The sequence below is a fragment of the Puma concolor genome, chromosome D1 (genome assembly GCF_028749965.1).
Source record: "Puma concolor isolate L17-30 chromosome D1, mPumCon1.1.hap2, whole genome shotgun sequence".
Taxonomy (NCBI): Eukaryota; Metazoa; Chordata; class Mammalia; order Carnivora; family Felidae; genus Puma; species Puma concolor.
The window spans coordinates 78,209,918-78,332,224 of record NC_141676.1 but is presented as its reverse complement, the minus strand read 5'-3'; the positions used below and the strand labels follow the sequence as shown (position 1 = coordinate 78,332,224).

The 122,307-nt window shown below is 37.8% G+C and overlaps 2 protein-coding genes across 3 annotated transcripts; one reads left to right on the top strand and one right to left on the bottom strand.

The window, feature by feature from the left end:
* Window positions 1-4,165: 4,165 nt before the first annotated feature.
* On the bottom strand, window positions 4,166-45,394 carry CEP57 (centrosomal protein 57). The gene is made up of 11 exons (XM_025928270.2): window positions 45,115-45,394; window positions 30,435-30,591; window positions 21,056-21,235; window positions 20,554-20,675; window positions 19,108-19,224; window positions 18,444-18,521; window positions 15,568-15,675; window positions 14,943-15,020; window positions 8,337-8,578; window positions 7,620-7,764; window positions 4,166-5,987 (listed from the first exon to the last, which is right to left on the bottom strand). Exons 1-11 carry the CDS (start codon window positions 45,157-45,159, stop codon window positions 5,754-5,756), a joined length of 1,506 nt encoding a protein of 501 aa, XP_025784055.1. The 5' UTR covers window positions 45,160-45,394; the 3' UTR covers window positions 4,166-5,753.
* A 624-nt stretch (window positions 45,395-46,018) lies between these two features.
* FAM76B (family with sequence similarity 76 member B) lies at window positions 46,019-65,798 on the top strand. 2 transcript variants are annotated; one of them, XM_025928415.2, is made up of 10 exons: window positions 46,019-46,481; window positions 47,307-47,371; window positions 48,244-48,298; window positions 49,313-49,468; window positions 51,232-51,431; window positions 54,951-54,998; window positions 55,189-55,269; window positions 55,935-56,067; window positions 58,782-58,883; window positions 63,640-65,798. In XM_025928415.2, the coding sequence occupies exons 1-10, from the start codon at window positions 46,395-46,397 to the stop codon at window positions 63,727-63,729; spliced, it is 1,017 nt and encodes a 338-aa protein (XP_025784200.1). In that variant the 5' UTR covers window positions 46,019-46,394; the 3' UTR covers window positions 63,730-65,798. The 2 variants fall into 2 exon arrangements, with proteins under 2 accessions (XP_025784200.1, XP_025784199.1); XM_025928414.2 differs by having other exon boundaries at window positions 46,023-46,481; window positions 55,932-56,067.
* The last annotated feature ends 56,509 nt before the right edge of the window (window positions 65,799-122,307 follow it).

Here is a 122,307-nt window from a genome sequence, read left to right as displayed (position 1 = left end):
AACCTACTTCTGAACAACAAATAGGTCAAAGAAGAAATGGGAAAGAGTTTATAGTAAAACACAGATGTTAAGAAACTAGATCTCAAATAATCGAACTTTATAATCTCAAGAAATTCGACAAAGAACAAACCAGAAGGAAGGAAATAATAGGGGTGCCTGGGTGGCTCAGTCGGTTAAGCATCCGACTCTTCATTTTTGGCTCAGGTCTTGATCTCATGATTCATGGGTTCAGACCCTACGTCCGGCTATGCATTGGCAGTGCAGAGCCCGTTTGGGAATCTCTCTCTCTCCCTCTCCCCTGCTTTGTCTGTCTGTCTGTCTCTCTCTCTCTCAATAAATAAATACATAAATAAATAAGATCTAAAAAAAATGCAAAAGATGCAAGAATGGTTTAACATATACAAATCAGTAAATGTAATACTTACCAATAAAAGATAAAAAAACCACACAATCATTTCAATAGACACAAAAAACATGACAAAATACAACAGCCATTCATAATAAAAAACCATACACGACAAATCCAGAGCTAACGTTCTACTCACTGGAGAAAAATTGAAAGTTTTTCTCCTAAGATTGGAATAAGACAAGGATGTCCACTCTTACTTCTTTTCAAAACACTATTAGAATTACTAGCTACACAAAGGAATGAAAGGTATCCAGATAGGCAAAGAAGTAAAATCATCTCAATCTGCTGGTGAAATGCTTTTATATGTAGAAAACTCTGAGTCAAACAAAAAACTGTTGGAACTAATCAATTTCAGGAGAGTTGCAGGACACAAAATCAGTTGCATTCCTTTACACTAATGAAACATTCGAAAAATAAACTCTCACCATTCACAATAGCATAAGAAACTATAAAATACTACGGAATAAATTTAAACAAGGAAGTGAAAGATCTGTACGATGAAAACTGTATGACTTTGCTGAAAGAAATCAAAGACAAATGGAAAGACACCCTGTGTTCATGGACTGGAAGATGTTGTTACAATGTTCATGCTACCAAAAGCCATCTACAGATTCAACACAATACCCATCAAACTATGAAAGGCATTCCTCACAGAAATAGAACAATCCAAAAATTTTTGTGGAATCACTAACAACCCCAAATGCACAGAGTAATCCCAAGAAAAAGACCAGTGCCAGAGGCATCCTTGAACAATCGAGCAGTTAGGGGTACAGACGCCCTCATACAGTTTAAAATCCTAGTATAACTTCGGACTCCCCCAGTACTTAACTACTAATAGCCTACTGTTGACTAGACGGCTTACCAATAAAAAAGAGCTGAAAAACACATATTTTGTATATGTATTATATAGCATGTATTCTTTTTTTTAAAAAAAAATTTTTTTTCAACGTTTATTTTTGGGACAGAGAGAGACAGAGCATGAACGGGGGAGGGGCAGAGAGAGAGGGAGACACAGAATCGGAAACAGGCTCCAGGCTCTGAGCCATCAGCCCAGAGCCTGACGCGGGGCTCGAACTCACGGACCGCGAGATTGTGACCTGGCTGAAGTCGGACGCCCAACCGACTGCGCCACCCAGGCGCCCCTATAGCATGTATTCTTAAAGTAAGCCGGAGAGAAAAAAAATGTTAAGAACATCATAAGGGAAATACATTTACAATATTGTACAAATTTCATGTGTAAGCGGACCCACACATGGGACCCACACAAATTTCATGTGTAAGCGGACCCACACATGAATTCAAATTCATGTTGTTCAAGGGTCACTTGTATACTGCAAAGCCAGAGTAATAAAACAGTATGGTACTGGCACAAAAAGAGACACAGACTAATAAATAGAACAGAATAGAGGCCAGAATTAAACCCTGGCATATATAATCAACTAATACTTGACAAGGGAGCCAAGAACACCTAATGGGGAAAGGACAGTCTCTCTAACAAGTGGTGCTGGGAAAACTGGAGAAATACATGCAGAGGACAATGAAATTGGACCCCTATCTCATACCACTCACAAAATTAACTCACAATGTACCAAACACTTAAACGTAAGACCAGATACCACAGAATTCCTAGGAGACACAGGAGGAAGCTCCTCGATGTTGGTCTCAATGATTTTTGACACGATGCCAAAAGCACAAACAAAAGGAAAAATTAACAAATGGGACTACATCAAACTCAGAAGCTTACACACAAGCAATAAAGAACCTACAGAACGGGAGAAATATTTGCACACCACTTATCAGATGAAGGGTTAATATCCAAAATATATAAAGAATTCATACGACATTCAAACAATCTGATTAAAAGTTAGGCAGGAAAAACGAAATAGACATTTTTTTCCAAGGAGGATATCAAAATGGCAAACTGGCACGTGAAGATGCTCAACATTACTAATCAGGGAAATGCAGGGCAAAACCCTACGTTCTCATCTCACACCTCTTAGAAGGGCTAATATCAAGAAGAGACAACAGGTGCTGGCAAGGATGTGGTGAAAAGGGAATCCTTATACACTGTGGGTGGGCATGCAAATTGGTCCAACCACTATGAAAAACAATATGGAATATCCTCAGAAAATTAAAAGTAGATGTACTTATGATCCAGCAATTCCACTCCTGGGTATATATCCAAAGGAAATGAAAACAGACTTTCAAAGAGATGTTATGTGTTCCCATGTTTACAACAGTATTATTAACAATAACCAAGATTCAGAAACAACCTAAATGCCCATCAGAGGATGAATGAATAAAAAAAGATGTGCTATAGGTACACAATGGAGTATTATTCAGCCATTAGGAAGGAGGACATCCTGCCATTTGCAACAAAGTGGATGGAACTTGAGCACATCACACTGAGAGGAGTCAAAGATGAATACTCTATGAGATCACTTATATGTGGAAGAGTCAAACTTGTAAAAAAGAGTAAAATAGCAATCACCAGGAGAGGAGGCAGTTACCAGGGATGGGAGAAGAGGATAAGACTGATGCTGTTTAAGGATATAAAGCTGCAACAAGTAGTATTAAAAAGCCAGAGAGATCTAATGCACAGCATAAGGAATATAGACAACAATGTTGAACTGGAAGTATGTAATGTGAAATACCACAACAATGGCAGTCATATCACAATATGTAAATGTATCCAAGTCACACATTGTATATCTTAAATTTACAGTTTTATGTCAAATTTATTCAAACACACACACACACACACACACACCCTTACACATTAAAAAGATTTGAGGCACCTGGCTGAGTAAGTCAGCAGAGCCTATGACTCTTGAGTTCAGAGTTGTGAGTTTGAGCCCATTGGGTGTAGGAATTATTTAAATCATACAAAAAAAAAAGTTTCTAACAAAGCTTGGAAAAAAGCACAATTCATTGGTGGGGGGGGTGTGTGGAAGCAGGGGAGGAGAGTGTTAGTATTTTTTATATATTTATCCACACCAACAGAACTTTGAGTTGACAGACTACTTACTGGATGTGCAGGTGCCCTTGGTTCATCATTGGGGCTATAAAAAACAAGAGGCCTATGTGGTTATGTCTAAGCTCTTTAGCCTCCTGTAACTTGTTGGCTTCCCCTTCCACTCTCACCTGCACACCTCAACTTTTATGTACAAGTACCACTCAGCTGGTCACAACTCTCCCGTGTCAACTGCAGATTCCGGCCTCTACACTTTTCTTTTCTCCTGTTGACTTGGAACTGTTCTTCCTTCTGGCTAATTCCAGTTCTCCAGAGTTGAGCGATCACTGCTCCCTCCAGGATGTTACCCCCTGTTCATCACTCCTCTCTGCCATGCCTGCCCCCTTCCTCTGTGTCCCCAACAGCGCTGTGTCCATGTTATCACCACTGCGTTAACCACACGGTGTTGACGTAATTCAGATGTCTACCACCTACCTGTAAGCATACCTTTCTTACTTAGCCTGGTATCCAGATTGGCATCTTACACATGGAGGACACTTGTATTTGAAATGCATTTCAACAGTGCCCTTACAACAAAAGTAGATGTGTGACCACGTACTCCTCTGCTATAAACTCTCAGATAAGGAAACTGAAGCAGCATTGGCATTTTCTTATTTTCACTTCTCACCTGAGCGTATTAAAGGCTGGAGTGGATATTTTAGTTTGACTCTTACCCAAGGGATGGGGTGGGTTTTAACACCATTAAGCTTCTAATTAGGACATAGAGCCACTACAATGCAAAATGAGTCTCCTACAATTTAATGACCTGAAATTCAAACACAGAGATAACAAAAGTTTAATAGTTTGAAATGGTGGTTGAGACACAACAAATGTTTTCCATATCACCAGAGCAGTGATTGCCTTGGGTCTGTGGACTCACTGTTGTGAGTTCAATGAAGATACAAAACCGCACACTCAAGCAAAGGTTTACAATTTCAGAACACTCACAAATAGCTCCAAATTGAAGGACCCTAAATCAAGAACTCTGTGAAAAATTAACTCAGTTAAGAGGCCTAATAAGCTTAGTGCCCAGAGAGGCACTGCATTTCATGCTGGTTACCCAGATAAAAGCCCAGAACTCCATTTCGATCCCAGGGGAGGCATAAAAATGAAATCTCTTTAACACCTGGTTAATGTGTTCATTAGGACTCTTTAGGCCTTGAGACAGTTCAATCTTGTCGGGTTTAGTTTCTATGTGAGCATGAGATAGGCAAATAAATTATATAATAGCATATATTCTTATTGTTTCTCGTAATATGTTAACGTCCTATTTAGAAATGCATTTTTTTGGAGAGATTACAACAAATATAGCCTTCGCTAACAGGCTGTTAAGGAAAATTTCAGTGTTTCCTTAATAAAGCTGCTTTATTGACTTCAGTGGCAAATTTATAAAAAGCTAACATGTCTTGATCTATTCAAAATTATGATTTACATTATTAACACAATGACAATGGCACATGTACAGTTAATACTGCACTCACACTATACACCGATAACAGGTCCCAGGAGCTCTTCTGAGTTTTTAAGATTAAAAACCACAGTGCTTTGAACTGAATACCATGATTACAAACAGGTATTATTTAAAAACAACATATGCATATGCTACACAACACTTCCTCTTCACTCAGAAACCTCATTTACTTCATTAATAATTCGTTTATACTTTAAAAAATGCTTTATAATTTTTGCAGTTAACTGACAATGAATGCTGGGTCTTTCAAAAATTTTTAATGATGGATTATATCAATAGAAGTGTATTTAATATTGATCAGTGTTCAAAATGTCAAAAAGTGAAACAAACCAATCCTCTTAAATTTGTATAAATACTTACACATAGAAAACCTGTATCCATAGTCAAAACAAAGTATATTTAATGGATGTATTGGAAAGGAGAAATGGGCGATTCATGCCAGGGGAAGATTAAAAATGAGACTTTTTAAGCAAACATTGCCTATGGGACAGCCTCCTATTTTGATAATTTAAACCTAATTTTACTTAGATATCTAAGGAATTATTTTAAAAATCACACCCACAAGTAAAAAATTGGTAATCTGTTTACAAAGTGCAGTATTTCAGTACAGCAAATTCATCTCAAACAAAGATGCAGAGTGTGTGGCTTCCTAGCCTTTAAAACTCCCCTGGTTTCCATTTAGGTGGTTTAACATTTAGTCATGATGCGTAACACAGGACGCCTGTGTAATGAAGCTTGGGCCCCTTAACACCTGCTATTCATTAATTCCAACGTAAGAGTATGAGACCTGGAGGGTAAATTGCCAAAATCTGATTTCTGAGGTACAGATTATCTGAATAGAATTTATGACCTGGTACCAGTCAGTAATCCCAACACAAACTATTGCTTTGTAATGAACTCTGTATGGTTTGCATGTCCTTCAACAACTGAAGATTTTTCCTGCTTTTTTCGCCAGGTCTCGGTTTGGCAACGTCCTTCTTATTTGTGGTCCCCGTGATTCCAGAAGAACGACTGCTGCTGTTTCCTTCTTCATCAAGAGTCTTTCTGGGGGTCCTCAAGTCCCTCTTCTGCTTCTCTATCTTGTGTTTCTCCAGCTACAGCAAGTAACCAAGGCAGGGAAAAAGGAGGATTCAATGAAAATGTCCTCTTCTGGCAACTGTTATTTTTAATTCTCATACAAGCTAAAATGCCAATAATACATTCTGAGTGTATTTCTTTTTTTATAAAGTCTTCAAAAATCTCTGGTACTAGTGATTTGACGCTAAGTGCTTAAAAACAGAAAGCAACATACAAACGAGGTGAATGGAAGTAAACACATCAATACTGATGCTGTTTCAGAAGGTAAGGCAGCGTGTGGCCAAAGTACAGAACAGAGCAAATAAGAAACAAGAGGGTCTGGGGAAGGTCTTACAGAAAACAAAAGAAAGGTGTTCTAGAAACTAGTCTGAGGAGGTAACGAAACATGTTCCAGATGGATGAAGAGATGTAATGGTAATGTATTAATACTAACAAAAGGTTTTTGTTATTTCACTACTTTAGAATAACTTAAAATAGCTTATATTTACTTATTTTTACAGAGCTTTACTTTTACTTTAAGCTGCTGCTAGGTTGGTATTCCGTTAGAGAGAATAAGGTTGAGCCTGATGTATAAGAAACAAATTAGACCATTACTCCTGCAGCGATCATTTGCTCCTATTCATTCTTTTTAATGTGAACTTTACAAAAAATGCTTAAAAGCCCCGGTTTTGGAGTTCAGAGGAACCACGTTTGCATTCCAGCTCTGCCATTCACCAGTGAGCTGGTATGTCCTCACACAGAAGTTACTTAATTTCACTTGAGGATACGCCTACCTCCCAGGACACTCAACCCAGCTTCCTTATCTGTAAAATAGTATGCCCAGTTCACAAGTCTTCTACGAAAATTAAGATGACATATTCACAAGCACTTAACACTGTGCCTATTATAGAGCAATCCATTAGTAAACATCAGCCACACCTGTTCTGTTCCCAGCCTTCTCCATTTCCATCAGGGGTACCACCATCCTCTCCCTCCAAATGACACTCAGCAGCAAGTTGCCCTGATCATTCTACTTCCAAGACCTACCTCAGATCTGTCCGCTTTTCCCCACCTACACTCATTCACAACCTCTGATCGAGAAGAGCTTCAGGCAGCCGAGCTGTTCTCGGCCCCTCTGCCCTGTGTCCAGCCCACTCCCAGTGGTCCCAATAATCTCTGACACGAATCATTATGTATCTCTCCAGATGAAAATTCGGGAGTATGCCTCCCCACTGCACTTAGTAGATATTAAATAAATGGCTGCTCTACTAACTTAATTAGCAACATAAAGATTTTTTTTCACATATTTATATCTACTTCTTTCGAAATCAAGAATTTTCAGGTGTTTTTTTAAAAGACTTCGGAAAATGTGGAACCATTTAAATTCATCACAGAAGTTAAAGGTTGTTCTTATAAAGGTAAAAATATTAAATACATTCAATATTCAAAAGAAGTGTCTTAGATGATAAAATCTACTCTCACAGATTACAAGATGGTGTCTTCCTTCTTAGCCCACTTAACTCCGATTCCTAAAGAAATACTTCCTGTAGCTCCCTATCTGTGATACACTTGAATGTCATCAATCAATGTATTTGGGGAAAAGGGTTTTTTGGTTCTGCCTTGTTCTTGTTTTATAATCATTAGAAACAAGGAAAGAGAAATGAAGTTACCTGGGCTTGGTATTTTCGAACTTTAGTTATTTGGTTAGCTTTGGCCTCCATCCTTCCCACTAACGCTTCCAGCTCACACTCTAAGTTGTCTTTCAGTTCCACAGTTGGGGATTCTTGGATAAGTTTCGCAAGCTGCTGGTGATCACTACATAAAAAACAAAAGTAGGGCTTGATAAAGCTTCCTGTTTCATGGTTAGGGCCACACCATGTCCCACTCACCATGGGACCACTGCTCTGTGCATTACAAATGACTCCAGTTTTTAAACAGAGCAACAAGATGGTTTAAAGGTTCAAGAAAGGCACTGGAGGTAAATGTAAAAGCAGTTCTTAATTTCAAAGGCTTAATTATTTTTATTCCACCTCCTACAATATTACACACGTAGAAAGGAAAGCCCAGAAAGAAAGCAAGGATCTTGTTCCTCAAATACATACTAACCTATTCAAGTCAATGTATATCAAGCTCCCAAACAAGGAAATAAAACTGAAGTGTGAACCTTGGTCTTCAAAACATTTAACACTATTCAAAAAGGGAGAGATTTCCCCTAGAACAGTTGCATTTGTTAAGGTCCTAGTAAATCGCTCAGTGGTTGCTTCAAGAACTGTGCTCTGATACTTGCTGAATAGAATAAATTAACAATACGATTAATGAAGTCACCAAGAACTTAAAACAAAGTTTTACAACTGAATATAATTTAAAAAACAAAAACTAAAACTCACAAGCTCATTTGCCCAAATTCATCTTGTAAAGTCTGTAAGACTTCTGACAACTCTTCATTAATGCTGCTGGAGGAGGGAGGTGTTACTGACACCTTCTTACTTTTACCATTTCGTGAAGAAACTTGCTTTGCCAAAGGAACACTGTTGACCACTCGATCATTGCACAAGGCTTTAGTATGTTGCTTCATCAGATGCAAGACATGCTGAACATTGGCTACCACAGCATGGCTAGGACTGGTGGACTGAAGAAAAATGAGAATTAATTGAAGCCACATCGTCTAAATCTGTTTTCTTGTTTACTCCCTGAATAAAAAGAACTCTTCCCATAAAAAGCCTATGATATAAACTTCCTAGAGTAAATCCAATTACCAAGTCCCATGGACTTAACTTCTGAAATACCTCCAATCCACCTCTTACTCTCCACCCTACTGTCATTCCTCGGTTTATGCAACCATCTCCACTAGCTATAGGAAGAAGATCGCAATTGGCATGGCTCTCCTCAGTTTCTAATTCAATAAGGCTATCAGCTATCTTCCTAAAATAATATGCTAATAGTAGTATCAGTTTGTTCTCCTATTTGAAATCCTTTGATGTTAAGCCCACTAACGCTAATGTCCAAACTCCTTAGCATAGACAAAGGGTCTACTATCATTGAGCTAAAACTTATACTCCCTGGCATTTTGTCCTATCATCCCCTAATTTCTCTGTATTATTTCCATAAACTGTATTTGCACATGCCATTTCTTCTGTGTGGCACCATTTTACCATTCTTTAAAACACAGTTCAAATACGTAACTTTTAAAGACTTCCCTAAAACCTCCAGGTAATGAATTGGTCCAATTAAGTAGTCCATTCTCAGATCACCCAGAGCATTTCTCTCCCTCTCAGTGAATTTATCACAATACACTATAATCATGTTTCCATGTCTATTTCACCTGTTAAATAGCATATGTGCTTCCAGGTGGTAAGGACTGTCACTGCATTCATTTCTCTATCCTCAAATAGTAGGGGGATCTAAGTTTACATAAACGTAATAGGAAAACATAACATAAACAACAATAGGGAAAAGCTGGTAGCCCTCTCAAAATTTCTGGTTTCGTTTTTAATATGAAACAATAATCTCAATATGCTATTTTAATTTACAAAAAGATGGCTGGACTAACTTGGCTCCATAAGCATCATCTAGACAGCTTGTTTACAATGCAGATCCCCAGGCAGCACTCCAAACTCAATCAGTGTGGGTCAGGGCTTGGAAATGTGTATTTTTAATTTTGCCAGGTGATTCTGACCAGTCAGGTTTGGAAGCCACTGTGCTAAGCTAACAGATACTCTTTATCCTAGTCTCTACTGCCAGGTAGCAAATTGAATCCAGCATTATATACAAAGAAGTATGTATACCCTATCCAAGTGAGTTTATTCCAGGAATAACTGAATTGAACTAGTCAATTATTTAATTCAATTATTAAAAAGAAAAAAAAGCAGCGTAGTCTAGCATATCGACAGTAAAAAAGAAAAATCACATAACCATACCATCTAATAAAGAAAAGCATATAAAATAATCCAACACCCAATCAGGTACTCAAAAAAGCAGAAACAGAGGGAAATTTCCACCAGTTGGTGAAGAGCACTGACAAAGAACCTACAGCTAACACTGCATTTACTGGTGAGACTGAATGTTCTCCGCCACTCAGATCAGGAAAAAGACAAGAATGTCCACTCTCTTCACTTTTGCTTAAAGTAATACTGGAAATCCTAGCCAGTGCAGTAAGGCAAAAAAGGAAATAAAAGGCATACAAATTAAAAAAATAAAACTGTCCCTATTTACAGGATGATATGCCTCTCTACATAGAAAATTCTAACCAATCTAAAAAAATAATCCCTAGGACTAATAAGGAATTCAATGAAATCACAAAATGTAAGATCAACATACAAAAGCTTACTATACTAGCAATGATCACATAGAAACTAAATTAAAACTAAATACAACTTACATTTGCTAAAAAAAAAATATGTGAGTATATAATAAAGCAGATATGGGACCAATATGCCAAAAACCACAAAACACTGATGAAAGAAATCAAAGATCTAAATAAAAAAAGCTACACTGTACTCATGGTCTGGAAGACTTGACATGACAAGAATGTCAATTCTCCTAAACTGATCTGTAAATAAAATACAATTCCAATAAAAATTCTAGCAAGACTTTTTTTTTTTTTTGTAGAGAAAAGTTTATTCTAAAATTCATATAAAGAGAAAAGGAACTAGAGGAGCTAAAACAATTTTGAGAAAGAAGAATGGACAAAGAATCACTCTTCCTGATGTTAAGACTTACTATACATAAAGCCACAGTAATCGACGTAATCGAGGCAAAATGGTACTGGCAAAGAAGTAAACATACACATCAATGGAACAGAATAAAAAAATAAACCTTGACCTAACAAGCCTCATACTGTATACAAAAATCATTTCAAGTGGATCATAAATTTAGACATAAAACATAAAACCGTAAAATAAGTGAAAATGTATAGGATGTTGGTCCTGGCAAAGAGTTCTTAGACCTGACAGAAGTATGATCCAGAGAAAGCAAAAATCAATTAACTGGATTTCAGCAAAACAAAAAGCAGCTCTGTGAAACAGTTTAAGAGGAAGAAAGAAAAGCTATAGACTGGGAGAATATATCTGCAATATATATCTGCAAACTACATATCTGATATGTGACTTGTATCAAAACACAGAACTCTCAAAACCTAATAGTAAACAAACAAAAACAATTAAAACAGGCAAGAAATACAAATGGATATTTCAGTAGAGGATACACAGATGGTAAATAAGCACATGAGAAAGATGATCACCATCATTAGCCATTAGGGTAATATAAAATAAAAGCATTATGAGATATCAAACATACGTAGCAGAAAGGCTAAACTAAAAAGTAACAATATTAAATGCTGGCTAAGGATGTGGAAAAACTCCATCTCTGGGACACTGCTACTGGAAATGAAAAATGGTACAGTCACTCAAAAATAGTTGGGTAGTTTAAAAACAAGAAATACACTACACATACAATCCAGCAATCAAATTCCTGGACATTTATCCCACAGAAGTGAAAACTTATGTCCACACAAAAACCTATACACAATGCTCACACTGGTTTAATTTGTAAACTCCCAAAACTGAAAAAAACCCAAATGTCCTTCAGTAAGTGAATCCTTAAACTGTCGTACTTTCACACCATGGAATATTTAACTGAGAGAAAGAAAAGAACCATGGATACACACAACCGTTTGATGAATCTCAAGGGAGTTATACTGAATAAAAAGGTCAATCTCAAAAGGTCACATTTTGTATGACTCCCATTTGTGAAATGGCAAAACTGTAGATATGGAGTGATGGTGGTTACCGAACCTACATGTGATAAAACTACACTGACCTAACCTGTACATGGGTGTGCATGCACACACACATATATACACAAGTACAACTAGAGAAATCTCAATAAGGTCTGTGGATTTAGTCTCCTGGTTCTGATACTATACTATAGCTACGTAATATATTACCATTGTAGTAAACCAGGTGAAAGGTACATGGACCTTTATTATTTTTGCAACTTCCTATAAATCTAGAATCATTTCAAAATAAAAGTTAATCTACGTTTTTATCAAGATAATTTAAATTCAACTACAATTAAATGGTTTAGCTATACATTCTCCCTTGTAGCTATGCAGTCATCAATACAGCCTTGAATATCAAGAACCAAATTCATTTGTCTCAATAACAACTTAAATGCTGATCTACATGGTATTCATTTAAAGTGTGAAAATATGAGTATGTGCAATCATTATTTCACCTGTAATTTGATATATACAAGTTATATATTCACTATACTAATGCCTATATATGCTTCAAAATAAACAGTATATAGTTTTAAAAATTTTTTCCTGTTACTTTTCTGATTGTACCCATTAATGGAATTTTGTCTGTTCAATCTAGTTTAAAAATCAGGACGTGTATTTTGTGTCTTTAATTTCATTTTTCTAGTAATTCATTTTTATTGCATTTTACATATGTATTGATTTATGACAATGTATAATTAAAAATAAAAACTGGACCTTCACAATAGTTTGAGGAACACTCGGCTAGGTGACAGCACATTCTTAGCTGTTTGAATAATATTTCACAGAGTACCAACAACTTCAGAAAGAGAGCTCAGGTTGAAAAGACTGATCTTTGAATCTGTCCCTTTCAACCTTTATATTAAATGACTTCAATGAGAATTACTGAAGATAGGCAATTATATTTGGGAATAATACAAATAATGAATTAGATTCTAATATAATATAGGATAGGGTGAGACTCTACTTATAGAGTCTCATTTACTTACAAATTCTGTATAAAATAATTAAATCCACAAGTATAGGACCTACAGCAGCTGATCCAAAGCTTCAGGAAAATACCTGTTACTTCAGTTGACTCTAAAGGGCACCTGGGTAGCTCAATGGGTTAAGCGTCTGACTCTTGATTTTGGCTCAGTTCATGATGTGGAATCAAGCCCTGTATCGGGCTCTGCCCTGACAGCATGGGGCCTGCTTGGGATTCTCCCTCTCCTTCCCTCCCTCTGTCCCTTCCTCTCCCTCCTACCCTCCCTCTCTCTTTCTCTCTCAAAATAAATAAACATTAAAAATTAACGAGTGCCGGACGCCTAGGTGGCTCAGTCGGTTAAGTGGCCAACTTCGGCTCAGGTCATGATCTCATAGTTCACAAGTTTGAGCCCTGCATTGAGCTCTGTGCTGACAGCTCAGAGCCTGGAGCCTGTCTCAGATTCTGTGTCTCCCTCTCTCTCTGCCCCACCTCTGCTTGCGCTCTGTCTCTCTCTCTCTCTCAAAAAAATAAACATTAAAAAAAATTTTTTTTAATTAATGAGAGGGAGGATGAAGCTTCCCACAGAACATTAATATGATGCTAGGCTGAGTTGACAGACTCCCAGAATGTGACAAAGACTATTCTGTGCTAGTCACACTGCATTTAGAGGGCTACATTCAATTTAGAAAGAGAGTGATGAGGTGGTAAAAAAAAACAAAAAACTCATAGCTGAAGAAAAAGGAAGTGTTTGTTTATAACCCAAAATAGAATAAGGAGATGAGAATAAAGTTATTTTCAAAAGTTTAAATATTTCCCTACAGTCAAGGGCTCATGTGGATGCCTGAGGGCAGAAAAAGAGCAATGAATAGAATTTACACAGTGAAAGATTTCAACTCACTTAAGAACTTACAAATAAAGTGGTCTAGAAATACATCTGAACAGAGTACACAACTACTGTTTTGGATATTTACATAATGAAAACACTAGGCAGAGAACTTTATTAAGTGGGTCCCAAATCTAACTGAACATTAGACTGAAATCAGGGAACAGTAAAAACAAACATACACACACACACAACTTTCTAGGCCCCCATCAGAAAATTCTGACTTAGTAGGACTGTGGTGGGGCTTCATAATCGGCTTTTTCAAATGCAGTACTCAGTGATGCTAATGTAGCTGGTCAGCCCTTGAGAACCTCTACTTCCAACCCAACAGATTTTACGGTGAAGCAAAAGCAGGTTGGTAGGATTAAGAGACAAAGGAAGAAACATACGTCAAAAGATATTCTGCAATCCAACAAGAGATTAAATTGAGGGTGAAGAACAGCATAGAGACAAGGACATTATTTAAATATAAATACATATATAGATATACACATATATATGTGTGTGTATATATACATATACATATATATACATATACATATACATATACATATACATATATATATATATATATATATATATATATACACATATATATATTTTTTAAGTGATTTGTGCCTCACACATCCACAAAGGGCAAATGGAAAAGTTAGAAATTAGTTCACTCCCCAAGCTTTCACCAAGGATTTATTGTGGGGTTAAAAGAAATAAATAAATAAGATTAAAATCTATTCCCTAAGCCTCTCAAACTCGCTACTTAGTTGGGTATTCAAGGCATCTATGCAAGAAACAACCAGCAACATAGAGCTAATGAAAAAGTGCTATAAACTAACACAGTGCTAAGCACTTATTAGAAATCACTTAGTACTTCCTGATATTTGACAAAATTATCTCTACATTTAAACACTAAAGGAACATAAGATTCAGGTCTATTTATGACTGCTTCTTGGAGAATGATGCATGTGAGGACAAATAGGATGTGATTTCTATTTATTTAAATATCTACTATATTTAAATATAAATGAGCAGGACTGATACTAAAATTCCAACGCTACAAGTAATACCATTTGCCATTTCATTTACTCTTATCTACAACCATACCTTCTCTAAACCAGAGTCTGTGATATTGTTCATATCTTTATTTCCACAAATACTTTATCTGCTTTAAAGTCCTCCTAGCCTTTTCCCTGCTCCCCCAATCCCATAAAACCTTCTTCCATCTCTTTCTTATATCACTATGATCCATACGAGTAAAAGGGCAGAAAAATGTTTTCACCATTTACAGGCATACAGGCAGATGAGTGGATTTAATTCAAAGAGCTAAATTGTAAAGGAAAAAAAAATCCAGAGTTGGAGCAACTCACCTTTCCAGCTACAAAAGGCATATCCCCCAAGCATAATCTATAATGTGGTTGTGCAGTAAAATAGTTCCTAGAACCTTTCTGAATGGAAAGGAAAAACAAAACAAAACAAAACAAACAAACAAAAAACAAGTTTACTCACATGATGGTAAGTTTACTTACAAGTTTACTCACATGACTAATCTAAAATTTCAGTGTACTCTTGGGCTACTATTTGCTTTACTGATATTGGTATATTCTTGAGCTCCTAGTAATACCTGACAACATGCCTCTTAGCCTCGGAAAGGCTAGGAAGGAAAAAAATCGTACCTGCCAAAACAGCAAGTACAGTCTAAGAACCAGTATATACATATATGTATTTATATTCACATATACATAAAAACACTGAGCAATACTGAATAATACAGATCTGGGCAATGTTTTGCAGTTCTAAAATGCTTTCATATATACCATCTCACTACCAGGGTAAAACTTAAAAGTAGATATTACTTATCCCCATCTTCCCAATGAAGAAACGGAGAGTGAAGATTTATTCCAAGACTGGGTACCACACAGTTGTAGGAGTATTTTCACACAAATTACACTCAGTAAAAATCAGCACTTTGACTTATTGGTACTGTTTTCATACCTTTTCTGGTGGTTTTGACTTCTTTTTTTTAACTCTTCTTGCACTGGGAACACATGGAGCTGCCTTATTTTCAAAGATAATTCTATTTGTTTCTAGACCAGTCTGCAACTAAGAAAAACAGGACAGCCTAAAGTTAATGCTACAGAAATAAAAGCTATTAGATTTGCCATGTAAAAATCTGTAGAAACCTATAATAGAGAAACAGAAAAACATTATCATAGCTGCGTAATTATGTCTTGAATCAATCTGTGAACATTTTCCAAATATTTTAATTAATTAATTTATTTTTTAACGTTTATTTATTTTTGAGACAGAGAGAGACAGAGCATGAACAGGGGAGGGGCAGAGAGAGAAGGAGACACAGAATCCGAAACAGGCTGCAGGCTCTGAGCGGTCAGCAAAGAGCCCGACGCGGGGTTCGAACCCATGGGCCGTGAGATCATGACCTGAGTCGAAGCTGGACGCCCAACCGACCAAGCCACCCAGGCACCCCAAATATTTTAAATCAATACAAGTCCCTCATTTTATCCTGAAGTACTGTGCTACAACTTGTCCTCCCCCCCCCCCCACGCCCCAGTTTGGAACCGCTTAGCTCCATTATTTGTAGTTGCTCCATAAATTATACCTAATGAGCTAAATACAATATATCTGAATCCAAACCAATGCTTCAATATTTTCTTCTTTTTTACACATGGCAACCACATCAGTGCCAGACACAAAGCGGCTGGAGGGCAAAATACATTTCTCCTTCTTTAAAAACTAACACCCTTACATCATAAGAAAATGAAAACTGGAAATTTTATGTCCAAAAGAACTGGAAGGTACGTCAGCAAATACTATGACACCTTTTGTCTTTGTCTAGAATAATGGTTTTCAAACGAGCTTATGTATCAAAATCGTCTGGGGTTTAGGAGAAACATTCAGATTGTCGGGATCCTCTCTGGACCTCATTGTTTTTAAAAGTATTTTAAAGTTCCCCAGGAAATTATGATGGAGTTGGAACACTCAGAACCAATGGATGAGTTAAAAAGAAATACCGAGAATACTAACTCCCACAATGACTGCATTCTTTAGGGACAGAGTCTATTCAGAGACAAAGGAATACAGGGATGCCTACCCTCGGGAGCATCTACATTCTCACACATCTAACAATGCTTTATACACAGTCAACTGAATAGACAGAATTCATTGAACATAAAATTACTACTCTGATAAAATTATTACTGTGTGAGACTTATGAAGCCAATGGGTTTGAATAGTATAAAAGTAACAATTTTTTAAAAATGTTTTAACTTCCAGTTTAATTCTTCCCAGTAATGGTCATATATTTGTGTGGCAGAGTTTTAACATTTTTAAGTGCTTTCATTGTCTTTTCTCTCATTTGATATCTCCAACACTAGGAAGATATAAAATGAAAACCACTTCATCAATGGTAAAATCCAAGCTCTGAATGGTTAAATATCTTGCCCAAGACCATACAAGTTAAGGTTGGCTTGACTTGGAACGGCGTACGATCCCTGGTCACTGGTATTCTACTAGAATAGCATTCACTCTCAGAACTCAAAAAAGCTTTACTGATATAATAACTGACTTGGTCCCTATATTATGCCTGCTAAATGAAAAAGTGTAAATACTGTAAAATAACTTTTTAAATTAATAAAATAACGAACTTGTTTAATTTTATTTCATGTACAATAAAACTCACCACCACAATGTATATAGAGCACAATTTATGAGTTTGCATGTTACAAGTGTGGAAATGGACATACAGTAAAGTGGCTGACCTTACAGTAGAATGGGCAGAGAAACCAAGTCATTTCAAAACTTGCTGTGATCAAAAATAAAGCCCACATGACCACAGAACTCAGCACAGTGAGGAAAAAATACAACACAAGGTAAATATTTGAGAAAGAAAATATATCAGGTTTAATAGAAAGAGACTATGTTAAATCAGAGAGTTCTGGGAGGTTCTGGAAGCAACAGACAAGGTGACAAGGATAACAAGATGTTTACAGCCCTGCAAGCCCACATATGAACGGAACTCAGGACACTGCTGGCCTCTGACCACAGCCTAAGCTGCAGACCCTCTGCTCCTAACTGTTCTGGAATCAAGACCTGCTTCTTGTGTTAATATGAGAAAAGATACATATGAATGTTTTAAGACTCTGGAAGTGGGAGGGAAAATAGGAGGTATTTGAATAAATAAGCTCTTAAAAGAGTCTTCAATTACGAACAAGGTATTTTATTGAGCCTGTCAGTAAGACTCACTGGGAACAAAAGTATTGCTGCATCGTTCAGAAATGTGGTTCTGGTTCGTATACATAAGAATTCAATGTTTGTGTGGATTCACACTGCCTCACCTATCCTACCTGGTGGCCAATGCATGGGCTAAAATCAAAGACTAGGAGCAAACAGAGCTCACTTTCCTTATCCAGTAGCTTTTGTGAATTGGTATGGTCACTATTGATTGGGGCAGCCCACTACCTCAATTTCTGTCCTGGTGTTTTGAGGCCACCAAGGGAAAGGAAAACGTGTAAGCAGGAAACTAAATGATGGTTTTCCAACATTTCCAACAGTGACCCAAGTGAGAAGTTTTACATCCTTATGTATTATTATTCTGATGGTTTTTAGTCCATTGATTTTTTTAAAATGCTGATTAAAACCCACAATTTGAACAACTCTAAAAAACTGCTCAACTTTTACTCTTCGCCTACAAAAATATGTTAATAATTTTCTATATCAAGCTATGTCTGAGAATTTATATAGTAGACTCCTCCAAAATATAAATGATGTAAGAAGTCCACAATGAATCTTTTGTTTTGACACAAAGAGGTGTATGAAATCTGGGAAGCCTGCCTGCTGACACTGCAGCTTACCTGGGCTGCCTTAGCTTGCATACGTTTCCGTTCCTGTTCTTCTTCGCGGAGTTTTGCTTCCAACTCTTGCATTTTTTTCTAGTGATATAAATATTAAAAGTGGTTAGTGAAAGACTTAGTGTCTGTTTGTAAAATTTTAATACAGCAACACAGGAATGTGCTATAAAATTTTAGCACAGTAAACACAAGCTTGTTCACTCTAGTAATGACTCTGTGCTTGCCAGTAACCATGACGCTCTCCTCTGTGATTCATTATTAGTCATTTGTGAAGTAGCTGTGAGGTAGTTAAACAGAATTGTGGGTAAAATCTATGGCCAAAGAATACAGTTCCGTATGAAGGCATATAGGCTACATGGAAGCTAAATTTGGAATGTTAATCTCAGTGGTATTAAACACCTCCCAAGTGAATCAATTAAAACTAAAGGCAACAACTTAAACCAAGTGATACAGGTCTTATTGATGCTTAAAACATTTAAGCTTCCAACATTTTCAAAAAGAACTTCTTATGTAAATCAAGATTAGAAAATGTGAACACCCTTTCCAAATTTACATTTCTTCCTCTTAAAAATTCCTGTTTCTTTGCTACAAGATCACTTTTCTTCTTATGAATAGCCGGTATTATAAAATGATCAATTTTACAAAAGAAACAGTATCATGCACTGACTTCTGCCAGGGCCTGCATTGTGGTAAGTTTGTTATACTCCTGTTCAAGAAGATCTAACTTTTCAAGCTGGCTCTGCACATGTGTTTGATCATGTTGTCGTTCTCTTTCGAGGGAAACCTGGAAAATAGTAGTAAACACAAACATGAGAATTTGACAAAAAAACAAAACACAACTAATACTGGGCATAACTTAGAATATACTATAATATCTGGCCTTTCACAGAACTTCTATACTACAGAGAAATTCTAGGAAAACAATGTTAAGATGAAACCACAGGATAAAGAAATCAATAAACACAAGTGGAATCCTGCTCCTACTATATACCATTATAACAGTAGGTTCTATACCCTGAGACTTTCGTTATACTCAGCGGAGAGTTTTTAGATATATGGGCTAATACTTTCAATGAGTCTGGTTCTCTTACACAGTTAATTTCTAAAGGCAATAATTATGTTTTTTGTATCTATAATTTATGCTTCCTCTGAATTCTATGCAAAACATCTATTAGTATTATTTTTAGGTCTAGTATTAAGGCTTTGAAAAGAATGCCCCTGACAGTCACAGGGTAAACCATTAAACTAGGATTAGTAGAAATATGCTAAATTGAGGTCTATTGGTAAAAAGCCAAAACACTAAGTACCTGAATTTATAAATAGTATATCTTCATAGATAAGACTATAGCAATAGATATCATACTAACAGAAATATGAATATGACTAAATAAAGCAGTAATTTCCCCAGGAGTTTGTGTCAATTACTAATTCCTTCCAATCCACCTTAGTGGATCCTTCCAATCCACCTTTATGGATATTTGCTGCCCTTAAAAAATACATTAAGTTAAAAATTGGCGAAATCATATTTTATTTCCAGTATCAGAACCATTCTTATGAAATGGGCTATTTAAAATTCACTGATGATAAAATTCACTGATGAATAAACAAGGTTATTTAATATTTATGCTTAATAGAGATTAGTCAAAACATCTCACTTATAGATGCTTTCTAAGCTAAGAACTGGAATATTCCAAAGTAGAGAATGACTATGTTACTATATATGTTTTGCCATTTCCAATCATATGGCAGATTGAACGGACTACCCTCTTCCCCACCCTATAAACGATCCCAAGTAATTTCAGTCGTGGGCTGTTACATTGTTCAAAAGCAGAAGCTATCAAAGCTGTGTGCAGAAGATATGCAGTGTGTGTGAGGGTCATCCAAAAAGGAAGCCTCTTTATAGCTATGTTAAAACAACAAATCACATTTTTCTCAAAGCTTACACTTAGTTGTTTCTCAAAATGAACTAGTGGCACTACTATCAGTGATTTGGATAAAAGGAGAAATGATTATTATAACAGAACCATTAGTTTTCACTGAGAAAAAAAGATCTTTATGTCAGTCTAATTTCCCCCATAGCTACTGCTGTGAATGAATCTGTGAGGCACCATACCTGTTTTTCTAAGACAGATGTCCTTTCCATTTCTGCATGCTTTATCATATTGCGCATGTATTCCAACTGTTTTTCTAAAAGATTACATTTATTTTCTGCAGCTAATAACTGAGATGTCAATTCTAAACAGAATACATAAACAGAAATTAGCTCACTCATACAACAGTTGTAACAAGCTGTTAATGGGAATTAAATCTACTGTGTATACAATAAACCCTCTCCAATAGCTCTAGAAGCCTATTCAGATGACCTAAGTCATTCTCTTTCTATATGCTAGTCCAATCTGTCTTGAATTTGATCAGTAAATATAATGCAAGGCATCACCACGTGTTCCTCAGAATGTACTCAAGTATAATGCAGTTCTGGAGTGCCCAAAGATACTGACCACTAGAAAACACTATCGTGAATTTGCTTTTACAATAATTTTACAAGTCTTATTTTGTGTATTTCATTTTGTATTTTGTGTATTTGTAAGTTTCATTTCCTTCATAATTAAACAAACCTTGATTATGCTTTGACTCTTCATTCTTTGAATTCTCTCTTTCTTGAATCTGTTCATCCAATACTTTCTTATATTCAATTGTTTCTCTAGATAAGGTTTTCACACTTTCTTCTGCCTGAATCCTTTCAAGTTCTAAGCGTCGAATCTTATCTTGAAGATTCTTCAGAGCAGAAAATATGGCTGCCAAATCCAAACATGAATAATGTAACAATATATATGGAGAAAGTTCAATAAAAAACATACTTATCTTGGGACACCCTAGGTGGCTCAGTCAGTTAAGCGTCTGACTTTGGCTCAGGTCATGATCTCATGGTTGGTGAGTTCAAGCCCCACATCAGGCTCCGTGCTGACAGCAGAGCCTGCTTTGGATCCTCAGTCCCCTCTCTCTCTACCCTTCCCCAGCTTGTGCTCTTTCTCTCCCTCTCTCAAAAGTAAACACTAAAAAAATTATTTTTAAATATGCAAATCTAAATAAAAAATAAAATTGACAGGTGGGCCCAGGAGAGAATCACTCTTTGGGAACAATGGAATGTTAATTATTGCCACGTAATTGTTTTTTTTAAAAACCTACTTAAAGATATCTTTCTGAGTCTCTGAAATGTGCTAGGTACTCAAGTAAACAACTTATTATGGCAAAAGATCACAAAGATTTTATAAAATGGTAAAAATATTTAATCATACAAAATTAATCATACAAAATTCATATGTAACCTCAAGTATATTAACTGTCAATGTTTTTGTTTTATTAACAGAATCCTATGCAGAATCCCATTGTAGAGTTAAAGATATCAAGCACAAAAAGGTTTATTTTTTTAAGTCTCAGTTTTTTCATTATATAGGAAAAATTCTAATCACTCTTTAAACTGACCTCCAAAAATTTCTGATTATAAAATATATAAAAGAAGAATATATATAAAAAAGCAGCATACGTGTGTGTGTGTGTGTGTGTGTGTGTGTATAACTTATAATCCTACTACCAAGAGATAAGGACTACCATTTTTGGTTATTTCTTTCAATCTTTTTTGATATATGCAAAATAAATTGAGATTAAAATTTATGATTTCTTTTTCACTTTAGCACTATAATAAACTGAGCATTCCCTCATATAATCAGATCATCTTAAAAGATTATCTCATAATAATTAAAAATTAAAAATGAAGTTGCTGGGTCCAAGAATATCCATATTTAAAACATCCATATTTGAAAGGCTCTTAAAGTACCTTCATAAAGGGTTGTATCAATTTATACTTTCATTAAAAGTATGTGTCTTTGCCAACACACCCCACTATTAATTACACTATTTCTGTTTCGGTTAGTCTGATTAAGAAACAAAAGCTACTACTGGTTATTTTAATTTGCATTTCTATTAAAAGTTTGAAGATTTTTAAATATATATTATTGGCCAATTTTCTTTTGAATTCCTTAAGAAAAAGTTGCCCCATTGATTTTATTAGTTTATTAATTCTAGTTTAGATGCTGTCAGTTTTGGTATAAAGCTGTTCTGATTTTTTATATCATTATAATGAGAAATCTTTTGCATCAAGTTCTTTACAAAGATAGAATGCTCTTCAACGTCAAGAATACATAAACTTTACATGTTCCTTTTGTTACACTTAGAGTTTCACATATTCTTACATTTAATTCTTTATGTGAAATAAAAGATACTTTTGTTTTGAAGGAAGAACTTTAAAGGGCGATTGCCTCATATACCAAATTCACACAAGTACTAAGATATATAGGTATTATTATTACTAACACACATATACCTTCTACCATAGTCTCATACACACATACCTGAAATTACAGTTTCAGTATTTTTATTGATTCATTATTCCAGTATTTTAACTATTAAAACCTTATAAACATCATAGTGACAGTCTCCCACACTATATAAACTTTTAAAACATTTCAAAGTTATTTATTCTTACCAATTAAATATTCAGAACCATTTTGCCTAAACAACGATTTCCATGAAACTTCATGGAAACCGCATAATAGGTCGGAAGAACTGCCGTCTTAAAAATCGAGGGTTCTCACTCAAAACAAGGCACACCTTTCCATTTAGTAATGTAATTCATTCATTCACCAAATTTTAGTGCCTAGAATGTTACAGGCCCCAAACATGAGATTGATACATTTTATAATAGAGCCAGTTTACTCCTAGTATGCGGTGACACTACAGTGTAATTAAACATAAACATGAAACACATACAACTTAGAAAACTAAAAAACCAACTGAAAAGACTATGAGAATAGAAGAGTCCAGATTTAAGATTAGTATTTAAAGGAATTAAATAATTCTCTAAAATACCTGGAATAATTATATAACACATGTAAGATGAAAACAGAAAATAAATGTTTTTTAATATCAATTTGAGGTTTTTTAAAACTTCTTCTTCTAAACCACTAAGAAGTATTTATTAAAATAAAACTTTGGGGCGCCTGGGTGGCGCAGTCGGTTAAGCGTCCGACTTCAGCCAGGTCACGATCTCACGATCTCACGGTCCGTGAGTTCGAGCCCCGCGTCAGGCTCTGGGCTGATGGCTCGGAGCCTGGAGCCTGTTTCCGATTCTGTGTCTCCCTCTCTCTCTGACCCTCCCCCGTTCATGCTCTGTCTCTCTCTGTCCCAAAAATAAATAAACAAAAAAAAAAAATAAAAAAAAAAAATAAAATAAAACTTTGTAGGGGAGCCTGGGTGGTTCAGTCAGACCTCAGCTTAGGTCATGATCCGGTGGTTTGTAGGTTCGAGCCCTGCGTTGGGCTCTGTGCTGACAGCTCAGAGCCTGGAGCCTAGCCCCTCTCTCTCTGCCCCTCCCCCACTCATACTCTGTCTCTCTCTCTCTAAAATAAATATTAAAAAGCATTTTTTTAAATAAAACTTTGTAATACCAAACATTTCTTGCATTCCTTCATTAGATTATACATAATTGTGTATGATTTTGCTAGTATTTTACTTCCGCATTTATGGTCATTAATGCAACTGGCTGGAACACACGATTTTCTGTTCTGTATGTCAGCAACTGCAGTATCACAGGGATGTACTGGATTAAAAAAAGACCCAAGGTGGGGTATATGCTTTCCTTTTCTACATTCTGGAATGGCTTATGTATCAGCAAAATTATTTGTTTAAACACTCCTCAACAACACAAAAAAATGGAAAGATATACCATGCTCATGGATTGAAACATTGTTAAAATGTCCATATTACCCAAAGCAATCTACAGATTCAATGCAATCTTTATCAAAACTCTAACTCTATTATTCAAAGAACTAGAACAAATAATCCTAAAATTTGTATGGAACCACAAAAGACCCTAAATAGCCAAAGCCATCTTGAGAAAGAGAAACAAAGTTTGAGGTATCACAATCCCAGATTTCAAGACATATTCCAAAACTGTAATCATCAAAACACTACGGTACTGGCACAAAAATAAACACACAGATCAATGGAGCAGGATAGAAAGCCCAGAAATAAAAGTACATTTATATGATCAATTAATCTATGACAAAGGAGGCAAGAACACACACTGGGCAAAAGATGGTCTCTTCAATAAGTGGCATTGGGAAAAGTGGACAGCTCCATGCAAAAGAATGAAACTGGACCACTTTCTTACACCATGCCCCAAAATAAACTCAAAATGGATTAAGGACCTAAATGTGAGGCCTGAAGCTATAGAACATCTAAAAGAAAATACAGGCAGTAATCTCTTGGACACCAGCCTTAACATTTTTATGGATATGTCTCCTTAGGCTAAAGAAACAAAAGCAAAAAAATAAGTTACTGGGGCTGTATCAAGCTAAAATGCTTTTATGCAGCAAAGGAAGCCATCAACAAAATGAAAAGGCAACCTACTGAATGGGAAAAGATATTTACAAATCATGTATCTGATCAGCTGTTAACATCCAAAATAAACAGAGAACTCCTAAAACTCAACACCAAAAACCCCACAAATGATCCAATTAAAAATGGGAAGAAGATCTGAATAGACATTTCCAAAGAAGACATACAGATGGCAAACAGACACATGAACAGATGTCCAACATCACTAGCCATCAGGGAAATACAAGTCAAAATCACAGTGAGATATCACTTCACACTAGTCAGAACAGCTAGTATCAAGAGACAAGTGACAAGTGTTGACAAGGATGTGAAAAGCGATCCCTCACACACTGCTGATAACAATATAAACTGGGGAAGCCACTATGGAAACATTATGGAGGTCTCCTCAAAAAACTAAAAACAGAAATATCGTATGATCTGGTGATTCCCCTAGTGAACATTTATCCAAAGAGAACAAAAATGCTAATCTGAAAAGATATATGCACTCCTATGTTTATTGCAGCATTACTTACAACAGCCAAGATACAAAAGCAAATCATAGATGAATAAAGATGTGGTATATAAAATATTACATATTCCACACATTTATGCATAATGGATTAATATACATATACAATGGAATATTACTCAGCCATAAAAAAGAACAAAATCTTGCTGATACATAACAAGAATGGACCTAGAAAGTATTATGCTAAATGTAATAAGGCAGAGAAAGACAAACACCAAATGATTTCACTTGTATGTGGAACCCAAAACAAAGAAAAACAACAAAAATCCCACACCTGACACACGAACAAAAACAGAAACACACTCATAAATACAGAAGACCGGGAGCTGCCGGAAGGGAGAAGAGTGGGAGATGGGCAAAATAGGTGAAGGTGATTAAGAGATACCAACTCCAGTTATGAAATAAGTCATGGGGATGAAAAATACAGCATAGGCAACATAGCCAATAATACTGTAATGACACTGTATGGTGACAGATAGCAAACTACACTTACTATGGTGAGAACAGAATACACAGAAGAGTCCAATCATTATGCTTCACACCTGAAACTAATGTAATATTGTATGTCAACTATATTTCAATTAAAAAATAAATTCTCACACAAAAGAGTTTATACAGAAGGCCTGAACCTTGGCTAGCCTCTGGAAACTAGGCTCTTGGAATGCTCCCTATGTTACTAATTAATAAGGTTGTTTTGTATGCCTAACACTAAATCCTTCTGGGCAAGCCTGTCTCGATTGTGAAAACAATGTGTTTTATGGTGAATAGCATGACTGTGCAGGCGCCAAATATTTGTGTGACCAGCTCCAAATAAAAGCCATAGTGTCTGAGCCTTAAGTGGGCTTTCCTGGGCAGAAACACTGCACACATCATACAGTTTACAGCTGTAGGAAGAAGTGTCTTTCTGTGTGACTTCCATAAGAGAGAAATTTAGAAGCCTGCATCTGGGTTCCTTCAGATTCTACTGTAATAAGCCACGGCCATAATTAGAACCACTTCTGAAACTTGTGAGGTCAGTCCTCCTAGTTAATCGGGTACGTGGCCCTGAGATCCCAGAATATGAAAAATTCACCAATGTTTTCAGTTTCCACAATGCAACTAAATTTTAAGAAACTACCAATGGCCACGTTTTAGAGTAGTATCAAATAAAAATATACACAAATTGTTGGAAAAATTATTAGAATACTATTTATTTTCTACCTACACATCTGTGTAAGGCCAGATTTTTTTTTCATACTTCAATCAAAACAACTTATCCACACAAATGGAATGCAAAAATAGAGGAGAATCAAGCTGTCTTTTATGAAGCCAGAAGTAGATTTATAAAGTATAAAATAAAACAATGTCACTCTTAATAGTATATTTTTTAAATTTGGAAAATAGTTATTCTTCATTAAAATGTTTATGCAAACATGTAATGGGTTTATTAGGGTTTCTTGGATTAAAAAATTTGAGAACAAATGCTTCAGGAGAACAGATGGGCAGTAAATTGTTATTAACACCTAACACCATAGCCATAACTTGACTCCTCTCACTGATCACAAGAATACTGAGCTTTTTCCAGTAAGTGTGACACAAATTTGTAATAGTTCAAGACTGTTTCTCTCTAAGCTCTCAGCCATGAGTGGCCTGGCACCATAAAAGATACCAGACTAGGCGCCATCAGCCCCATCAGTTTACCTCCATGAGCTGTACATGTATTATCATTTCATTTTCCACATGTACTATGATGAAATGAAAGGTTTGGAAGCACTGGCTAGTAGTATTGCCTCGTAGTTGGTTACCTTGCTTCAAATGTCCAAGCCATTCTGCATACTACCATCATCTGAAATGCATTAAACTAATAACATAAACAACAGATTAAACTTTTTTGGAATGACATACATTAGTTACCATTTTTTTAAAGGGCTCCAAGGACAATACATTTTCTGAAGGCACCAATAACTTCCAATTTCTTGTTCACCTCTTTTCTAACTAAAACGCAAAATGAGTATGAAAATGAGAATTACAAGAAACATAGTTTAATTATCCCTTTCTATGGCATTAGTCAAATTATATTTTCCAAGTTATTAGCAGAGTGCAAAGTGAAATGGTAATTTATCAAATGAAAAAATTAAACTAGAACTTAAGAAGAATCACAAGTCTTTATTCCCCTAAAGTATCAGTGCAAAAAAAAAAAAAAAAAAAAAAAAAAAAGAAAAAGAAAAGCATTTATTACATGTAAAGAAGAAAAATTTTTTAATAGGGAGTATCTATTCAAAATAAGACTTAACTCATTCAATAAATATTTGAGGGTCCACTAAACAGTTGGGGAAAATGTGGAATGAGTAAAGAGTTATAATATCACATATTAAACTAATCATATTTGAGATGTTACTCTATGTGTACATTTTGAATATAATTATATAATTGTTCTGTGAAAATTAAATGAAATATATTCACTTTACCACACAACCACATTTTGCTGTTTTAAAATTTGTTTTTAATCACTAGTACTAGGCCAAGTGTATTTACTAATGATTCTCTACATAAAAGAAGTGTTATGTTTCAACCACATATAGGTTAAACTGACATTTGTAAACTGTGAACTGATTGTGTAGTACAGTACAAGGTAGATAATAATATTTAAGTATAGTCACCAATGTAAAAACCTAGGCCATAATGAGGTTTCAAAAGTGTTTACTAAAATGAATTTAACCAGAAGTCTGGTGGTTTGTTTTTTTTTTTTTTTTAACATTTATTCATTTTTGAGAGACAGAGACTTGAGAGACAGAGCATGAGTGGGGGAGGGGCAGAGAGAGAGAGAGAGAATATCTGAAGCAGGCTTCAGGCTCTGAGCTGTCAGCACAGAGCCCGACACGTGGCTCAAACCCACCAACCACAAGATCATGAACTGAGGTGAAGTCGGATGCTTAACCAACTGAGCCACTCAAGTGCCCCAAAGTCTGGTGTTTTTTAATATATTCGATACTCAACTTACTAACTAGAAACCTCTTATTTATAGGATACGGTGTCTCAAAGATGATGATAATAAAGAAAATGCTAATTAGAGCAACTGATAAAGTGCTACTCATCAGAACACAGCAGTTAAAGACTTTGGCAATTTCAAAAAATAAAACTTGCAAAACATTCAAACAACATATGGTAAAAAAGCACAAAAAAATCTACAAAGCCCACAGTGGAGAAGAATCAGGTAAGATTTAGTAATAATTTAGCACACACACACACAATAATCATGCCAACAGAGGTCTGCCATGAATACGTGGTCTAGGAATTAGGAATCAATCCTCCCACTACAACATTACATCCAGTTCTGATATTTACTTCTATATAAAGAAACTTCTAAGATAAGTTCAGAGAAAAGTAATTACTAAAGAATGAAAGAGTAAGAAAAGTTAAATGGGGCAGATTTATTCATAGAGCAGAGAGTCAGGAAATGTTTATTTAGTATTTAGACCAGTGTGTTAACAATAATATTAAATTCTGCTTGTGCGTCACTAGTGGTTTTAAGGAATATGAGAGAGAAGAGCAAAAACGGTGATGGAAGAGGAAAGTAAACACAAGAAAATATAATGTGTAAGATAGTAAACAGGCTTCTTTTATCCCTTCAGATCATGGTGTTGTGAACTGTTTAATTAGGATTCATTAAGCTTTTATAATTTTTTTTTGTATCAATCCAATAACATCTATAATTTTACAACAGAAAGATTTCAAAAAGAGGGCACAGCATGAGAAAGACTTGTAAGCCTGACACATGGCTGGTGTGGAAGGCAGAATGGACACCCAAAGATAGCTATGTCCTACTCCTTGAAATTCTAAATACCTGCTATATGGCAAAAAGGACTTTGGGAAAGGTTACTAAAGTTGCAAGCCTTAAAATAGGGAGATTATTCCTCATTGTCGGCCCAATCTAACCAATCACACGAACGCTTAAAAGCAGACAATTTTCCCCAGCTGTGGCTAGAAAGATGCAGCAGCAGAAGTCAGAGTGTATGACGCATGAAGAGACCTGACCCACCACTGCTGAAGGGGGACATAAAGAAAGCATGGCAAGGAATGCAGACGGCCTCCAGGAGCAAAATCCAGCACTGACTGAAAGTCTGCAAGACAACCGAACCTCAGCTCTATGACCACAAGTAACTTAATTTGAACAAAAATCTGAATGAGCTGAGAGCAGATTCTTCCCTAGACTCTTCAGTATGGAACACAGCCCAGTCAAAACCTTGCTTTCGGCCGCGTAGGCCCCTAAACAGAGAACCCTGTTGAGCCCATCCACATTTCTGACCTACAGAAACTGTGATAATACATTTGTGTTAAAGCTGCTGAATCATGGTAATTTGTTAAGACAGCAAGAAAGCTAATACAGATGGCAAGCTCCACAAACAAATATGCAGGTATTTCAAAGAAGCCAGAGCGAAGGATGTGTGGGTAAGGAAGAACAGAAGAGAAGCAAGGGATGAAACTGGTAAGGTATATTGAGTCAAGTTTATGAAAAATCTACGAATTTGTTATGTAAGCCATGAGGAGGTGCTGAAATTTGTTTAAGTGGGAGAGATGATGGATAACAGCAAATGGCAAGAATGGGGCTGAAAGGCAAACCACAGGCTAAGCAATCATGTAGGAGTGCATTACAATTACCTATGCAATAGATGATGAGAGCCTGAACTAAAGCAATGCGAATGGAGAGACAGAACAAATAAGTCTTTGGGACACTTCAGAGGCAAAACACCGGTTTTTGGTCCCTGACTGATATTACAGATGACAGGGCAGTCCAGAGTTCCCAAAGTATTTAGCCTTGATGATTTGGTGGAAGATAGTGTTCAACGATCAATAAACAGAAGAAAGGTACTATATTTTGAGAAGGGAAGAAACAGGAAGGGGAAAATAGATTTTCCTCTAATTTTAAAAATACATGGAAGACATAACGGTTTTTAAGCAGTGGGTAAACAAACAAAAACCCCATCTGTTTTGTTAGGCTCTATTCAAACAAACAAACAAAAAAACCAATCTATTTTGTTAGGCTCTGTTACCTCTGCTGTTACTTTCCGGATAGGCAAACGTAGGCTTATTTGGAGAGCGTCGTAGATCACTATTAAGGAAAGGCTTATCAGGTGGATATACTACATATGGAGATGAGGAATGGCGAGCCACACTTCCATTAGACCTTGAAGGTTCGGCTAAGCTCTTCTGAAAAATAAAAATACAGAAATTACTTTTCAAATTTTAAAATGCCAATACGATATAAATACATAGACACATTTGTTCATGTATTGCCCATATTCCACTGATGGAGATAACAGAAAAAACAGAGCCCACTGACTATATAACAGAATTCAAACATTACTTTAAAATAATAAAACTTCCAAAGTGTTTCACATTTGACTACATATAGCCATTTGCCAGACACTATAAAAAAGAAATAATGTTCACACACCTTGAATATGAATAGTGCACAGAATTACTTAAATATACTCACAATTAAGTTTAATATATTTTACTTAAAAATATGTAATGTAAGGGGCACCTGGGTGGCTCAGTCAGTTAAGCGTCTGACTTCGGCTCAGGTCATGATCTCACAGTTTGTGGGTTCGAGCCCTGTGTCAGGCTCTGTGCTGACAGCCCAGAGCCTGCTTCAGATTCTATGTCTCCCTCTCTCTCTGCCCCTTCCCTGCTCATGTTCTGTCTCTCTCTGTCTCTCAAAAATGAATAAATGTTAAAAAAAAAAAATTAAAAAAATGTAATGTAAAATATACTCAGAAAAGTAAATATTTTTTATAGTATCTGAAACTGTTACAAAATGACTGAATTAATCTATCCCCACTCAACTAAATACTCCCTGAATATTTATCAAATGTCCAAGACTCTGCAGTAAACAGAAAGGCATAGTCCTTGCCTCAAAAAATTTACATTTACTTAAGAAAAAAAGGTGGAAGGGGCGCCTGGGTGGCGCAGTCGGTTAAGCGTCCGACTTCAGCCAGGTCACGATCTCGCGGTCCGTGAGTTCGAGCCCCGCGTCGGGCTCTGGGCTGATGGCTCGGAGCCTGGAGCCTGTTTCCGATTCTGTGTCTCCCTCTCTCTCTGCCCCTCCCCTGTTCATGCTCTGTCTCTCTCTGTCCCAAAAATAAATAAACGTTGAAAAAAAAAAAATAAATTAAAAAAAAAAAAAAAAAAAAAAAAAGGTGGAAGAGGGGGTTTAATTAGAAAACATTAAAGCTTATCAAATACCCAAAAATATAAAATTTTGTTTCCACACAAATGAAAATTTTATTTCCATTCATTCTGTCATGAATGGGATTCTGTTCAATTTGGGATTACGTTCCACATAATTTCAGTGCAGGGATGCTAACTGTGGCATGTTGTTAGTTGTAGGTGACTTCCTCTTGGTAGGCAGACTGGGAGTGGGGGAAGTAATGGAGAAGCTGAAAGCCAGGGTGGAAGACAGAACTGCTAGTTGTTCAAAATTCTCATTCATTTTTTTTATTCAAATAACCACAGCAAAGTAAGTTCTCAACTCTTATCTTTGGAGAATTATACTATACAGCTCCAGAACAATCTACATCCAGAAAAGTACAAAGGGACAATGAATATTTACAATAACGGTAAACAACCTCCTGGAATAAACAATCACAATGACCACACTGTATCTGTATTCTATTAAAAACCAAAGACTATTTCCACGTAAAATCATGCAATTTTCCCACTGATTTAAAAACAAATACAGAACACACTATGGCTATGAAAGCTAAAGAAGAGGGCAAAGAGCATGGAAGGGGTATAGGAGTGAAGTCTCAAAGTGGTACTCAAGGAAATCAACGTTAAGTCTATATAAAAAGTGTTTTCACATGGACAGGATTAAGAGTTGGCATTTTTCGGGGCGCCTGGGTGGCTCAGCAGGTTAAGCATCCGACTTTGGCTCAGGTCACGATCTCAGTTTGTGAGTTCAAGCCCCACATCAGGCTCCAAGCTGACAGCTCAGAGCCTGGACCCTGCTTCAGATTTTGTGTCTCCCTATCTCTCTGCCCTCCCCTGCTTGTGCTCTGTCTCTCTCACTCTCAAAAACAAAAATAAACATAAAAAAAAAAAAAAGAGTTGGCATTTTTCAAACTTTTTGGAAAACTGACAGGTTTTGGAGATGACTGGAAAACAGGGTAAGATTTCAATTCTTAAAATATATAAAACTGCTAAAGCTCTTACAAAGCACCACAAATTGTCACTTAGCTTAATTTTAAATATGATTTTTCACAGAGAACCTTAGGTCTTCATACAACCTACTAGAATCCTATTGTTTAACAACTACCATTCAAAGTCACTGGTTAGTAAGTATTCCTGAACAATATATATTTATGAGCATAAATCACCTGTATATTCACTTAAGATGTTCAAAACAATTTTTATTAGAATTATTGAACACTGCACAGATACTAACAGAACTATGCATAGAGGATTTACCCAAAAAACCCAAACCAAAACAAATGAAAATAAACCATCTTCATTAAATTCACTGCCTACTAGCTCTTATAAAACTAAAAGTTCCAAATTTATCCCTCCTGAAACATTTCTCCAAGGATACTCGAAAGGCCAACAGGTACATGAAAGATGCTCAACATCCATTAGTCATTAGGGAAATGTAAATTAAAACCACAATGATTATCATCTCACCTGTTAAGAATGGTCATCATCAAAAAGAAAAAAGATTACAAAAGCCGGCATGGATGTGGAGAAAAGGGAACCATTGTGCACTGTTCCTGGGATCGTAAATTGGCAGAGCCATTATGGAAAACAATATGGAGGATCCTCAAAAAATTAAAAATAGAACTATGATACAATCCAGCATTCTGCACCTCCATGTTCATATCATAGCAGCATTATTTACAATAGCCAAGACATGGAAGCAATGTGCGTCCATGGATGGATGAATGGATAAGTAAGTTGTGGCATATACAATGGAATATTATTCAGCCATAACAAAACAAGAAAATCCTACCATTTGCAAAAGCATGGATGAACCTTGAAGGCATTATGCTAAGTGAAGTCAGACACAGAAAGACAAATACTGTATGAACTCACTTCTATGTAGAATCTACAACAAACAAAAAACCAAACTCTACGGAAAAGGAAATCAGACCTGTGGTTACCAGAGTTGAAAAACTGGGAAAAAGGGGAATTAGAGGAAGGTGGTGAAAAGGTACAGACTACCAGTTGTAAGTATTAAGGATGTAATGTACAACATGATGACCACAGCTGACATGGCTGTATGATATATAGGAGAGTTGTCAAGACAGTATATCCTAAAAGTTCTCATCGCAAGGAAAAGAAATTATTTTTCTTCTCTTTGTATCTATATCAGAAAAGGGATGTTAGCTGTACCTACTGTGGTAATTACTTCACAATATATGTAAAACCATCATGTTGTATGCCTTAAACTTGGGCAAGTGACGCATGTCAATTATTTCTCAATAAAACCGGGTAGAGAAAAGATTTGTCTTTCAACAAAATTTGTCACATATGTATCATAAAAATACTGCTCAGGTTGGGTCAGCAAATTATGAAAGTACTTTCTATATAAAGATTCAAGTTATAATGAAATTCTTTTGAAAAGCTATTAAAAATGTATTCCATTTTCTAAGTCAGCCATCTCATTTTGAATGTTTGGGTTTAAGCAAAGTCACAGTTACTACGAATGGGTTGGGTCAATGTCCTCATTTGCTACCAGCAGTTTAAAGCATAGAAAGAGTAACAGATCAGCCAAAAGCAAAAGGAAGACAGAAAATAAAATGGCCTTGCAAAAATTATTTATAAGAACTATTTTGAAATAAAATTAAACCAAGAAACACAAAACTGGCAACTCATTACATATACACACAAATGTGTCTAATAAAAATAGTAAAGGATAACATGTCGTATATATATACAATATTATTCAGCTTTAAAAAGGAGGGAAATCCCATTATATGCTACATAAGTGATGAACCTTGAGGACACTATGCTTAGTGAAATAAGCCAGTCCAGAAAAAGACAAATACTTCATGATTCTACTTAAAAAAAAAATTTTTTTAACATTTATTTTTGAGAGAGAAAGCAAGCAGGAGAGAGAGAGACAGAGACAGAGACAGAATCCGAAGGAGGCTCCAAGCTCTGCTCTGTCAGTACAGAGCCCAATGAGGGACTCGAATTCACAAACCATGAGATCATGACCAAAGCTGAAGTTGGACACTTAACCAACTGAGCCACCCAGGCGCCCCATCTACTTACATAAGGTACCTAAAGTAGTCAAATTCATAGAAACTGGAAGTAGAATGGTGGTTACCAGGGAGGTTGCAAAGGAGAGCTATTTAATGGAGAGAGAGTTCTGTAAGACGAAAAAGTCTGGAGATGTTTCACAACAATATGAACACCCTTAACGCTACTGAACTGTACAATTAAAAATTAAGATGACTTGGGGCGCCTGGGTGGCTCAGTCGGTTAAGTGTCCGACTTCAGCTCAGGTCACCATCTCGCGGTCCGTGGGTTCCAGCCCCGCGTTGGGCTCTGGGCTGATGGCTCGGAGCCTGGAGCCTGCTTCCGATTCTGTGTCTCCCTCTCTCTCTGCCCCTCCCTCATTCATGCTCTGTCTTTCTCTGTCTCAAAAATAAATAAAGGTTAAAAAAAATTTTTTTTTTAAATTAAGATGACAAAGTGTTAGGTAAACACCTAAGAATAGCAATATAATTAGAAAAAACAGTATGTGTTCTTAGTAGCCAGTTTTTCCAAGTGAGAAAAACAATTGGGGATGTTATAAACTTCAGGGATTAGAAAAGTAGTATTTTTAAGAGTTGGAAAGAACCATAGAAACAATCTAGTATACTTCCTTGTTTGACAAGAGAAACGGAAGTTCAAAACAGTTGACTTGCCTATCTCACCTCCCCTTATAGAACCAGGGGAACCATATTCTAGGTGATTCACTGAACAATTAACCAGTTCTCCAAAGAGAACCACCAGCCTAACTACACCTGTTCTCATATAACCTGCCTTCCCTCCCTTGAAACAAGGAATGAAGTTTGTTTAATGGACCTATCTCTATCTACTATTCAGTCTTGGTTCCTATAAAACCTTTTCCCCTCCTGATGCTTTTTCTCCCCACTAGATCTTTCACATTGTCATTAAGGACAAAACAAAAGCTTTCCTAAATTTGAGGATTCCCCTCCAGTTCTTGCCTCATTTCTCAGCTTTTACAACAAAGTCCTCAAAATAATTATTTGTAATTGCTGCCGCCTTTTAATCACCTCACTCTCTTAACCCTTTCCAATCACACTTGAGTCTTCACCAAGTCAGAGAAAAAGCTCAACCTCACCAATGACTTATATTGCTGAATTCGGCGACCTTTCAGAAGCATGTGATACAGATCACTTCATCTCAACACTTTCCTTAGAAGATAGACCACACTCTGGTTTTCCTGATACACAGGTCTCTTCCTAAGAATCTCCCTGGATCTCTCTCTTTCCTCTTTCTAAATGCTGCAGTGCCCCAGAGCTTAGTCCTTCCACCTCTTCTGGTTTTCTTCTACATTAATTCCTTTGATGATCTCATTCCATTTTCATCTACATGGGTTCCTCTGATCCTAGCAACATTGAGGGCTTTGAAAAGCCTCTATTTGCGAAATTTTCAAGTTTAAATATGGAATCCAGAAGTCCCTCTCTTGAACTCTATATTCAAAATTAAACTTCCTATTCATTATCTCCACTTGGATGTCAATAAGGGTACCTCAGATCATGTCTGTAACAAATTCTTGAACCCAACTGCCAAAACCTGCTCCTCTCCCAGCACACCCAACCATCAGTACCACCATTTACCCACTTGCTCGGGTCAAAACCCCTGGATGGAATCATTTCTCATACATCCCATATCTAATCTTTTAGTATATCTTGTTGGGCCTTTGTCTTCAGAGTATGCCCAGAAACTCACCAATTTCTCAATTCCACTAGTAATAGCCTGGTTGACACCACTGTGATCTTTTGTCTGGACTGCCATTAACAGTCTCCTAATCACTCTTGTCCACATCTCCTTAGTCTGTCTCCAAGTAGTAATCATTATCACTTAAAACAGTAAATTAATTTGAGTAATACCCCTAATTATAACCCTCCAACAGATTTCCATCACAGAATAAAATCCAAAATTCTTACAATGGCTTTTAAGGCCCCACGTGTCTGACCCCAAGCTAACCCTGACTTGATTCCCTCCCACTCTTTGTCCACACCACCTTTGCCCCCTCATCATTTCCCAGCTATACTGACCAACTTTTAGATTTCTAAAATCCACAGTACACTTCATGCTCTTTTACTATGTTTATCTGCTCCCTGTCTCAGGCCATTCAGTCATCTGCTCAAAAGTCTGTCAGTAAGGCTTTCCCTGACTACCCTATCAAAAGTAGCATCCTTCTGTCAGCCTATCTCCTTAATTCTTTTTTAAAAACTTACCCCATTTTATATATTTATTATTTGTATGCCTTGTGGAATAAAAAACATAGTTTTGCCCTTGGTTCTTGATACAGATTCACAAACTCTTGGAATTTAAGTGACAGGAGTCTTTGTTATGTTAATAGTGGGACCCCCTAGTAACTTGAGGGTGAGGGCTGGTAGCCAGAAAAACCAACCAAGTGATTAGAGTCAGAAATTTTGGCCCCCACACCCTAACCCTAGGAGAAGGGAGAAGGGAGGGGCTGGAGACTGAGTTCAATTATTAATGGCCAATAATTTAATAAATCATAAGTACATGATGAAATGTCCATAAAAACTCTTGGACAGTAAGGTTCTAGGAGTTCCAGAGTTGTCACAGAAGCCCTTTTTCATCTTGCCCTATATATCTCTTCCACTTAGCTGTTCCTGAGTTGCATCCTTTATAAAAAGAAAAGGAGAAAAAAAAAAAAAACAAAAAAAAGCTATAACTGGGGCATCTGGGTGGCTCAATGGGTTGAATGTCTGACCCTTGATTTTGGCTCAGGTCATGATCTCACAGTCGTAGGATAGAGCCCCGAGTCAAGTCGGGCTCTGTGCAGAGCCTGCTTGGGATTTTCTCTCTCTTTCCCTCTACCTTTTTCCTGCTTGCTCACTTTCTCTAAAAGTTTAAAAAAAAAAAAAGGGGGGGGTGATAATAATTATTCCCAGAGTTCTGTGAGTCATTCCAGCAAATTAATAAACGTGAGGAGGAAGGGTCATGTGAACTCCTTAATTTGTAGTTGAGTGGCCAGAAGTGCAAAAACCTTTAGGGCACCTGGGACTTGCAGGTGGCTAATGAAATAGGGGCAGTCATGTGGGACCTAGCTCCTTTATGGTGTGTGTGGCCTGCACTACGTCCAGCTAGTTAGTGGCAGAATTGAATTGAATGACGGATACCCAAATGACACAGGATAATTCATGTTGGAAAAACACAGTCATTCCCACTACAGTTTAAATTCCAATAAAAACACTCGATATAGAAGTTTAATATATCTGTTGAATGAATGAATTACACCATTCCTCTGCAAAACAGGAAAATTGCACATTGTCCATAGACTGAATTATCCTACTCAATAAAGTATATAAATTTAAAAGTATAACCGCAAATATATTTATAAAATATAAATTACAAATTATAATTTCCTTTATGACAATTAACAACAAAGAGCACAAACGTCATAGAAAGACTGTAAAAAGAGAACACAGCAGACATGAGACTGCTATACTTAGAAATGTCTACTTGCAAGGTTGGTTCCTGGCTGGTACCTGGGAATTTAAATTTAGGGAAGGTTCCAACTATTGTCACTGTGATTGTCAGCAGTTCACAGGACCAGCCCAGTTTCGATGATTTGCTAAGGACTGACAGGACTCAGAATATAGTTATTCTAGTGATTAGGATAAATTACAGCAAAAGAATACAAAGCAAATCAGTAAAGGGAAAAGATGCATAGGGGTGAAATTTGTAAGATATCAGGTACAAGCTTTCAAAATTCCCCTCTGGGTGGAGTCCTACAGGATGTGCTTAATTCCTCCAGCACAACAGCGCCACAACAGTAACAACTTTTGTGAAGTGTTATCTACCAAGGAAGCTCCTTAGACTCAGTGGCCAAAGTTTTCACTGGGGGGCTGGTCGCATTCCCAACTCTCGAAAAGAAAGCTGGTGTTCAACAGAAACCACATTGTATAGTTTAGGCACAGTGAGGCACTCTTGTCATTGAGGTTAAAGTTTTATATCAGTGTAGGAAATGGTTTACCATTTTAGTCCACAGTTGCCTACCAAAGAGCTAACCTTGCAAACAGGGCCTTTCTAAAGCAACAGTCATCTGAGATGATGGAAGATTTCAAGGGAATTCTTGTTTTCAGTGCCACAGGCCATCCAATCATGAACACCTGAGAACTACTGAAGGGCAAAGGATCTTTCAAGCAGAATATTTATGCTCCCCCCACCAATTATACATGTAATATATACATATGCAAAATAAAAACAACCCACAAACCTCAAACTTGCATGGCACTTTATAGTTTACATTTCCATTGTGAGTTGACCCTCACACCCATCCTGACAAGTAAGAAAGCATTTCCACTTTAGAATTCTGAAAACTGTATCTGGGATTCATTTTCAGAACCCTGAACATAGTGTCTTAGATTTGTCAGCACAGTGTTTTTTCTAAGCACATTCATATTATCTTTTAGTTATTACAAGGACCCCATGAAGGAAGCACAGCAAATATTATTGTCCCCATTTTGTAGTGAAAAAAGCCAAGGCTAAGAAAACTTAAGCCATTTGCTTAAGGTCTCATAGCTACTAAGGAACCCAAGTCTAACTCCTAATCAGCACTCCTCAAGACCCCAAGCATTCAATAAATATTTTCCAACCAAAATGATATGATCCTAAGAGAAACTTTCAGGATTAAAGGCAAAATGTTTAACCTGACCACTTTCTTCCTTGGCAACTTTAGTTTCTACTTAGGAACACTTAAGATTCAAATATTTACTGAACATCTCTGTCGCTGCCTTAAGTATGAAGGATGGTGAAAAATGTGTATTATTTGCCTTCTTTTCAAATGGAATATGCAACATCGCTGGAAAACATCAGGTACATAATAATTTAAATACAATTTAGCAAACCATACTCACCTATATAGAAAAGATAAGACAGTATAATCAAAGTGGGGTTATTGCAGGAATGTAAGACTGGGTGAACATTAGAACATTCATCATGTTAAAGTCAAAACCCATATGATCATCAACAAATGCAAAAAAACAATCATTAAAATTCACTCTCCAGCCATTATTAAAGAATTATTTTCTTATAGCAGTAAAGAAATTTACAAAAAAATCATGGCAATGTATTTAATGGTACAAAACTTAAGTCATTCCTTTTAAATTCAGGAACAAGGCAAAGATACCTGCAAGACAACTTCTAATCAATGTTGTGCTCCATTTTGTAGCCTGCATATTAAGATCATGAAAAGTAACATATGTTAAGATTAAAATGAGGAATCAAAATTTCAGTTATAATCTAAATAGAAAATACCAAAGAGTCTTCAATTATTAGAATTAATTAAGAGTTTAGGGGTGTCTGGGAGGCTCAGTCGGTTAAGCAGACAACTCTGTTTCGGCTCAGGTCATGATCTCACGGTTTCACGGGTTCAAGCGCCACATCAGGCTGTGCATGGACACCGTAGAGCCTGCTTGGGATTCTCTCTCTCCCCCTCTCTCTCTGCCCCTCCCCTATTCACGCTCTGTCTCTCTCAAAAATAAATACACTTAAAAAAATAAAAAAAAAGAGTTTGAGTTTAAGAAAACTTGCCGAGTAGAGTTAATATGAAAGGAATGAATACTAATTCTATATACGAGCTATAAAATACAATTTATGAAAACATATAAAAAACAAACTAAAAACAAATTTAATAAATGATTCACAAGATTTGAAATTATAAAACTTTACTGAAAAATGTTAAAGATAAAAAAAAAAAACTGGAGTAACAATATGTTCAGACAGAAGACTCAATATCTTAAAGGCCTCAGTTATTGCCAAATTGAACCTGAAATTCAATACAACTTCAACTGAATTTCCAACAGAAGATTTTATAATTTCTATTAAAGAACTGCAAAAGGCCAAGAATTGCTAACATTTTTCTCTAAAGAACAGGGAAGACAGGTACTCTCTCAAACAAAAAGGAGAATGATTAAGACAGTGAGTATAGACACAAGGAGAAACAAATATAACACTGGAACAAAGAGCCCACTGAAACATACACACCCATATGGAAATCAATATATTGATAGCTAGAAATGTAAACCACTGGGTAAAAGGTAAGTTTAACAAGTAATTATGTAGCAAATGTGGATCTTAAGTAGAAACATTAAACTGGGTTCCTACCTCACAAATTAATTTCAAGCAAATTAAGGATTTAAAAGGCTCCAACTTTAAAACTTGGAGAGAAAAATGTGTGAGAATGTCATTAACAGCACAGGATATAAGACTTTCATGACCAAAAAGTACTAAACATAAAAAGACTAATAAATTTTATCCCATGAACATTAAAAACACCCATCAAAAGATATCTTAAAAAAACAAGCCAAAGAGCAATTAAAATTCAGCTAACAGACGAGGATTAACATCTAGAATAGATAAGGAATGACTATAAATCAATAGGAAAAGACACACCAATTAAAAACAGGCAAAACACTCAAGCAGGCATTTCACGGAAGGGAAAAAATCATGAAAACTAGTAACATTATGAAAAAATAAAAGGTGCATCTTATCTTCAACATTGATCAGGGGAGCACAGTGAGAAGAACAGGATAACATTTCACACTTCTCTTGGCAAAAATTCAAAAGTGAGACAATACCACCTGTTCAAAAGGATACGGATTAAAGGTGACTGTTGGTGGGAACACACTAGTACAACTGCTTTAGAAAACAATTCAGCATCACCAAATAAAGCCAAAGGTGCACCTTCTATGACCCTGCAATTTCAATCACAGAAAATCTGCTGAGCTTTTTCTCTCTTCTCTTTTTTTTTTTTTTAAAGATTATGTCCCTCAAGTCACTAAACATATCCCACCACCCACCACCTACCACCTAGTTATAAGCCACAGCCCAACTTGCAGTTTGAAAACCACTGCTGTCCCTCTCAAACATTTTGGGTTTAGGGACCCCTTCACACTCTTAAAAATTACTAAAGACCCCAAGCAGCTTTTTTGTTCATGTGGGTTATACCTAAACAATAAGATACTTACTAATTTAAAAATAATATACCCATGATATTACCATAAATATAATCTTTAAATATAATTTGTCAAATTGGCTTCCATACAACACCCAGTGTTCATCCCAACAAGTGTCTTCCACCCACTTTCCCCTCTCCCCCATCCCCCATCAACCCTCAGTTTGTTGTCTGTATTTAAGAGTCTCTTATGGTTTGTCTCCCTCCCTCTCTGTAACGTTTTTCCCCTCTACCCTTCCCCCATGGTCTTAAGTTTCTCAAGATCCACATGAGTGAAAACATATGGTATCTTTTGAATGAAAAATAACTATCATCCAAAAACTTCAATGAAAAGTTTGGTTTTTTTTTTTACATTTTTACAAATCTCTTTAATTCTTGATGTAAAAGAAGCCTGCTGGATTCTTAGATTAGCTTTTGCATTCACTCTGCTAGATGTTATTTTGGCTGACGTTTAAGAAAATCTGGTCTCCCACAAAGTGGCTGGGTAAGGAAGGTAATTGTAGATCCCGTTGTAGGGACTTAGGGACTCCCAAAGGTCTTCTGAACATGCCTTCAAAACTGCTGCTCTAGAGAAATTGTTGCACTTGTGGAACATATAGGAATGATCACAAAAGAACTCTTTTTGAATGTCTGGCAAACTAGTGAACAAACTGACTCTATGATGTACTAGTTGTGTCATCCTGACTTAACCTCTCTGTTCCTCATTCAAAAATGGAAATACTAAAGACTTAATATATGAAAAGCATTTAAAATCATGACTGCCAGTTAGTGCTCTGTAAGTTTATTTTATTATAATCTCAAAACGTATAGTGGTGGTGTGTATGTGAGAGAAAAGCAGGAAGATGCAAAAAGGGGCATAAAGGTATTCATTTTATTATTCTCCAAAATAAATGTTTTATATGTTCAATGTTATAAGAATCTGTGTTATATTCATAAAACTTTTAAGAGAAAGAAAGAGTTAAAGGGCCTGGCTAAAATGCCACGGAGACCAGTTAGGAAGATTAGCTTATTAAATCCAAAGTGACACTTAAGAGTTCTGACTACGGTTACTGGGAAAATAAAAAGGGACGGGCAGGAAAGACAGTCTTCAACACTATGCTGCCTATACTTCCATTGAAAATCACTACGCCAACCACAGTTGCTTTCCTGAGCCAGCCACTAGGAAAATGATAGCAATCACTCAAAGTTACCTGCTGTTGTTACTTGTCTTGCTGTTGCAAAATATACTTAAAAAAACAACAAAACGATGTGAATGTATCACCTGTTTCCATCTTGTTCACATTTGAGATTTACATGGTAGCTGCTTCCTCCTGAACGCATCTGTTAAAATCCTTGCCTAGCAAAAGCACCTCTATTTAGCACTATTTGCTAGCTCCAAGCTGGGTTTATCAGCGTTGAATACAAATGAATTGTTAATGCTCACAATCCCAAAATCTGAATATGAGTAGCCTCTGAGTTTATGCTGTAGTTTTAAAAGGTGTTTTTGTGTTGCCTTATTTTATGATCATCTGTTTATTAAGCTAAAATGTTTTTTAAATTTTGTTGGAAATGCCAGCCTTATTTCTGACAGGACAATTAAAGTGTCTAAGCAGGGCCATTTCTTACACACTGACAAACTAAATTTAGTCATTTTTGTTTTGAGACAGTGACTTTCAAATTAGACATTCTGATGTAGCAAGTCAAATTGAGACGGTTGTTACACTTTGATTTCCAAAAGTTCCTAGATATTTGAAAAGTATATTATTGATATTTAGAATCCACTTTAAAGCTGAACTAAGCATGTAAAAAACATATGTGCTTTCCTATTGAACACTCTCTGAAATTTATGTCCAGGCTACCTGAGGGGTCAAGGGTTGACACCACATCCTAGTACCCGTGCACAGCTAGATGGACTTGGCAAAGTACAGCTCAATTAACATTTACAGGAGTATTTCTCGCTCAGTCTGCGTTTTGAAAGCAGGGAAAAGCCTTCTTCTCCCAATTAACCACAACTCCTATATAATCTCATCCAACTACTTACACATACTTCCTCCTAATAGTCTAATAGTTCCTCTTTTTCTATTCCCTTTCACTGACCTAATTCCTGAATAAACTCTAAGTGCTTCATTCATTCCTTCTCCTTAATCTTCCCTTCCCTTCTGCACACTTGTTACTCCCATTCTGCTAAAACTCTTGAGTTACTTCTGGGCTCGTTAGGGCAAATCTTAAGTCACCAAAAGGTGAAACTGAGGAAAACTGTCTTCCCCAAGGTAACTCTGCTGTTAGTGCTCCCTAAACTTTCCCCCTTAGCGTCTATGACATAACTTTACCCTAATAATCTCCTGTTTCCTTCCCCATCCCTCTTTTCTCATGTTTTCACCTACTGCCACAATTCAACCCAACTCTACCGCCACACGACCTCTGCTCATCCCAAATTAGTTTCCCCCAAAGCTCCTATTGCCTTGGCACCTACCCAGAAACGCCCGAGGTGCCTTTTTCTTCTTTTCAGTTCTGGTGACCAGCATTTACAATTCCTTCCCCACCCAGCTAGCTAGCTCCATCTCCCCTACTAGGAAAACAGTTTCTAGCCTATCCAAGCGCTGCTAACCACTCCTGCCTAGGTCCTTCTAGTAGAGCAGCAGTTCTCAAACAGAACTGGGGAACAATCTGATTACAGGTAGTTTCTCTTCAGTGGCTGCTTCTTCACAGCACGGATTCCATCCTGTTCACCTGGGTAATCAATCTCAGAGCCTAAAAGTACGCCGGGCACTCAGCATTAGCTAACTGAAGACATAAAGGCTCCCTTGGCCACTTCACATTTCCTGCCTATTCCCAATGCGGCGGATCCCCAAACGCTTAGTTAGCATTCGACACCCCAATTCGACAAATAATAAGTGACTGAACCGGCTGGTGGCCCTTGTGGAGGCGAAAACAATATTAAGGCTCAGCTTCCCCCATCGCCCTTAAAACGGCGCGTACACGTTGCAGTCAAAGTAACACTGGCGGTCGGACGCGCGCGCTCTGGGTTAAGACCAGCGAGAACAAAGTTACTGGGAATGTACGAGGGGAAGCACTGCAGGCAAGGAATCAGCACAAGCAGCAACGAGTAAGCACTTGAGGCTGCGGACTATGCAGCCGCCGCCAATGAAGCCAACCCGTGCGCCTACCTGGTCTCGGAGACTCTCCAAAAGGGGCCGTTACACCCACGTGACCAAAGCAGCACCGTTTTCGCAAGGCCAGGGCGTGGGCAGCCATCCCAGCGAATGCTGGCAATGTTCGGCAACCTGGACTGCTAGGCCGGAAGGTGAGGGGAACACAAGGGATGGAGGCGGGCCAGGCCTATTTCGATACTAAGGGTGCAGCCTTCACAGAGGCGCACTGGACGTCAGGGGAGCACGGACGACCAGGCACTCCCGGCCGTTCCCCAGGATGGGGTGAGACTCTGGGCCGAGAGCACTCTGAAGGGTGAGGAAAAGCAAAGAGGCGCCAGGTCCGAGCCTATTCGAACGCCTACCGCTTCTTACCGAGAACTGAGAACCAGAAGTCGCAGAGACCGATGCTGCCGCCATCTTCCTGCCTCCCCAAAGGACCTCCGCAGCCCTGGGGGGATGCCGGTTCTCAAGCTCTTCCCCAAGATTCGAGAGCCGCCCACCAGGGGCGACCCTAAGCTGAACCCCTGATGGAAGGGGCTGGGGCGCTGGTGCCGGGTCTGGGAACCCTGCGCACACCCCCCACGGGGACGCCCGCGCTCACGGTGCACACGGGAAAGGCAACAACGTCCTAACGGACGTCTTGCATAGCCAATCAAAAAAGCGGACGTCTTCCGGTAGTAGGAGAGAATCCGCCTCTTCCCTCGCTGACGTCACAAGGTAGCGCATAGCAGAAGCTGTGGGGTCCGCTAATCCTGCCGGCCACCGGACCGCTCTGACGGGACTGTACAAAAGGGGCGGGCCTCCTGTAGGAGGAAACATGGGCCTGGGGCTGTGGTGTCTCCAGTGGCAATTGAATCGAATGACTGAAGTTGAATGAAAGAGAATGCGAAGTTCAAACACTCCATCAGTTCCCTTGAACTAAACGCCGGAGAGAGCGTGAGCCCCACTCAGAGACGCCTCTCCAGGTGAAGTACTTAGCTTTTGGCCAATAACAAATAGAATCAGGAGGGGCTTTAGTGGTTTGGTCCAATGGAAGTCAAGGGAAAAAAAAGACTGGAGGCAGAGAGTAAACCTCCGTCAACAGTTGTCCAATTGGATTGGGGAGTTCTCACTCAAACCTGCGACTGGCTGCTAGATACAGCTACTGAGGGCTTTGGGCGGGGCGAGTTTGAAGCGGATTTCGCGCGCTGATAGCGTCGGGCTGTCATTGGCCAGCAACTTCCTCCCTTTGTGGGAGCTCCCTGCGTACCCGGGGTTAGGGGTTGGGAGGAGCGACCGAGTGACGCAGTAGCCTTCCCAGCCAATCCGAGATGGGGAAGGGAGGCCGAGAAGGAAGCGGATCCGCTGCCGCGCAGCTAAACCGCATCGAAGTATCCTCTTCGTCTCCCTCCGCCGCTATAGGGGCCTAAGCGGGAGCGGCTGGGACGGCGTCACTGAGAGGGCTGGGGGCGGAAGTGGAGGCGGAGGGAGACAGTGTCGACCGCAGGGCCTTGGGCTCTCGCGCCGAGGCTCTGGTGGGCGCGAGGCAGGGGAGGGGGAGGAGGAGGAGCCCGCGGCCCGGGCGGCGGCGGCAGCGGCGGCGCCCGACTTCCCCGTAGGGCCCCGCCTCGGAGCGGGCTGCGGTGGAAGAGAGGAGGAGACTGAGGAGCAGGATGGCGGCCTCGGCCCTGTATGCCTGCACCAAGTGTACCCAGCGCTATCCGTTCGAGGAGCTCTCCCAGGGCCAGCAGCTCTGCAAGGTCCGTGGGCGCTGGGCGGCGGGCGGGCGGGGTTTCCTTGGTCGGAGCCCGAGGGAGCTAGGTGTCCGCTGCACTGCAGCCCGGCTCTTTTCGCCGGCGCCTTCGGAGCTTGGAGCTCTCGCCTCCTCAGCCGGGACCCCTTTATCCGAGGACGTGGGCATCAGATGGGAAAGGCCCCTGAGAGGAAGACCAAATTTTGCCCTCTTCCAAGGCGTCCCAGGAGGGGGCCGGGCCCCAACAACATTCAGGGGTCTCAGGGGTGGGGCTGAGTGAGGAGGCAGCCACCTGTCTATGCCGCAGAGACCCTGGGGTGGAGATGTTTTCATCTCGGTTTTCTGCTTGGTCTGTCCTCTCCTTCCACCGGGAGGCAGGGGACGGTTTTTGCACTTTCTTGCTAGGAACCTGAAGCCGCAAAGCTGATGGCATCCTTCTTCCCTGTCCAGGAAAGCGAAGAGACTGGTTTGGGGACAGAATGCTCTATGATTTGGAGCTCCTCCCATCCCATTAAAGCCGGGATGCTGTCTGTGAGCAACGGTGCAAAATATTAAGTAGTTTCACATTTAACCAACCCTTGAAATCGGCCCTGACAGCTTTCTTAATTTATTTGTAGCATTACCCCCACATCAAATAAAGACAAAGACACCTATGCCTTCCCTAAGGAAGTATGCTGTAATTGACCACTTACATGATAAATCACTCAATTGGGTCCGTTGGGGGACAGGTATTGTTGATGTTTTAGAGATGTTTAGGTTGTGTAATAATATTCTACCAGAAAAGTGAAATTTGGGACTTTGAGATAGACACTAATATATTGTCTTATTACAGGAATGTCGGATTGCGCATCCTATTGTAAAATGTACTTACTGCAGATCAGAATTTCAACAAGAGAGGTTTGTATACCGAACAGTTTTTGATTGTTAAAGACAGCACTGTCTGTAAGGAACACTTGGGGGTTGTCGTCCCGTATTTGTATTAAAGTGTTCTTAAATAATGGTTTAGCTTCTTAAATTTTAAGTTGTAAACCGTTTATGTGTGGTGAGAGAGACTGTGTTGCCAAAAAATGGTCTTTTTGTCACCTAGACTTCAGTTTAGACATGAAGAGAGGGAGAATAAATGATTGCATGGAAAATGTGCAGCTTTGCTGTCAAAAAATGGAAATACAAACAGTTACTATGAAGCTTAAAAAAAAAAAAAGACAAAACATTAGTGATGACATGGACATGAGGAAAGGTCTATAATATTACCAACTACCTTCCAAGGGTGAAATCCAGTAACTTGTTACCATTAGAAGAACAGTACATACTTTTTAAGAGGGTGATTCCTGTTAAGGATCGGGGCACATACAAGAGAGTAGCCTAAAGAGAAGGACAAATAATTTCTTCATGTGTGGATACTGGCATCATCCTAGTGGACAAGACCCTGAGGAAGGTTAGGTAGGCACGGAGATGTGATGCTGTCCATAAATGGTGGCAAATGTGAAGATTTTGGAACTGGATAGAAAACACGAGGATTTTTGGGGGTTTTGTTTTCCATACCAAGAAATATATGATGAAAATGTATAAAGACATTTATCTAAAGTTAATGAATAAGGACTGAATTTGGATAATACACGTCCCTAAAAAGATCTTTGGTCTATTTTAGAGTAAGTTTTAAGAACTACTAAAGCAAACAGTCAAATCCAAACTATATTTGCTTTAGTCCAGTGGTGTATTAATTACCTCAGCTATGTAAATTTGCTCATCTATATTCAATTCCTTTTCAGCAAAACTAATACAATATGTAAGAAGTGTGCTCAAAATGTGAAGCAATTTGGCACAGTAAGTATGTCTTACATTTTTATATTTTGTTATTGTTATTAGTCAACATTTTTCACAAAGACGGACCTTGTAAAAAATATGTATTGCTATGTCCTTAAACATTCAACACATTGAAATATTTCAGGAAAGAAGTTTTCTGTAGATAGTCTCATTGGAAGATGACAACATTTAACAGTCATTTTGTGGACACGTGTATATTGAATTTGATCGTGAAATTTATGATTTTATTCCATAAAGACTCAAACATAGCAAACAAAATTTTCGTTATGGAGAACCCACTTATCTAAAGTTTGCATAATCACACTTTTATCCTCTCTTCAGAACCTCTGACAGTTTTTATATAACAGCACAATTAGGCATTTATTCACAAAATCTTGACATTATTCTAGAAGAAATTTTGTGTTATGTGTATATTACAGTCATAGTAAAGTCATGGTTACCCAAAGTGCTGGCCTTAAGTTTCTGTAAAATCCTGAATTGTCTTTTGAGTATCAAAGAAAATCAAGGTATGTTTATCATAATTTAGGTTGAATATGGTTGTGCCAGTTCTTAAGTTGAAAGCTCACATATAATATATATTCTTTTCATCATCTTTACCTGTAGATGATGAAGTTGTTAAGTGTTTTTTTTAATAAATGAAAGAGTAAGCTAACCAGGATATGAAATTAGTTCATTCTCCTAAATGCTGAATATAGGAAACTTTTATATCAGTATGTACCTTTATTTTCAGTCTTCGGGATCTTTGTCACATGTAGCTTTTATATAATATACTATTCAGTCATAAATACATTTCCATGATCTTATGTAACTATTTAATAGAGTTAAGAAAAAGTTGCATGACTCTAAAAATAAATGTTCATAAATAGGAAACATGATAAATGTTGTTAAATATGAGAGGGCGACATACCTGACAAAATTTTTTTACTTGTTTCCTTAATTAGTCCCAGAAATATATTGTATACTGGTCTATGTTTTACTGAGCAAATGTAGTAAAAGTGTGTATCTGTTTTTCAGCCTAAGCCTTGTCAATACTGTAACATAATTGCAGCATTTATTGGTACAAAGTGTCAGCGTTGTACAAATTCAGAAAAAAAATACGGACCACCTCAGACCTGTGAACAGTGCAAACAACAGTGTGCTTTTGATCGAAAGGAGGAAGGAAGAAGAAAGGTATTTATAGTATGATATCTTCTGAGAATTAACTAAAACACCACACAGGTGGGAAGTTATTGTGATGAATGCACTAATACCTGATGTGTCCTTTGGGTCCCTGAAAACAAGTAGTTAGATGGAAGAGTAGGGACAGTGCATTTTCTTCTTGTTGCATCACATACAATGTGTGTTGATTAGTTGAGATTACTGTATTTTGAAGCAATATTCTCTGATGGCTGTTCTGTACCATTTGGTCATCCAACGTCTTGTTCAGAATTACTAATTGCTTTTAAATCCTTTCAGCTACTTACCCTTTTGCTGATTACATGAAATTGCTGGTGTGAAAAAATACCTGATGGCACATTAACATGTGTAATTCAAAGTTAGTCTTGTGCCTTTTGATTCGGGGCTTAGTTTTCAACCATTGTTTGTTTTTCTCTACCTACAGTGACTTAAAAAGTATGTGTATGCCTGTGGCATTCCTCTGCTGATCAGCACTCACACAGGCCTCCTGTTGTCTGTCAATTTCAGTTGATTTGGAGGATGACTGTCTCTTTGAGAAGCAGGTTCCTCCACAGCAGTATTTGTACCCTAGTTGTAAGACATGTTCCTCCACCACTTACTGTGTGAACAAGTAGAAGAAAGAAAATTTTATTTCTACAGGTTTAGTCTTAATTTTGGAAAAAAGTCTCTTCCCTTCCCGCTTGACACATGTGCAGTTGATCCTCATTATTTGTGGTAGTTAGGTTCTATAAAATTGCTGCAAACACTGAATTAACGAATATTGAACTATTGCTCCTAAGGGGGCAGTACAGGATTAGGTTCTTGCCTGTGGTCACAATGTTGTGATTAGTTGATCAATACTTAATCTTGTTTTGTGAATACTTCTCTTCAAAGATATCTTACTTGATATAAATTGTTGTTTGATTAAATGAAGTCATGGCAAACGCACTATATGCCTGAATGGAGTTTATCCAAGATGTGTATTTTCTACATAAGGTACATCACAGCCTTCTTGTGTTAAAGAGCACTATACATCACTTCAACACTACACTTGGGGTTCATTGTAAGCAGTGGAATCATCAATAGAAAGCACAAATGCAGAAAACATGGCACTAGATAGACCATGCAAAGGACACTTGTTTATGGTATAAGAGCTGAAAGAAGGCAGCAGAGTGTCACCTTGTTAAACTTCAGCAGGGAACATTTGCTCTCCGGCTACAGAAATTTCTTGCTGCTGTGTGCATGTTCATGAATGATCCCCAAAGCACTGTAAGTTGATTTGGGGATTACAGATAAATTTTAGCAAGTAGGTTGTGAATTTGCAAATAGGAACCTGAGAATAATGAGAATCAACTGTATATGTCATTTATGCTCTCCTTGTTTCCAAAACTAACAGTTTTCACTGTGGTGGGAACTACTGTGTCATTTAGTAAGTACACAGTGAATTAAGAATTCAGGCCAGTGCTTAGGTAAGATCTTTGAACCACATTATCAATTTATGCTTTTTTCCTTGTAATAAGAAAAGTTTCTCCAAATTAAAAAACACTTCAAAACTAATGGAGGTCCATATATCATCCTCACCAATTTTATGATATGCCAAACAAGCGTTTTCTGAAGTTTCAGTGAAGTCTAATTTTATTTCCATTTTGCAACAATCTCACTGTGTGTGTGTAAGAGAGAACACGAGTGTGCACACAGGAATTGAATAGTTTATCTTACCTGCTTTCACTTATACTCAGTTTAGAGGTACCTTTAATACAAGTATTTTCTTTAAAAAGGTTGATGGAAAGTTACTATGCTGGCTCTGTACTTTATCATACAAGAGAGTTTTACAGAAGACAAAAGAACAGAGGAAGAGCCTGGGATCTTCACATTCAAACTCATCTTCTTCATCTCTTACTGAGAAAGACCAGCATCATTCAAAACATCATCACCACCATCATCACCATCACCATCGTCACAGCAGTAGCCATCACAAGTAAGTACTTTGAAGTCATGTTTTCTAAAATCCTCTTGGCATTTTAATGGCGTATATAAGTGTTTAACTTTTTGCAGACACTAGTTTCCATTGTACATAGTAAGCATCTTGAGTTTAGGGCTTTTTCCCTACTTTATTCAGTGTACAGGCATACCTTGTTTTATTATATTTTCCTTTATTGTGTTTCATAGATACTGTTTTTTACTAATTGAGAGGTTGTGGTAACTCCTGTTGAGCAAGTCTATGGGCAGCCATTTTCCAACAGCTTTATCTCATGATCTGTGATCAGTGATTCATAACTTGCTGAAGACTCAGATGGCATTACCATTTTTTTAGCAATAATATTTTAGTTAAAGTATGTATATTATTTCAGATGTAATGCTATTGCACATTTAATAGACTATATAGTATGGTATAAACATTACTTATGTGCAACTGGGAAACAAAAAAATTTTATTTGACTTGCTTTATTGCAATATTCTTTTTATTGCATGGTCTAGAACTGAACCCACAGTATCTTTGAGGTAAGCCTGTATAAAATTATACACAGGAGTGTGTTTAGCTGTTTACCATAAAAATATAGGTAGGGCATTAAAGAATTATTATATAAAATTATGATCATTTGAAGTCAAAATACAAGTAAACCAGAGTTAATGCTTCATTGGTTTATGTTATCAAAGGCCTCAATATTATTTTTTTGTTTAAATAATTGTTAGGATTTTACCTGTAAAAATGTTTACAGTTATAAATACAAATCACAGTCATATGGAGTTATGTTTATCAGTTATCATTAATTTGTAACTTGTTTTAATTAAACCAGTGACTAGGATACGTACGTTCAGTGTTTTTGCAGAACAAATTATAAGACTGTCATTTGTGATCACGATAGAAGCATTCTAAATCGTGAAGGTTCCAAAAGTGTATGAAAAATAATCTCTTAAACTAGTAGTACTTTGTTCTTTTGTAAAACACACAGGCAGGAATTCTATTTGAATATAAACTGATTTTTTTTATTTTTTTTAATGTTTTTATTTATTTTTGAGAAAGAGACAGAGCATGAGCAGGGGAGGGGCAGAGAGAGGGGGAGACATAGAATCTGAAGTGGGCTGCAGGCTCTGAGCTGTCAGCACAGAGCCCTACACGAAGCTTGAACTCACAGAGTGTGAGATCATGACCTGAGCTGAAGTCGGATGCTCAACCGACTGAGCCACCCAGGCGCCCCTAAACTGATTTTTAAAATGCCTTGGGAGGAAAAAGTTATATTGTAGTAATATGTATGTAGTATAAAGTTGTTTGAACTGTGGTTTTAGTCTTCATGGAAAAATCAAGAGTATTACAACATAAATTAAATACAAATCAAAATGGAAAAAACAGTGACATGATAACCAATTTTCGGAAGAATTTATTTTTCACCAGAATTCTCTGTGAGTCTTTAAAGGTCTAGATAGGTAAAACATAAATTCATTTATAGCAAATCGATGCCTACAACATTTAAGAATACGTGATATTTTTAGAATATAATATAGTTCTAATAGATTTGATCTTAAATTGTAGGCAAGCATTTATTACGAGGTTTTATTGAGGTAGTGATGTTCAGTCGCATTTTTTCCACTTGCCGTACCCTGTCATCGTGCTTTCTGGATGTCACAGTAGTGGAGTGCATAGTGACTTCTCATCTGGCTATTCTGAAGAAATCTTACGGTGTTTCTGTCAGAATATCCCAGGGAACAAAATGAACATCTTGTTTCTGCTCTTTTAAGAAAACATGTGACAAAATAACTGTCATAATGATATATTCCTGAAACTCAACTGAAGCATCCCTTTCCTCTGTCCTTTATAAATTTTTCTTAGCATGTGATAGGACACACTGAGAGTATGTTTATAAAGATCGTTCTGTGACAGTAACTTCATCTTTTGAAAGAATAACAGGTTTCAAAAGTAAAGGTAATAAGGATGGTATTGACCTTTAATTTTTTTTTTCCTTTTTATTGCTTAAGAAATAAAAATACTGTTTTGTATTTGATGGACATAGACCATTTGATGAGTAGGCAGTCAGTTTGTGAGATCCTATTTTAAGTTCACTAGATTGGAACAATTATGAGGAGCATACATATTGTAATATATAGTAATGGGTGGGGTTAGAGGACAACAAAAACAGATCAGTCTGGATCCAGGAATGGCCATCTCAGAAAGCAAAGATGAGAATTCCAAGTGTTTTCCTTAAATCATTATTAATGTGATTATTCTCACGTTATTAATGTGATTAGAACACACCAACTGTTCCAGATCACTTGGAGATCTGGATAGTGCTATTCATGTGTGGTTATATGGTTTGCTAATGCTTATAATTAAATTTGTAAAAGAAATGGCAACTGAATTCCTCAGTAGGGTTGCCATTTATTGCCACAAATAAAGAGTAACTCAGGTTTATAGAATTACGGCATTATTTCTCCAACTTGGTATTTATCTTATGACTGATTCTAAAGAACATAGTCTGACTTTTTCTTTTTTTACTTTTGCTTTAAAAACGTCTACAGCTACAGTAGTGGATTTTATACACACAAATGTATATACGTATTTGTATTTATTGTATATACGCAAGTAGTGTGTGAAGTGCTTTTATGTACGTAAACTCATTTAAGTCTCATACACTTATAAGGTATATATCATACCATTTTGCAGGTGAGGGAACTAAGGCTCAGGAATTTTAAGTAACTGGCAAAATGTCACACAGCCCAGGTCTTCTCTAACACCTTACATTGTATAAATATGTGGCATCTGGTACATAGGAGATGCTCTGTTCACAAATCAATAAACGAAGGGTTAGTGCAGGATTGGCTGATACACAAGTACAGGAGAAAAGCATGTAGGGTTCATAGTGAATTATAAAGTGGTTATTAGTGTTATGGCATAATGGGAAAGAATTCATAATACATCATTTAATTGTAAGTAAAAGTAAAATTCGTTTTTATTGTGAAACTTCTCAGTTTTTTTCAGCATGACTGTTCCAGAGTACTGACCAGAGAAAGATCTAGAGACTTTGGAAAGGGTTCTAAGGAAAACTAGGAAAGAAACAAATTAAGACATTTCTTGGTTCAAGTTGACACACTGTTCTGAGCAACAGGAGTTACTCCAAAGGAGAAATCTTCATACAGAATTATTAAGAAGGCCTTAACTTTAAAGATCAAATATTTTCTGTCTGAAGAAGTAAGGGCAGCCTAAGTATGATGACTGTCCTACTTTATAATTGTGGAACCTTATCCTGGTGAAGAGAATTTAATCCCTATAACTGTACCTTTGTTAAAGAATTTAAGATGGGTAGTACTTGCTTGATTAGAAGTTATCTCACTAGAATGTGATTTATTCAACATATATTATCTTAGTTTGAAAACTTAAGTATGTCTTCTCTGAATAAAAAAATTCTAAACCTGTGTAATTTGAGTCCATTGGGAAGAATGCTGTTAAGCATAGATGTATTAAATAAATGTTGTTGTTAGATGTCATTTATGTATTTTTCAGAATCAGCAATCTGAGTCCAGAACAAGAGCAGGGACTGTGGAAACAGAGGTAAATATGTTAACATATTTTCTGAAGTATTTTGAGACGTATTTTCTTTTTAACGTGACTTCCCTTTAACTTTGTTACTTATGTTTTTAAAAAATCAATGATGATCGGTAATATTTTAGAGGAAGAAGAATTATCAGGTGGTGCCTCTGCCCTTTTTACTCTAATTATTGTTATTAATGTTTGATTTCAGCCATAAATCCTCTGCAGCAATTCAGAATGAAACTCCAAAGAAAAAGCCCAAATTGGAATCTAAGCCATCTAACGGAGATAGGTAAAAATGAATTCCTTTAGCGCTGTGAAAATTCAAGTTAGTTGAACAGTTATGGTTGATTGCCAGCTATTACTAGGTAAAAGAATAGAAACATGTATCTTCTACATTGACTTTTTTGAGTCACCTAGAAGAGTAACCATAATCCGTTAAAAATTTTAACTTAATTTTGGCAATAAGCAAGTGGCACTGAACTGTTGTTCTATTTGGGGAATAAATTTGGGTTTTGAAAAAAGAAAAAAAAGGAAAACATCTGAATAGAACATTCTATTTATCTTAATTATTCTTCAGTGAAACACAAATCTAATGTGATATTTTAAATTGACCTGCTTGGAAAATGTATTTAAATTTAAAGTATTATGAGCGTGAGTTTGTTTTAGTTCATTAGCCAAAAGTTTGCTGATGTTACTGTACAAATTGGCTGCCTATTGCTTTACACTAGAAGTATTGACCCCCTAAAAGCTAATACTGAATTATATTTCTGCAGGTGTATGTAATGTGTGCCATTAGTAAGGTAATTTGCCAGTTGCATCCATTTCTGTCAGGTACATATTTTTTTGCATTAGCCTTAAGGATGTTTGTGGAATTGTCTAATTTATGCAATTTGAACACCTGCTAATTTTCCTTCTACTTCATTTAACTGTGTTTTACTTTTTTCTTTTTAGTAGCTCTATAAATCAGTCAGCAGATAGTGGGGGAACAGACAATTTTGTCCTTATAAGTCAACTGAAAGAAGAAGTGATGTCACTTAAACGTCTCTTACAGCAGAGAGACCAGACCATTTTAGAAAAAGATAAAAAGGTAAGGACATGGTTCATTGAAGCCTGGTAAGATTTACATCTTGACTTTGCTGGGTAATTGCAAATTTTTTTAGACTTCAATAACTTGGTAATGTTTATTGTGTATGATTCTTACGAGACACATTACAGAAGCCAAACTGGAACATAAGCCATCTAGTGAAGATAGGTAAAAATGGTCTTTCAGAATTTTAGTTGTAAGAATTAACTGAGGGCTAATTAGAATTGTAATATTTGAACATTAGTTTTTACTAAACTTGTAGTGTAGAAATAGGCCTGATGTCTTCATTTGGAAATGACACGTAAATGAAGTATTATGTGAATTCTTATTATTTAAGAGGGTAGTTGAGTCTTTGACATACTAATCATGTATGTATTTCACTCCAGATCAAATAACTGGTGAAAAGTAGTCCAAAGGGAATTTCCTGTGTGGTAGTCAGTGATTAGCGTTAGGTGTCTAAGATCATTTTATAGGAAGTAAATGTATTTATTAGGACTTTGTTTATCAGTTAGATTAAGAATATCAAATATATTGTCAGGTTAGTGAAAAGTTCTAACACTTTTTTTGTGTGAACTTGAACAGAATGGTTTCACATCTTTGGTGCTCAGTTTTTTGTTTTTTGTTTTTTGTTTTTTTTTTCATTTTAAAAATGGGAATATTGATACCATCTCATGAGATAGTTGTTACAATTACATGAAAGTATGAAGGAGCTGTTAGTAAGCTCCTGCCACATGTTGAGTGTTCATAGCTGCTGTTATTGATGCTGGGTCATCTTTGAGGGCAGAACCTATTTTTGTACTTGTTTATACTCTTAGACTATCTAGTTTGACTTACTTCAAACATCTTATGCAATAGGAAAACATTAAACGTATTCCTTTTAAAATTGTGAACAAGACACGATTATAAATATGTGTATGAATTATCGGTCTCTGAGTATCCATAGTGTTGCTTGAATCTGAACTTTTTCCTTTGGCATTTCACAACTTTTGTGTTACAGTTTTCCTATGCCGTGATGGTTAGTAGTTTTAAGTTTATCTTAATACATTTGGACCTTACTTTAAGCAAATTCAGTATATGAAATTTAGAATTGATGTAAGATTAAAAATAGGATAGTAATGATTGTCATATTTTTTATGGTTCTTTTAATTAGCAAAATTTTTTGAATTACTGAGCTTTTATGGAAATTTATTTTATGCACAAAATCTTAGAGACATTGCTATTGCATAAAGATTTATCTGTATTAATCTAGGTAAAAGTTGAATGAAACCGTAAGTTGACTATAAAACATTCCAAATGAATTGTGGAATTTTGACTGTTTGAAATTTTTTTTCCATAGCATGACTCTTGTATGTAAGTGCAGTTTGTTGGAAGTTTTCTGCTTTTGTTAGCATTCCTTTTTTTACAAAAACACTAACAGGAAAGGAAATAATAGTGTCCTAAGAAACATAATAATTCTTAGCCTAAAATAACTACATATTTGCTATTTTTTCTTATGATGTAAATATAAGATAACCAAGGCGTTTTCTTGAGTTTATTTCACTTTATTCAGTGACTTCTAGAGCTAGCCATGTACTAGATCATGAGGATTCAAAGATGAATAAATAAATAAGACCTGATTCTTATCTTCCAGAAATTCATAATCTGAAGGCAACACACAGTGGAGTGACAAGAATAATTATCTTAGCTGATCTGATGTGAATTGACATTTCAGAACAGGAATTCCTTTGTTAATGTAGAAAACAGAGAGAGAATTCAGTTATTCTTTGAATTTGGCAAAAGCAAGGGCTTTTATTCAGACAATAAGAATATAATACACCATGATTCCTTTCTCTTTTTGCTGTTAATACATCTTTGAGGTTACTGGCTAATTACAAAACAGAAGTGCAAACCTTTAAAGCTCATGTAATGAAAACCATTTGAAAATAAACAGAAGTTTTCTTCTCCATGGTTCTGATAATGAAATGATAAAATATGGACTTATTTTTTTAGTTTGAGCTCATAAATATCTTGTATTTTTATGTATGCCACTGATACTTAAGAAAAGAATGTAGCTTTCTCAAACCACTGACTTTTTTCTTGAATTTGTCGAATTTAGCCAAAATTTTAAAGTAACTCCCTTTTCTTATTCCATGTTAGTTGTATTTCTGTGCTTTGTTCTTAATTTTACTTCAAGTCTTAGGTGGTATTAGATACATAATTCTGGACATAAATTTTAAAGTGAAAGCAGTTATAGCTTATGGTTGATAGAACCATTCCTCTTTGTACTTCACCCAGTGTGAAACCTTCTTTTTTGTTCATGAAAGAATATTTTAACCTGAAACCACTTTCAACATTTAGTTTGCTTATGCATAATATTGAAGTATGTTGTAATTGAAGCATTTTTCCCCGGTATTGGCCATTAAACTTTTTTGTTGGCATAGTAGGTGCCAAACTCTATGTCCAGTGAAACCATCTTTAAATTGAAACAAAAGAGGCATCTTCTCAAAAGGTTTACTGGCAGTTTGGTATTATCTTACCATTAAAATACACTGTAGTAGCTTTCATTTCACAAAACAAATTCTAAATAGGTTATAAGACTCAGCAAACTGCTAACATTTTCCACTTCTGTAATGAATTGTGATTTTATAATGAAGTATGTTGAAAATGTGTTTGTGCATGTATATATATTACACTTTCCTACACACATATTTATGTATATATGCTTGTTTATCTCTCAGCTAACCGAACTAAAGGCGGACTTTCAGTATCAAGAGTCAAATTTGAGAACAAAGATGAACAGTATGGAAAAAGCTCACAAAGAAACTGTGGAACAACTTCAGGTAAATAACATTTATGTAAACTGTTAGGCAAGGAGGGCTAACCTTGCTTATAATTAATAGTGTATTATCTTGGACTGGTATTGGTGTCCCTATTTTAGGTGTATTTGGTGCTTTTTCAACTTTAATCTTGGTTTTATAATACTTCTTAATCCTGCTCCCCTTAAGTGTTATTGCTTGAAATCACTTGATAGGGGATTCAGTCTGTTAATTCTGAAAACTTCTGTCTAAACTTGATACAGGGTTTTCAGAGGATACCGATGGAGTATGTTCAATTGATCATTGGGTGAAAGCAAAAAATTAAAAATTGGATTCATGAAACTAAGGTGAAAATAAGGTCTTTAGTACATTTTATAAGCATTTTTCCCGTTTCCTCCCAGATAATGGGAGGTGGGCATACAAAACCAATTCTTAGGGACCTCAAGTGGAGGAAATTTATGCCACATGCAGTGATGAAAGGCAAAAGAGTGCACTTTAACCTTCATACTGTATGTTCAAGGTGTTCAGTAGGATTCTGCTGTGTGCTGCAGCGGGCAGCTTCTAGTGATCTAGGCCAAGGCCAGCCTCAAGATAAGCATACTCAGGAGGATTTCAGTGTATGTACAACTGAATGGTGAAGCCAAGGGTCCCGATAGTGACAAAGACGGCAGTATCGGTATCCGGCATGCAGAGATGGAGAGCATCCAGCAGGGACACGGATTATTCCCTTATTTAAGCCTTTTTGCACCTAGGTTTCGTAAATTTAGAAATCAGACCACACTAAATTAATTACATGTTCTGTTGACTTATAGATTCTGACGTTTTTAGAATTAATCTTTGGGTAACAGGGTTTTTAAAGTTCAGTAGTTTTAGGTCATAAAAGCATAGAGGATGCGTGCCAGCTCATAGACTGCAGATGGAAAAGTGCAGCTTCACAAGGAAAGGATTAATACTGCCCTGGCTTTTTAATCATTGTAGCATCAGGGTAAATGTGCTGTTCCTACCTTTTGGGTTGTAATTCCTCATGCTTCTTTGAAGGTAGCTTAAATTGAATAAAATTGTAAAGTGCATCTAGGAACCTGCTGAAATCTGAGTGATAGCCCTAGTCTTAATGCTTACATTAATGATCTTACAAAGAGTTTTAAAGGGAAACCTTGTGTGGAACCTAGCACATAGTAGGCACTCAAATAATTTGTTGAATGAGTGTTGATTTATGGAAATGTCCATCTGCCCTCTGTCCTGAGAAATTACCCATATGATTAGGGTTCTTGTACATTATCATTCACCAGCAAATATTTGCTTTATGGTATTCTTATTTTTCTCATTCAGTTATTAATACTGAATGATTACCTGGCAACAGCTGTTGATAAATGATAAAATGATAAAACTTAGTACTTCTCAGTGTTCAAAATAGCAATTTGTTGTTTTATTTTCCTGCTGTAAGCACAGAGGACCTTCTTTTTGACATCTTAGTCTGATTGGTATCTTAAGCCTAACTTTTCTTGGTCGGTTGCTGAGGTTTATATAGTAGAAGAGTGACTGATGTTTATATAGAAGCATGACGTTTCTAATATGATTTTACATAGGCTGTCTTATTTGCTCTTTAGAGTAACTTTGAGTTCCCATTTTACAGATGAAATGGTGGTCATTTAATTAATCAGAACTGACGTAGAAACGTACATCTTCTGATTCAGATTAAACTGTACTTTCTCCTGTTTTCCCACCAACTCGGGTCACTCAGGTTTCTGTTTAATCCTTGTTATCAGACCACTTCCCTATATCTTTTGTGTTACTGCTGGAGACATTCTGTTACAGTTGTATGCCCTCTTTTATTTATTTATTTTTTTTTTAATTTTTTTTTTTTCAACATTTATTTATTTTTGCGACAGAGAGAGACAGAGCATGAACGGGGGAGGGGCAGAGAGAGAGGGAGACACAGAATTGGAAACAGGCTCCAGGCTCTGAGCCATCAGCCCAGAGCCTGACGCGGGGCTCGAACTCCCGGACCGCGAGATCGTGACCTGGCTGAAGTCGGACGCTTAACCGACTGCGCCACCCAGGCGCCCCTGCCCTCTTTTAACTGTACTCCCTTCAACCATGTACGAGTAGGGTTTTCTGCCTAGGTGTGTAAATATAGTTAACTATTTTTCTTATCTTTTTGTGATAAAATACTGCACCTGTAGCAGAAGACTTACTTTGTTTTAATAATTCTCAAAACATTTTTAACTATCAAACCTGGGAAATAAATCAGCATTACAAGGCAAAATTATGCAAAATACCAAAATAAACAACCTAAGTTGTCTAAAAAGACTACCAAATAAAAAATTCTACCTTTTGTTGAGGAGCTAAGTTAATAAAGGGAGAAAGGGAACAAGCTTTGAGTGCATACTATGTATCAGCCTCTGTGTTAGGCTCAGTGTTTTATATATTTGGTTAGTTATTTCAACTCCTCTTGGGGTGTTGACATTTCTGTTTTACATATGAGAAAATAGACTGCGAGTTTTTGTAACAAAATCTGTATGATTTCAGATAGTCTTTCCTTTAGGCCAGTGTTTCTAAACATTTTTAGCTTAACTTGTTAAGAGTCTTAAATGATCTTTTTCAGGGTGCATAATAAAGAAATAACATTAGGATAAAAATTTTAAATGCATACATATTTAAGTGTTGCATTATAAAATGTTTTAATGTACCTAAATTAGAATAATACACATTTGGGCTTGTCTCCATTTAACAACTGATGCACTATTTATTTTTCTTAAAGGCTTTTTTCTTGCATAACTTATCAGCAACTAAGTTTATTAGTGATGTGATTAGGAGACTGAATATATAAAGGCAAAGTGAAAATTAGCTGCTAAAAAATTAAAAGGAAGAACTGCTTTCAACACTTAATGTTCTTGTGTTTCATACTTAGAATATGAAAATTATGAACTCTTCAATTTTTGTGTTTGCTTCTAATTGATGACTGAGGAAAGATAATTCAAATACTAACTTTTTAATGATTTGGTATGTCAATATAAAAGGCTTTGCATAAAGAAAACTTAGATCTGATGGCAATCTCTTTGAGGCATATCTGCAAACATAATTTTTTTTATGTCCTTCACCAATCTGTATTTTAAATTTTCTGTTAAGATTTCTGTTTTTAGCAAGAGTCTATTATAATTATAAGTTACATAACATGTAGCTAACAATAAAAAGAAAACAATTTGAAACTAATAACAGTGGCTAAGACTGGTCAGCCGAGTAATAAACCAGTTGATCATTGGTATACTCACTTGACTTACCACTAACTACCAGACATTCTCATTATTTGTCTTCTGAGTTTGTCAAACTGTTTAATTTTAAAGGAAAAACAAAAATCCTTTTAAATTCTTTATGATTTTCTAGATTTCATATTGAAATTGAATTTGAAATTGAAACTCTTAATTACCATCTTATTTAACAACTGTTAGAGAAATGCTCTATATGCAGTTGAACATAAAAATGATTAGATGCGCAAATATGAGATAGTTCTATGAATATTTGCATTTAGGAGGTAATAGGTATTAATTTGGGGAGAGTTTGGCTGAAGAAAAGTGGGGGAGTGGAGGTACAAAGCTTGGAAAAGGTGTATGTTTCATGAAACTGGTTTAAGATGGGACACAGAGAAGGGGGCAGGGTGTTCTCTTGCCCTACAGAGGCCAAATTAAGATGAAGCACCGAGGTTAAAAAGCGTATCTAGGTAATAAAAAAATCTTGAGATTTGTGAAGGAAAATAAATGGTATTCCTCCCTAAACCAGAGAAAAAAATTTGTTCTTAGGGCAGTGCTCAGACTCTAGTCCACTGTCAACACTCTCCACACTTGGGCTGAAAAACTCCAAAGGTATTTGATTGTGAATGTATTTGTAGATATGGAGGGCCCTTATTACCTGTGCTTCCACAGTTAAGAGAGGCAAAGGCAGTCAATGTGAAAATACTCACTTGAAGGTCGTCCCTCCTTACACATTCCTCCTCACTAAACACTGTTGATTGTCATAGTGCATTGTTTCAAGGACAGTGTCTTTGTCAGTGGTCCGTGGAACGTTTGCATGATGTGCACAAACAGTTCAGATTGAGGGCAAAGTGAAATTTTGAATCTTTGAAAAAAAAGTTTCAACATTTCACAAACCTGAAAACAGTGATGGCGTGTAAATGTTCAAATTACATCAAAACCAGTACCAAATGACTGTTATGGCAATTAAAGGAACACAAGATCAGACAGGGTGCTTCAAAAAAGTTGTTTGAAGAACATTAGGTTGAGAAAATTGGCAAAGTGATAAAGAGTGAATGTTTTTGCAAAAAGGACCTCTTACGCTTATTCTATAAATAGGTAAATCTATGAAAGATTTTGTACAGTTTTTGGGCAGTATTCCTCCCAAATCATCACTTGAGTCATTATAAAATTTATTTTCATTGTTTTCATTTTACATCTTTAAGATAAAGAACTAAATATGTTTTCCTTATTTAAAATTTGGCCCTCTTTTAAATGGATTCACTCTGAGTTGCCTTTTTTCTAACTGATTGTATCTTTGACATTGACATTGACATTTTACAAAGGGGGGTGATAAACCAATCTAAAATTTTCCTTCTCCATATCCAACATTAAAGGGATGAACCTAAATATACTAATTCTTTCATTTATTTTAAGTGCTTCAATGAAATCTTGTTCTATAAGTGAAAAGAACAGCATTAAATAAGTAGTCTTCTTCAGTGTGACTTAATATTTCAAGCATTTTTCATCTTAAATGTTTTTGTCTCCCACAGGCCAAAAACAGAGAACTACTCAAACAGGTCGCAGCATTGTCAAAGGGTAAAAAGTTTGACAAAAGTGGAAGCGTACTAACATCCCCTTGAGAAAGTAGTTTCTCATGTAGTGTTTCTGCTGAAAATGTACATTTGAAAAAAATTCTGTGAAGCCCTTAAATTCTGTGTAGTGGAGAAATATTTTTGCACACCAAATGAATTGGCGTGTTTCCTATTCACTTTTGTAACTGATACACAGCATTTTTTAAGTTGTAAAACGTTCAAATAAAACTTCAACTGGTTTGAAGTTACTTTTTAATTACTTGATATCCAGGAACTTTTTTGCCAGCAATAGTATTAAACACTTGTAAAGGAGTGCATGAGTAGTGCTCTTTAGAAAATGCAACAGGCAATAATAGATTACGGTTTTCAGAAGTCAGAGCAGCAGGGTTTGGGTTGGTTTTGTTTTGTGTTTTACACTATACTAATTTCAGATAAAAGTTTTCAATTTAGAAATACAAAAACTTTTAAACAAGGAAAATGGTGAACACTGGTTTTTTGGTAATTGTGTTTTTACTTTGCATCAACATGAACTTAGGAGAAAATCATGGTGCTTTTATTAAATGAACTTCAGAATATATGTAAATATGTTTTTAAAAGTTACATCATTAACATTAGTTAGTAAACTGGTATTTTCATTATTCGTATAGGAATTAATGTTTATTGTACAGTATCCAAGGTAAAACGTGTTCTGTTTTGTACAAACTACTGTAGATTTTTACTTACAAGTGCCTTTTTGCCACCTAATGTTTTTATTTATAGGAATGCCGATCTTTTGTACATACGGTTTGTTTTAAAATCATGTTTAATAAATGTTTGTATATAAATGCATATGTACAGAAGCCTATTTCAAAAGGAAATCAAAGTTGTTAGTAAAATGTTTGAGTTTGCATTAAGAACTGATAATGCATATAGACTCTAGATGACTTTGTGGTTTGTGTGTGATATGAGAAGCTGTTGGTCACTGAATTCATTGAATTATGTAAAAATACTTCCCCAAAGATTTAATTTTAAATCGTTTCTGATAGAGTAATTTTATTTTTTATGTCCTATGGCTTCATGTTCATATTTTGTGAGTTACATATTTTGCTTTCTTTTTGTTTTATAAAAGTTTTTTAAAAATTTATAATTTTTCTGCAGTGGTCCATATATCTGCTCTCCCTATAATATGTGGTTATCTAAGTTAATATTTATGTACACCGTACTTGATTTGTAAGTTTAAAGCAAATCTGGAAAAATTTAAATAACTTAAATCAATCCATGATTATCTTTGAATAAATTGGAATCTACTGTAAGATACAGGCACTATTTATAAAAAAATTATATCAGAGTCTTTAAAATTGTCTATTAAAGGTTAAGGTAGGTTGGGATAGGTTATGTAAAGTTATTGACTAATTATTTTCTGATCCGGTGGTTTCCAGTCTTTAATGGAATTGATCTCCTCCTTAATAAATGCCAGTTCAGACGTTTAGTTCAATTTTAAAGCATCAGGCATTGCTAGATATACTGTATAGAGTGGAAGAGAGTGCCTTCTCTTAGGAATTTATGGGCAAGGCTAAATTTGTTTTAATTAAACTGTTATTAAATTTATTAGTTTTAAGTTGTTTTTAAACAAACAATGATTATGAATGTCACATCAAAGATCATCTTTCCTCAGAACACAGGATGATTATAATTGTTTTTAAGATAACTGGTGTTTTAGGAGATTATTCCTATAGCTTGTCATTATACATTGATACCAGATAATTCTTTGTCCAATTTGAAAACATGTAATCTAGGGTAATTTTGAAGTAATAGCAAAAAGATTGAATCAGTCGGACTTGGAAAAATTAAATCAGTTTATTTTTATGAGCTCCTCATGCAATAATCTTCCTAAATTGAGTACTCTCAACAATGGTAGGTAATGCCTTCTTAATACAGATTTTAATGTTTGCAGGATTTGCTAAATTCGTAAGATACTCCTTACCTTTCTTTAAAATTTATAATGTTTTATATTCTGGTTTCATAGCCATTTATCAGTCCACAGAGGTCATTATGATTTTAAAAATAAATTATGTAATAGTTCTTATAACTTGTTGGAGCTGCTACTAAAAAACAAGGTGCCCCTTTCCCCTTTTTTTTTACAAAACAGATTAAAAATTGAAAATCAGTCTAAATGATTAAGCTTTGTAAATTCCAAGGCTAAAGCCTTTGAGGGGCTTCACAGTATTTAGTCCTAATTAAATACCATCTCTCTATTCCATGACCGTATTTTATAACTTAATTTTTTTTGCAATTGTATAAACTAGTAATTGAGTCCCAGTCCTGGATCTGTAGTGTATTGACATAATGAGCTGATACTCTTTAAATGTGGACCTGTAAGGAGATACTATGGTGTGCCGTATTGTGCTTTTTAGCCCGTTTTCCGCAATTAATTAGCATTTACCAGTGAGGGTCGTTTTGGCCCAAGTTATTTATGTATTAATAGCCTGTGAATATTGCAGTCCTTTTTAGATTGTATTGGTCTCAAGATGCATTCTGCGGTGAACCTGGTAAGCTGTTCACATGTATAGACTATTGAAATACTGTACTTGTACACATCTGACTGTTGACATTTTGTACTTTTTTCTAAATCCAATATTTCACAATAAAAACTTGTCAAAAAAGTTTTGTATTAGTTTCCTATTGCTTCTGTAATAAAATACCATAAACTTAGTGGCTTAAAATAGGAAAGATGGATTCTCTTTCGCAGTTCTGGGTGGCCAGAAGTCCAAAATCAGTCTCACTGGGCTGATGTCAGAGTGTTGGCAGGACGGTTCCTTCTGGAGGCTCAAGGGGATAACCTGTTTTCATGCCTTTTCCAGCTTCTGGGAACTGTGTTCTTTGCATTCCTTGGCTCTTTGCCCCTTCCTCCATCTGCAAAGCCAAAAAGTGTAGCATCTTCAAGTCCCTCTACCTCTGTCATTATGTCTTTTCTCTTCAGTCATGCTCTCTCCCTTTGCTGTCTCTTATTATCCCTCTCAAGGACATCATTGAGTCCGTCTGGATGATCAGGAGTCTTCCTATCTCAAATCCTTAGTCATTTCTGCACTCCTTATTGTCACATAAGGTAACATATTCACAGAGGTTAGAACATGGGCATTTTAGAGGACCATTACTGAGCCTACCTGTAAGCTTCATCTACATTTTCCCAGAATGAGGCTTTACAACAGCAGATTTGAGAGAACTGGCTGAGGCAAACATTTAGTTTTGCTACATGTTCAGTAAGACTGCTTTCAGGTAACTGTTACTGAGATACTGGGATATTTTCAAGGTAACAATAAAGCAAATAAAGCCATAGGTAGTTACAGTTTTGCAAACTTTGGAACATGACTAAAACCAGGCAATGTTGTTTGATAGAATTGAGTTAAGGATCTGATTCTTTATAGTCCAGTTGGGGAGACCATAAACATGAAAAAATATCTGGAACTTAACCTTGGTATTATAAAGTGTAATAAGAAGCTAACAGCTTTAGCAAGGGCAATGTAAGAATTGTGGTTAAGGTTAGTCTAAGTCACTGCTTTCTCAAACTTGAGCATGTATCAGTCACAGGGAGGGATTGGGGGGGGGGGGGTTGTGAAGCACGTGTTGCCGGGCCTCTGCCCCAATTTCTTGAGTCCATAAATCTGGGATCGGTCCCGAGAATTTGCACTTCTAAGCTCCCAGGTAATGCTGATGTTTCCGGCTTAATGCCCACACTCTGAAAACAAGTGGTATATAAAACAAAGCACGAAAAGTTTTCAGGGATAACGAGTAGAGGAAATTTTGAAAAGAATTGGGGAATGAACTTGGAAAAATTACTTGGAACTACATTTTCAAGGCAGTTTGGGTAGTCTCTACTAGAGTTGGAAAGGAAGTGATGTAAGACCAGATAATTTAATGCTTTGAAAAGACTGTAGGTATCATTTTCTCCAACTGCTTTATTTTATAGCCAGGGAAGTGGAGCAGGAAGTGGTAAATGACTTGAGTACTGACTTTTATGAATGCCTTGCCATTTTCCAAAAAGAATTTGAGGTAGCTTGGCTTAAGTGACTTGTACCTAGACAGTTTGCCACACAACTGAAAACCGGTATTACAGAGATACGTGTATAGTTGTCCTGTGAGACATAGCTAAGAGGTTATCCATTGGATGAACATCATCCATTGGATGTCAGATGGAGAAGACAAGCTTATGGGCAGAGAAAAGTCTCAATTCTAAGCAATGTCTCAGCATGTAAGGTGCAGAATTTGTTTTTTAATTGACAAGAGGATAGTAGATGACAAGCCCAGTGTTTTTTTCTTTCCTGTTTGATTCTGGTATAACTGTGTTGGAATTTTTGTGCTAGTCACTACTTTTCAAGAAAAAAAAATACAAGCTGAGAAGTTACATGATTAGAGGGTTGAGAACTGTATTTTGACTATAATAATTGACTTGTTTCTAAAATAAAGACCAACAGTCCTATAGAAACTGAGCCAGAGAAATGAGTAGACTATTCAAAGGGAAACTGCAAATGCTTTTTAACCATGTGAAAAGATGACCTTATTCATAAGAAAAAAAAATCAAAAATAAAAGTTTGTGGAGTTAACCATTTCTCACCTATAGGTTTGCAATATTCCAAACCTGACAACATACTTTGTTAACAAAATTGTAGGGAAACACACTCTCCGACATTCCTGACGGTCATTGCAATATAGTCCTATGGAGTTTTAAGAGCTGGCAGCATTACATATATAGTTATGCTTTGACCTAGCAATCCAATTTCTAGGAATCTATCCCAAACACAGTCTTACAAAAGTGAAGAGGCATATGTGCAACTCAGTTATTTGCAGTAGCAGTAACAGAAAACAATTGAAATTAAGGGATTGCTTAAAAAGAAAAAAAACTGTATATCCATATAACGGAATCTATGTAACTGTAAAATTTACTCAGCTACTACTCAGTAGGTTAAGTGAGAAAGGCAAACTAGAGGAAAGGGTGTTGTAGCATGCTGCGAAGGGGAGGGCTGTACGCACATACACAAAAGTATCTGCTTATATTTTTCAAAAATTGAAACCTTAACCATAATTGTTTAAAATGGTTACCAATTAGGCATGGGGCAGAAATGTTGGAGGAGACACGGTTAGAGCCTGGAGTTCTTTGAACGTACCATGTTTCGTTGATTTGACTTTGGAGTCCCTTGAATACTTTTGCAAGGTTATAAAGTAAAACCATCTAAAGTTTTTAAATTTTTTTTTAATTTTTTTTTAACCTTTTTATTTATTTTTGAGACAGAGAGAGACAGAGCATGAATGGGGGAGAGTCAGAGAGAGAGAGGGAGACACAGAATCTGAAACAGGCTCCAGGCTCCGAGCTGTCAGCACAGAGCCCAATGCGGGGCTCGAACTCACGGACCACGAGATCACGACCTGAGCCGAAGTCAGGCGCTTAACCGACTGAGCCACCCAGGTGCCCCAAGTTTTTAAATTTTTTATGTGAGTATATTGGACACATTAGTTTCAGGTATATAGCCTGGCGATTAGACAAGTTGATGCATTACGGTATCTATGCTCACAAGTGTAGCTTCCATCTGTCACGATACAACACTATTACAGTATCATTGACTACACTCCTGGTGCTGGACCTTTTATTCCCATGACTAATTCATTCCATAACTGGAAGCCTGTATCTCTGACTCCCCTTCACCCATAAAGTAAAACTATCTTAAAAAACAAAACAAAACAAAACAAAACAATTGTACCTAAATATATAGCCAGTTGGTACCATAACCACACAGAAGATTATTCTAATTGCTATAAAATGCAATAACTCGTGCCTTCTTAGTGGGAATATGTTCTAAGGTAAAAGACGAACTGCAAAAATAATTTTACACTGTTGACCAAAATCCTATTGTTGATGACAGTGTCAGTATTGTTATTCTGAAATTATTGCGTGGGATAAGATTTTGTGGAATAAAGCAATAATTATGGGATATTCTATTATTCCACTTGTTGGCTCAGGACTGGTATTCTTGACTAAAGAGGTAAGAGATACAAATTCAGCAAAATCTGTGTGGTCATGTTTTTAGTTAGAATTACCAGTATAAACTCAAGATATTTTATCTAAGAAAAAACAGATATTTGGTAGGAAAAGTATGCATCATCTTGTCATGCCAGATAGATAAAAAACTATCAAGGACTATTTAGTATGCTCTCAAAAAGACTCAGAAGCCAATTGGAAGATTGTACAATTTGCACATCAATATAGAAAATTATAGCCACAATGCGTTGAAACACTGAATAAGTTTTTTTTTAACATTTTTTTTTTAATGTTTACTTATTTTTGACACGAAGAGAGACAGAGCTTGAACGAGGGAGGGTCAGAGAGAGAGGGAGACACAGAACCTGAAACAGGCTCTGGGCTCTGAGCTGTCAGCACAGAGCCCGACACGGGGCTTGAACTCACGGACCGCAAGATCATGACCTGAGCCGAAATCGGACGCTTAACCAACTGAGCCACCCAGGTACCCCAAACACTGCATAAGTTTTAAATAGATGATTCAGAATGATGCTAGATAGACAAATACACCATACAAAAAACAAAGCACTAATTGCTCACCACTAGGGGATGCTAGAGAGCTAACTCATTATTTCAAAAATTGGTAAATAAATAGAAAAGAAACAATATTTCCTACAGTTCTCATACAAAGTGTACATCTGGGTAGGTAAGTAATAAATGAGGGGTACAATCTCTTTTGAAGAGGCATTCCAGTTAATAAGTGAAAAAGGAATGGTTAAAATCGCAATATTAACACTTTGCAACTTCTAATGAATTGATGGAGAAAATAAACATTGTTTATACTTAGGTCCGCTGCTCAAAATACACAGAGACCCATTTTTAACATCACGTGTTTTCTTATTGAGGAACATACTCTACCCATACTTTTTCCAGAAAAGAATCAAATGTACATATGATCAGACATGTGCCAATTTTCAGGAAATAGGGCAGAGATTGTGGTGAATGACAGCAAAGGGATGCAGTTGGGATATTGTTTCAAGAAAGCGATGGAGAGGAGCCTATAGAGTGAGAGGTACTTAGGTGATCCCAACCAATCACAATGTGTGGACCTTGAATCAAAGAAAACTTAAAAATTGAAAAAAAAATTTAATCACTTATGATGCAACTGGGAATTTAAATGATGTTTAATGACATTAAGGAATTATTAACTTTATTAACTCCTTAAGTGAGATAATGGTATTTTTGTAGCTAGTTTAATTTTTTATTGAGATATAATTAACATGTGACAGTTTCAGGCATACAACATAATAATTTGATATTTGTATAATTTGCAAATATGTTTAATTTTTTAAAGTTTTGTAAATGTTTATTTATTTTTGAAAGAGAGAGAGTGCAAGCGGGGGAGGGACAGAAAGAGAGGGAGACACAGACTCTGAAGCAGGCTCCAGGCTCTAAGCTGTCAGCACAGAGCCCAAAGAGGGGCTTGAACCCATGGACTATGAGATCATGACCTGAGCCGAAGTTGGGCGCTTAACTGAGTGAACCATCCAGGTGCCCCAAATACATTTAATTTTTTAAATAGTCTTTCTAGAGACACCTACTAAACTACTTACAGTGAAATATCATGATGTTTAGTACTCTTCAAAATAATACAGGGAGCGAGATGGATGGGAATATAAATGAAACAGGATTGTCTGTGAGTTGTTAATTATGGGAAATGAGTAATTGGGTTCTGGCAATTCATTAAACTATTCACTTTATGTAAGTTTAAGTTTTTTTTTCATAATAAAAAGTAACGCAATCACCACCACCATCACCCCTGCCAAATTATAGCTCACTTTATAAACGCATACTCACAGAAAAAAAAAGGGGGGGGGATAACAATACAAAAAATGAGTAGAGAAGCTAGAACAAGCAATCCTAAAATTTGTATGGAACTCCAAAAGACCCCGAATAGCCAAAGTAATTTTGAAAAAGAAAACCAAAGCAGGAGGCATCACGATCCCAGGCTGTAGCCTCTACTACAAAGCTGTCATCATCAAGACAGCATGGTATTGGCACAAAAACAGACGCAGAGACCAATGGGATAGAATAGACTCCAGAATTGGACCCACAAAAGTATGGCCAACTAATCTTTGACAAAGCAGGAAAGAATATCCAATGGAAAAAAGTCTCTTTAACAAATGGTGCTGGGAGAACTGGACAGCAACATGCAGAAGAATGAATCTAGACCACTTTCTTACACCATTCACAAAAATAAACTCAAAATGGATGAAGGACCTGAATGTGAGACAGGAAACCATTAAAACGCGAGAGGAGAAAGCAGGAAGAAATCTCTCTGACCTCAGCCACAGCAATTTCTTATGCAACACATCTCCAAAGGCAAGGGAATTAAAAGCAAAAATGAACTATTGGGACCTCGTGAAGATAAAAATCGTCTGCACTGCAAAGGAAACAATCAACAAAACTAAAAGGCAACCAAAGGAATAGGAAAAGATATACGCAAATGACATATCGGACAAAGGGCTGGTATCCAAAATCTATAAAGAACTCACCAAACTAAGTCCACACCCGAAAAACAAATAATCCAGTGAAGAAATGGGAAGAAGACATGAATAGACACTTCTCTAAAGAAGACATCCAGATGGCCAACAGGCACATGAAAAGATGTTCAACCTCACTCCTCAACAGGGAAATACAAATCAAAACCACACTGAAGTATCACCTCACGCCAGTCAGAGTGGCTAAAATGAACAAATCAGAAGACTATAGATGCTGGAGAGGAGGTAGAGACATGGAAACCCTCTTGCACTGCTGGTGGGAATGCAAACTGGTGCAGCCACTCTGGAAAACAGTGTGGAGGTTCCTCACAAAATTAAAAATAGAATTACCCTACGACCTAGCAATAGCACTACTAGGAATCTATCCAAAGGATACAGGAGTACAGATTCATAGGGGTACATGTACCCCAATGTTTATAGCAGCACTTTCAACAATAGCCAAATTATGGAAAGAGCCTAAATGCCCATCAATTGATGAATGGATAAAGAAGTTGTGGTTTATATATATAATGGAATACTACTTGGCAATGAGAAAGAATGAAATATGGCCTTTTGTAGCAATGTGGATGGAACTGGAAAGTGTTATGCTAAGTAAAATAAGTCACACAGAGAAAGACAGATACCATATGTTTTCACTCTTATATGGATCCTAAGAAACTTAGCAGAAGACCATGGGGGAAGGGAAGGAGAAAAAAAAGGTACAGAGAGGGAAGGAGGCAAACCATAAGAGACTCTTAAAAATTGAGGATAAACTGAGGGTTGATGGGGGGTGGGAGGGAGGGGAGGGTGGGTGATGGGCACTGAGGAGGGCACCTGTTGGGATGAGCACTGGGTATTGTATGGAAACCAATTTGACAATAAATTTCATATTAAAAAAAATTGAGTAGAAATAAAGGTGAAAAAAAGACCATCTTTAATTCTACCAAAATCTGTTTTGTACATTTTTTATGGAATTATCCATGATGGCTATGATCATATTACAGTATAATTTTGATTCCTGCTTCCACTCTTCACTTTCTAGATAAGCTCATTAAATATTCTCTATAAGATAATGAGTCCCAAATTTATATCAACAGCCTGACCCTTTCTCCTAGTTTCCAGACTATATATCCAATGTAGCTTGACATCTCCATTTGGGTGTCTAAAAAGCCTCTCAAATGTAACATGCCTGCAACTGTGTGTTCCTGATCTATACCCCCAAGTCCAAACAAATTGTTTGGTTAACATCCCTGATGTCATTCTTGACTCTTCTCTCTCTCCGTATTTGTTCCTTCAAATTTTCGGTCAGCTTTTCACTTCGAAATATATCCAGAATTTGACCGCTTTTCACTATCTCCATTCCTAACTGGTATCTCTCTTGCCCGCAGGCCATTCTCAACAGAGAAGCAGAGAGTGAGCCTGTTAAATGATGTTTTATCATGTCATAACTCTGTTCCAATGGTTCTCAACTGTGTGCTATTTTGCTTCCTTGGGGATATTTGGCAATGTCTGCAGACATTTTTCTCCGTCAAGACTGGTGGTTGGTGGGGGTGGGGTGCTACTGACGTCAACTAAGTATAGGTCAGAGATACTGCTAAACATCGTACAATTCACATAACAACCCGCCTCCCAAACAAAGAATTATCCAGCCCCAAATGCCAATAGTGCTGAGCTTGAGAAACCTTGTGCCACTCAAAACCCTAAAGTGGTTTTTACATCTCAACGCTTACAATGGCCTAAAAAGCTTTCAACTTAACACAAATCTTCTACTACACCATAGCTTTTAAGGCCCATCAGGGAAGCAGCTATTACTTCTTCTTAATTCCATGATTTAAATATTAAAGAGGACATGAAATGTATTTAAGATTGTACTGTTTTTGCCTAAATTCCTACTTATGCCCACTAGGTGGAGCGCTTCACTGCTAAATAATACCACTGCCAGTTGCATTGGCGGAAAGGCCACAGCATTTCTGGGATAAGAGCAAGTATTCCCATAAAGCTCCTTTTTAAAACAGATTTTGTTATATACGGTAAGAAGCAATTGTTTTTTTCACATTACCACCATACAATTTTTCAATTCAGTCAACGGATTAGCTCACAGTTTGTCTTCAAACAGATTGCTTTTGAATTCAGAAGTATTATTTTTAAAAGAGTTGCTTTAAAAATTTCTGTCTTGAATTTTTGGGCACATTTCTCTTTCTCCCTAAAGCCAGTACCACTTTTGCACTAAGTGCAATCTTTTTTAGGTCCTCCCTCCTTCTACCTGTGAGGGAGTTCCTGCACCCAGTACAAGGGCAACATAATAGGTCAAGGCATCAACGGTTCTAAGTCAGAAGCCTACCATGGCCGACTAAGAAATGTTTCTCAGAAAGATTTGACAGGGACACAACAGAGACGTATTTGTCTATTTCAACAGCACGGTGGAGTCCCGGGGTTATATAATGCACAGCCTGTGTCGCCGTGAATGATGGTGGCCTGGGATTTGGAGGGCCCACTGGGCTGAATAGTATGCTCTGAGTCAAGCTATTGAATGTGTTGGATGGCTCCTAAATGATCATTTCCCCGTAGATTTTGCTCAATTTTTGCACATTTCATGTGACATGGATTTTTCTTTGAGAGGGTTAAGACCTCCCTAATTCATTAGTAATGGCTCAGATCTGCCAGGTATCAGGAACTCACATGGGCTGGGGCATTCAGCTTCTATTCGAAGCTCCTCTTTTTACTTCTTAATTGTCAATGCAGCTAGAAAAATCATTTCTCCCTTGCCTATGGGACAACCAAACTGCTAATAGAGTCTGCATTCTTATCACTTTCCATCATTTTCAAATTGTCTTACAGTCTTTTCTAATATAAATTTTATTAATACAAGTTGACAGCTTAAAAATGGCTGCAGGAATTCAGATGAATCTTTTAGAAATCATTTCCAAGGAATGAAAGGCATTTTATAGAATGTTTTCTTTACATCACCTTGTGATTCCTTCAACATAACAGCACTGAGCAAACAGAAGCCACACGCAGGCTTCTGTTGTCATTGGCTGCCTGCTCCTATGGTTACCAAGATGGGCCCACAATGCCTGATCATCTATGTCAGTAAAGTGGCCTGGTTCCTAGACTATAAATATCTGTGTGGCTGTACAGAGTAGAGGGACAAAAGGGCATTTGTCAGTATTTAGTCTGTCTCCTTTGGGTAAAGAAATATGAGGATGTTGTGATACAAATTATTTTTAAAACATAAAGCAATATATGTTGTCTGTGTTTTTTAAGTAACTGTTCTCAATCCACCTGTCTCAGAGTACCTTTTGGGAGCATATGAAGAGTGCAAAACAAACATTTGAATTAGGAATTGGGTGATGAATTCAGCTTGTCCATCCAGATCATTTGTGACAGGACATGCGATGAACAGTCATGACTGAGACACTAAGACTCAACAGACAGCAGATTCCAAAGTGAGATGGGCCATCCTTGAAGACCTGTAGAAGGGAGGTCACTGAAAACACAGGACACAATTCTTCAACCCTTCCCCAACACTAAGGGTCTAAGAAGGTTGAGAGTGTTACCTAGGAGAAGATTTTTTTTTTAAAACAGCTGAGCTACAAGCCCTTCATCTTCTCAGAAGGAAGTACTTGTGGGGTGTAGCCCTTCAAAAAGGGGATCTTCAATGAGTTCACTTGAAGAACTTGATATGTTTCCTGCCACTGTGTGGACAGAATGGACCGGTGTCTGACTTCTCCCTGGAATGTCGCGCATCTACTAGATATGGCTGGCTTGACTAGCTTCTCCAATGGCCCTAACAAAGGAAATGTTGCCATATCAAGATTAATTTCCATTCGCAGAGATTATTGGGTCAAGGACGTCTGAGTAGTTTTTCCAAGTGTGGGAAATGTGATTCAGCCGGCTTGGAGTTGTTCCAAATTTCGCCCAAGAGAGCTGCTCTGGGTGGGTAGGAGATGAGCAGTGAGGAGAGTCCAGCAAAGAATCTTCACTGAATAGGGCACCGGGGTGACTAAGTCGGTTAAGCATCTGACTCTTGGGTTCAGCTCAGGTCATGATCTCACAGTTCATGAGTTGGAGCCCCATGTCAGGCTCTGCACTGACAGGGAGGAGCCTGCTTGGGATTCTGTCTCTCCCTCTCTCTTTCCTTCATCTCTCTCTTTCTCTCTCTCTCTCTCTGGAAATAAATAAATAAACTGAAAAAAAAATCTTCATTGAATAGTCAAGAGGAAAACCTGGGCTTTAAGGCCACACAGTGAGCCATAGGAAAGTATCTCGTCCAAGTCATGGGAAGTCCAATAAAAAGTTCCCAGTGGCATGGAGGAAGATCTCAAAAGAAGGTACCAGTGCTGCCACAGCCACCTGTTCCATCACAAGGCATCAGCTCTAAACATTTGCCAAAACCAGAGAGTGAGGCCATCTTATAATAGTATCATTAAGAACTCCCACTCTGCTAACTCCCCTCGCATGTCCCTGCTTTGATGCTAGTTGGGTCAGAAACACAGGCAAGCCACAGAAGAGGACAAATGCTCAGTAGGAGGAAAGAAGGATCATGATCTCTTTACTGACTGCAAGTAGCTGGTCCACTGCATCCTCAGTTGAAGAAGAGAAGACATCTTAACTTTAAAATTGTAAAGTTTCCATTAATATGTGGGTGTGATAGCTGTCTCCAAAACGTAGCCCGCGAATCACACCTTCCAGTAATCACACCCTCGTGTAGTTCCCTCCTACACTGAATCTGGGATGGCCCTGTGTCTTCTTTTAACCAATATAATGCAAAGGAAGTGATTCTGTGCCAGTTCTGGGCCTAAGCTATAAGAAGGTCTGGCCATTTCCAGTGTTGTGTTCTTGGGGAATCTTTCATGCAAGAAGGCCAGTTACACTGCTAAAGAGACCACCTGGAAAGGATAATCTGAGACTACATGGAGAAGGAAAGGAGACCAGCTGTTTCACTCAAGTTTAAGGTGAATCTTATTTCATCTATATCTATATACCCAATTTCCTCCATTTATCTTGAAGCAAATCCTAATCATCATATAATTTCACTCATAAATAGTATGTATATCTAAATGAAAAAGGCTCTAAAAACATACCTCTTAATCCCATTATCACTTAAAAGTTATAATTTCTTGGGGCGCCTGCGTGGCTCAGTCGCTTAAGCGTCCAACTTCAGCTCAGGTCATGATCTCAGTCTGTGAGTTCAAGCCCCGTGTGGGGCTCTGTGCTGACAGCTCAGAGCCTGGAGCCTGCTTCAGATTCTGTGTCTCCCTCTCTCTCTTCCCCTCCCCTGCTCATGCTCTGTGTCTCTCTGTCCCAAAAATAAATAAAAACATTACAAATTTTTTTCAGTTATAATCTCTTAGTAGTATTATCAGTGTTCAAATTTTCCTAATTTTTCACCTGTTAAAATTAAGATCTTTATGAAAGCCAGATAGAACTTTACAAAAGTGGAGTCTGCAAAAGAAGAGACTTCCCTGTAGTGAGCCAGTCCACCCCACAGAGAGCTTACGAGGCTCAGAACTTGGAGGTGTCAGGTCCTATGGAAGTTGGGAATGAGGCACGGAGCTGAAAATAAGATTGTTTGAAGGTCTGTAGCCAACAAAAGAAAGCTTGAGTTCAGAAATCAGCAGTATCAGGCATCACGCGTGGCTAAGGTGAGAGGCAGACGAGAAAGCAGGGAATGGGTGCGAGTCCACATTCAGAAAATAAGACCAGCTAGCTCTGCAGCCACTCTCCCTGTCCAGGATATCAGAAGCCTGAGAATGAATAAAACAGGATACAAATATGCAAGGATAGAGTAAAGGGGATAGGAAACCACAGCAGGGATGATATGCCAACAGATACCGTTGAAGGGAGAAACCTGGTGGACGCCAACTTAGCCAAGTGAAAACAGCTGAAACGGAAGTGTCTGCAGAAAGGATGCCACAATGAGGCTTCACTCCGCAGGACCCAGCAAAGACTGGGGAATTGGAGGCAGGGCGAGGACGGCTTAATGAAGATCGATTGAAATTTAGACTATTCGAACCCTCTCCCACCACCATAAACCCAGGCATCTAAAGGTTTATTTTCCAGGGGCGCCTGGGTGGCTCAGTCGGTTAAGCGTCCGACTTAGGTTCAGGTCATGATCTCATGGTCCGCGAGTTTGAGCCCCCCGTCGGGCTCTGTGCTGACAGCTCAGAGCCTGGAGCCTGTTTCCGATTCTGTGTCTCCCTCTCTCTCTGACCCTCCCCCGTTCATGCTCTGTCTCAAAATAAATAAATAAACATTTAAAAAAATTTAAAAAATAAAGGTTTATTTTCCAGAAAAATTGGAACGAAGTCACTCGGGACTTAGTGGTGATGGGCATAGCCTGGGGTCAGAATGAGTGGCTTCATTAGCAATAGCAATTCCATTGAATTCCTTATAGGGAATCATAAGATCGCTCTGTTTCTCTAGTTGGCCTTTCAAATCACGGGCACTCAGTGTATTGCACAGAGGCAAGAGTTTGAGAGGATTTAGCTCTCTAAAGGAAACAGGCATGACAAGACCTAGGGTGGTTATTACTGTGGTTATTAGTAAGAAACCAGCACAAAACTTAGTGGCATACAACATAAACCATTTGTTACGCTAATGGTTCTGTGGATCAGGATTTCAGACAGGCTATTCTCTAATAAAACTTAAGTGGGGATGTTTGTCCCTCACCTCAGCGTCTCAACTGGGAACACTCAACCACCTGGAGTGACTCAAATGAATAGGGACTGGAATCACCTAGAAACTTCTTCAACTGTGGGCTTGGTGCTTGGTGGGATGGTACAGACTGGGTTCAACCAGGACTGTCAACTAGAATGCCCACATGCAGTCCCCATAGTATGAGTTTCCTAACAGCATGGTGGACCAGTCCAGCAAAATCAATAGGAGCTCCCTGGCCATTTATGATCCAGTTTGCAAGTCATATTGTGTCACTTCTGCTGCACTTTATTAGTCAAAGAAGTCAAAACTCACCCAGATTCCAGTGGGCATGGGCATCATTTCTCAACAGAAGCCGTGTCAAAGAATTAGTAGCCACGTTTTAAAGCCACCACAGTTACTCATGAAAGCAGTCGACAAACGGTCAATGGCTTATCAGGGAAATCAAAGCGGAAGCCCAAAGAAAAATCTGACTAGCCCCTGGTTGATAAGGATTATGGCAACAAAAATAACTTTCCGATCCACCTGAAGCTGGCCTGATCAGCTCTAGCTCTGGAGTTCAGGGGAAAGGCATCCAGGGCTCTGGGGGTGCTGGGAAGATCAGGGAAGGTCAGTATGGGGTGAACCTCTGGAGTCCTATCAACCAAAGGCTCAGTGGGACCTTGTTTGGACCCCGACTCAGGAAGATAACCAGGGAAATTTGAACCTTTGATGATACGGAAGATTAACTGTAATTTTGGAGTATGATAGTGACATTATTGCTGGGTTAAAAATGATATCATTTTGTTTTTAAAAAAAAAAAAACAGTCCTTATTCTTTAACAATGTGCTAAAGTAAATACAGATAAAATAATATGAAGTATTAGATTTACTTCCAAATAATCCAGTGAGGGAAGGAGGAAGAGATGGGAGTATAGATGAAACAACATTGGCTATATAATTACAGAAATGGGTACATGGGAGGTTTTATACTTTTTTCTCTTCTTTTCATATGTTTGAAAACTTTCACACTAGAAAAAAACGTTTTAAGTTTTTTATTTATTTTGAGAGAGAGAGAGAGAGAGAGAGAGAGAATCCCAAGCAGGCTCCTCACTGTCAGCACGAGGCTAACATGGGGCTCAAACCCACGAACCATGAGATCATGACCTGAACCGAAATCAAGAGTTACAGGCTTAACCAACTGAGTCACCCAGGTGACCCCACGTTGAAAAATTTTTAAACATTGACACACATTCACATATAAATAGGAATTAACCTCTAAAGTGGATTTGCCTCATTTCATTTATTTATTAATTTGCTTATTTATGTTTTTTTATGTAAAGGTTTTACCTTTAAGCAATCTCTACACCCAGCATGGGGCTCAAACGTACAACCCTGACATCAAGAGTTCGATGTTCCATTAACTGAGCCAGCAAGGTGCCCCTGCATATGCCATATTTAAAAGAGCAATGAGGAAATTCTAACATTAATTTATTGGTAAATTTGTATTTATTGAAGTTAGTTTTTATCTTTATAGATAGCAATAGTGTAGCACTTTATGTTTTATTAGCCTCTTGGACTTTCACAACAATTCCACAAGGCGAACTTAGGTGTAGAGAGATAAAGGGATGTAGTTAAGGTCACACAGGTAACTTGAGGTTTTGGCTTCGTAACTTATCGCCACTACATGATGATTTACTTGTACAGCAGTGGTTCATAGCATGTAGTGGTTATGTGATCTTGATCCAAATTGATAACCTGATCAAATCTAAAAAACTTCTTCCCAGAAAAATGTATATGTGCACACATCCAAAAATGTGGTAAGAATTTGCAGAGATGGAGAGGTTCATGGCTCCTAAGAAGAACATGCTTGTTAGTCAAGTACATTTCTCCTTTATCTGCTGTCATTAACCAGCCTTTGAACAGAGTTCTAGCTTCTTTCTTCATGCAATTATCTGCATCAGACCTGTTCTCTTGCTTTCTCTCCTTCCATCTTTGCACTGACCATGCGGATATCTTTGCTCAGCCTTAAATCAGCAGTCCCGGAAAAAGCTATTTTGCTTTGTAGTGTTTAACTTTGTGCTCCCTGTATTTCTACGATGTCTCTAGTTCAAAACTCTCAGTCCTGAGATACTCAGTTATATTGACCATAATCTACTACTGAAATGGTACCTTCTCTGGGTAGCTTTTCCTATGGCATGGAAGATTATTCCCTCTTCTGTGTTCCTATAGTACCCTGATCAAGTCTCCGTCAATATTATATTATAATGATCTATATTGTATCTGTATTATAATGATCTAGTTACACATCGTGCTCCTCCAGGAGACTGTGAGCTCCTTGAGACTGGTAACCATATCACTCATACCTAGGGAATGGCTAACACAGGGCATGACACGTGATAAGCATGAAATGTTTCCGAATTAATAAGCAAATTACTGCAGATACCCTATTTAACAAATTACTTAAAATAGTAAAACGCATTAATTAAAAATTAAACAAAATAAAGTAACAAGAACAACAACAAACTAACCTATAAAAACTTGTCAGGTATATTATCCCATGGAAGTCAATTAAGTAGGAATTGTTTTGAATGCTTCCTTCTATTGCTCTTCTGGAGACTGGAAGTCAAGAGATAAAATTTGATTTAATATTATTAAAAGGTCTCAGTTTTATTAACTATCAACCTGGAGATTACTTAAAGACTTGATCTAATTAAGATGTTCACTCCCAATGACTGGCCAAGAGGCCTTTGTTCCTACCTGGATTGTAGGAACAATTAGATGTACTCTTTTGGGTTAAAAAACAAAGGCAGAACTGTTGTCTCCAGAAGGTATCTGCTAAAAAGAACAGATGTTACCTTGGTCAAAAGCATTAAACCTTGAGCTAGTCTCCCACCACCACCGAGGTGTGGCCCACAAATATGGTCCCTAAATGGGGAGTTGGACTCTGAACAGATGGCTAATTGGGCAGGAAATTCTGTTGAGAGACATTTTGGAATGAATGAAGAGCACAAGGTACTTCATGGGGCATCAAGAACTAAGAACGTGGCTGAGGAACAGCGGCGAGGCAAGGCAGGGAGTGTTGCTGAGGGAAAAGGACACATAGCCTTTTAAATGGAAATGCTGCCAACTCGACCAAAGCAGGATTTCTTTGACCATTTATGCTTGGCTTTTCCTTAAATCTGTTTAATGATGGAAAGGGATTACTGTAGTCTTTGGAGGGGGAAGGTTAAGTCTTTTGTAGATTAATGTGATTTTTACTTAAATCAGAAAAGCATTTTGTCTGCAGTGTAACAGCAATTAAAACAAAATGTTTGACTTCCACCTCTAAATATGATGGAGTAACTGAGATTGGATTTTATCTTCCACCAAAAACACTAGAAAATTGGACAGAAATACAATAAACTGTCTTCAGACTTTGGACAACAGACAATGCCAGCCTGTAATCCTTGAGAGAAGGTAAAAAGGCATTGTGAAGTCACTCTTTCAATTTTTCCAGTTTTCTGTACTTTCTGGACGGAGAATTGTAGAGAGACAGCCCGAGTAGAGCTCAGTGGTCTCGTTGTGTGGAGGACCCAGAAACCAGAAGTTGAGGAGGCTAAAGTGGTTGGCATTTCTAGGTCAGTGAATTGGAGAGTAGAAAGCAGAGAAAGAAGACCAGAAACTTGCATAGAGGTCCACTGGAGTCTATTATTAAATACTAATCTATGCAGAGCATGAAAACTCCTCCCAGCCAAGCAACGAACCACTAGGGAGCTGTAAAATCAATAATTTTCAGAGATCATACTTGACTAAAAACTACTTCAAGTAGTCAAAGTAGTGAGGCTTCATTTAATATTAAATAGGGACCCCAGAAGGTTCATACATCAGTAGTGGGGCTAGACTAACTCTAGAGTAAAGGCTACTCTAGACATTCCTAAAACCTTAAAAACAAACTTCAAAATGATCATGCTCACCTTTGATCGCTTGCCAAAACAAACACACTTTCATGGAAGATGACAAAATCCAGGCATGCAGATTGTAACAAGTCAAGGTTCCCAGCATCCAATAAATATTACTAGACATGGGGACGCCTGGGTGGCTCGGTTGGTTAAGCATTTGACTCTTCATTTCTGCTCATGTCATGATCTCACAGTTGGTGAGATCTATCCCTGCGCATTGGGCTTGCCCTGACACCACAGGGCCTGCTTGGGATTCTCCCCCTCTCCCTCTCTGTCTGCCCTTCCCCTGCTCATATACTTTCTCTCTCTCAAAATAAAGAAATAGACTTAAAAAATTATCAGACATGTAAACAAACAAGGAAACGTGAGGCATAACCAGGAAAAAAAATAAGTCAGTGGTAAAAACCTAGAAATGATGATGGAATTACCATATAATCGCTTTAAAATTGCTCTAAATAAATGTTCTAAAGGAATTAAAGAAAACCAGGAAATTAGCGAGGAGAGAAACAAAAATGTCTAAAAGGAAACAAACGGGACTCCACGAATGAGAAATCAGTGTCTACAATAAACATGTTACAGGATAAAGATAACAAAAGACTGGATGTTGTAGAAGAAAAGATTAGTGAAGCTAAAGATGTAGGAATAGAAACTATCCAAACGGAAACAGAAAGAAAAAGGACTGAAATAATTGAATACAGCCTCAGCAATCTTTGCAATTATGTCAAGTACTCTACATACATATAATTGGAATCCATGCAGGAAGGAAGGTGGTAGAATAAGTATTTGATGAAATAAAGGGAAAACATTTCTAAATTTGATAAAACCCACAAACTCATAAATCCAAGAAACTCAGCAAATCCTAATCAAAATTAACAGTCAGATAAACATTAAAAAACCCCACCAAGGCATCGCTTAATCAAACTGCTGAAAATCAGTGATACGGAGAAGATCCTAAAACAGCTAAAGGAAAAGAGAATTATCCTATAATGCAAAAAAAAGAACACAGATAAAGATGTCAAACTTCTTTTGAGAAACAATACAAGCCAATACATACTGGAAAAACAGATTTAAGCCACCGAAAAAAAGAAAAAAATAGAATTCTATATATATATTTTTTTTTTAATTTTTTTTTCAGCATTTATTTTTATTTTTGGGACAGAGAGAGACAGAGCATGAACGGGGGAGGGGCAGAGAGAGAGGGAGACACAGAATCGGAAACAGGCTCCAGGCTCTGAGCCATCAGCCCAGAGCCCGACGCGGGGCTCGAACTCCCGGACCGCGAGATCGTGACCTGGCTGAAGTCGGACGCTTAACCGACTGCGCCACCCAGGCGCCCCTAGAATTCTATATTAAGCAAAAGTATCTTTCAGAAACTGAGGTAAGAAAACGGTTTATTCAGACATACATAAACAGCACATTGTAATATTGTGGATTTAAACCCAACCATATAAAGAATTCATGAAATGTAGATTGACTAAAGGCACTAAATAAAAGACCAGGTCAGTCAAATTGGATTATAAAAAGCAATACTCAATTCTATGATACCTGTAAGAAACCCACCTTAAATATCAAAACCCAGATTAAAAGTAAAAGAATAAAAAATTACCAAGAAAAAACAAATTAAAAGAATGAGTGACTCTACTAGACTCAGAACACGGAATTACTATCAGGATAAACAAGAACATTATCAAGGCTTCCACTTTAAGAAGATGCTATTGATGGGGCTCCTGGGTATCTCCGTGGGTTAAGCTTCTAACTTCGGCTCAGGTCATGATCTCATGGGCTCATGAGTTTGAGCCTCCCGTCGGGCTATGTGCTGACAGCTCAGAACCTGCTTCGGATGCTGTGTCTCCCTCTCTCTCTGCTCACTCACTCTCTCTCTCTCTATCTCAAAAATAAACATTAAAAAAAAAAAAAAAGAAGATGGTATTGAACACCCCAGAGGAAATAAACTCCTAACGTAAACAAATGAAAATAATAAAGATAAAAACAGAAAGTAATTAAAAAGAAAGTAGACTAACAGAAAATCAATAAAACCAAAAGCTGATTCTTTGAAAAGATGAATAAAATTGATAAGCTTGTAGCCAGGCTGATTAAAAAAAAAAGACATAACATACAAATATCAAGAATAAAACAGTATTTATCACTATAAATTAAAAGGAAAATAAGGAAATATTATGTATAATTTGTTCTAAAAAATTGACAACTTGGATGAAACAAGCATTTCTTGAATAGCACAATTTACCAAGACTAACATACGTAAAAGTAGAACACTTAAATAGCTTGTATCAATAGAAGACATTGCATTTAATGTTAAAAGATGGCCTACAAAGAAAACTATAGATTTCTTGATTTCTTCATTGGTGAATTCCATTAAACACTTAGGGAAGAAATAATACAAAGTCTACACAAACGTTTTTGAAAGCAGTAGAGAAAGAAATACTTCTTAATTCATTTTATGAGGCCAGCCTTATTCTGATGACAAAGCCAGACTAAGACATTACAAGAAACTGGGTATTCATTTAGAAAAAAAGTAATTCAAACATCCATGACTTCACCTCATTCTCCTGTAGTAATTTGAAATGGCTCATAGACCTAAATGTAGAGGTCAAACAATGACATTTTTTTTTGCAGGAAAACATGAGATAATCTTTTTGACCTTGTGCTGGCACAGATTTCTTAGAAACACAAAATATGAAATATGAAGAAATATGAAGAAAAATTTGAAAAATCGAACTTTATCATAATTAAGATGTTCAGCTCTTCCTGAGATACCATTAAGGAAATGAAAAGCCAAACTTAGGAGAAAATATTTTTAAAACATATATCTGACAAAGAACTTGTATCCTGAACATATAAAGAACTCTCAGAATTTAATAAGATAAAGCCAAGCTTAATATAGGCAAAAGATTTGAACAGATATTCCAGCAAATAAGACATACGAATTGCCAATAAGCACATGAGAAGATGCTCAACATCACTAATCACCAGGGACTGAAAATACAATGAGATACAATCACACACCCACTAAAATTACTAACATTAGAAAGATTGGCAAGGGCAAATATTGGCAAGAATGTAGAATAACTGGAACTCTTGTAAATTACTTATGGGACTATAAAATGGTAAAACATTTTGGGAAACAGTCTGGCAGATTCTTACAAAGATCAACACAAAATTCCTATAGGACTAGCAATCATGCCTAGGAATCTACTTAGAGAAATAAAAGCATATGTCCACATGACAAGCTGTCCATGAATGTTCATAGAAGCTTTATTCATAATAGTCAAAAACTGAAAACAATTTAAATGTCCATCAACAAATAAATGAATAAACAAATTGTAGTCTAACCACACATGGAATATTACTTAGCAAAAAACAAAACAAAACAAAAAACCATTGAAACATGTAACAACATGGGTAACCCTTAAAACATGTTGCATTCATCAGTTGATGGACATTTAGGCTCTTTCCATAATTTGGCTGTTGTTGAAAGTGCTGCTATAAACATTGGCATACAAGTGCCCCTATGCATCAGCACTCCTGTATCCCGTGGGTAAATTCCTAGCAGTGTTATTGCTGGGTCATAGGGTAGATCTATTTGTAATTTTTTGAGGAAACTCCACGCTGTTTTCCAGAGTGGCTGCACCAGTTTGCATTCCCAGCAACAGTGCAAGAGAGCCTAAATATCCAACTGATGAATGGATAAAGAAATTGTGGTTTATATACACAATGGAATACTACTTGGCAATGAGAAAGAATGAAATATGGTCTTTTGTAGCAATGTGGATGGAACTGGAGAGTGTTATGCTAAGTGAAATAAGTCATACAGAGAAAGATACCATATGTTTTCATCTTATGTGGATCCTGAGAACTTAGCAGAAGACCATGGGGGAGGGGAAGGAGAAAAAAAAAGTTAGAGAGAGAGGGAGCCAAACCATAAGAGGCTCTTAAAAACAGAATAAACTGGGGGTTGATGGGCGGGGGTGGGAGGGAGGGGAGGGTGGGTGATGGACATTGAGGAGGGTGCCTATTGGGATGAGCACTGGGTGTTGTATAGAAACCAATTTGACAATAAATTTCATGTTAAAAAAATAAAAATAACTAAAAATAAACACATTGCAGATGAGAAAATACACAGAGTGAATTTACAGAAAATTCTTGCAATGGCAAAACTCATCTGTAGTGGCAGATGAGTTGTTGCCTGGGACTGGGGTGGAGATCAATTACTACGAAGGGGCGAAAGGGAACTTTTAGGGGTGATGGAAATGTATTGAAGACAGTTGTACAGGTGAATATATTTGTCCAATCTCACTAAACTAAATATTTAAAAATGGGAGCATTTTATTATATATCATTTATTTCTCAATTAGGTTGATTTTTAAAAAGACATTTTCAGAGTGCCTGGGTGGCTCAGTCTGTTAAGCATCTGACTTTGACTCAGGTCATGATTTCACAGCTCTTGAGTTCAAGCCCCACGTCGGGCTCTGTGCTGACAGCTCAGAGCCTGGAGCCTGCTTCGGATTCTGTGTCTCCCTCGCTCTCTGCCCCTCCCCCCACTCACACTCCGTCTCTCTCTCCCTCAGGAAAAAATCAACATTAAAAAAAATTTTTTTAAGACACATTTGCATCAGGAGAAAGGAAGGCTGCTATGAAGCATGATTGATTCCCTGAGATGACCACTGGTCAGCCAGTAATAATCATCCTTTAATTATAGAATTTGTGTTATACTAACTTGATATCCAAGCTAGGATGTGAATATAGCTTCGTTGGTACAGTTGTGGGGGTTTTGCATGGCTAGAATTTATCATGAGATCTGGATGGTGGAAGGTATGAGTGAGAAATGCCAAAGGTAAAGAAAAGGGAAGACCGAAGTGCACAAGTCTGCCACGTGGTTAATGGTGTCCTTGACCACACACCACTTCAACTAGGTTCTAGAGAGATCTAAGTAGAGGGCAAGGCCAAACAAATATATACTATTCCCTGCCGGGCTTTTGGACCCACATGTTGTATCAGCCTTGTGAGAAGTGGATACTAAGAGATGCAGAAAAGGGAACAGAGCATGAAGAGAGGGCAATTTACATGGGAACAAGTGTTCATAAACTTGTTACTTCTCTGTTCCTTGTCCTTCACATAGGAATGGCCCAAGTTTACATAGTGTTCGCTCTGTACCAGATATACAGATGGATGGATGGATAGATAGATAGATAGATAGATAGATAGATAGATATAAATACAGAGATAGATAGATATAGATATATAAAATCTATTTATTCATGACAACCCTTATTATTGTCCCTGTCTCATAGTTTAGTAACTAAGGCACAAAGAGGCTAACTAACTCGCCTCTACTAAGAGACAGATCCAAGATTAAACTCCATATAGCATGGTGTGGAGTCTGTGCTTTTCGATTGTTACATTATTCTACCAGTTGTACCCTGAAGTTATCAGCATTTCAGAACTATTCCTCACAGATAGAATCAAGCAAAGAGAGTCTTCACCTCCACCTTCAGATTGAGAAGTTTAAAAAATCCTTTTTCCATTTCTCTCTCCCTCTGTTTCTTTCTTCTTTGCTGAGGGTAACTGCCAATCAATTATCGTATCTTTTGTCTAATAGATACACGTCAAGTGACCTCTATGTGCCTGGTATTATGCCTATCACTGGGGGATTCAGAAGTAAACACGATGTCATAGTAGCTGTCAAAAGACGGGACGTTTTTCCAAGATGACTTGGAGAAAGGCCCATCATGCCAACGGGAGTTTGGGGCACCTGCCACACCAGCATAACCCAGGGATTGAGGCAGCACAACTTGTATCCCTGTGACCAGGAGACTGTCTGCACTTGACTAACTGAAGGTCACACCTGGGCATCCCTGGGGGTCCTCTTAGCTTTACCATTAAGCAATCTGAAGCCATAAAAGGATTAGGGTTGGCACACTTTTAGAGGATTAATGTGCTAACAAATTAGGTGATTTCGCTCAGCTTGGCTATTGAGGATAACATATTGTGAATTTACTGAGCTCATCTGTGACCAGATTCCTCTGCAGGGTAATCAAAAGTGAATGGAAATGGCTATTTATGTATTCTAAGCCATTAGATGTTGCTTTCATCTCTGATTTCGTTGGATGATGAGTCAAAATATATACTGAGATCACTGCCTGCGGGTGGTACTTTGCATGTTCAATTAACTAAGGCCCGTGCACAGCACTGGTCATGAAAAGGCAGATGGTGAAGGGAAGCTAAACTGTTCAGCTTCAGAAATGAGTCACTGGCCAAATGGGAGGGTATTTATGAATTACATCTCCTTTTTGTTAGGGTTTGATGGTCACTAGGGGTGTGTGTGTCCATCAGTTATATTCACAGTCTAATGGCAATATTGCCTAAAGTTTTGCGTGGATGTTCAGAATAGCTTTAAAACCTACCAAAAAAGAGTTCATGGTGAAATAGTTTTAGGAAGTCCTGTACTGAACAGAGTTCATGTGTTTCTTCAGTGCAGGGTATTTCAGACCGACAAACATATATATATTCATTGCAAATCTCTTAAGAGCAAGGAGGTAATAAAATCGTCAAATGTTTACAAGGAAGCCAGCATTCATTAGGCACCTATGTATTACATTAAATGTAATGTGTACTAAATATCTTATATAGATTATTTTGCTTAATCCATATAACTATTCTATGACGTGTCTTTATTTCCTGGAATGATGGCACTGAGGCCTGGAGTGCTCAAAAAACTTGCTAAGGTCATAATGAGCAGCAGCTTTACTGGGATTTGAACCCAAGCAGTTTTCTGCAGAACCCATACTCTTGACAATAATGCTCTATTTTCTTCCTTTTTCACTTTTTATTTTTTCTAAAGACTATCTTGTTCAGGCAGAATCCCACAAATCACCCTTCAAGAAGGGCATTTCTAGGGCTAAAGATATCAGGTATTGATGGGAACTGCCCCAGATCAGAGTGGAGACAAGGAAACACAGAGTCAAGTTTAGACATTTTTCCACTCCGCCTAGCCTGATCCCTATTCCTCAGAGTTCTAAATAAATTAATGACTCCTGGACTTTTGAGTGAGAGCTGACTCCCCATTTTCCTGAGTGTTAGAATTGCCTTGTGCCTATCTGGGTCATTCTTCACATTTTTATTCAAGCATCACAAAATCCCTGACAATATTCTTTCATTAAGCTTTCTTTTTTTGAGCGTGTATCAGGCCCTTGCTTAACAGTGGCATTCAGAGCTGATTTAGCCATACATGTGGGAATCGAAGATAGATGCAAAACTGGTTTTCTGGTGAGGCTGACTATACACTGTGGTTTAGAAATGGCATCTGCAGTAAGCCATCTAAGACTTTATTCCTGAGCAAGGCTGACTTACCCACCCAGGTCCTGGAAGTGCAGGCTGGCTCCAAAGGGGACGTGGATGGGTCTGTCTGATTTCCTCTCCTACACTTCACAATGAAGTAAGCATCCAGAGAGGAGGGAACGAAGGCTTAGAGAGATACTAGAAATTCTGAAGTAGGAGGGAAGGAAGGCTGGGGAGACAAGGTGACCAAAGGAAAGTCATTTTGGTCTTAGGGTGACCCTTAACCTAAAAGTCATCAGGTCATAAAAAGAGGCACAAGATCTGACTCATGGAAGACCACAAGACCCTACTTCCTCCCACAGTAAAAGTCGTAAAGCCTGGACATGCTTAAAATTGCTCCCTGTGGGTAATTGCACAACCCTAAGACAATGGAAAAACTAACCGCCCAATGTAAGTGATAAACCCAAAGATACAGTAAGCCCCTCCCTGTATGGTTGGCCAATTTTTACAAGAATTTATAAAACCCTTTATCTGGGAGGAGAGACTGCTACTTTGTCTATGGAGTAGCTCCTTCCTTACTTCTATACTCAATAAATCTTTGTCCCATTTTCTAAATGGCTTGCTCTTGAATTCTTCCTAGCACAAAGCCAAGAACTGTCTTGGTGATGAACCTGAGGCCCTCCCTCTCAAGCCTCGGCCCATCCAGCATCAGTTCCTCCATGTTTTTCTCTTCTGAGGAGAGGAGTAGACATTCCTCTCTGGCAAGTGGGGAAAATAAGTGGGGAAACAAGTGTTCTCCCACCCTGGACGTTAGTGACAGGAGATAACACAGCGAAACACACAGAGTCTCTCAGAGAGCTCAGAGTCCAGTGGGAGAGACAGGCAGACAAACATGAAACACTGTGAGATGAAAGTATTCATGAAGAGGGTATAAAGCAGAAGGTTATAGAAGAAATACGGTTTCAATTTCAACCACTTGAACAAAATTCACGTTGTTGTTTTTTTTTTTCTGTCAGATTACATTGTCCTGTATTAATGTTGTTCATTCATTGATTCATCAAACATATGGTGAGTACTAACATGTATTGAGCTCTGTAGATACAACACTGACTGAGATGAAGCCAGAAGCTGTCCTCCCCCTTTAAAAAAATCACTTTACTGGGTGCTGGGTGACTCAATCGGTTAAGTGTCTGACTCCTGATTTCAGCTCAGGTCATGATCTCATGGTTCATGAGTATGAGTCCCATATTGGGCTCTGCACTGACAGTGCTGAGCCTGCTTAGGATTCTCTCTCTCTGCCCCTTCTCTGCTCTCTCTTTCTGTCTCTAAAATAAACAAATAAACTTAAAAAATCACTTTACTTGGATTAAGTAACTGTGTGTCAACTAATTCATTCCCAACCAACTGGTTTATATTTTACGTGGAAAGTCTTCAAGGTAATGCCACACAGGGGGTAAGCTTTGAGTAGTGGAGATATGCACACGTCAGGGCCATCATCAGAACGTTGTACATTGGAAGGGAGAAGGGGAAGAGAAGAAGGGAAGTGTGGTAATAAATGGGTTGAGAGTCTTGGAAATGAGCTGTGCAGGGCTCCCTCCCAGCCTTCATTTGCTTCACTACTTCGCCCAGAGTGAGTATGTATTTTATTACGATAGTCTTGTGCCTGTGGAAGTTCACATGAGGTCCAGGGAGTCAAATGAAAGCTTTAGGGTTGAACTTCTAGAAGTCTGACAGTGGTTGTACTATTCTGACGTCAAAGGACACGAACCAGTAATTATTTTATTCGTGAAGGGAAGATGGAAAGATTGAGTACTTAGAGATAGAGAAGCCAAATTAGTTCTAATGAAATATAATGGACATAGATAATTAGGATACCAGGGTATCCTAATATGTCCTTCCACAAAATCAGATCTGGAAATTAAAAAAGTCAAAAGGACTTTGCAAAATTCCATGACTTGCTTGCTTAAATGGGAAGGGAACAAAGCTATTCCTTGCCAGTATGAAACCCTGTTCCAGAGGAAAGGATGAATGTCTTCACAGAACCCTCACTGTTCTGAATACCGACTGTTGAACAGACAGAAGAGAGCTTTCTACTCCTCTCCCCAGCCCCAACTCAGCAGTTGTAATCCTGCTGACTCTGTTCCACGGTTTTTTTGTTGTTGTTGTTGTTGGGGTTTTTTTTTTTTTTTTTTTGAGAGAGAGAGAGAGTGCACAAGCAGGAGAGGGACACGGAGAGGGAGACAGAGGATCTGTAGCAAGCTCTGCAGTGACAGCAGCAAGCCGGATGCAGAGCTCGAACCCACAGACTGTGAAATCATGACCTGAGCTGAAGTCAGGTGTGTAACCAGCTGCGCAATCCAGGTGCCCCCACGGTTCATTTTAAAATCTATAACAGTTGTCCTTAACACATGATATAATTTGCCTCTTTATTACATTTTTTATTTGTGGTTCATCTCCCTTACAAGGACAGAGAACTTCATTTATTCCTTAATGTATCCCCAAGTGCCTAGAAGAGTACATGCAACTCTAGGTCTTTAAATACTCCTCGCATGATGAACTCTTTGCCAGCTTCCTCCAAGGAACCAAAATGGAGGTAGTCACTCTATGAAAACAAGGGAAAGTGGTTCATGAAGGAAAAGTGTCATTTGAGAAGGAGAGTGAGTGGGCTATAATAGATCATACTCAGGTTCTGACTTAGAGAGGAAGACACAGCCCTGAAGGGGAAACCAGAGCTTGGTGATTTGGTTACAACAAGCTGCTTCCCAGCAGGTACTTAGATAAGACAACTACTACAAGAAACTACTACAAGAAAATGTCCAGGTAGCCTTTGTTTCTTCTGATGGTGATTTAGCCCACTGTTTTTATGGAAAATCATCAGTGTGCTTGCTCAGTGGCTTACCAACCGTGGATGAGCAGGACGCATCTGGAATACTGAGGGCTGTAAAGATTCAGTAGCACAGCTGGGTGCCTAAGTGGGTTTGAGGGTCTTCCTTCAGCTGCTGCAACTGGGATGGGATCGAAAATTGTCTGTGTTTTTCCTGGTCTCATCCTGTACTTGTTTTCTCTTCTGAAGACTGGGTTAATTATACAGTGGCTATTTTAGGTTGCTTCTGACTACATAATGTTTGTGCCCATGTATTTTCATCTGCTAAAAGGAAGGCTCATTCCTGGGTCCCTGAAATAAAAAGGAAAACAACAATAGCTAACAGTTGTGCAGTAACGATCACAAACTCGGCTTTGTTAGGTTGTTACAATGACCCTGTGGAGTGATACCACGCCTGTGATGGTTTTATTTCAAATAACCTGAGGCTCAGAGTTGTCAAGGTGTTTGTCCAAAGATGTGCAGCTAGGAAAGTACTCCAAGGAGTACTCAGAGCCATGTCTTGGAACTCAAAATCCTGGGCACTCTTTGCTGCTCCCGAGTTATCAAAGTCCTTCTACAACAATGGCTTAATTGTTAGTCTTGTCATAGCAGTCTGCCTAGAAAATTACAGACTTAAGAAGTACATGAATTCCTTGGACTTTAGGGTCATAATCTTTTTTCAGACATAATTTGTTTTAATTTTCGAAATAACGTCACAATGTCAAAAAGATGAAAAGGAAACCATATCTTCCAATTTTATTGACTAGTTTCATTTGTCTAAAAATATACCAACCTTTGAGATTAATGTCAAGATAAGATTTGAACCATTACTCCTTCTTTTTTTTTTCTTCCTATGCTGCAACTGGAAGAGCCAGAAATAACACGAAAACTTCCAACCTCCCCCCCCCTTTTTTTTTTTGCATCATTACCACCAATCTCTATGCCACGAGAGGCCAAAAGAATAGGGCTGTTGTGTGATGGACTCCAACAAGACCCCCATTGGGAAGTTCTCCTTGGATATTGATTTATTCTAATAATGTTTCATCACTAGGTTGTCTTTCTTCCTTCCTCCCTTTCTCTCTCTCTCTCTCTCTCTCTCTCTCTCTCTCTCTCTCTCTCTTTCTCAGAATACCAGTACTTTTGGCATTTGGAAGAAGCATAAGCTCCTTCATGTTGATACATGCAATTTGAAATGTTCCAGAATAGCACTATATAGGGAATCATCCACTCTGACAGAAATTTTTGAACATTTTCCAAATTCTGCAATATGTGTTTATTCTAGCTTTGGCCCAGAGTTGATTGCTGCCCTCAGCCCTATTCCTTGTCCTTCCCCTGCCTGACTGGGCTGATTCCTGTGGGCTGTTTCCCAGGTTCGTGCGTCAGCTGGCTTCTGGGTCAGGGTGGCCAACAGGAAGCCATGTAGGAGATTGGAGGGTGAGAGAATTGAAGATGCCAGGGCATTTCTCTCTGTCCCTCTCTTTCTTGTGGGCATCTCTGGATGAACTATGTATTTTCCATGGAACTAATTCCTGTCTGACAGGCCTGCCACGAAACTGGCTTCTGCTTGGTGACCCTGACATCAGGGCTCTGGTAACTTTGCTTCTTCTGTTTATCTTTCCAGCCTAAGGATAGCGATGGTTCCATGATATTAGTAATTTCTGGATTCCCTCCCACTATTCCATTTGGCTTCTCAGCTCCTTTGCCACCTGTGCAAACAACTTCCTGCATTAAGTATCTCTGTTTTAAATCCTTTAAGTGAGTTGTGTTTTCCGGGCTATATCCTGGCCGAAATGGGCACTGATAATCATTTTAAGATTTCTGAGACAAACCGCTTTGTTAAACTGTAATAGTAACAGATATTGACTTACATGATGACAGAATTTGCTTACATTCTGAATGAGTTCACATTTCCTTTACTGGACCAGTAGAAAATGAATGGGCAGTGATTCTCACATAAATTCACTATTATATACAAAGCAAAGCTATCACTTCATTTTTTTAATTAATAAACTTTATTTTTTAGAAAAGTTTTAGGTTCATGGCAAAATTGAGTATAAAGTTCAGAGTTTCAGAGTTCCCATGTATCTCCTTTCCCCACACATGACCATCACTGTTTTATTTTCTCAAAAGAAGAAGCCTAAATAAATAAATCCTAGTACTGTTGTGAGGGCTTATATTGAGAAGGCAAAAGAAATGTAGCTCCTTAGAATTTTCTGCCAGGTAATATGGTAAATAACAGCTACTTCCATGTAGTGAATGCCCTGAAAGGAAACACAAGCCATGAATCTATTCAGCTGAAGGAATTCTGGAAGTAGAGTATAGGAGTGCCTTCTGGGCCAGAGAAAATGGGGACAGAGTGGAGATGAGGTTAGGTGCTGCTCATAAGAGAGGGCAAGGAAGTCTGAGACCTCTCTCACAAACAGGTGGTATATGCTGGGGGGGCAGGAAGGGATAAGGAGGGAGCCTATATGGATACATCAAGACACAGAAAGCAGAAGTGAAGTCGACTATCTCCTGACGGGTGAAACATTTTAGTAACTCCACCTGAAGCCATTGAGGCTTTTTGCACAAGAGAACAGGTTGCACATGTTGAAGAGAAAAGTTGGGATTTTCACGAATAGCTCAGATAGAATGGAAGTGAGTGCTGAAATTCACTGGGAAGAATTTGGCAATGTCTCAGCAGCTTCGGAGACCTTAGAAGTCACATATAGTAGAGATGTCCTGGCATTTTGAGAGACATCTCAGACATTGTCCCCTTGTTTCTGACTCCTTCCTTCCTTCCCTCCTCTCTCCCTTCCTCCCTCCCTCCCTTCCTTCCATTTAACAATTATTAAAAAAAATTTTTTTTACGCTTATTTATTCTGAGAGAGAGAGAGGGAGAGAGAGAGAAAGAAAGAGAGAGCGAGCAGAGGAGGGACAGAGAGAGAGAGGGACAGAGAGAACCCCAGGCAGGCAAGGCTCTGCACTGACAGTGCAGGGCCTGATGCCGGGCCCAAACTCATGAACCGTGAGATCACAACCTGAGCCGAAATCAAGAGTCAGACGCTTAACCAACTGAACCACCCAGGTGCCACATATGAGTGTCTACTTAAGTATCAATCTCTGTGCTAGGCAATGGTGACACATTAATAAATAAAAACAGGCAAAAAAATCCCTTGTCTTCAAAGAAAACAAGGAAAACAGTCGATCAATATAATAAGTTATAATTGCATGGTATGCTAAAAGGGAAAAGTGCTATGGAAAAACTAGAGCTAGCGAGAGTGTTAGGGTGGGGTAGAGGATAGGGTTGGAACGGTTAACGTAGAGTTTGTTGAGAAGGTGACTTTTGGCAAAGAGCTGAGGAAGTGAAGGAAGAGAATTCTAGATAAAGGGAACAGCAAAAGCAAAGGCCAAGAGGCAAGAGTTGCCTTATAAAGTTAAACATACATTTACCCTATGACCCAGTAATCCCACTCTTAGGTATCCAATCAAAAGAAGCAAAAACAAATGTCCACACAAAGACTGTGTACTAATATTTATATGGGCTTTATTCATATTAGCCCTAAATGGAAAACATCCCTTGTATCTAAGAGGAGAATGGGTAAATAAATTGTGGTATATCCATACAATGGATACAACAGAATACTACTCATAAGTTAAAAATAAAGAGCTATGAATATTGCTACAACAGTAATGAATCTCAAAACCATTGTGTTGAATCAAAGAATCCAGACACAGAAGAATATATACTATTTGATTCTGTTTACATTAAGGCTAAGAACAGGTGAAACGAAATCTGTGATGACAGAAATTTAAGTTGTTGCTTAAGGGCATGGGGAGGAATTGACTGGAAAAGGTCCTGAGGAAACTTTCTGAGGAGACAAAAATGTTCTAGATCTTGATTTGGGTGGTATTTACATGGATATTTATAACTGTCAAAACCCTATGAGCTGTACACTTAAGATTTACACGTTCTATAGTATGTAACTTATACTTCAATTTTTAAAAAGTGCCTAGAGTGTTTGTTAAGGATAAGCAGGGAATGAGGGTGTTTGGTGTGGAGTGAGTGAGGAGGAACGTAGCAGGAGAGGAGGCCAAAGTAGAATAGGGGATGAAGCTAATCATATAAGGCCAGCTAGGCCATTGTAACGCCCCCGGCTTTCGTTCTAGATGAAATAGGGACCTTCTGTCAGATTTGGAGCAGAGGCATAAAACGATCTGATATAGGTTTTAACAGGATCACTCTGGTTGCTGTGTTAAGAAAGACTATGGAAAGCCAGGCGGATCCATTCGAAGAGCATTGCAATAATCTGGGCTAGAGCCAATGATAGCTTGGACGGGGGGTGGCAATGGAAAGAGACAAATGTGGATGTCGGATATAATTCTGAAGATAGAGATGATGGAATTTGTGGAAAGATTGGATGTGGGATTCAAGAGGAAGAAAGGAATGATTTGGTTCCAAGTTTTGGCTTGAGCGACTAGAAAGATGAAGTTGCTATTGGCTGGGATGGGGAAGCCTGGAGCACGTTTTGTGGCCAGGTTAAGTGTGGGCTGCCAACTGACCACCCAAGTAGAAACAATGATTAGGCAGTTGGACATTGGGATCTTCACATACAGAAGTTACTAAAAGCCACCAGACTGGGTGAGATCAGCAAGGAATCAAGTGTGAAGAGAAAAAAGAGATCTGAAATTATTTGGATGTCAACAACAGTCAAGGGATTGCTGGCCCATGTTAGGCTGGAAAGGATATACAACCACAGGAAAGGGATGGAAACCTCATCAAAGCAGGGTACAGAAGACACAGTTTCTTCTCCCTTTCCCTCCTCCCTGGCTCCACATCACAGGAGGATTAGATGGCAGGAGGAGGAAGGGTGAAGGGGGGAGGGGTCAATAACCCTGTTGTCTTCACCTTCCTCTCAAACTTCAAGAGTCAGGTGTTTAGCTTGTGCTGGGGAGAAGAAGAAAAGGACTTTGATTCAAATCTGAGATTTAAGCTAAGTGAATAGCACGGTTTTAGGATCCAAAATGTGATTTTTTTTTTTTTTAAATAACTGAAAGAGTCTACAAAGCTGTGGAACCAGAATAAATTACCTTCAGGGAGCCTGCTACACAGCCTGGAAAATGATATGGGCTGGAAACGGTGTGGGGTGTTCACCAGAGCATAACTATTATTGGTTATTGGGGTTAAAAAACCTTTCAGGTTTTTCATGTTTATATCCTGTGAGTCAAGATGGCTCACAAAATTGGGTATATCAGCATTTGACACTATGAGAGACACTATGTGTGAGAGAGAGCTCTGGGCATTAATTGCTCACCCATAAAATAAGTAGGTTGGGCAATATGATAATCTACAGGGTCATTTCCAAATATCAAATTGTATCACTTGATTTGAAGCACTTAAGATTGTCATAGCACACTGGCTGGTACTAAGCCAACAGTTTGCTAAATAGTGATCTCTTTTTCTTTGAAACTACATTTGTGACAACAGGGTTTGACCAAGTGAGTTACAGAGAAACGAAAGAGCTTTTTTAAAATTCAGTTATTAAAATACTTTTAAGATTCTGCTTTTAAGGCAAGCACTACCAATAATAAGGGGCAATGTAATTTCTATCTGTATGCAGAGCAAGCATATCAACGAAATTTCAGTTTATGCAGACACCTGCTTTACTGGGTTTAATGAGAATCTAAAAATAAGAACTAATGTCCTTTGTGGAAAATAAACACACTGACAGATTTGTTTGACACAAAGAGTTCCCAACATTGAGGCACACATCATTCCAACTCATGTTTTGGCCTCTTTAAGCCTTCAAACAGCCATCTTCCAGCAAACTTAATGACGGATGTGTTGCAGAAATGATTCCTATAATTCTTCCACATTAGTAGAGAAATCAGCTAAGGCCACAGAATGCAAAGCAGTGATTTTACCATACGAAATTTATTCTAATTTCTCTCTTGGGAAAAACTTTGCAATTGAAACACATTGGTTTTGAACATATTTGAGGCTCGTTTTGCAACTGTAATCTACAAATATTGAAGCTTAAACAGCAGCTAATGGTCATGGAATCTCTGTGACTATGTCTGTTATAAAACAAGAAAAACCATCTGAAGTTGACTTTTGGAATGCATTGCTATTTTCCCAAAATTTAAAGGATCAATAAAATTATCAAAAATAAGATCTGAGGGAAGCTGGGTACATCATTCTAATGGAAAAAAAAAAAAAAAAACTTAGTAAGATCTTATCAGATATACTCCAAACAGTCCTGTGCCCAAGGCAGTTACTGACTGATCAGTTGATTGGGGTTTTCACACAGATGGAGGCATCAAATGTAGAAAAGATGCATCTAATTCACTTATTTTTTCGTTTAGTAGGAACTGAGGTGAAACTGTCGACTTTATCTAGGCAGTAATAAAATAATATGCTAATATGTTAATTTCAGTAAAATTAAAAAATTGGTAAAAAATGTAAATTTAATCGTTCTTACCCAGAATATTGAGGAGTTCTAATTGTTTACCTGTGTTACATATTTTTCTAATTTTTACTTCCTATATACACACTAAAAATTCTAGAAATACTATTTTCTTTGGAAATAAAAAATGTGGGTATGCTACATATATGGATAGTATATAAGTTTAGTAATATAGTAATGTATGTATGTGTACACACACACACACACACACACACACACACACATATATATAGAGAGAGAGACATAATATATATAAAGCATGCCATATTGCATATGATCAACTGCAATGTATAAGTTGTTTACATGGTTTCTCAGAGTAAGTTGCGAGATCAATAACAGTCCTACTTTACAGATGAGGAAACTAATGCTCAATAAATCCAAGAAAGCAGTTTCAGGACATAGAGCTAGTTAATGGCAGATAAAGATTGATTCTTAGTCTTTTTGATTTTAAGTCCTACTTTTTTCACTCTGCTGTGCTATCCCCTTTCTGCAAACCTACTAAAGAGGAACTACCCATCTACAAAGAAATGAAAGAGAGATGATTGATTATTTCCTTTGCAAATGAATTCACTCTAGAATTTTTCATTGATCAGTATTTAAAATGTCATTTGCCTTTTATGTAATTCATTATAACATATAGACTTTTCAGAAATGTCAGTATTACATGATATAGACACGTCTTTTAAAATGAAAATTGTAGGTTTGTCTGGGCTTCAAAAGATCTTTGTTGCTATAGTCCATATGTATCACTTCCTAACATCCTGACTAATACCATAGGGAGAATTTTTTGCATCAGGACACAAATGACAAAGGTTTATTGAGTTCCTACAGTGTGTCAGAAGGCATTCAGGCAAGGGCAAACACATGCACAAAACGTCTATACCACGAAGTACCATGAAATAGTATGGTTCAGAGGCAACACTGAGAATTCTATAGATACAGAGATAGAGGGATTTTCACATATTTCTAGTGATGTATACACCATGTTTCCCAACCCACACTAAGTAAGAGATAAAAGGAGAAGGTCAGAATAGCAGTGTGAATGTATTATTTCTCTGGCTCTGCCTAATTCACCCCAGACTCCTTTAAAACCTTTACAGATTACTTCTGAGTTATCCTTAGAGTGTTTCACCATAATGCATACACCCAAACACCATCCTTTTACTTCTTTCCAGCCCCAACTTTGCTGCCTAGGGTAAGGTCTGCTGCCAGATTTCCCAACGCCAAAGAGCAGATGTTACTGCCCAGGGCGCTTGCCTTGGTTCCCCTCTACCTCCCACCTCCTGCTTTCCTCAGTACTAAAGCTCTTTGGTTGTGCCAGAGCCACTGATGGGGGAAGCTTTAGTGCAGAAGTCTCATGCTGTGCTCTCCACTGGTCTGTGGAGAAACCTTCTCCCTCTTTGTATCACATCCCTGGTATATGTGTGACTCATGTCCTCTGGCTTCTCCAGTCTGGGGGCAGAAATGCAATCACATTAGCATAATGTCCAGAATTCACTGGCTTCTTAGCCCTCATTTAAAAAACTGTAGGAATTTACCAATCCCATCCTTGCCCAAGTCTCTCCACTTAAGCGGGGGAATCCTTAGTGACCATCTTGAGCATGCACAAACAGGTCTGTTCAGATTTTTCTACCTGCTGCATCCTCTGTGGAGATGTCTCTTCCTACTCCAGTCTCTTTTCCTTTCCTTCAGACAATAAAGAAAGCCTTCTTGCAAAGAATGTTTGAAAAGAGTCTTTGGGATCATGAGCCCTAGACACACGATCTTAGATTCTGAGGCAGCACAGTGTCCTTGTAATAAATTCCTATGTTTTGCTGTAAGCAGGTTGAAGTTAGTGTCTGTCACTTCTGACAGAATGTCGAATGATACAAGTGTGGAAGGAAGGGTGGTATGTTTGTCTCTGAACATTGTATGCTATGCTTCCTGTTGTAAATCATTCCGGTTTTTCAGGATTCTCAAGATTATCCAAAATACCCCATCACTAATTATATCTCAGTGAATGAAGGAGGCTCTCTTCAATTAATTAATCTTCTGGACTCCACTCTTTTTCTGATGTGATTTGTTGTCTTCATTGATTAATTGAACAGATTGTTAGGTGATTTCATTTTCTTCTGATACTGCACTGTTTAACATTCTCGGTCTCGTGTCTTTATGTCTATAAACCACAAAACTGAAAATTGTTCTTTTTTATTGAAGTAAAAATGGTATACAACATTATATTAGTTTCATAGGTACTGCATAATAATTTGGAATTTGTATACACTACAAAGTGATCGCCATAATAAGTTCTTTTGATGAACAACTCTCACTGTAGCTGTTCTGCAAATAGTATGGACTCGTAAAGTCCAGGAAACCTGCAGTTTGGTCCTGGGTCCTTCTCTTATTTGCTGTATGACTTTAATCCAGGCCCTTAGTACCTCTGAAAGTATGTCATCATCGATGAAACAGACATACGTCATCTATGACATACGTCATCTATGAATGACATACGTTTTACAAAAAAGGCATTGAAAAATATGAAGCCTAGAAAGTGTGGAGTATTAATAATGAAAATTGTAAACAAAAGGATATTGAGACTTTTATCTTGGTTTCTCTATAGAAGTCAGGCATGCAAACTTTTCATATATGAACTTGTCTCATAATACTTTTGGAAGTACTGTAAGAAAAATATTTCAAATAGTATTCAAGCTAAAACTGGTAGAGAAATAATAATATATTTGAATGAGTAAAGATTTTTGGTAGGATAAAGTATCTATTTATGAAATCATAGGTAGATATGAAATATGTATTTGCATCAGAATCTTCTTTGTACTATTTTTAGTGTTTGATACAGGTGATATCTTCTTCTCTAGATATACTACCATCAACCTAGTTAAATAGTCATTAACACTTCCAGATTTTAGGATGGGGGAGCGGAGGCAAGGACAGTGTTTAATTCTATGTTTGCTTCAGGGCTGGTGAAGATGGTAAGATAGCCAATTCTTCAATAGGTGCTAGATATCATCACCTGAACTACGTTAAAATTAGAATCGAACTAGGTTAAAGTTAAAATTAACCAGACAATGAATTCGGGCTTAAATAGATTTGTATGACTTCTGGTGACAGTTCACCCCAGGACATCCTCTAATTTGAAGTTTCGCGTTGCTTTCTCCTTTCATTTCCATCCTAACATCATTTCCAGCATTATTTTACAAATAGCTATTTGTATGTTTGTTGAGCCCTTGGGTTCAGTTACAAGTAGCCATGGTGACACTAATATTATATCACCTATCCTGAATGATTGTGACTAAATTATCCAGTACATAAAAAAATCTAAAAGGGTGTGCTCCTGGATGTTTCATATAACTTAACATGGTTGTGTTTCTATCAAGTCAGTTAATGTAAATAGAATATACCACAAGATACCTAACACTGTAGCTGCTTTCATTTTCATTCAATAGAAGCACACGAATTCTTTCTGAATTGTCAAAAATTCTCAATTAGTGATGTACAAATTAATGAGATAAAGTTGCTTAGATGTTAAGTTCAAATGGCCTGTCTAGTGTTTCCTTTCTCTATTGCATATTCCCTGCTTCCAGAAATAAATTGGATAAAGCTTCCTTTCACCCTCTGCAAGATAAATTGCGTTTCCTTATGTGAAAGCAAAGCAACTAGAAAAATATATATACTTTTTCCATTTTGGGCAGCTCTGTTGAGCTATGGCGTCATTGCACAGCAGGCTTTAACAGATTAAAAAAAAAAAAGGCAGGTGTGGAGAGACAAGAGTTCTCAAGAAGAGAGAGGCAGATTAGGGGAGAAAGGGGAAACCATACTCAGCAAGCCTGTAGTTGGGATCTCTCCAACAAAAGGGAAGACAACGTGTTGGAGTAGAACGTGGTCTGGACTAAGGGAGGAGACTTGTGTGAGGTCCCAGCAAAGCTGCTGGAAGAAGACAGTAAATGTGCTCGGCAATTTATGCAATTACATCTAATCTTCATACCAACTCTGAAGAGTAAGTATTATTATCTAAAGTTTTACTGGTTAAGAATCTGTAGCTCAAGGAATTGAAATGACTAGAATGTGGAATGTGATCCCAGGTCTTCTGATTCCAATAGGTCCATTCATGCCCCGCTCACCCCCACCCTCTCCAGAATCCCCTTTGTCATTAACAAAGCGCTTGTTGGCTGGATTAAAAGGCAGTCCATGGCTGTGGGGCCCAGAATAAAGGATATGTCACTTCTCCCTTTGGGAGCAATCTCACGACATCTTTACACACCCTGTGGCCATTAGACTTAATGAAATCCTCACAACATAGGTGCTCTCTCTCTTTGTGTGTGTGCTGAATGTCACTGCTTCAAATTAGACTATAAGCTCCCCAAAGGCATGGGCCAGTTTTGTTTTGCTCACTGCTTTATATGCAGTGCAGCACAGTACAATGCAAAAGTATGGCAACATTTGCTGAAGGTAGAATGGATAATTTTTATTTTATTTTTTTTAAGTTTATTTATTTATTTGAGAGAGACAGAGACAGCGTGAACGGGGGAGGTACAGAGAGAGGGAGAGACAGAGAGAATCCCAAACAGGCTCTGTGCTGTCAGCACAGAGTTCAACGAGGGGCTCAAACTCATGAAACCTTGAGATCGTGACCTGACCTGAGACCAAGAGTTGGATGCTTAACCGACTGATCCACCCAGGTGCCCCTTGAATGAATAATTTTTAAAATAAACTTTCTTTTTAGAGCAGTTTTAGATTTACAGACTTGTAAAGATAGCAGTCTTACCATATACTCCACATCCAGCTTCCTCTATTATTAATATTTACATTAGTATGGAACATTTGTCCGATTATGAACCAGTATTGATATGTTATTGTTAACTAACTCCATTCTTTATGCAGATTTCCTGTGATATCTTTAGCTTGATGTTTTTTGTTTATCCATTTGTTTGTTCCTTTTGCTGCCTTTTTTTTTTTTTTACCAAATGTCCTTTTTCTGTTCAGAATCCTAGCGAAGACATGTTGCATTTAGTAGTAATGCCTCCTTTTACCAGTGACAATTTCTCAAATTTGCCCTGTTTTGAGGACCCTGATGGTTTTGTGGAGCACTAGTCAGATATTTTATAGAATGTCCCCTAATTGGCATGTGTCTGATTTTTTTCTCATGGTTAGACTGGGTAACGTGTCTGGGAGAATAACCACAGAGGTAAAATGCCGTTGCCATTACATTATATCAAGGGTACATACTATCAGTATGACCTCTGGCTGTTGATATTCACCTTGGTCACCTGCTGTGAGGTGGTATTTGTCAGCTTTCTCCACTGTAAAGTTGCTCTGTTTTTCTCCTTGCCATTGTACTCTTTGGAAGAAAGTCACTTGTAGAGCACTGTGCTCCATCTGCTTTAGAGTGGAGGACTAACATAAATTATTTGGAATTCTTCTGTACGCGTTTGTTTCTTGTCCCCATTTCTGTATTCAATCATATCAGTGTCAACGCACGGATATTTACTTTATGTCTTCAGTTAGAATCCAATGCTCCATTATTTTGTTTACTCAAGTTATTCCAACCTTTGCCATTCAACTCTTTCAGTTGGCTCCTATATGCCTTTGACATAGCCCCACCCGAGCAGGGTTTTTGCTAGATTTTGTTTTAAACAGTTTCTTACTTTCTGGCATTATAGGATGCTTTAGTGTCATCTTGTATCTTTTCTGCCCGAGTCCTAGAATCAGCTATTTCTCGAAGGGGACATAGTTTTTTTTATTGAAGAATGGTATTAGAAACTAAGCTCTGGGCAGCAGATATGCACATTGCTACGGGGGGTATCATTGCTTCAAAATCCTCTCAGATGACAGAGCAAGGAGATATACATGTATATTCTTACTGGAATTTATACACATATCCATAAACATTTCCATAGGTAGTCATCTGTATATGTATGAAGCTAAACATTAGTTTATTCTGATGCCTCCTACTCTAACTCCTGGATATTGTAGGCTCCTCCCACTGCTTATATGTAATCTCCCATACTAATCGTGAGAAACCTGGTTCCCACCATCTGCTATCCATTTACTTAATTGTTGAATTCCAGTATCCATGTAAAGTGGTTTCAGAATTGTTAACCTAGACTTTGTGGGAAGCAACTTTATCAACTGGAGTACATATACAGTCCCTTTGCCTTTAGACTTACAGATTCCACTGATCTCTAAAGTTATTTAGGTCAGCACCCTAACCCTCCAACCCACTCAGTGAGGTTGTCCATACATTTATAATACAGTTTGATTCTTTTGTCACATTCTGCTTTCACTACTGGGATCCCCTGACTTCCAAAATGATTTTCAAACATTTGCATGTATTAAGGTAGCACTTTGTATCGTAATATTCTGTACGCTTTGACAAAGGTATACTGTCATGTATCCACCATTACAGTATCATACAGAAGAGTTTTGCCACACTAAAAAAACCCTGCAGTTCACCTGTTCGAACTACTACCCACCATACCCCCTACCTGAACATCTGGCAGCCACTGATCTGTTTACCATTTCTATTGTTTTGTCTTCTCCAGAATGTTATATAATCGGAATCATATGGTATGTAGCTTTTTCAGACCAGCTCAAAATGGATGAAAGACCTAAATGTGAGATAGGAAACCATCAAAACCCTAGAGGAGAAAACAGGCAACATCCTCTTTGACCTCAGCCGCAGCAATTTCTTGCTCGACACATCTCCAAAGGCAAGGGAATTAAAAGCAAAAAGCAACTATTGGGACCTCATCAAGATAAAAAAAAAAAAAAAAAAAAAAACAAACCAAAAACTTCTGCACTGCAAAGGAAACAATCAACAAAACTAAAAGACAACCGACAGAATGGGAAAAGATATTTGCAAATGACATATCGGATAAAGGGTTAGTATCCAAAATCTATAAAGAACTTCTCAAACTCAACACCCAAAAAACAAATAATCCAGTGAAGAAATGGGCAAAAGACATGAATAGACACTTCACCAAAGAAGACATCCAGATGGCCAAGTGACACACGAAAAAATGCTCAACATCACTTATCATCAGGGAAATACAAATCAAAACTACAATGAGATACCACCTCACACCTGTCAGAATGGCTAACATTAACAACTCAGGTAACAACAGATGTTGGTGAAGACGTGGAGAAAGAGAATCTCTTTTGCATTATTGGTGGCAATGCAAGCTGGTGCAACCACTCTGGAAAGCAAAACAGAACTACCTTGCAACCCAGCAATCGCACTACTAGGTATATATCCAAGGGATACAGGTGTGCTGTTTCAAAGGGGCACGTGCACTCCAATTTTTATACCAGCACTATCGACAATAGCCAAAATATGGAAAGAGCCCAAATGTCCATTGACAGAGGAGCGGATAAAGAAGAAGTGGTATATATACAATGGAGTATTACTCAGCAATCAAAAAGAATGAAATCCTGCCATTTGCAGCTACGTGGATGGAACTAGAGGGTATAACGCTAAGCAAAATTAGTCAGAGAAAAACAAATATCATACAACTTCACTCATATGAAGAATTTAAGGTACAAAACAGATGAACATAAGGGAAGAGAAGCAAAAACAATATAAAAACAAGGAGGGGGACAAAACATAAAAGACTCTTAAATACAGAGAATAAACTGAGGGTTGCTGGAGGGTTTGTGGGTGGGGGGAATGGGCTAAATGGGTAAGGAGTATTAGGGAGAATACTTGTTGGGATGAACACTGGGTATTATACACAGAGGATGAATCATTGGCATCTACTCCTGAAATCATTATAGCACTAAATACTAACTAACTTGGACGTAAAGTAAGTAAGTAAGTAAGTAAGTAAGTAAGTAAATAAATAAATAAAAGATTTAAAAAAAATATTCATTCATGTCCTTTTGTGGCTTGATAGCACATTTGTTTTTATCGCTGAATAGTATTGCATTGTCTGGATGTATCAAGTTCTGTTTATCCATTCACCTATAGAAGAGCATCTTGGGTGCTTCCGGTTTTTGGCAATTATGAATACAGCGGCTATAAATATTCATGTGAAGATTTTTCTGTGGATGTATGTTTCCAAGTCAGTTGGGTAAATACCCATGAGCACAAGTGCTGCTAAAACTATATTAGTTTTATAAGAAACTGCCAAACTGCCTTTCAAAATAGTGATACCATTTGCATTTTCACCAACAACAAATGAATTTTTTTCTTAGTTCAACTTGAGTAGTTGTGTAGTAGTATTTCTTTGTTGTTAAGTGGATGTATTTTTTATAGAAAAGTCATGCACTGGGGGGTGGGAGGGAGGGGAGGGTGGGTGATGGGTATTGAGGAGGGCACCTTTTGGGATGAGCACTGGATGTTGTATGGAAACCAATTTGACAATAAATTTCATATATTAAAAAAAAAAAAGTCATGCACTCACATTTCTTGTGAATGTGTAACTTACAGATCATCTTCTGGACCAAACCCTTGTTTTAAGTCAGTGAGTTGAGGACCAGTGACTTGGTAAATTCCCAATGAAGTTGGGCAGAAAGGAGATCATACCAAGGCCATCAGTGTGATCATTTTTTTTTCTTTTTTACAATAATGATGCTAGCTTTTGTGGGTAGAACTGGAAGAACTCCCACTGGCAAGGAATATTTTTAAGAAAATTATGAGACGACAGAAATACAGGCGAGAACTATGGGAATGAGCAAATCTTTGAAGCCAGGCACTAAGACAGATGAGGTAATATGGGGCCACGTTTATGCGGCTGAGGCAAAAAGTCACTTTATGTCCAGTCCTGTTAGCTTTGTAGTAAGAACAATGCTACTTCCTGACCCTGAACTTGTATCTTTTTAAAAACCTACACAGATTAAATCAATTCTATGGGACACTGGAGGGAGAAGTATACTGGCCTATCTACTACATTTACTGTGTGTAAAACAAAGAGACGGAATAAGAACATTTGCTCTTTACCTAACCTTTTTGTCTAGACGTGAATGTTGACCCCAAAATCCAGTGAAGTTTCATCCCAGTCCAGAAATCCTTTTTTTTACCAGTATCTGGGGGAATTCTTTGTCTTGTATTTTATTAAGATAATAAAAGAATTAATTGATAGTTAACAAATCTATATTATGAAATTAAATGATATGAACTTTACTATATAGTTAGTTGAGTAATAATAATAATAGTAATTATTATTATTAGTATTATTATATATAACACACTAAATTATCCAGTTCTTTAGTAATTTGGAGGAATTGGTGAAACCTTCTGCCAGATATGACCAAGGAAAACAATTCTGTTTTGGTCCTTTATCCAGGGCCTCACTTGCTAGTCTTTTGTGCCTCATAATACTTACACCCCAGACTCTCTTTGAAGATAGATTACTTTTTTCATGGGTTTTACATTGAATTGCATTTGTGTGTGTGTGTGTGTGTGTATTTCTATTTGTGATTGCCCAAGGTTCAGATGCAATGTTTGGAGTGCAAAGATGTTTGTTATCTCTAGCCATCTTTTTCATGTAGTTGCTCAGCTACAATCAAAGCTCAGAAAGATCCTGGATTCATCTCTCTGTATTTCTCTACACCATGCGTGATCTGATCTAAGCTGTCGTGATGGCCAGGGTATGGGGTTTTGCTTTGCGAAGGGAAGAGAACTTGGCCCAAGTAGGTATGCCCTGAAAATGTTCCCCAAAGGCACAGAACTTGTGGATTCTTTAGATTGATCAATTTCCCGGTGTGCCAGTTGGAATTGGTGTTGCCTGTGTTATTTCTCTCCATCTAGAATTGGTGGCTGGTAACCCTGGGTGTCAGCCTCCACGTAAGGGCAATACTTTCTAAAGGAAAAGTATGCTCACTCTGCTGAACTGCTTTGGGATCTGTAATTCCTGTGTACTTGTGTGACCTGAAGACATGTGATGGATCTCAAAAGCCTAGCTACAGGATTTTCTGATTTTATTCTCTTCAGCTTCCCTTTCTATGTTACTCCTCTGAAGACCCTCAGACTCAGGTTATTTAGAGTTCCCCTCATATCACCACGGAGCAGCCATGATGTGGGTGTGGGAAGAAAGTTCTGGGAGGAGGAGGAAGAGCTTACATACAAGATAAGTTTTTTTTTTTTTTTAACGTTTATTTATTTTTGAGACAGAGAGAGACAGAGCATGAATGGGGGAGGGTCAGAGAGAGAGGAAGACACAGAATCGGAAGCAGGCTCCAGGCTCTGAGCTGTCAGCACAGAGCCCGACGCGGGGCTTGAACTCACAGACCGCGAGATCATGACCTGAGCCGAAGTCGGACGCTTAACCAACTGAGCCACCCAGATGCCCCCAAGATAAGTTTTTAAGAGGCTCTATAAATCCTTTTGACTCCTTTCCCCAAGCATTTCCCTTCCTGATTCTGTCAAAGTTCTTGGAATTCCCCCAGTGTATCTAATCCCTTGGGTTCAGGCACTAAAGCTGTTTGTGCCATTTAGGTGCAGGAGCCGTAAGCAAATTTAACTCAGATTAATTTATCAGTTAAGCCACAATAGTTTAGCAAGAAAATAGGATATTCCTCAGGGAGCAGAATGTGGAGATGGGGGAGCTGATGTGGGAAGAGCAGTGCTTCTCACCCTTGATGGTTGTGGACTCCTTAGAGAATATTTCAAAAGCTATAGACCTTCTCCCCAGAAAAAGTGTACATACTGTGGAAGTGCCTTTTGTAGCCAGGCATATTCAAAAGTCAGAACTAGATAAAAACTTGATAGAGAAACAATTGTGCCTGAAAAGCCCTTAGATAGCCTAGGAGGTATCCTATACGTGGTTTTAAAATATTTTGCTGTTCAATAATTGTTAAGCATATTGAAATTTGATTACCATTGATGTAGATCAAAGTCGGAATAGAAAGAGTACATATATTCTGGTGTCTGGCCCTTCACAACATTCTGCCTTTGAAGAATCTGTTAAATCTCTAGAGGAGAATGGGGGACAGGTGTAAATTCTAAAGCTTGCCTGCAAGGCATATTCCATTCTGGTTTTTACCTTTAAGCCACTGCAACCTTAATACATGACAATGACTTTGTTTGTGGTTGAAGATTAAAACAAAATAGTGGCAAGCCTAGGTTCTAGGGTCAGAATATAAATTTGTTCAAAGTGGGGCTCCACTGTACGCACAAAACTAACTCCTGATTTGGAGCATTTGTTGTTTCAGGTGGTTGAGAGGGTGGGAAGCAGCACAGCTGGGAAGGGGTGGGGACTGGAAGAGATGAGAACGTTGTAGAGAAGAGAGAGAGATGGAGAGGATTGGGTTAAGCCCCCTCTACTGACCTTCCATTTGTTCTTGGGCCAGCCCCAGCTGCAGACCTTTCTTTTTTTTTTAAGATTCCCTTTGCTCCCTCTTCTGTATGCTCCTCCCCCTGGCCCCTCCTGTCCCCCCTCCTTTGCACTCTTCTATGTATGTGTTCCAGCATTCTCCTTTGGCCTTCTAGCACTCAGCAATGGGGCCCTCAGGAAGTTCCCAGTTGGATAAGGGAAAAGTATAAAGCAGCCTTATCACTACATTCCCGATTCCTCTGGGTTTTATTGTTATTAATTTTCTTACGCAGATTTTCTGTGAGGCAGCTGTGTTTTCAGCTGGAGAAAAGTTTGTGACCTTAAGGACAGGGGAAAAAAGGATGCCATTAAGAAAGGGAGTGGAGAAATGAAAAAGTCAGGATTTCTTTAAATGGGGTCAACTCTAGCCAGTTGTTATCTTTCCTATAAAATCTCGCCTGGCTGAATAGAAGGTAGATAGCCATTCTCTCTGGTCTGATGATTTTCTATTTCTTCTTTGGCACAGGGTCACGAACAACAAACTTTCTTAGTGTCTGCTGAGATCATTCATTTATCCCCCCTTTAAGCAAATCCAGAAATCCCTTAGTGAGGAAGTTAATTTGTGGTTTAGGAACTCCGGCCATTGCAAAAACTGTAATTTCTATTGGTATGTGAAGGCACATCTCTAGCTCTATTCCTATTTCCTCAGTTGATAGAAAATAAAAGGGAGGTCACACGATTTAGTGTATTTTTTTGTTGAACATCAAGATCAACTGAGGAAATGCATGTGAAAATTTCAGTCATAACTTAGCACATGCAAACAGCTCTGTATATGTTAGCTATACTTTCCTTCTCTGGATACTCCCATATGAATACTCCCACATTCCACACATTTCTATTTCTATCAGAACCTAGTGCCTACCATCCAGAATCCTGGTAGGTGACAATAAAAAATAAGACACATGTAATCATGTTTAAAGCTTTTGGGAGCTTCTGAAGTCACACATGGAAAGGGGGGCACGGAATAGTATGCAGCTAGCGTGATATTGATTATGATAGATTCCTCCAACTTTAAGTTCTATTTCTCAGGTTCAAACTCTATTGGTTTTCTAGAGATATATCCCCCCTGATTGAGATTGAAAATTTGTACAATACCTAGCGATGTTATCTACTCTGAAAACTAAATTATTTTGTAGTAAAACAGTTAGATTTTTACATTTCTTTTTCAAAAGTAGTTGGGCTGACACGCAAGCTCCATGAGGGCAAAAGTTTTTGTCTGTTCTCTTCACTGCAAAATCCCAATCGCTCACAGCGGTGCCTGGCACATTGTGTAGACTCAAAAATATTTGCCGAAGAAATGAATGAACAAATAAATCAATGATCTGGTTCCAGCAGTCTAATGAAAGAGCCGATCTAGGCTCTGCCACTCTAGACTATCTGAGAATCTCTATTTTCAGGAGGAGAGAAACTCAAAAATGTTTTTGAGAGGTTATTATGCATCTGGCATTGTGCTGGGCCCTTGGAATTTTAGGGTTAACAAGATTATCATGCTGCCTGCCATGGAATGAGCATATACTGTAGCAGAGAAGAGAGATATTGTATTATAGAGTAAATAGTAGAGGATTGGTTTTAATGGAAAAGAAAGTACGGAACATCACAGTGCGCTGCAGGGGGCCACAGCGTGAGAACAAAGGCAATATTCCCAAAGCAAGTGTTACAGAACATGAAAACATCTTGAAACCTTGAAAAAAAAAAAAAGTATTTCAAATGAAAGGCAGTATCGATAAAGACCTTGATTAATTAGCTGGATCTTTCCTGGTGCTCTGTCTCTTTCTTAGGATACAGAGGGAGAAGCGTAGTTGCTGCTGGAATTTTTCTCATGTGGATATGACCTTGAGATGCAGCAAAAGAACCAAGCCCAAACAGTACAGCAAACAACTTGTTCTAAAATTCTTCTTTTGAGGAAACATCTGTCTCTCTTTCAGGATGCCAGCCATCACATGGGTCTTCGAGCTTTAGCATATTTTTCAGCCATCTGCAATGTTTGCCTCCCACACACACAGGCTTAGTCACTGCACACAAACACACACCTTTGCCCAAATTCCGGTATCAGGCTTTACTATGAAAGACTGAAAAATCTCCTTGGGACCACCTTAAAACTTCATAGACCAAGCATATTTTTTTCAAGAGTGTTTTTCAAGAGTATTGTGTCGCTACTTTATTTGTAATCTATCACTTTTAAGCTCTCTTGAATGTTAAGGGAAAACACAGAAGAGTGTTTTGTTTTGTTCTGTTGTTTTGATTATTATTGTTTTCCCTTAGAGCCCTAGGATGGAAGAAAGCTTGAAATGTCCTTTGGTATCACTTCCTACTAAGCAATCAGGGACCCCCTCTTACATGAAACCTCTAATACAGTATCTTCTCATTTACATCACCTGGGGGTGAGGGGAGATGAAATTTTGTAGGTTCCTATGATAAATTCTTCCAGAGTTAATCAACCTGTTTTCAAAAATCCCTTTTTTTTTTTTTAACGTTTTATTCATTTTTGAGACAGAGAGAGACAGAGCATGAACGGGGGAGGGGCAGAGAGAGAGGGAGACACAGAATCGGAAGCAGGCTCCAGGCTCTGAGCCATCAGCCCAGAGCCCGACGCGGGGCTCGAACTCACGGACCGCGAGATCATGACCTGAGCCGAAGTCGGCCGCCCAACCGACTGAGCCACCCAGGCGCCCCTCAAAAATCCCTTCTACATTTAGCTGAAGTAGCTCCCATTGCCTCTGGGTTAAGTTTCCATTGTAGGATTTGATATAGTTAAGAACTAAGGTCTGGGTTCAAGTTTGACCTCTGCTTTAGATGAATTGTATAATTTGAGGCCATTTACATGACTATTTTGTATCCTAGCTTCCCCATCTGTAAACTGAGGAACATGACACTCCTATCTAAAGGATATGTCCGTGACCCTGGCGTTGATCTAGCTTTCCTCACATGATGAATTTTGATAAACAGTAATTATTATTATTGCTCTGTGTAATGTATCTCATAAGAGTAACTTTGGGATCAGGAACTATGACTCATTTGGGTTTGTATCATTCACAGCCCTTCAATAATACTGTGGATATCATAGAATTTCTGTATAAATGAGTGATAAAAAAGTAAGATAATTAGCGTAGGAAACAACTTGCTTTTCATTAACTAGCTGCATGACATAACAAACCATTTGCGGTTCCTGAATCTTAGTTTCTTCATTTGTAAGATGCTTGTTTTATGAGCGAAACTTTGTAATTAAACATTTGTGAGTATCTGTTCTGTACTATCAGAACTCCAGAGAATGAGGTTCTTTAGGCAAAATTTCTGTATCTAAGAATTATTTCTTATTAATAACATGATTTAAAAAAACTCTCAGATGTTTTTTATAACTACATTTAAAATCATCTTTGAGAGGAAGTATTAGAAACATCCTATTTTCTTGGTTCGAGATGAAAAGGCATATTAGTTCATGGACAGCCATAGGACCAGTACTTAATGGTTTTTTTCACTGGTTACCAAGTGAAAGTAGAGGTGGGGGAGAGGTGAAGGAGCAAACTCTAGAACGATTTCATTTCATTTGTTGTTCCGGTGACTAATGGCTTCAGCTTTCTCCCTGGAGTGTTTCCAAAGCTCTTTGCTAGATGTTCACCTTGACTCTCCCCAATATTCTCAACCTCAGCTAAATGAAACTGCAGTTTATGACAGCATAGAAGCTGAAGGAATGCAGCTTGTAAAGCCTGGGCATAATTTTACTTAGAGAGATAATGATAAACTCACACTTCTATTAATTTAACTCTCTTGATTTGTTTTCTCAGAATTTTAGGTAGATCAAGGACAGAGGTATGTGATGGGGAAAAGAGGAAAATTCTTTGGTGGTGGGGGGTCTTAAGCACACTTTGGAGTTTCCTTTTACTCCTGGATTTTTTCTGAGGTTCTGAAGGTTCCAACATGAATATTAATTCTAGGAAAATGAATTATTTTGTCAGTTTCACCAAAGGCCCTTATGAATTCCCAAAGAGCACAGTAACCTTCAGTTAGGCAAATAAACTATGAGGTAAAGAAAGGAATATGTCAATCTCAGCATAATCTTCTCATTTGATCCACTAAACTGCAAATTTTATGGTGCTCCTAGTATATACACAGTGTTGACTGTGGTAAATATTAATAACACATAAATACTAGTGATATATAAATAGAAAAGGGTAAATAAGACTATATTCATAAGAGCACTGACTTACAGAAGCCTAGTTATGTGGTGGTATTCTACATTAGAATTATGCCATATTTATTTATTTTGATGGATAAGTGGCATTCCTTAGACTTTTGGGCAGACTACCTTATAATATGAGAAAATTATTTGTTCAACTTCTAGTTAATTGATAACATCAATGAGAATAAAATTCGGGCTTGTTGGTACAGTTTCACAACTTTGTTCTATTAATACTGGCTTCATACCTTCACATTCAGCAGTTCACTTTGTGCCGGTGACATCAACAAAAAGAAATCCAAACGCAAAGGAAATTTCCATGTTAAATCAAATAATTATAAATGAGTTATTTCTTAACTTTCTAAATTCTACAGCAGTGATTCCATCGGATGTAGAGCAAAGAGTCTTTCCTTTGAGAACTTCCTTTCCCACAAACTGATTAAAATTATACAATACAGGAAATCCTCTTAGTACAAACCAGGGCAAATTGATATGAGTAAAAATAAGGCAAAGTGAAAACAGTGGGTAGAGTCTGACATATTTATTTAATAAAATATCATAGTTATAAATGGCACAATACAATTTGGATTCCACTAACATTTATTTAGTATCATTATCATATATCTCATTTAATGTTTACATTACACTTGTAAGGTAACTCTTACGATTCTCTCCTTTTCCTGAAGATAAGGAAATAGATGCAGAGAGAAATTAAATAATAGCCCCCAACAATACATACTTCATATGTATAGGAATCTAAATTTAATTCTTGTTTCATCTGACAGTAGGCCATGGTTTTTCTCATTTTGCTCATTTCTCATCCTTTTCTCACTCAGTGAATCTGATGATTTCTGTCCTTCTCACCCATCTGTGGGGGGAGAAGGTGGGAGTTTTCTCCTCCAACACAATCTATGTGTGGGGCGATATGTGTAGTTTGGAAAAGATGCCAGAGATAATTCTACTTCCCTACCATCCACCCCAATAGACATTCTCTGCATTATCCTACACTGTACATTGATGGGTTGATTTTAGTCTATTGACCTTAGAGTAGAGTTTCGTTCAGCTTTTCCATTTAATAACTTTGTAGAAAGCACACCCCCCCACCCCGTCGCAAATTTACCAGGCAATTAGTTTCATGGAATATTTCTGGGTTAGCATATTTCCTTCTCCCAGAAATAAATCTTGGATTATATGAGGCAAGGATCTCCTACCATAGAGTTAGATTGAAGTTTAATTAGGATAAAATATCAATTCAGAGGTTACTGTATGAAGCTAGAAATCTCTCCTCTGTCACATCTTTGCATTTACTACGTTCTCACGTAGTAAAATTCTTTGACCTTGCCTAAGTTCAAGGTCATGACTTAATGGCTAGGAATTATTCCACTTAAGCTCACTCTGATACACAAAGCTCATATATACTTCCAGAATGGGGATTTAATTCCTTTCACCATACCTTACCTGCAGGTCCTTTATTTTCTGGCCAGAGTTGTGTCTAGTTGTCCTTGAGGCTCTCCACCTGAGCCACGCTCAGCATTGACTACCATTTTCACCCCTCCTCTTTGGTCCTCTGACATCTCAGCCAAACTATATGCATTCTTAATATCCTATTGTGTGTTGTACTTGTTGCTTTAGTCTTTCTTCACCATCTCCTCCAAGGTATACTTGCTTTTCTTATTAGCAAAATGAATTGGTGACTTTTGTGATATTGAACTTGGCATAGGGACAACACAACCTGCTAGCGTTAGGGCCATGGAGCTGACTAAATGGTGCCCTGAGCCCCCTGAAAATAATATCAAGTAGGCTGAATTATATAGCTTTATGTCCAGTCTTTAGGACTCATTTTGCCGATCTCACTCTCCCTCTCCCACTCCTCTCTGTCTCTCTCCCATTTAAAAGGGACGTTTCTGCTTTCTCTCTGTGCTGGTAGTTTCAGTATCAAAATTATATTCTTTCAAAATTATTGGAACAGGCTTTGCAGGTTTTTTACCTGAGGGAAAGGAGCTGTTACTTTTCATACAAAGGCAGCCACAGAAGCCAAACCATGGGAAGACTTTTCACAACTGGCCTTACTTATTCTAAAACTCTTGTTGGAACAGATGACTCTGCTTCTAAACTCAGAAATTAAGTGAAAGGAGAGAGCCTCATATTTTACATGTTAATCTCCATCTTTCTATTACTTTCAGTCTGTGCAGAGTTCTAACATTGGCGGATGGTGGAGTAAGTGGGACCCAAAATGATATAATTTCAGGAACAGATGTAATTTTCAACCCCTGTCAAGATATCTGAGATCTTACCTTGAGAGATTCATTCTTTTGGGTCTCTCTTCAAGACTCCCATATAGAAGTGTAAACACCATTGGAAGGTATGGTATTTTAAGCCTTATACTTTTTTGCACTTAAAACACCTTGAGTCAATGTCAGTCCATAACTGAGGGATAATTCGTTGACAACTGGCTAAAAGCGAAATAATAGGAAAAGCAGTGATTCTCAGAATCAGTTTGCCAGGGAATGGTGCTAAAACAAAACAAAACAAAACAAAACAAAACAAAACAAAACAAAACAAAACACAGCAAACAAAGCAAGGACAGCCTTTGACAAGCTCACACCTTTTGGGTCCTCTATATGTAGATATTCAGCATCCCATTGCAAGAGGCTTTGGCACATCCAATTGTAGGACACACATTATAGGCTGTGTTAAAAATTAACAGTAGTGAATATTAGTCTCTAATAATAGGCAGACTAGTATACATGTTAGAATGTGGAATACCTTATTTTTCAGCAACAAGTGAAAATATGATCACAAAGTTGGATGTGTAGTCATCTCTCAAGTAGATGAGGGATATTTTTGTTTTTGTTAGCTAATTGCCCATTTGGATATTTGTGGCCCCTCCCCCTTTCTTGGAGAGATCGGAAGTCTTCCCTGGACAGGATGAGAAGGAAAGAAAACCTCTTCTCAGAGGAGAGTATGTGGCCCCAGACTATGGCTGCTCAACTTGGCCTAAGAACACACCAGCCAGGCTACAGGGGAATGTCCTACTGTGTCCACAAATAAGAAGTGGCCAGAAGTAGAAGTTGGGAGAAAAGTTCAGACAGAGAAGATGAGAGTGAGAGGAGCAGATTGTCATCAATGAGTTTTGGGGACAAATGATAGGAATTGAGGGTTGGGCCCTGGCGTTGGAACTTTACATATTCCTGCTGCCCATTGCTTGGTTGGCTAGATCTGTTCATTGGGCCTGGGTTGGGATGAGTCTATTCTTGTCTATTGTCTATTTTCTATTTTCCGTGTGTGTGTGTGTGTGTGTGTGTGTGTGTGTGTTTTGAGTACTTCCTATGGGGCAGGCTCCATGCTAGTCCTTATGAATATAAACACTACCACCAATAATGCTTACTATTAAGCACCATGATAAGCACTTTGCACACATTAGTCATTTTTTCCTCACAAATATCCCAGTAGGTGAATGTTATCTTTATTTTATATATGAAGAAACAAGTTTAATGTTGTCAGGAAACATGCCCAAGGTTATATGGGATTTAAATGGTAGAGATGGGAATGGAAAAAACTCAATTTTTTCTCTTTCTCTAAAATTTATAGTCTTAGCTACTATACTTTAGAGCTGGCTATATCCTTAACCTGTTGCTAAATATTAATGAAAACAAGGACTTCAAGAATTTCCATAGCATCACTGGGTAATTAAAATTAAGTACATTGGCTTATTGGATACTGAGGAATCCCTAGAAGCAAAGAAAAAATTACTCATTCTTTGGCTTTGCCTATACTCACTCCATCCTTCTGTCCACTGTGCTGTGTGGATAAGGGAATATAGGGTATGTGGTAAACAACTGAACTCAGAAACCTCTTACAAAGATAAGCTCCTTTGAAGAATTACACAGAACACAATGAAAGAAGTTTTGGAGAAGAAATGATGAGATAAAGAAAAAGTTCCTGGTCCAAGGCCCTATTCTTGGTGCTGTGTGAGATGGATAAATATCTCATGTCACTGCTGCCCTCCAGGAACTTAAAAACCTGTTGGCAATGGCACCCCAAAACATGGTCCTACTTATAGGACCAGGAAAGAGTTACATAATAAAACTTATAAGAGGTGCCACTACACAGTTTCACTGATAAGTAACTGTTACCGACCACGTGTAGTATGAAGAACTGTAAAGACTGACAAGACAGCTTTCATGAAGGGAGGAAAATACTCTTAACTAGTCCTTGAAAGATAGACAGGTTCGGGCTAAGTGGTGAGGCCAAGGCAATGGGAATGAAATGGGCAAAGGCATGAGAAAAAAAATATAGGACATGAGCAATCCAGTCTGGTGCAGAGACCTGGTGGCAGATGAGGCTGGAAAAGTGGACTGGAGCAGAGTGTGTCAGACCAGGCTGCTAGGTGGTAAGAAGAAATCTAAAACCCTCCTTCCAAATTTCCAATATACGACTCTTTCCAAGCTTCAAAGCTGGCCGTTCTTCCCTCTTTCTTTATCCTACAGTTCAAGACACACTTGTCCAATTGATGCTTATAAATATTAGAGATGGCTCTGGGCTTGCAAAGCCATGGGCATTTGGGATGCCTGGCCTTGAGGAAGGGATGGTTGTGAGGAAAGTAGTGGGGCAGATGCAGTAGGTGGCGCCCTCCAACCAAGACAGGAGGAGCCAGCACTAGGTGACCAGGCAAGGTCAGACTCCCGCTCCACCCTTCCTTAAATCTGAAGTAAGGAGCTTCCCAACTGGATAAAAGTATCATCATGCCTTTGTTCGAGTATTTCTTACAACTTTAATTTTAACTCTTTAACTCTTTTGTGACATTTTGAGGGGTAGGGGCTGGGAAATTTATTTCTTAAAGATATGATTAAAGCTCATTTTGGCAGATGGAATTGAGAGTTGCATTAAGAGCTCTTAATATTCTGCCCGGATGTCAAGTAGATGGTAGTGTTTCAAAGAAAAACAACTTGCATGCCTATTGAAGGTCTATTTTATTTCTTTTCCAGGGCTTAGGTTTTGCGTGATATTGCTAAACTTTATGGCAATAAATAAATTAATTAATAAACAATAAATAATTGCAGCCCTTTCTCAGAAGTGTGAAGAAAAGTCTATTTCTATTGGAGATGAATATTAGGAATATTTAGAATAGAAAGTTCAGTGTTGGTGGGACGTGAGGTGTTTTCACTGGTTGCTATTGTAACATATATTCTATGGCTTGGTCCTTGGCCCAATGGAAGAAGAGTGCTGGGCTCAGGACTTGACTCAGAATAGGGACTCAGAAAATAGTGAGTTGAGCATCCACTTTCTCCATATTTTGTGTTGAAGAAAGATATTTTATATTTGCTCACTTTTCCTTTACTTTCTATTCCCCTGAAGCCTGCAGCAAAAATATTGAGGGCGAAGTGGAAGCATAAAGTCCCACCTAGGGCAGCCTTGTGACATTTTGTTTTTTAGAACCAGCTGATTCCCTTTCCCTTCCCATTTTCCTATTCTTCTTGCAAATGCTGTGAGGCTCCCTGGTGATGATGGCCCCGCACTCTTCCATTCCACCCAGATCTGTTGCCTCATCATCCTCTTTCTCCATGAAAACAACCTCGTTTCATGCCCATGATAACCTAACATTTGTTCTTCTAGTACTGTTGTGACTTCAAAATTTTTTAAAGTTCATAATTACATTTTTACTTGTGCAACCAATTCTAGATTTGGGTCAAGTTTAAACTATGTTCACTGTGTTCAAGACCCCTTGCTTGTTAATATGAAGAAATGGCCTTTTCAGTGTTTGTAACGTTTAAGAGCTAAAAGTGTTAATCATTCCTTTCTCCCAATTACATTTTAACATTATGCTTGCTTTAACAAAGGGAGTGAAGAATTTTAGGCACATGTCAGGCTAGTGAAGGAGATGATTTGGGGGTAGGTAGGTCGTTTAGTTCTGTCAAATCACACTGTCTTTGAGAAGAGTTATATATAGCAACCAAATCCCTTGGGACCCTTCTTCTGCAGCCCTGTGATCTGCCAGTATGTAGTGTGGCATACCCAGATAGAAATAATCCTGCTGAAGCAAAATTCTGGAAGGGCTATTGCTAATGTTTACTCTAATCACCAGAATCTTGCTTATGATTATCCATTGGGCACATCCAGTCCAGCTCCTTTATCCCTCACAGTATTTGTGGGGGAGTTTCACATCGGTTGTTATAATGAACACAGAAAGGATTAAATGAGGATAATTAAACACATATCAAAGAATGTACTACGTCCAAGTTCTGAATAGTTAACAAGTAAATGCCCACGTGCACATGCGCACATGAAACGACAAATAGTATATACTCAAGCAATCACAGGATCTTAACTCATCAGGGAACTGGTAAAAGATTTAGCCAGGAATGCCCAAGAGAAATGTCTATGCTCAATCCACATATAGGTCTCCATCTTTCCTCCCACTTTTTGTCAAATTCTAGGACATGATTTTATTATCATCTATGTGACATGCTGTTCCATGTTTCTAATAGGTCTGTCTTGGAACAGTGACTTCTCGAATCAGAGTTCTTAGACTACGGAGATTTCTTAGGCTCTCTGTTTGCAGCTGGTTGGAGTTCACACTTTAAGATGAGTTTCTGTCAGCTGTGTTTCTTTAGCTCTAATTACCCCTCTCCCTAAGTACTACTGCAGACTCTGTGTAAGGCTGGAAATTGTGGTTAATTTTTTTTTTTTTCAGTCAGCTCACAGCATTGGTCACCTAAGAATGACTTAACTCCTATGCCTCACGTTTTAATATTTTTCAGCCCTCTCACTTAGTGGAGGCAGTGTGTATAGTTATATATATATAATATATATATATAAAACTCTGGCTTTTAATTGAGGAGAAAACAACATCCAAGTAGAACGACCCAGCAGTCTTTGTCGTCATGAAAAGTGTCATTAACTTTAGGCTAATTCCTCGATCTTCTTGGTGTAGGTGGAGGTCTTTAACCATTTTTTGTCCATTCGGTTATGCAACCCTAGAAAGGATCTTTCTTCACCCTTGGGTACTCGTTCTCATTCTTGTCTTGGGGCCACAACAGAAGCAGTGCCTGTGGCACACTCTGATGAATGCTGTAGTCCTTTTTCTAAAGGGAAACCAGCACAAAGAAAACAGGCAGTGTTGCTAAAAGCAATCAGCTGTGAATAGTTGGGTAGGTCAGAGAGAGGAGAACAGCTTTTTCCCATAGAAAGAACGCAAGGCCTGAGAATATTCCATCCTTTATAAACCCTTCACTAGCTTAGTGGCTGGTTGCTAGGTATCCTGGTAATAGAACTCAGTGAGGTTTCAGACTTACCTCATCTCCACATATAACCGAGCTGCACCAGTTAGCTAGCTTTGTCTCTCTGAAGACAGTGGTTGAAACTAAAGTGGTCAGGACGGTTTTGGGTTGGAGGCTAATTTCTGGACTGAATTAGGGATCACAGAGACTTAGAAG

What these genes read in the sequence shown, in the direction of transcription:
- CEP57 (XM_025928270.2), bottom strand. Translation starts at nt 45,159, where the DNA reads ATGGCGGCAGCATCGGTCTCTGCGACTTCTGGTTCTCAGTTCTCG. An exon ending in TGCAAGCTAAGGCAGCCCAG is followed by an intron (nt 15,676 to 18,443) that starts GTAAGCTGCAGT and finishes TGTTTTTCTTAG; the next exon opens with TTGCAGACTGGTCTAGAAAC. An exon ending in TTCGAAAATACCAAGCCCAG is followed by an intron (nt 5,988 to 7,619) that starts GTAACTTCATTT and finishes TACTTGCTGTAG; the next exon opens with CTGGAGAAACACAAGATAGA.
- FAM76B (XM_025928414.2), top strand. Translation starts at nt 46,395, where the DNA reads ATGGCGGCCTCGGCCCTGTATGCCTGCACCAAGTGTACCCAGCGCTAT. An exon ending in CAGGGACTGTGGAAACAGAG is followed by an intron (nt 54,999 to 55,188) that starts GTAAATATGTTA and finishes GTTTGATTTCAG; the next exon opens with CCATAAATCCTCTGCAGCAA. An exon ending in AAACTGTGGAACAACTTCAG is followed by an intron (nt 58,884 to 63,639) that starts GTAAATAACATT and finishes TGTCTCCCACAG; the next exon opens with GCCAAAAACAGAGAACTACT.